Genomic DNA, 137,639 nt, shown 5'->3' with positions numbered 1-137,639 from the left:
TAGCACCTGGGAAGAACCATTTCCCTCAGCTAAAAGCAAGAACCAACAACCCCAAGCAGGTTAAGAATTAAAAGTTAAGGTTTCGCATATAGCTGGACACAGCTTAAGGGTGTTTCATCCAGGGGCTTCCCTCTCTGAGGTGCCATCAGTGGGTCCCACCAATGTTGCTCCCTGCTCAGGCCTCAGCATCCCCCAAGTGCAGGGGGCTGCTCTGTACATTGTCTCCTTAGATCAACAGCTTTTGTCTTTTCCACATCAAATCACAGAATCCCAGACTGGTTTGGGTTGGAAGGGACCTTAAAGCTCATCCTGTTCCACACCCCTGCCATGAATAGGGACACCTTCTACTAGATCAGGGTGCTCCAAGACCTGTCCAGCCTTGGATACTTCCGGGGGTGGGGATTCCACAGCCTTTACAAAACAAGCCCAAAGGGACAAATTTAAATTTTAAAAGAAAAACTAAGAGGAGGAAGCTGTTTTGCTTCCAGATATGTCAAATCACCACACTGGACAACAAATAAGAAGAGGAAGGTGATTTTTAGGTCATGCTGAAACACATAGACTCTCCTTAGAGCATTTTGTGTATCTGCTGTCTTGAAGAAGGGACCCCAGCCACTCCAGGGCTGTCTGTCCTCCTTGGCCACCTGAGGGATGGAGCTAAATTCCCATTGGCATTACATTTCTTAATTATCACAATCCTTCAAATTACCACAGCTTTCCGGCAAGCTACAACTTGTTCAGGACTTTGACAGCTCTTAGTAAATTGTGTAACAAATGTCAGCTCTCATACTAGATACAATTTAGAGGTTTTCATAGACATGTGCTAAAATTAGAGGTAACAGTTGCAATTTTGAAAATGTTTTCTGATTGTGATTCCCTTTGTCCTTTTGCTCATTTTTGGAAACTGGCTATCGCCTCCAAAAGAAGAAAAGTGATGACATTGATTCAGAAATCAAGGATGTGAAGCGTGTCAGCTAGAAAAAAAGATTTTTTTTTTTTGCCCATGATGACAAAGAAAAAAAAATTATTTAACTAAATGAGAAATAAATGAAGTAGGAGCAATGCTGTATGCCTGGTGCTGGGGGTAGATGGTTAAAATGTCAGTTCATAGGAAGACAACCTCAAGAAATACTGTTGATTTATTATGATAGGAGCTTGCATATCCACATCTTGATACAAAATGCATCACAGCATCCCAGGGTACTTGAAGTTGGAAAAGAAACTCCTGAGGTCCTCTGGTCCAGCCGCGAGCTGGGGTAGCTAATGCTGGCTGTTCAGAAAATCCCAACTGCTTTTGAACACCTCCAAGGATGGAGACTCCACAGCCACCCTGGGCAACCTGAGCCAGCCTGTGGTTACCATCACAGGGACAAAGTATTTCCTGTTGTGGATCAGTGTGTGCCCATGGCTTCCAGTCCTGGCACTGGGCACCACTGGGAAGAACCTGGCTCCTTCCTCTTTGCATCCCCCCTGAAGGTATTTGCAGACCTGGATGAGCCCTTCCCGACTCTGCTCTTCCACAGGATGAACAGCCCCGGCTCTCTCAGCCTTTCCTTACAGGGGAGGTGCTTCAACCACTTCTTCATCTCCATAGCTCCTTGCTGGACTCTCTCCAGTCAATCTTGTGCTAAGGAGCCCAGAACTGGACATAGGTGGAGAACAAACAATACCCATCACTCTCTCCTCATCCCCTAACTTACCATAGAATCGGTTTGGCTTGGAAAGGGCCTTAAATTCATCCTGTTCCAGACCCTGCCATGGGCAGGGACACTTTTCACTAGCCCAGGGTGCTGAAAGCCCCGTCCAGCCTGGCCTGGGACACTGCCAGGGATGCAGGGGCAGCCCCAGCTGCTCTGGGCACCCTGTGCCAGGGCCTCCCCACCCGCACAGGGTAGAATGTGTCCCTAACCTCTAATCTAAATCTATCGTTCTAGTAATTTCGATGCAGAAGGCATTAGGGATGGAAGCCCTTTGTAACCTGTGCTGACAGATCCCAGAGATCTCCTTGTCCTCGCTGTGTTTGGAAACGGCTCCAGGGGTTATTGGCTCCGCCGCCTTCCCAGGGATCAGGGTGAGGCTCCTGGAGCTCCTCTCATCGTCGCTCTCGCCTTTATGTGAGATCAGTGGGTCGATCGGTGCAACTGTGAGCGAACCGCGACCTGGCGGGCGTGGGGCACAGCGGGGAAGGAGCTGAAGACGCGGAGCGGGGACTGCAGCGGGAGCCGCTCCGGGGCAGGCTCTGGTGAGGGAACCGCAGAACAGCGGGAGCGCGGGGCCTCGGCGGCGGCAGGGGCGGCGGGGCCGGGCCGGGCCGTGAGCGCCTCTGCCAGGAGCCCCCGGAGCGAGAGCGGCGGGGAGAAGGGAAGGGAAGGGAAGGGAAGGGAAGGGAAGGGAAGGGAAGGGAAGGGAAGGGAAGGGAAGGGGGGGCGGTTCCGCTCTGCCCGGCCCGCCCCGCCCCGCCCCCGGCCCCACCCGCCGCCGCCGCCGCCATGTTGCGGCCGTTGGTGCCCGGTGCGGGGTGAGGCCGCGCGGGCCCGGTGGGCCCGGAGGAGCTGCCTGCGTGGGTGAGTCCTGCCCGCCCGCCCGGGCCCGGCCGCGCCGGGCCCGCCCCTCCCGCTGCCCTCCGCCCTCCCGCGCTCCCTCCCTCCCTCCCGCCGGCCCCGCGGCCGGGCGGTGCTGCCGCCCCGCGGGCAGGGCGGGCGGCCCCGCCGCCGGCGCACCGAGCCCTGCCGCCCGCACCGGCTCTTCCGGCCCGCAGGCCGCCGCCGCTCCCCGTTCTTCAGGTCCCTGCCCCGATCGGCTGCGCGGCCCGCGGCGGCCCGGCCCGGCCCGGCCCGGCGGCACCGGCACAAACTTAAGTTCGGCGGGCGGCCCACGTGCGGCGGGGCCGGGCCGGGCCGGGCTGTCAGCGCGGGGGGCGGCGGGGCCGGCCTTTGTCTCGGGTGGGGACGGCGTGGGATGGGGGTGGTGAGTGGGGGTGTGTGTCTCTGTGCGTGTAGGAGTGCCACGGGCCGGACCAGTCCCCAGCCCAGCGGCCCCGTTCGCACCGAGAGCCGCACGGGGCTCGTGAAACTTCCGCGGGTGTTGGAGCCCCGGGTCCCGCCCGCCGCTGAGCCGCCCGCCGGTCCGGCCCTCCGCCAGGCGCCCCGTGCCTCCTCCGCAGCCCTGACAGCGGCCTCTTCCCCATCCCTCCTTCCCCGCGCTGCTCGGCTCCTGCTATCCCTGCCTCCCCTGGGATTCCAGTGTCATGCAGTCTCTGCATCCCCTCCCGGAGACACCAGCCGCGATTGAGCAGCCCTTGGCAGATGTCTTGCCTTGTACACTGTTGTTTTGCAGAATTACCAATATTTAGTAATGGCAATGTACATGATAAACAATCCCCTACAGCAGGGGATTGGAACTAGATGGTCATCAAGGTCCCTTCCAACCCAAGCCATTCTGTTTCCTTGGTGTAACTGGGGTTTCATGCTTCACTATTAAGTGGCATTCTCAAACCTCCTCCCTAGTTTCAAAGCTGCAGAGCATCTACTCCCAGTCTCCAGAAGTCCCTGGGAATAGCACTGGTAGCAGAAGGTTTGTAAGGACTGAGTGGAGGAAGTGGGTCCTGTGGTGCCTCTCCTTGACTTTGAAACTTCTCTGTAGCATGTGGCACTGGGATTTGACATCCTTCCCCAGGGCTTTTTTGGATGCCTTGGAGCCTTCCAGGTTTCCTGATTCCTGGAGAAATGTGCTAGAGTGAGGCTGAGTTTGCACACTGAAATACAGTCTGTACTCCCTAAGTCCTTCTCCTTTGCTCACTTTATTCACCTCCTACTGCTTTGCAAGTCTCAACCTCCATGTTTTCATTGGCTCCTAAGCTTGGGTTTGCAGTCCTTTGCACAAGAATGGTGGAGTAAGGACAAAGGTCTTTATTTTCAGCTTTCCTCACAGGCTAGTTTACATAATTTCCTTTAATATCCTTTTTTTGTTTCTTATCTGTGGTCAGAAGTATATAGTGTTAAGTCAAAAGTTTAAATTTATGTTCTTTAAAAATCACTTCTGTCGATAAGATACTTATTCTCTAGAATCTGGGTCAAAATTTACTTTATTCTGAGAAAGTGTAGCTTTGTGTATGACAAGTTTAAGATGCAGTTCTGTGGAGAAATACTTTGGTAGAGACTTGTGCCCTCATGATTGCAAAGCCAGTAAAATGGTGTCTTATAAGACTCAAAGGCGAACACAAATCCTTCTGAAAAAGCAAGGTTTCATCCCAGTCATGGATATTTTGAGATGCTGCAGATACATGGGATTTGTCTTGCATTGTAAAACAGATGCAGAGAGGTGTTCCAGAGTGGGAAGGGGAAGGTCAAGAGTGATTGGCAGGCTCATTTTTCTGTGTACAAAACTCAGCCATGCCAGGTTATGGAATGAAGTGTCTTCCTTGCAGAAAGATTTGTGTGCCAGAAATTTTGTGTGTCTCCCAGCTGGTACAACTTTTCCCACCCAAAGGAATGGGAAGTTTCAGGTCCACGCCTTTGCCAGCTACAGTAATCTCTGTTGTTTCCAAAGTCCTTATCAGGTGCCGGGGATGTGGAGTGTGTGGATAATGTGGGCTTCCAGGGATTTCATGCCCAGCTGTGATTCCTTGAGGGACGTGGTGGCAAATTATTGCATAGCCCTCTGTGGACCTTCAGATTTGTGGTTTAATTTAAGAACAAGTTTAAGTTCAGCCACAGCAAGCCACTTTTAAGCCAAGTAAATCTCTGCAGTGTTTTGCAGTAGATTAACCAAAGCAGCACCTCTGGGACTTGTCTGGAGGAACGGCTGAGCTAAAGCTCAAAGACCATTACAAGTGATTTCTCCTGGCCCAGGAGTTGTTCCCCATTCCAGCAGCCTGGCCAGAAGGGTTGAGCTTTGTTTGGTTTGACTGTGATGCTTGACAAACTTCTAAACTGAATCGTCAATAATGACAGCAGCCTTAAATAGGGCCACTTTTGGGAAGGCATCAGATGGCTTTTCTCTCTCCCTCTGCCTTGCCCATGGTTCTCTTCTCTGCCTGCACCTCTGCTCCCAGTTCTTCCCCGTTGTCCTAGAACCCTGCCACCCCCTCCGTCTCCCTGGCTTGCTGCTGGCTTTGGCAGCATTGTTGCAGCCCAAGTCGAGTGTAGCAGAACTCACCTTGCGTGTGGATGCTCCTTGCCAAGCAGGAACTGGTGCTCTGCAAGTTCTGTTGACACATTTTGGTTTTTTCCCCCTCTCTTATGTACAGCACGCACCAGTTCACATAAATTTGGGGTTGAAATAAAATATATTAAAAGAATGGTGTATTAAACATTTGTGATGTCTCTGTATTGTAGCAGCTTGAAAATGTTTTGGTTTAACAGTGTAAATCCAGTATCCCCGGCAGTAGTGAACACAAATGTTCTAGTAATTCTGTGCTGTGAGTTTTCATGCATCTCACCAGAGCTTGATTATTGCTGTTGTAGGTTGCTGTGCTGAGTACTCCAAGTCCCCACTTCCTTTCTCAAAGAGCTTAGAAAGAAAGTCCTGGCTGGGAGCACAGTTTCATCTTACAATTTGGATATAGTTCTTTATTCTATCTTTGGGCGATTTTTGCTTCACATCATAATTAAGGATTGCCCCTGCTTCAAATAATCTTTCTTGGAACTGTTGTATTGAAATATATACTGAAGACTTCTATTATTTAAATTGCTCAGGGTAGGGAGTCATCTCACTTTTCAGGTCTGTGTCTCTTGGGCCACCTCTTTGCCCCTGCATTTCATCCTCGAGAAAAGACTGAGTTCTTCAAATGTGACATCTGTTGAGAAATCAGCAATGATTGATGCTCTACAAAAACCCCACCCAAACAAAACAAGCCCCTCTGCTAATGTACTTCAAAACCTTCTGTTGAGGCTCATGATGATGGCTGGCTTTGGATTAGTGGTGAACCTGACAGGCTGAAAAGATGTCCCCTGCATGAGCGGGGTGTGGTTTCAAAGGCCATGCTTGTACCAGATCTGTTTGTGGGGATCCTGGAATAAGGGGATGCTTTCTGTCTCACCATGCTGCTTAAAGCAGCTCTGCCCACACCCCAGGCTTTGGGCAGCTGTAATTTTTGTTGATGCGCATGTTTGTCCATGGGGGAAATGTACTTGACAAAGTATTTTTTGTGCTTTTGATTGTAGCTTTCATCATGGGGGACATGAAAACCCCCGACTTTGATGACCTCTTGGCTGCTTTTGACATCCCTGATCCAACTAGTCTCGATGCTAAGGAGACCATTCCATCAACTGGGGAGGAGAGTGAGAATCACCTGAAGTCATCGGGAATGTGCATCGATGAGAATGTGTCCTTATCCCACTCTCTGCCTCCCTCTGATGCACCTGTTGTGAGTGTGATAGTGAAGAACACAAGTCGCCAGGAGTCTTTTGAGGCAGAAAAGGAGGGGAATCACCTTGGAACTGGGCTGTTACACAATGGGTTTCGTGGCTCTGATCTGCCAGCTGAGGCTCATGCTTTAGTCCATAATTATGGCAAGTTTGAGTCAACTTTTATTAATGGTGACAGCTCGAGAGGTTACTCTGATAAACTGGATGAATCCAAGTCAGAGCCTTTGCCAACATTTAGTCAGTTTAGCCCCATTTCCAGCCCTGAACCAGAGGATACATTCAAAGAGAACAGTATTGGGGATAAACCCAAACATGCTCAAACTCCCTACTTTCCACCACCTTCGATATATGTACCAACAGGGGCTTCTGTCCTAGATCATCTTAGGAAGGTGCCAGAGCCTGAATTAAGCATGTTTGATCAGTATTGTAAAAAGGAACAGAAGACAGAAATCCACTGCCAGCCAGAGAATAGGCTGGAAATGAGCAGGAGAGAGCAAGACAGAGCAGTGGAGAGGTTTGCGGAGTCAAACAAGGACTTGTTAGATACCAACAGCTTTCTTGGGGAAGGCTTGGTGTTTGGAGACCTCCCTCACAACAGTTTAGGAGATGGCAAGGGGTCTGTGCCCGAGCTAAACATGTCTTCATCAATACCACCTCGGCAGAGGCTAAAGCCAACTCATTCCAAGTTGTCATCCTGTGTGGCAGCATTAGTAGCTCTTCAGGCCAAAAAGGTTGTGTGTATTCCAAAAAGCGATCAGCCAAATTTTACCAAGGAACCTGGTCCTTTTAAAGATGGGACGAAGGGAAGTCCAAAAATGCCCAAGTCGCCAAAGAGTCCCCGAAGCCCCTTAGAGGTGGTGAGGAAGGCTAGCAAGCAGCCTGAGAGTCCTCGGAGTGTGTGCAGCGACAGCAGTGGGAAGGGCTCTCCTTCCATGGCAGCTGGCTCTCCGCCAGCTATTCCCAAGGTTAGAATAAAGACTATCAAGACATCTTCTGGTGAAATTAAAAGGACTGTAACTAGAATTTTGCCAGAGAATGATGAGTTGGGCAAATCTTCAGAAGAGTCACCTGCAGAAACCTCTTCTGCTGAAGAGTTTATCAAATCTTTCCCATCCCCTGACACTAGTGCAGTTACGGAAGGTGAGGCTGGCAGGAATTCAGCCAAAAATGGGGCTGCTGTGGCTATCCAGCTGTCAAACGTAATGAGTCCTTACTCAGACAGTATGAAAATGGATATTGCAAACAGCACTTGCACCGTGTCCTTATCTCCACTGCCAAACTGTGGTGGCGGTGCCATAAAAGTGGGGGTCAAGAGGCAGCAGCAGGGTACTGTGATGCAGCCATCCAACACGACCACCTCCAGCCTTCTTCCCAAAGCTGTGCACTTGGCAAATCTCAACTTGGTCCCCCACAGTGTTGCCGCTTCTGTTACAGCGAAGACATCGGCACAGAGGCGAAACCAGCCCCAAGTGACACAGATGTCAGTGCCACTGGTGCACCAAGTCAAGAAAGCTGCTCCCGCTGTCATGGAGGCATTCCATAAAGTGCTACACAGTGCCAATCCAGTGCCGATATATACTCCGAACCTTAGCCCCCCGCCTGACAGTAGTATTAATTTACCTGCCTCTGGGTATTGTTGCCTGGAATGTGGGGACTCATTTGCCTTAGAGAAAAGCCTGACTCAACACTATAGTAGGCGAAGCGTTCACATTGAAGTCATGTGCACTCAGTGTTCAACGATGCTCCTTTTTTTTAATAAGTGTAGCTTGCTTAAGCATGCACGAGATCATAAGAGCAAAGGGTTTATCATGCAGTGTTCTCAGCTGCTCATGAAACCAATTTCCATAGACCAAATGTTTTCACTTTCTCCTACAAGCTCTGCAGTCTCTCCAGCTTCTCAGACTTCTCTCTCGTCCTCTCCTCCACCTAAGTCCGCTGCTGCTTCAGGAGGCGGGGTAGGGATTTCTTCAAGCGCTCAGCCAGCCTTGCCTCTCTACACAGACCCACAGAGGCTAATCCGTCATGGACTTAAGTGTTTGGAGTGTAACAAGCAGGAGCAGGATTACATTTCTTTAGCAGCTCATTACCAGAGAACCTCAGAAGATAATGAGAGACTGGTAAGTCATAATTTTAATGTTATTAGTTAAATCTCTCCAAGTTTAAAGAGATTGTCCTCAAGGGGAAGAGTAGGCATCGTGGTGGCAAATGAGTTGCTCTGCCTAAAAAAGTGCTTATAGGGAGAATTTGGAATGCACACGAGCCCAGAGATGTTTAATGTGTGCTTGCCTTCTTTCTACCCTCTGCCAGTAAAAAGAGCGTAGTAAGGAGACTGTGGAGATGCTTGAGTGTCAAAAAGAGGTGATGGACATGAAAGATCGCTTGGATGAGGCATGCAAAAAGCTGTAGGGGAGGATCAGTGGAGTGTTACCTGAAACAGGTTTTTGTGCTGTAAGTGTGGCTGGAGGACATCTGGCACAGTTGAACGTTGCCTTTCCTGGAACCGGTGCCAGAACCTTCTGTGTGATGCGTTGCACATCGGTGTTATTGTTGGTGTGGTCAGCTGTGATTGGACAGGCCTGCTGTGGTATGTGGGGGGAAGGCTGGTCCTGGCTGCTTTTGCCCTTTGGCTGGTACAGGGTGAGTGGGTGCATAGCAGGGTTCTTGTTAGTGGCTTCCTGCCTTCCTCCTGTGCTGCCCTGCTCAGGTCTCCACCGCTGTTATGGACCTGGTAGGAATCCCCTTAAATTAAACTCTAGTTTAGGATTCCCCTGATGAAGAGAAGATGATTATTGTTGTGGACCAGGACCATACACTTTGATGATGACTTTTATTTTAGAAGATATGGTCAGTCTTGTTTAAGTGTTAACCAGTCTGCGGTTGAAGAGGAGGAGGACTCCTTTCTCCTTATCTCTTTGGATGAGGTGAAAGCTTTCCAGGTAGGTGTGGCTGCCAGTAGAGCTGGCTCCCAAAGCAATGGCTGCAAAAAGCCAGGACTCCATGCCATCATCTGGGAAGATGACCACATCTCTGCCATGGCTATCAGAACACCTGCACTCTCCAGAGCCTCCCTGTGCTGCTTGAATGGCTTGCAGGAGTGTTGAGGTTGCTGTGGTCCCATTTAGATAGTTTGTAATCTTAAATTCATCAGCCACCAAAAAAAAAATAGATTATGGCTGAAAGGTTTTGATGTCGTAAAAAATGGTGAGGCCAAAAGGGATCAGTGTGGCCACGTAATCAGGTTTCTTGCCTGAGGCAGGTCAGTGAGCACTGTGCTCTGTCAACACACCAACTTACTTTTCAACTATAATGTTTTTTTAGGAAATGTCAGCAGTCTGGCATTAAAACTTCCAGGAGAAGGGATACAGTGAATGCTCCAAAGTGATCTAAAATGTTAATCAGTGGCATTAAAAATGTACTTCCGTATTTCTGTTGTGGGATTATCAATTCAAGAGCTCCTTAAAGAGGAAAAGAATATGGGATAGTAAGTATTTTTAGCTTGTAATCAAATAATTTATTCTGTAACTTAACCAAGAATAGAGTTTACGCCTCTCACGTCAAGTAGTTCTGCTAGATGTGAGATTATTTTTGTGGCATTTTTCTGAAGAGAAGCACTGCGAAAAGAGGCTACTTTTGAGCTCCTGAAACCAGTTCCTCCCTGTTAGATCTTCCCATGCTTACAGTCCACAGGATGCATACACTGCTCTGGGAGTCCTTTTCCACTGTTCCCGGAACATCTGTTTCAATAAAGTTGTTACATTTCTAAAGGAAATGAGCATTTGTGCCCCGTGCCTGTAATGGTGTGTCTGGATTTAGCAGTAGCTGATGGAAACCATCCCACTGCCTTTTACTAGAGCCCAGGTGTTTGGTGTCACTGGGTTGAGAGGTAAAAGGATGGGTGAAATTCAGTGGTCTCATAGGGATCCCTGATTCTCTGAGCTGTCCAAGGGAAGAGCTATGGGTGACCTTCACATCGTGTGTGCCACGTGGATAACACAGTGTAGCTCCCAGCAGTATCAAGCTCTGAGAAGCTGAAGGTTTTGCATATAGAGTATTAATGAATGTCATACTATTAAACATGGTGTGAGGAGGTTGTGGGTAAAGCTGTTGGAATGTGTGTCATAAAGTCCTGGAATAGGAGAACATGGCCACCACTTTCTGAAAGATACCCTGACTCTGCATTAGGTTAATTCCTTGGGTTCTTTCTGGTTTGGTCAGAAAAAAGAGAAGTGTTGGTATAAGCAAGAAAGGATCAAGTGACTGATTTTGCAAACACTTTCTTACATGGTAGAAGTGGTTAAAAACTGGTTTCCATCTGCAGAGTTGAGCCAGGACACTTGTTTTTTGGTGCAGTGGTAGAAACTGGGTATAGAGAAATTCTTCCCTGTGATGGGGTGAGGCCCTGGCATGGGGTGCCTAGAGAAGCTGTGACTGCCCCATCTCCAGGAATATTCAAGGCAAAGTTGGATGGAGCTTGGAGCAACCTGGTCTAGTGGGAGGTGTCCCTACCCATGGCAGGGGCATGGAACGAGATGCCCTTCAATGTCCCTTCCAATCCAAACCAGTCTGGGATTCTCTGAAACTGGCTTGCTGAGGAAGGCATTGGTGTAAGACCCATAGTGAACATATTTTAGTGCCTTGGTAGTGGTTCAAAACCACTATGTCTACAGGGCAGAAGATGATGATTTACATACTGGTACATCTAATTAAAACCACAGTCCACACCAGTTGTCATTCTTGATCCACAGCAAGCTGCAGTGGTGGGAGAATCTGTCAGGATGCAGAAATAGTATTAATTGTTGTGGGCAAACTTGGCTATGAACCACATCCCTAGATCTCAAGAGATTAATTATCTAGAGTTTTATCATGATTTTGTGCATTTTGAACAAAAACTGTGTATTTCTTCCTCCATACCTGATGTCTATCTCACTGTGTTGAAATGCTGGTTTAGAAGTGGTGGTATGGGGTGTGATTGCCATAGTTTCTTGAGGACAGGAAAAAACTGCACTCTTGAGAATTTGGAAAAAAATTGTATTTTAAAATTTCTTATTCTATCTCAGAATTCAGGCACAAACTCTTTGCCATGCCTCATTGAGAAACTAGGAAGTACTGATGCTTTCCACATAAAGACTTGGCTTGATTTATGCCTTCTAAGGAGCTTCTAGAAGTAGCAGAGCAGGTCCTCTTTGTATTATGGCCAAAAGCTTTTAATCTGTGACTATTCAGATGCTTGGTACCAGATTGTCCCTAAAAAATGAGGATGCTTGGGAAGGGTAGGTGAATGTATACTGGAAAGAACAACTTCAGCTGAAGGGAAAGGATAAAAGCAATTTATCCACAACATCTGGGTTTGTATTAGAAGGTGGAAGCCTATGGAAAATAAGCCAGGTGATTTTTGATCTGTGTTCTTGAAAGCTTTTCTGTTAAATGACCAAATCTGCGTGCACATCCAGTGTGACTGTAACTTCTGAAGCCAAGCAGGCTTTGAAGTGCTCAGTTATGGTGCTTTTAACTCAAAATCTGTTTTGGACATGGCTTTGGTGTGGCACCTTGCTAAGAAGGGAGGGCTGATCCAATGGGGTTGATGGAGAAAAGAAGTAGCAGGAAAGAGAGTTATTTTTCAGTATGATGTTTTCAGTTACCCAGAAGCTGAAGGACAAGCACGCTGTGATAAGAGGCAGGAATGATTGGATTGGAGAGGGGGAAGAGCCTAAGCTGTCTCTGTTCCATGAGAAACCTTACCCTGTGCTGATACTGAAGACTTTTCCCTTTAATTGGAATTTCTTACTGTGGCTTTGTGAATTACTCTGACATTTTCAGGTTTCCCAGAGCTACTTGAAAGGGGATTTTTGTTTTTTCTCTTTCTTCCAGATGTTGGCTTGGGAAATACCTGGTGTTACACTCCTACATGGCTGTGGGTAAATCCTGCATAAATGGGATGGATAATTGTAAATTACTTTCCTAGGTGTGGCCAAAATGTGAGTGACATGGCTGGGTCACATTTCTATTGCAGGAAGGAAGAAAGATAGTGATGTGGTTTAGACAGCAGGGGAAGGAGGAGATTTGGAGCAAGTGGGAGGAAGAGAGGGGGATGATGATGTGGTTGAGAAGGTGCTGTGGTTTTCTAAAGGAAAGACCTTTACAAAAATGATGGAGAGCTTGACCTTAATGTTGTATTTTTAAACATGTACATGATTGCAGCTGCTCAGAGTGCAGCAGGGTTTATTTTGGTACAGAATATGTGTAGGATGAAGGCAGTTCCTCCCAGCTGAATACTGTGGTGGGATGGGATCTCTGTGGCTTGCAGGGAGGATACAGGCTTGAATAATCCACTTCAGAAACATAAATAACTGTGTTTATTAGATGTATGTTTTGAATGGATCATCTTAATGGACCAGAGTGACTTTTTTTTTGCAACTAGTGAGGCCAATTCTGCAGTTTTTCAAGCTTGTAAATCAAGTTGCTTGGTGGGACCTGTGTACTGCTTTTCCATTGCTGAACTGCAAGAAGGAAGCAGTGTGGGAATTTGAATTGCTGGCAGGTTGGATTTGTTCAAAACAGAAGCTGTGCTCTACGTAGGCATTATACTTGACAGATGTTGAAGAGGTGGTACCAGATGTTCCATGTAACTTCAGATCTGTTTGGTCTGATACAGTGGTGTGTTCTAGAGCAAGGTTTTTGGGGGGTGAGGGGGGAAGGATATTTAAGTAGTGTAGTTTATGCCAAACTAATCTTTATTTTTGGAATAGAGAAATTAGTTTATCCTCATCTCCTTAATGTTCAATGAGATGTGTGTTAGAGTACTGCATGAATAATGGATGTACTGGAGAAGTTGGATTGTGAGGTTGGAGCAGAATCAGGTAAACTCCCAGAAATAATAGCAGCTGGGATCAGGCTTTTGAGATCTCCTGAGGGGTTGTTTTGGGTATCTCTGGAGTTAATATTTGCATTAAGGAGACTTTGGAGGGTGACTGTGTTAAAATATTTGCTGAACCAAACTAAAAAAGTAAAAAGTCATGGGAAAATGGGGAGTATTTTTACAGGAGGTTCTAGATGATCTTGAAGATTGAGTAGGAAAGGTATGAAAAGCAACCAAAGGCAGGATTTTTGGTCTTGAGAACTCTTTGAATGACTGAGGTGACACAGCTGTGCAGGAGACTTATGTCTGCAGCACCAGTCACGGCTGTGGTAATGCTCCCTTGTGCTAGAAATAACCGAGTTGGAGAGGAGTGTATTTGTTTTGTTTACCAGGATAGACTGGAATAACTGAGGGAAGAATGACCAGAAATGGAAATATGATCTCTTAAGAGGAAATTAAAACCCTTTATGAGTTCAGTTTAGCAAAGGCCTGGTAAATGAGGTTGGATCTCCTTCAGCACTGAAGCAGACAAAGGATTAAGGTGAGTGTAGTGCCACTTTTTTCCCCCACTAGAAACTAAATCTGCCCTCAAGAAGTACTTCCTGTGCTCGCAGGAATTGCTCTGGGCAATTCATCAGCATCAGACAGTTTTCAGGGCTCAAATTACAGGAGAGGAACAAAGCCCATGCAGCTCCTGGTGCCTGCATTTTGGATGTGCTTTTCATTACATAGTGTTCTCTGTATCTACTCTCCACCTGTATCTGGTGTGATCTTTGTAGAAAGGAGCTTTTTAATTTGGGGACAGTAATGATGCAAGAACAGACTGAAATAGATTTACATAGAAAATCAGAGGACAGTCTGTAATCATCACAGGAATGAACTCTGGAAGAGCTTTGCAGCAGAAGTAACGGAACAAAGTTTTGAGACAGAACTTATTTGTTATCTTGGCAAGGAGAGACCAGTGTGCAATAACATGTGCAAGAATTAAAAGTACTTCCTGACCATTTTGGGCATAATTATCTATCTACTGTTAACCAGAGATGTTTAATCCTTTTTTCTTTTCTTTTTATAATTGACTTGACGACCCAAAATCCACCAAGGTATACTCAAATAAATTTCAAAACATTAACTCAGGACCTCTGAGTTTTCTTGAACCTTTTGTTCTCCTTACATTTTTCCTTCTCCTTTTTTTGTCCAGTAAAATTTTTTCAGTGAGTTGTGATGTGTCCTGATTATGTACCATCTACACAAGTAATTTAAAAACAATTTTATTGCTGCCTTTTCTTTTTCTTCTTCCTTCCCCATCTTAAATCAATGCTTTATAATTTATTGGATAAAACTTGCCAGGAGCTAGTAGAACCACATGCTGCCCTGATAATTTCCCAGCAGCAAAAAAAGAAAGGCAGCAGCTGTATTTTTCCTATTTTTCTCTTCCTTCCTCCCTTTAAGTTCATGTTTTAATTTAGAAAACAAGAGGGTTGAAAATCAGCAAAAAATTTCCTTGGCCCCATAAAGCACGTTTTTCTCCCTGTCCCAAACCAAGAGTAATTAATGCAGTCCTTAAGTACTAGCAAGGATGGATTTTGTTTTTTATGGAAATTTTCCCTGTGGATTTTGTAGAAGCAAAGGGATGGAAGATGTTATGATGAAAGCATGTTGGGGAAATGGAGCTCCAGGCAGGGATTGCTGGGAGTGAAGACAAAGTGGCAGGATAGCAGAGCCTGCACCCAAGGCCAACCCAGAGCATCAGGGTGAGGAGGAGAGGCTGGTGAGGAAGAAAAGCCAGGATGTGGCTCCATGGTTTCCTTAAATCAGTTTGTGATCTGTTGTCATGAGGGACCAATCCCACCGTCTCCTCCTTCCCCACCCACACCTGGTTCTGGTGGTCCTGCAGGCCCCGGAGGACTGAGGACAGCTGGAGGGAAGAGGACAAGGAGCAGGGTTGTGAGCTGGAGGCCAGGACATGGCTGAGAGTGAGGAGGAGGGGATAGCTGGAGACAGGATGGAGATGGGGCTGGAATCTGGTGTTTGCTGGCACTAAAGGGAAGAGTCTTGCTCCTGCATTCTTCTTCCAGCTGGGCACCTATGATGGTGCTCCAGGCAACCTGGAATTGTGACTGGAGAGCTCTGTGGGTGACAGGCAGGGGAATGAGAGCCCAGGTAGTGGTGATGGTCTGCTCTATCCTGCTGTGAGGAGAAGGTGCCCTCTGAGGTGTCTAATGCTGCTGCAGACACCACGCCAATAAACACAAACTACAGTCCAGAGAAGCCCTGGCTGCTGCATGCCTGAAAGAATTCAAGGCCAGATTGGACAGGGCTTGGAGCAACGTAGTCTAGTGGAAAGTGCCCTTGCAGGGTGGAAGAAGGAGCAGAGGTCTTTAACATTACCACTGTAAGAAAAGAGAGGGAATGTGTCCCATGTAGCATGTGGAATCACACTGGTGACTTGAAAGTGGATGTGAAAAGTAATTTAATCCACTACACGATCATTTTTAGTGAGTGGCAGTTCAGATTTCTAGTTGGAACTCAGTGCTCACCCAGCCTTCCTCCTCACACTCTTCCCTGCTCCATCATGGAGTCCTTCCCATGGGAGACAGTCCGTCACAAACAGCTTCATCCTGAGTTCTTTCCACAGTGCAGTTCTTGAGGATCTTGAGGTGCTGCTCAAGGGCTCGGGTCTTGGCCAGTGACAGGTCCATCACACATCTCAGTCTGACATGGGGGCAGCTTCTGGTGTCTTCTCACAGAGGTCACCCCTGCAGCCCCTCCCAACCAAAACCTTGCCACGTAAACCTGGTACAGTGGGTCAAAAGAAAATACTTCAAAACTGAAATTCTTGACATTACAGCTGAGATCATAAAGAGAAAAGTTACAGATTTTGCAAATTCAGAAGGAAGCTGATTTGATACAGTATTGTCTAAGATCTGTGATGCTAGTGGATTTTTCCATTGCAATTCCACTTTGTTTCTCTAAGCTGTCGAGTTTCTAGATTTACACTGATGCTTTAACCAGGGATTTTTCCATGTATTAAAAAATGCATTTTGTGTTTATATAATGGCCTTAGTTTCCAGAGATAAGTTTTTATTGGAGTGCCTTACTGAAGGTTAAGCATCCTGGTGTTTTGGGATGGCTGAGATGTGTGTGTAGGAGTTGGTCTTGGTGCAGGTCTGAGGAGGACACTGGATTTGGGAGTGTTGAAAAGTTAGTGAGGTTCAAGGATACAAATACAAAATGTCAATGGGAGGAGGAGGGATGCAACAATGAGTCTGAGGATGAATTGATGTGAGGTGGGAGTGAGTTGAAGGTCAGGCATGCTCCCTCAGTGGCATTGGCTCCTTAGGCTGACAAAATAGGCAGCTATAATCTAAGGAAGTAACAATAGCTGTTGTGCTTGGATATGGTTAATTAGAATAAAATCTCTACATTAGGGTTCTCGGTTTTTCTTCTTCAAATGAATAATCTTGGGTTTCTGTTGAAGGGGTATTTTTCATCCATTAATTGAACATGTTAATGCAATGATGTGTGTTCATTTAGAGAGAACCTTGGCAGGAGTATAGTTCAGTTATCACAGCAAGAGCAGATTCAGTTCTCTGCCTGCTGCTTCTCAGCTTGATAAAGTGTTGTTCAGCAATGCTGTCACCTGGATGGTTGAAATCAGTCAAAAACAGCCCTCCAAGCATCTGGAGCTTGACTGTAGCGTGGCCCACAACCAGTGATCCCAGAGAGATGCAGGAAGGGGGCAGGGATGAAGGTGTGCCAGCTGTGCTCCCAGAGCCAGCACATGGCACCACTGCAGTCCAGGCATCCCTGCTGAGGGACACAGGTGCTGGCATTGATCCCAGCAGGCAGGAAGGGAGAGCCACTGACAAGTTAAAGGTTAACTAAGTAGTAATTGGTCACTACTTTTTAATAGCAAGAGGATCCTGCTAATCTCTGTGATCCCTTGGCTACTCCAGCAGCTCTGCCTGGAGCAGAAAAATTTTAGCTTGCAAAAGGGTGGATTAGGAAAGAACTGGGGCTTTAGGGCACACTGGTAGGGGATTTTTGGTTTGAATATGTTAGGGGCAAGTATTCTTTGAAACATTAACAGTCTGCAAATACAGTTTCTGTTCTCCTATGACTGTTTAACTTTGAGTACTTAGTAATTTTTTTTTGAGATAATTTGTCTTTGAAACTTTTTCCTAGCCCTCGTTACATGCCATAGGGTTGCTGCCTAAGTCTTTTTTACTGAAGGTACATAATGATCATGTCAAGATGGGCCCTTGTAGTCTGGGGGCAGCTCTTAAGTAGATATGGACTCCATCACCATCACTTAAATCTGGAACAGCAAAGAGACTAAAACTGCTGGAATGTTTCTTTGTTCATGCCAGTTCTCTTTCCACGGGCACTGTCCAGGGCAAAACTGTGTTACTATAAATGCCCTGATTTGCAAACACATCTTTGGCCACAGGGTTGGGTTTAACAGGCAAACTTTTTTTGAGTAGTATATTTTTTTTCAATCTGTACTGTATCTCAGTGAATATTTAATTTTTTTCCCCTTTTGAAGAAGCTAATAAGTGAAAATGGGAATCAGCTCAAGTATTCCAAAATGGCTGAAGTTCTGAGCATTTGTCTGTGTGTGAATGTGACTTGTGGAAGAAAAGCCCAAATGAAATGTGGCAGGCAAACCAAAATTAAAGAAAATTTGTAATAAATAACTCTTGATTAAAGCGTAGGCTATGGGAGTATGAAAAACACAGACATTACACAACTGAATCCTGTCTTGGTAACATGTTTTAGAAATAACTGACTAATGAATGTCTCAAATTGCTGCCAGACTTCTTTGAAAAGTCATGGAAAACTAGGAGAGAGATAAAAATGTGACATCTGGAACCAAGTTATAATTTCTCATACGAAGCAGAAGAGTTGCAAAAGGAAGAACCATTCCATGTCCAAGATTAAGTATTTGGTGGGGAGCCCAGCATGGCTGCACATTGGCTCCTGACAAGTGCAGTAGCTCCTGGTGCAAAAGGGATGACAAAACCTCCTGTAATCCTCCTGGCAGGATGTCTGGTCTCGTGTCTTCTGCAGGTGTTGAGAAAAGGATGAGTGTGAGCAGGAAGATACCACTTAAGGTTTTTTTTTCTTTTACTGGAACCTTCCTCAGCTCTAGGTTCCTTGCTTGATTCATTTTATTACCCTCGACCCTGCACATTCTTTTTTCCAGCCAGCCCTCGTGGTCAGCCCTTGTCTACAACATGTTGAGTTACTAGGTTATGATCATCAATCTTTGCTGTTTAGCTTTCCCAGATACTTTGATGTTACTTTGAAGAGCTCAAATGCCAGCAGAACTTCCTGGGGACCTTGCTCTGTTAAAGGACTGCTTATTCTTCTGACCACTTACTTTTTCAAGCAAACTCCTTCTCTTATGTGGTGGTATCTTAGTTTCCTCAAAATCCTGTAGTGAAGGATGCTGCAAAGCTTTTTGGGAAATCCAGGTAGCCTGACCCATTGCAGCTCAGATCTTCCTTACCCATGTGGTTGTTGACTCCTCTGGAGAGCCTGGAATGTTCTGTGGGCCCAGAAGGGAGAAGCTGCATTGACTTTTCCCAAGTCCAGAATTAATGCTGCTTAAGGATGAGTGTTTCCTTATTCTTACTCATTTATCCTTGTGTCTCCTCTCTCTTCTTTGTCTATTTCCTGCCCAGTGTTTTGTCTCTTCCACAAGACAATCTGAATTTAGAGGCTTGGGCTGGTTTATGTCCCCCCTGTGGTGTGTGGTGTCAGTGTGGGAATCCTTCTAGCTCCTTCTGTGGTGTCTGCAGGAGCAATGAATTTATTTGGCCTTATCTTCACTGAGTCTTGCTTTTTATTCCTGTATCATGTGTCCACACTTTCTGGCAGGCTTTATGCCAAGCCTGAAGTAGATAACCACAATTTTGGTGCCTCTTACTAACAGTCCCCAAACTTTTCTGCCTATTTTGGCATGGTTTTGTTCCCTGTGGAGCTTTCACATAACGCAGGAGGTGACGGGAGCTGCTCCTCTGACATCCCCAGGCAGCAGTGCCCAGGCGTGGAGCTCATCAGATTCTGAGTGGTTTTGGCATATTTAAATCCAGCACAAGAACAGACAGGGTGGTGAAAATTCAGGTTTTCGACATGTGCTGATTGATTTTGGGAGCAGTGGGTATGACACGTGGGGGAGGAAGAGGTGAGCCTCAAACTGACTTAAAATCAAAACTAAATTGGCTTTGACAAGGCAGGATCTGGAGAGAGAGTTTCTCACTGAGTTACTTGGGCAAAGGTGCTTTCAGCTTGTGGTTGTGGTAGCTCTGCCTTACATACTAGCTGAGTTCACAGCAAAGAGAGTCCCATTTTAACAATGCCAGGGAGATAAATTCTCCATTCTCAAGCCAGTTAGAAAAAAATGTCTTAAACACAAGGAAACTGCTTTTACTTACTACTTACTGCTCTTGTTTATTATGAATTTATTGCTCATTACCTACTTTTGTAGCTCTTACTTGGGGATTTGAGAGTGCATTGGAGAATTAAAGGTCCCGCTCACCTCCTTGCAGAGAGATCCCGGGGGATTTTCTATTTCTCATTTTCCCATTCCCATGGCCCATTTGCACTGTTTTTCTTTGCTGAAATTAGGGGACTTCTGCAGCATTTGAAATGCTCTTTAATTTCCTTTAATTTCCTGTGGGTGTGTACATGGGAGTCCTACCATGTGGTTTTTCCACTAATTTCTCTCCTTCCTGGAGAAGCCATTTTTCCTCTAAACTTGAGTTGCAACATAGATCACATCTGAAGCTTTTGAGGTATTTGGCAATTTCTGCAGTTTTCGCTTTTGAGTGCCTAATTTTTTATTCCCTTCCACCCCACAAACCTTTCAGGTTTGTCACAGCTTTGCATTTTATTGTAAGTGATGCTTTCTCTTACCTGCAGGGGTTTTGACATTTCCCTGATGGGTGTTATATAGTGGAGCATCACAGAGCTGCTGCATGAAATAGGAATGATACAGAAAAGGGAGTTGGCCATTAATTTTATTACATTTTTTGTCAGATCTGGGGGCTTCTGTCTCATGTGTCGACCTTGGCTGCCAGCAGTGAAGTCCATGGAAATTATTTAGTTAAATTACTTGATTTGGTAATCCATAATTATCTGCATACTGTTGTTCATTCTTAAGTTAGAGGAGTGATTTTGCATGGGATAATAAATGTTGGAAGACAGTTTTTGCCTCTGGAGGGCTCAGAGTGGGCTGGGATCTTCTCCAGCTCTACTCCTGCTCAGGCATCCAGTATTGTGCTTCCTACAGAGGGGGAGTAGCTGCTCCTGGACTTTGAAAGAATAGAGTAGAGACACCTGTGAAAGGGAGCAGAGGTTTGACAGCTGTTAAAAATGGGATGATACATCCATATAAAAACTCTACATGTCAAGTAAATGATGCTTCTGCAAACAGGTTTTGATAGTAAGCATGTGTATAAAAATGGATTAATTAAGGATGAAACAGGGAGAGAAAGAGGCTTTGCATTATTTTTTGGTCATCAGGAAGTTTCTATAAGGCAAACATATAGTTTGTGGCCTTGGAAAGTTCAAATTTCATCTGATACAAAGAAATTCTGCAAGAGACACAGCGTTTGTTTTGCTGGGGAAGGTGCACATCAGGACTGCATTGCCTTCAGCATCAGGTGTTTGGAGTCAGGTTATAATTTTACTCCTTTTTTGTGATGTTTTGGCGTGGGGTGAGCACTTGTTGAAAAAAGTGCTCTCCTTCTCAAGTCAGGAAATGAAAGTGCTGAGCATTCAGAACATCATCAGAGCTCAGAAGTGAAAGAGTTTGCTTTCCTTTTTTATGGGGAAGAAAGGAAATAAACCATAGAAGATGTGGTTTACATATGGAACTTTTATTTGGGAATGGTGTACTGTGGAAGATGTTGGGAAAAGATGATAAGGAGACTAGTTAAAGAGCTTTGTGGAGTTGGTGCTGCTGCTATTATGCCTGTTCTTCCTTTAAACCTCTGAGTTTTCTAGGGTGAATTTGGGGAGAAAATACGCCAAGTAGAGAATAACTAACTAATGTAACCTTTCTTCCATCAGACGTGTCAGGTGTGCCAGATGATGCTGCCCAACCAGTGCAGTTACTGTGCCCACCAGAGGATCCACGCTCACAAGTCCCCGTACTGCTGCCCCGAGTGCGGCGCCGTGTGCCGCTCCGCCTACTTCCAGACCCACGTCAAGGAGAACTGCCTGCACTACTCCCGCAAAGTTGGCTTCAGGTGTGTGCAGCTCAGGCTCCCTGGGAGCTGGGAGTTACACCTCTGCACTTTGCTTGTGCTTGTGAGGTTGTGGCTGTGTTTGTCCTGGCTGTGTTCCCTCCCAGTTTATTTTGTGTGTCTTCTCACTGGCAGAGCAGGAGACACACACACACACACACACAAATGGTCCTTGACTTAGGATAGACATAACTTAGCAAAAAACAAAACATCAGTGTGCTATCAGTGTTATTCTCATTCTGAATCCAAAACACAGCACTGTAGCAGCTCCTGAGAAGAAATGAACTCTGTTCCATCTGAAACTAGGAATCCACCCCTTGAAGTGTTCAAGGCCAGGTTGAACAGGGCTTGGTGCCACCTGGTACAATGGAAGGTATCCCTGCCCATGGCAGGGAGTGGATGGGATGAGTTTAAAAGTCCCTTTCAACCCAAAACATTCTGTGACTGTGAACTGTGTCTTACTTAAAGCAGAAATGAAAGTAGATGTAGCTGGAGCCTGGCATGGTTTTCTGCATGACAAAACACATTTGAAATGGGAAATAATTACTAACTGGATTTAAGGGAGGTTTCTGAGAGCAGACATTATTTTGTGGTGTCTTTGAGCTGAAAAGCTCTTGTATTGAATTCATGTTGCAACTGGATGTCTCAGGATTGATACTTACAGCAAAAAGATTGCAGATCTTAATCCTGTAAATCTCCTTAAAGCTTGAATTTATATTTATGTCAGTTGTAATGGGCTGAGAATGTGTGCCTTTATGAGAAGGGCATAGATTATTTCCTTCTGTGCCCCTGCAAATCTCCAAATATTTCTCATGAGCTGAGACAGATGGAGAAGGCTCCCAAGGTTCTGGATGTGGTACAATATCTTTACTCCAACTAAACTGCTTGCTGTAATAAGATGTTACTTTTCCCTGTGAGCCTTCTCTCCTTGGCATGTTTAGATCACCTGAGCTGCAGCACAGCTCTTAACACATGATGATTTGCCTGGGAGATGAGACTGGGTGATCTTTAGAGTTTCCTAAAAGTTCTGCTTTTTCTCTTGGTTGCCATTAAATACTCTGAGAATTCAAACAAACAGGGCAATTTCTGCTCTTGGAGGCGTTCTTTTAAGATGTCTGCAACTTCAGGAAGCTCTGCTGTGTGGTTTGGTCTGAATCACACTGAGGTTTTCAAGAGCTTTTTCTTTCAACTGTGAAGACAGGAGGCACATAACAAACTAATTCTGAGTTTAATTATATACAGATAAGGTTTTTTAATGTGGGATCTGATTTGAGGAGACCCAGCCCACAACAAAGAATTAATTCCTTCACATATTAAATGGCTGTGACACTGGGGCTGCTTGAAAATGAGTTAATCTGGGAAGGAGGAAAGCTGAAGGAAAAAATTGTTTTCCTTGAGATGGAAAAAGGGGTAGGGGTATGGAGGAGATTCAGAAAATTAACTTGGGTTTGGTGCAGTTCTTGGAACTTCAGTTGCACCTGGGAATCCAGCAAGGAGAGCTTCCATCTGTCTACAGATGTTGTTAGCAGATACCTACTCTCTGTTCCAGGGACATTAATGAAGATCTAAATGAAGGCAAAGCTCACAAATTATACTTAAGGATTTTTTAGCTTTACCCATCTTCTCTAAAAGCTGAAGTTCTTCAACTTCTCCTCTAATTTACATCTACTGAAGCTCATCTGTGAAAGATGAGTCCACTAGACAGGTCAATGTCTGGCTGTGCCATCCTTGTTATCCTGCCTGTCTCTGCTGCAGGGCTGATGTCACTGACATTGTTGAAAACAGAAGAGATAAATTCTGGTTGCAGAACCATATCTAGATAATCTGTGGCATCTGCCCTGTAGTTATGGAATGACTTCATTCTTTTCTTTCACATTTCTTACTTGCAGAGCTGAAAAGCTGAGGAATTCTTTAAGTCCCTCTTAGGATCAGCTTGATTTTAACTGCATCTCTTTATCTCCCTATTTTTTTGATTTTCTGAAGCACAGGTTTGGTTTTGGTTTTGTGATAAGTCCTTGTTCTGTCTCCTTTTATGCTCATAACCCTATGCTTTCAATTAAAAATGGGGTATGGTTGTTTTATTTGGAATTGAGTCATGGCTGGTAATTGCACTGAAAATGAGAATGGTCTTCTACAGTTGAAAATGAAACTCAACAAGATTGTCCTTAATGATCCTTTCTTCTTGGCTCCAAGTGTCACGTTCCCCACTTTTTCCAAGCCCCTTCCAGCTGTCCCCACCAATTTGGGACTCATTTTACTGCTTGGTACCATTTGGAGAATTGAGGGGCTGGAAGGTGATGGAATAGGAAGCATTCCAAGGGTTAAGACAACATCTTGTGGCTGTTATCTCCTCTCACAGGATGCTTTCCAAGACTTCCAGCCAGCTCTCCTTGCCCTGAGGGATCCAACAACACTGGGGATGATAGCAGGATTTGCAATTTGCAGGAATTATATGGCAAGCCCCTTGACATCCTCCATCCACTTTGTTCAGCTAATTAGTTTATGAGCCCTTGTCCTTCTGGCACTGGGATTCTTAATTACAATGTGGCTGTTGTTTAGACTTCCATTTACTGTAAATTAAATTAACCTGTGATCGTTTGACCCTGAGTTAGTGCTTGTTTCATTCCTCATTCTTAATGAAGTACTTCCCAAAATCAAGCGTCAGGCAGAACCATCTCTTCTTAGTTCAGGGAGAATTTGTGGAGGAAGCCCATTGGATATTCTTGGATGTACCAGTCATTCCTTACTGGCAGGATTAGTATTTGTTCTTCCATTTATACTTGGGGAATTTAATCTGCTGTAATAACCTGGTTCTTAGTGTTACTGTATTAGAAAGTCTCTCTCCCCCTGTCTCATCTGGTTGAGGATCAGGTTTGAAGGCAGAACTACCCCAGCTGAATGTCTTCATGCTTCCCCAAAGGTCACACCAGCTTCTGTCACTGCTTCCCTCTTGAAATTTAAGAAAACAGCAATTCTGTGTTTTCTTAAAAGTGTGGGGGAGAGGGTTTGGCTCCTTCAGGCTGGCTTCTGCCTAATGATCTTTTGAAGTGCAACTTCAAAGCCTGGGCTTGTTTCCTAAACGCTGCTGGGAGGCTGGTTTGGAGGGAAGGATATTCCAGCAGCTTGTTTGTTTATGATACGGGCTTGGAGCTGTTCCAGTGCACGATAGCTGGGGTCCATCTGTGCCAGCAGTGCCGTGGCAGTGCTGAGCACACATCCCCCAGCAGTGCTGTGGGCAGACACAGCCCTCAGGGAAAGGAGGGAAATGAAGGGAAAACCTGTTCATAAGGTGAGGAGGTTATGCCTTGTGCATCTCTCACATTCCACCAATGCAAGGTTGGCCCTTGCATTACCAGGCTGGGCTCCCCAGCTCTAACATCTGTACAAGCTGGTTTAAGCAGAGTTCCACTGGTATAATTTTGGTGGAATATCCTTGGGAGAGGCTGTTCTGGTCCCAGATCAGCAGAGGTGCACCTATGGGATGGCAAACCCTGTGGCTGGTGTGCTCGAGGCAGGTGAGGACAGGTGGCTGCATCCTCACATGCCCTTGTGTGTGAGCTGGTGTGGCATCTCAGAGTACAGCAGGCAGATCTGGGGAGCATTAAAGTTAAATTAAGTGAGGCTGCTGGTTGTTGCCATCTTGTGGGAATATTAGGCAGGACCTGTCACAGATGTGTTTCTGGAGGAGAGGCAAGCTGGGACCAGCAGGGTGGCCCTGCTCTCCTCTTGGCTTTGTTTTCAGCTGCTGAGAGGAATGCTTTTCTGCTTCTCCCTCCCTCTTCCTGAGCACCCAGACAGTCCTTCCAGTCAAGCAGTTTCTAGGCAGCACCTGTATCTTAATGAGCTTTATCAGTTCCTCGGGTGTTTCTATTGCTGTTCTCAGTATCTTTGCTGTTGCTGTTGTGATTTTCTGGAGCTCAGTGGAGTAGCAATTGCTGAAGATTTCTGACTGGATATTCTTTCTCTTTATTTTGTACTGGGGACTAACTGGCATTTGTGCTTCTTTTTTGTCACAGGGAGATCTCATCAGGTACTTTTACTTCAGTCTTGTGCCCTGTGGTGAAATTAGCTTTCACAGGTGGCACTCTGTTGAACCAAATCTTCATTCTTTTTTAGGTTGTTTTAGTCTCTGAAGGTTTCTTTTATAGATCTTGTTTGTTTGTTGCTAACATTCAGCTGTGAGTTCTGCCCAGAATTCCTGTATCATATTCCTCCTTGACACTTCCACGTTAATATGGAAGAGATTGAACTGATTGAATCAAGGACCCGCCACAGCCTGGTCCCTCCCCTGCCATTCCATGGGTGTGATGGAAGTGGTGCTGTGGCTGTAACTCAGCTCTTTGTCTTGCCTCCCCCAGGTGCATCCACTGTGGAGTTGTCTTCATGACCCTCGCCATGCTCAAAGTGCACATCCAGGAGAAACACTGCGAAGTCTTCCACAAGTGTTCTTTCTGCCCAAAGGCCTTCAAGTCTGCTGACACCACCATGGCTCACGTGGCCAGCCAGCACCCAGCAGAGCCTCACAAGACTACTCAGTAAGTGTTTTGGCTTTATCTCTTCTCCTTTGCTGGATGGCTCCAGGATTCCCCCTTTCCCTCACAGTTTTTTGTCTGCCAGCAGGGGTCTGTTCCAAACCAGAACATGCCTTGGTACAAACACAGTCTCCTGGGCAGGAGGAGAGGGCTTTGGTCAGGCAAGAGCTAAACACCCATAAAAGAAACTTAATTGTCACCTCTTTGTCTAGCAGGACCCTCAGTGGTACCTCTTGGTAGATGGCTCCAGGGCATCTGGCACTTGAAGGGAAGAGGAGGGTTATCCCAGGCAGTGTTGTCCCCAGAAATCACTAGAGAGAAGCCTCCTGATTTTTCCACCCTGTAGCTGTTCCCTCCAAGGCTTGAGCTAGTGCCAAAAATCTGTGCTTTAAGTGAGGAACTATGGAAAGGTGGGATTGAAAGCAGTGTGTAGCTGGCTGGTATGCTTTGTGTTTGCTTCCATCTGTCTGTGCTCATACACACGGGGTTATGCATATGCATAGAAGTAAACTTATTTTTAGCAAGCTGTGGTATGTGCCTGAGGCATTTTGATGTTCTTCCCAGTTGAGTTACTGGTTCAGTTGCCCACGTGGGTGTGTGTTGACAATATGTGGAAAGCACAGCCCTCCTCAGAAGTCCATCCCTTTCTGGAGTTGCTGAGATAACTTTTTTCATTGTCTTTTTGAGGCAGAGAGACTGAATTTACTTTCTTTAATTGTTTAAGGGTGATCTACAAATGCTCTTGTGAGATGGTCTTTAACAAGAAGAAGCTGCTCCAAGAGCACTTCCTGCAGAACACCAGCAAGTTGTTAGTGGGAGTGTTTAAGTGCCCACAGTGTCAGCTGGTGTATATGCAGAAGCAGCAGCTAATGCAGCATGTCAAGGTAGGTAACTCTCTCCCTTACTGGTACAAGATCTTATTATTTGAGTTCACAGAGAATTTATATCAACCATGTGAGGCAAGTGGTTCAAGAAGTGGAAGATTCTTGAGGAATATCTTGGTGGAAAATACAGACTACAATGATTTACAGGATCTGGAAATGTCAGTGGAGTGGTTTGTGTTACTTGGTCTTAATGCTGGCAGTTCCTCTCATCTAGATGCATTTTAGCTGTGTGAAAAAAACTTGTTTATACAGTTAAATCTCTTTGATGTTTAACTCTTCTATTTTCATATAAGCACATAATCACAGACTGGTTTGGGTTGGAAGGGATCTTAAAGCCCATCTAATTCTACCCCTTGCAGGGACACCTTCCACTACCCCAGTTGCTCCAGGTTGCTCCATTGTATCCAATGTGTTCTTGAACACTTCCAGGGATGAGGAGTCCTCAGCCTCTTAAACTCAAAGAAAGTAATTCATGTGGCAGCTTTTTCTTCAGATGGGAGACAGGAACAATTATTCTCTGCCCACAGTGTTACTGAATTTATATATTCACTGAATTCAGCGGAAGCTGAATCTGCCATTTTGGGTGCAACCCTGGAGTACTTTGGCCCTTTGCAGCTGCCTCAGAAGGAGCTTACCTAGCATTTAACAGCCTGATTCCCTGCTGCTCTGAGCCACCCCAGACTGCAGGAGGGAACTGAGGGAGGCAGAAGTGATTGCCCTGGAGGTTCTGGCTTTACAGGTTTGATTTTCCCATAAATGTAAAAGGGCTACATTTTTCTGTTATTTTACTCAGGATGTTTTTATGTTCAGTGTCTAACAACACTCCACAAAAATAATTTCAGAAGATTTCTCAGTGGCATTCTGAAGAAAGAGCTTGCAGTCTTCTTTCCCTTTGATGAAGGGAAAAAAAAGGACACTTTTTTTTTTTAATCAGTGACTTTATTTTGTTTATACTAACACTGAGAAAGCCAGAAGATTTGTTAGCTCATTCCTGAAAGCAAAACCCATTCAAAACTCCTTCCTTACTCTCTTCCCCATGTCTTTAACTTGCTAATCTGGAAGTACTTTGCATGCAGTAATGAATTACAATTTGAAGCCCTCCTGTGAAGTCGATGATTGCTAATCTTGGTGCATTATAGCTAGGAAAATAAGAGTTGAGATTAAGGCTATGACCTTCTAAGATGTTCATCCCCAGTGCTCAAAAACTGGAGCTGAGATACTCACCTTGTGGTTCATTGTCAGATCCCAGCCCAGGGACCTGCCTGCAGCAGTTTGTGCATCAGCACCCGAGATCTTCACCACAAAACTTTGTCTCTTAACCTCTGAGGTAACTGAAGGCTTTTTGGCTGTGGCAGTGTAGTAATTGCACACCTGCATCTCCTCTGAGATCACCGTCATGTGGTAGCATTTTTAGGAGGTGCTGTCTAGTGTGTGCCTACATGCAAAATAAAGAATCCATGTGCTTCCTCATCTTCCTCAGGTTTAGAGCGTCGCAGAGCAGGAGTTAGCGCTGCTTCCTTGTATTGATTCTGCAGAGAAATCACTTCATTTTTCCATGCTCCTCCTTTGTTTCACCCCAGTGGTGTAACAATGGAGTAATGGGCACTGAAAAACTCGAGAGATTTCCAGATGGGGAGACAGGTGATTTGTCTGTGTTCTTGAGGAGCTGGCAGTGCTGTGGCTTCTGTGGTCATCAGCTGGGCCAGGTGCAAAGTACACAGACATCTCAGCTGAGACCTTGTGTTTGGAGGTTTGTTTAGTGTTTAACCCACAGAAAGACTTCCAAATGCCTGGGGCTTTCATGTGTTGAAACTTTACCCGTTATTAATTACTGTGCACAATTAAACCTCTAAATTAGCCTTCTGTGTGGATGAACTATTGTTGTTCCTGGGGGGGTTTCTTGAGGTTTCTTTGGTATGTTGCTCTTTTACTTGCTTTTGCTTTCCCACAGCTCTTCATTTTTAGATTATTTTCCTTATGTTTAATTTTCTTTGTTAAAATAACTTTTTGGGGGACTTTTGGATTTTGGCCTGTTGAATAACCAAAGAGCCTAGAGCCATAGTCCTTATAAGGCTGGTTCCTGGCTTTATGCTTGGTCTTATATGTCAGAAGTGAAGTTTTGAACCATGAAAAATGTAAATATCAATAGATGGAGTGGGATTGAAAGAAACAGACATGGAGAAACTGAAACATTTTGTCTTTCCATCCCTTAAGCAAAGATGAAGCAGCTTTGGAGCCCCCAGGATACCAGCAAACATTTAATTCAGAGCTTACCAAAGCTCTGGGTTTTTAGAGCTTAGGCTGTTGAAATAATGACAATTGAAATTTCTCTTCCATTACATCTTCCCTGTTTAACCAGAGTTCCCAGGGCTCATCCAAAATGCTAAACAGGCAGCACCAAGGAGCGGCTGTTGTCATGCAGGAAACAGAAATAGAAGCTTCTTGTTTCTTGGGAAGATCTGTTGTCGGGGAAAGAACTGCAGCAGCTTCTAGGAGAAATGGGAAAACATACAGAAGCAAGACAACAACCCATTGTTTGGCCAGTGGGGATTTAAATAATGTATTTAAATAGCAAATTTTGTTTATTTATAAATAAAGGTGTGAAATATGAATTACATGTAAATGTTACATGCATTTCCACTATTACTGTTACACAGGGTGTTCATGGAGTCCCCCGTAATCCTGAAGAGCTCTCAAATTTCCGGCAGAAGTCTGAGAAGGCTTCAAGGAACCAGGTTCATACCTCACCAAAGGAGCTTTTGGTAGCCAATGGGACTTCCCCCTCTCCTCTGACAAGGAAAGACATGAGGATGGAGGGACATAATCCTGAATCCAAGTCCAGACTGAGAAGAACTGGTTGGACTTGCAAGGAATGTTCACAGTGGATGCCTGATCGGGAAACCTATGTGTCCCACATGAAGAGAAATCATGGAAGGGTAAGGACTGGGGTGAAATACTTGAGCTGGCAAGCTGGGGAAGAACACCAATCTCCTGCATTCCAGGACCCTTTGCAGGGCTGTCATTACAAGAACTGCAGATCTCAATGTTTTGTGTGTTTCATCCAGCTCAAGCCTTGCATTGCCTTGACCTACTTTTGTCAAGCTAATCCTTGTTGCTGGCAGAACATGGGCCAAGATGCTGTGTACAGCCAGATTTCTCAGTACTTTGGCATCAGGACTTCTTGTTTGATATCCTGAGTCACCCAGCCATGAATGGGAATCTGGATCATGGTATTTGAGTCCTTCTAGCTTGATTTGGAGAGGGCTGGGTTGTCCCACTTGATGATTTCCTCACTTCAAGAGAAGATGATGAGGGCAGGTTGAATGCTGGATTTTCCCATTTGAATGCCACAGAAGTAGGAAATTGGCCAAATATTTCAGTTTAATGTATATATGTATTCATTAAATGAGTTTAAGAAGGTTTTAACTGGAATGTACATGCAGGTTATATAAAGGTCTGTAGGAAAAATTTGGAGGAGGCTGATTACAGGACAGACTTTTTTAGGGGGATGTGAATATCTTACATGGATAACAGATAACAGGACCCATGTGATGGTTTTTAGCATCTTGCCCTTTTCTTGTGCTGAATTACAAGGAGTGAGAAGGGTAAGTGGACTTGTATTTAACTGGGGTCCTGCTGCCTTCTGAGGCTGAAGGGACCTTCCACTGAGGGAATTCTGCATGGGGTCCAGTAGTGAAATGAACCTACAGGAAAAGCATATATGTAATTCCTAATAAAAACATCAATAAAATCAAGCACGTGCTTTAAGTAGTTGTGACTTTATAAGATGAGTGCTGGTATTACCCAACTGTAAGGTTGAATCTAAGAGGGATCTCAAAGTCACTTTATATAATAAAGTGATCGCTATCACTTTAATATATAAGGGATTTTTTTGCATCTGAGAGGTAATGTGCAGGTGAAGAGCATGGGAATTAGAATCCAGTCAGTGCCTTGCATGTCCCTGGTGTTGAAAGCTGTTTCTCTTTTCCTGCCAGTCCATGAAGAGATACCCCTGTCGCCAGTGTGAGCGCTCGTTCAACGCCTCCAACAGCCTGCGCAGACACATCCGCAACAACCACGACACAGCCAAGAAAGTCTACACCTGCTGGTACGTACCCAGTGCCACTTTGCAGACTGCTTTTCAGCAGCAGTCTAATCCTCTGAGTTTGGAAGTTGTAATAACTCATGTCTGCTGCTCCTGCCTACTCCAGACTGTAAGTTACTGAAGGAAAGTGAGGAGAAGAATGTGTTAAACACAAGAGACTTAGTGGCTAAAATAAGACCTTGTTTTCGACTGCACAGTGAATGTCTTTTGGAAATTTAAGGGAAGGTGTGGTTTGATATCTGCAGGTAGTAAATGAGATTAATGTTTTGCATTGTTGTGAAACAGCTAATAAAATATTGGGCCAGTCTTTAACTGCTTTGTGGTTGGTGTGTCACGCATCACTCTTGTGCCTTCTCCTTGGGTGCAGAAGGCATGTAAAATCCTAATAATGAACCAGATCTTGCCACTGCTTTAGAAGGGCAGAACTGATTACACAGGCTGCAGGGCAATGGAGAATTAATCTTGCTGAAATTGCTTTGGAAGTCACACCGCAAAGTTGGAAAATGGATCTGGAGACTTGAGAGAAGTTACAGAAATCAGTGGTGAATGAAAATCATTGCTGGTCAACATATTTTAACTGTGGATACAATCTCAGTTCAGGACAAAGCCCAGTGCTTGTGAATCTACCTTTATAATTGCTGCAGATAAAGTTCTATGCTGAGTGGCCATGCAAAATTCCTTCCTGTCTCATTCCAAGACATCCTTCTGAAATAGGATGAAAGCACATTTGGGTTGGAAAAGAAGTTTGCAGTGATGCGGGTTGGGGGATTTTTGTTATTTAGCTATTTTGGTTTAATGCAAGTATTTCTGATGTGTGTTGTCACTTCACTGCACTCATGTTGCTAAAACCTCATCTGAAAAGTACAAGTACATTCCTCAAGTAGTGTATTTCTTTGAACTATCTAGTGAGCCACAACCACAACAGTAAATTTTAGTAAATTGATACAGCATAGGCATTACCACTGGGAATACATTCCTGAGACACTTTTTCATCTAGGACTTCTAAACTTTCTATTTCTTGTAACTTGTGACTTGAGAGTCTCTGGAGGAGATGAAATGTTGGTTCCTATTGTGTTTCATTCAGCTTTAAGTTTGTGAGTGATGGTCTTGGGTGTTACACTCACCTGATCTGTGTAAATCTGTCCTCTCTGGATCAGTTGTTTTTAAAGTGGAATATTTCAGGATCAAAATGAGCATAAGATGTTACTGGGAAGAAGGATTTGTGTGGAAATTCTTGACAGCCTAGGATATGCCAGCCTGCTGTGCATTACCTTGTTACTTTACAGAACAATGCACAGCTGCAGATCCACTGGTTCACCCAAGGGGCAATGATCACGCCAGCAGAGAAAACACAGCTAGCAATCCAAGAGAATTGTGGTTGCATTTCATTCTGCAGCTTGCAGTTGCTCCTTCTCAAAATCTGTTGATGAAGTCTTAATTGGACGGTGGTTGTGCTCTCTTCAGTCGTTGTAGGGCAGATTCACTGAAATCAGAGCACTCTTCCTTGAAATACTCTCCCAGCATCTCCAAGAGCTGCTTCTTGTTTGGATCTGAGGTCTCTTGTCCTGTCTTCCATTTGGTCCCTCTTAGCTTGTAGAATGCTGCTCTAAAAATCTTACCCTCCAGTTTCTGAATTCCTCCTTGGCTCTGTAAGGCATCACATGTCCACTGTTCCTCTTTTCTTCTGGTTCTGGTGTTCTTTCTTTCTGTTTGGCATTTTGTATCACTCTCACCTGTTAGTCTTGAGGGGTTTTTATGCCTTAACTTCATGTCACTCTCTTCTACTGAGTTTCCATGTGAAACATGAATAAAGTCTATCATGGATCTGATTATTGACAATTTTTGTGACTCCACCATGCTTGCTTGTAGGTGACCTTCCTCTGGCTTCTAACATTTCCAGCTGCGATATCCCCTTTTTCCTCCTGCCCTGCTTAGGTCTCTGGCTTTGGATAAATTTGTAGGGAGCAACCAGTGATGGAGGACTTAATTTGAACACCCTCTTTCCATGCTTGTCACTGGAGTAATTCAGGTTAGGCAAGCATCTTTCCCTGGTCCCATGAAAAGAATTCTAAATTAGGGCAAATTGCAAAATATTGTGATGTATTGTGTATTTTCTTTCATAATTCGCTTGGTTATCATTATCTTACTCTTCTTTTCCAAGTCTTAAGTACAAAGTGTCTGAAACACTTGATTTTCAACATGTTTATTTTTTATAAATACCACTTAATAACCTCTCAGCTTTCCTCCACAAAGAAGAAAAATTTCATCATCATTAAATATTGATTTAGCCTCTGGGCAATTCCTGTTAAAACCCAGAAGTATTCAATGAGCATGTCTGCATTTTCACATCATTTAATTTCCCTCCAGTTACTGGAAAATCAGTAGGAATCTTCTGTCCTTTTAGAAGATGTGTGTTTTACCCAGAGACACTTCAGCTCCTCTCTGTTGCCCTTAATCCTGTGCTGCCTCTGTCTCAGATGCAATTAGAGCACTTCAGGGGACTCTGGTGTCACTTGTCCTTGCTCAGGTCCTTGTGTAGCTGATGGACCTTCATCGTGTTGTGCTGGCAAGAACAGCAGAGATACTCAATTTTGGCTTTCCCAATTGCTGTCAGAGCCCTCTGGTGCCCTTGATGGGGGCTGGTTTATGTCTGCAAGGCCTGGCACTTATTCCAGGAGATCTCAGTCATCCAGGAGTGAAGGTGCAGATGGCACATCCCCTTCACAGCTCCTTTTTGGGATGTCAGCCAGCTCTGTAGCACCTCTGCAGTGCTGCCAGGTTCAAACATGAGCTACATATAAGTGGCATGTTAATGAGTGTTTCTGCCTAGATTGTTGGTATAAAAGTTGGAATTTCAGCAGTTTGCTGAGAATTTTAACTGTGTTTTGGTGCAGTCTGGTGGATGTAATGCTGGTTCTCCCTGGTTCTTGGGAGTGGTGGGTGCAGGACTGGGTTGTGCCACACACCTCCTAGGTGTCACACGAGTCACCAGCTCTCTCTGTGTAGTTCTCTCATCTCAGAGTCTGTTTTTGGTGTTCTCCCATATGTTTTACATCCTGATCATTTGTCCTCTTTGGCACCTGTCACAGGGTGCCTGACCCCCACTAGTCCCTATATTTATTTAGCACTGTAAAGAAGACATGCCCTACTCTCATTCATGAGCACTGTGGAAAACTCCAAACTGTTCCAGATTTCTCTCAGGGTAATATTTTATTATTAGAATGATGCTTTGCTGTATATTTTGGTAATCTGATGGTACATTACTCACCAGAGTCTGTCTCCAGTTACACCTTTTGGTTTTGCACAATACGAAGAGCATATCCTCTAAATAAATTGTCTTCCTTTTTTTTATTTCCAAGGTACTGCACAGATGAAAATCAGACATTTCCTCAGCCATTCATGCTGGAGAACCACATCAGCCTCATGCACGGCATCAAAAACCCAGACTTATCCGAGATGGCCAAAGCAAAAGCTCCAGAGAGAGACAGAGCAGAAGTAACTGATACCTATTTTCATGGAAAATTAAATGTACAATTAAATGTACTTGGCGAGTAGCTGTTCATTCGGGGTGTTACGTTGAGCTGTGGCCTTGTGCCAGTCAAACCCTCCCACCCATAGGGTAGCTCTCCTTCCCTACTCAATTCCATCCAGCCTGGTTCCTTCTCATAGGGTCAGGGTCAGCAGTGTGAGCGCAGCTGAGCTGCACCAGCACAAGGACAACACACATTTGCATCTTGAATTTCTCAAGATTTTCTCACTGTGTTTTGCTGGCATTTATTCAGTCTATTTTGTGATTTGTTTGTTATTACCCTTGTTTTCCCCTGGTACCCCATTCACGAGCATGGTGCATTTTTCTTCTTTCTTCCTTATTTTTTCTGATATTTATAAAAGATTTATTTTCTGTTAAAATACTTGCTAGATCCATTACCTATGAGAACTGCATTTTTCTTAAGTAGTAATGTGTAATTTTGTATAGCAAATATAACTGTTCTACTGGTTTTTGTTTTGGATTGGTGTGGAGGGTTGGCTGCTTGAGCTTGTTTGCTCCATTTATTTTAAAAATACACATTTTGCATATCACTGCAGGGACATACTTAAGCAAGTCATCCTCATGGGAGAAGAAGCTGCAGGATTTTAAGATAGAGGGGATTAGGTACTGAGAGATGCCACTAGGACAGAATCTGAGTGGAGGGGAGAATGTTCAGAGTTTAATCTGAGAAGGGTTGTCTGGGCTCTTGACCACCCCTGTGTGCCTCAGTTGTCCCTTTTCTGTGGACTCCTCCTTCCCACACTAAAATCTGAGTTGTTCCCACAGCAAACCAAATTTTTACCCAGAGAGGTCATGGCTATCTCATCCCTGGAAGTGTCCAAGGCCAGGCTGGACAGGGCTTGGAACAACCTGGGATAGTGGAAGGTGTCCCTGCCCGTGGCATGGGGTAGAACTGGATGAGCTTTCAAGTCCCTTCCAACCCAAACCATTTCATGATTCCTTGATTCTAAACTATTTCCCCATCATGTTTCTGCTCAGCCAGCCTCTAGCAGCGTTCCCATCTCACGTCACAGGACAACAGTTGAAATCCTGTGCACCGGTTGAGGTTTTTGGGTGTGGGGAGGGAAGGGAATGCCCCAGGAATCCCTAGGCATGACTTCACCCTCAGGTATCTTCAGACACGCGTGTGGATTCTAGCACTTTTCCATGGGTTCAAATGATAAAGTAACTTTTTAATCTTATTTTTTGAAGGCAAAATCTCCAAAGAGGATGGCACTGGATGAGCTGGGTCAGGCAGAGAGCACTGCGGGTTTGGACGCGCCGCCAGCCAAAAAACTGAAAGCGCCTTGGAAATGCGCTAAGTGCGGCTTTGCCACGGACGTCCGGACTGAGTTCCAGGAACACATACCTCGGCACAAGACCGACAGCTCCACCTTCCAGTGCTTGTTCTGCGGCCTCTGCTACACCTCCCACATCTCTCTGAACAGACACCTCTTCATTGTTCATAAAGTCAAAGATGAGGAGGAGGAGGAGGAGGAGGAGGAAGATGAGAGGCAGAAGTTACAAATAGAGATGAGTAAGAATGGACACGAGGACTACAATGGCGAGTTGAACACTACGGTGGAAGAAGAAAACAAGTACAAAGAGTGCAAAAGGGACTCAGCTCTTTGTGAGCACAGTCAGACGTGTGGCACAGAAGGCCCCAACAGCACCTCACAGAACAATCATTCAAAGTCTCTTAAGACTTAAAGGCAAAAAAAAGCCCTTTTGGTTGATTGGGGGTTTTTTGTTGGGGGGTTTCTACTCAAAATACAGGGTGGGGATGGGGCAAATCTTTGAAATATTCTGTTGATTTCTTGGGATGGACGTTGCAACTCCTATTTGTAAGGGAAATTTAAAACAGAAAAAAGCAAAACCAGCCCTGCCATTGCATCCTAAGCACTAACTCTCTGCCAGCCCAGAGAGGTGAAAAGGGAAGGCAGGGCCAGAATCCTCAGTGGGGTTTGGCTAGCTCCTGAGGATCCAGGAGCACTTTGCCGCTGCAGTTTCCTTCAGATGAGCTCTTCTCCTTTGAGTGTGCACCACCTCTGCCTCTGCCCAGAGCCCCGGCCTCACCTTCCCAATCTCCCTTTCTTTCTCCTTCTATTTATGGCTTCTTTTTTCTCTCCCCATCCTGCCTTTGTGTTACTCATTTTAACTCATAATGCTGGCTCAGCCAAACGTGCTTGTCAGGACCGTGTTGGCCGATCTGGGATCTGCGTTACACGGGATGGGTTTGAGCTGTAAGTTGTGCTGGTTATTCTTTAGTTGCCCAAATAACAACATTCTTTTCCAAAACGCAGTTTAATGAAATGTCTTGGACCTGAATCATCCTTGAAAGAGGATTTTGTAGCCCCGGTCCTCCCCGGTGAGTAAGGTGTTGAGGAGGGCCTGGTCCCCTCGGGGCCATGTTTGCTGTTTGTCTGGAAGCCAGCCTGGGGTGGGCGTTGCCAGGCCTGGTGCTCAGTGGCTCATCCCAGTGGGGAGCTCAGACTGGCACCATCGCCAGAAGGGGATAAATCCCCCATTCCCTCAGTGGGGTCAGCTGGAGTGTACATCCAGAGCTCCTGATGTATCGGTGCCCAGGCTCCTTGACAGCTCATTTTGAGAGGAGAGGAGCAGAGCTCAGCTCACAGAGGTGCTGGAACAGCAGGAGCCACCATCCTGCAGCGCGGCAGGGGCTGGCACTCCATCAGTAGCTCCATAACTCCTCTCCTGCTGTGGCTCGGCACTACCCATCCTTTAGGAGATGTTTCTTTCCATGTAGTCACATTGACTCTTTCCTCATTCCTTGTCACACCCATGCTTTGTGTAATACAATTACCTTCTATACCATTATTTTTTTCATTCTGTTGAGCCAGAACTCTGCTTGTTATTGTTTACTCTGACAATGTTTAAATAATTTAAGAACTATTTATCTCCTTGCTTGGGCTCATCACCATCTGGTCTCGTGATGCTTGGATACGGCCTGCTGGAACTGTCTGGATGTTGACTGGTGTGTTTGGATGAGTAAAGGCTGGATGTGGGGTGTTGGTTGGATGTGGGGTCGGTAGCATGGGGGAGGTTGGGAGGGGTGTCATAGGGGGTGTAGGGTTAGATGAGATGTTGGCTGAATGGGGTGTGAAGTGTAAGGAGTGTTGGGTGTTGCTGAATAGGGGTTTGGTTTGATATGTGTTGGCTGGGTGTTCCCTGGATGGGAGTGATTGGAAGAGGCATGGATGGAGTTGGGCCATGGTTGGAAAACTTTTGATGGAGCGGGGCATTGCTGGACGTGGTGCTTGAGCTGGATGGGTGTTCTGTTCGGTGTGGGTGTTGGATGGATGGGTGTTCTGTTGGGTGTGGGTGTTCTGTTGGGTGCAGGTGTTGGCTGGATGGGTGTTCTGTTGGGTGCAGGTGTTGGCTGGATGGGTGTTTTGTTGGGTGCGGGTGTTGGGTGTTTTGTTGGGAGCCGGGTGCTGAGCCGGGTGCGGGTGCTGGGCGCTCTCTCGGGAGCGGCCGAGGCGCGGCCCCGCTCCCGTTCCGGTGTCCGGTCCCGGTGCCCGCTCCCGTTCCGGTGCCCGGCCCCGCTCCCGGAGCCCGCTCCCGTTCCTGTGCCCGGCCCCGCTCCCGGTGCCCGCTCCCGTTCCGGTGCCCGGCCCCGCTCCCGGTGCCCGCTCCCGTTCCTGTGCCCGGCCCCGCTCCCGGTGCCCGCTCCCGTTCCGGTGCCCGGCCCCGCTCCCGGTGCCCGCTCCCGTTCCGGAGCCCGGCCCCGCTCCCGGAGCCCGGCCCCGCTCCCGTTCCGGTGCCCGCTCCCGTTCCGGAGCCCGGCCCCGCTCCCGGAGCCCGGCCCCGCTCCCGGAGCCCGGCCCCGCTCCCGGCGGAAGCGGCGCTGACGCGGCGGCGCGGGCGGAAGCGGAAGCGGGAGCGGGAGCGGGGCCGGGGCCGTGCGGGCGCGGCGGCGGCGGCGGCGATGCTGTCGCTGGACTTCCTGGACGATGTGCGGCGCATGAACAAGCGGCAGGTGCCGGAGGGGCCGGGGGGCCGGGGGCAAAGCCGGGCGGGCGGGCGGAGGGGCCGGTCCGCCGTGCCGTGCGCTGCGGCGGGGCCTGACCCACCCCCTTCCTCCCCAGCTGTACTACCAGGTGCTGAACTTCGGCATGATCGTGTCCTCCGCCCTCATGATCTGGAAGGGGCTCATGGTGGTGACGGGCAGCGAGAGTCCCATCGTGGTGGTGCTGAGGTCAGTCCCGGGACGCGGGGGCTGAAACTCCCAGCGGGTTTGGCCGGGCTGGGGAATCGCCGGGCCCCCGAGGGGCAGCCCCGCCGGGATGGCTCAGACACGGCCGCAGCCGCAGCCGAATCCAGGCTCGGGAGCAGCGAGGGAAGAGGGAGCGGGGAGGAAGAGCATCTCACCGGGCTCTGTCAGCCGGCTGGTAGAAAAGAGGAAGCGGGACTTTATACCCGGGCCGGTAGTAACGGGACAGTGACAGCACTGCCAGAGGACAGGCTTAGAGCGGTCAGTGTGAAGAAATCCTTCCCGGTGAGGGCAGCGAGGCCCTGGCACAGGCTGCCCAGAGAAGCTGTGGCTGTCCCTGGATCCCTGGAAGTGTTCCAGGCCAGGCTGAACAGGGCTTGGAACACCTTGGACTAGTGGAAGCTGTCCCTGCCCACGGCAGGGGTGGAATCTTTAAGGTCCCTTCCAGCCCATCTGCAATGATTCAATGACTGTCCATTACAGGGGTGATCCTGAGCTTAAGGGTTGCCACTGTCACTTTATGTTTTGGGTGTCACACATTGTCCTTACAGCAGTGCCCTGCAGTGGGTACCACCCGTGTTTCTCCCACCTTCCTGCTGCCTGGGACAAATTCCTTGGGCTGCCATTGGATGCTGGCATGGATATTGCACCTGCTCTGTGGCCACATTGGCCTTTTCTTTGTGTCTCTGTGTCAGTGTTCATGATGTAGAAATGCTGTAATGCCATGACCAAGTGCTGCTTACCAAAACTCCCTCCTGATGAGGTACAGGGCAGATGTTTCCCCCTACTCCTCCCAGTGAGTGAGACAGGTCACAGCCCCTCTCCAGTGATTGATCTGTTGTTCTGAACTGCATCTGCTGTGCTCTGTGAAGATAAAACGCAAATGCACGCGGTACTTGAAGTTCATTGTTCTGGTTTGCATTATTTATGTGGAATTAGGGAGGATAAGTAGTTGGTAACAATTGCCATTCACAAGATAGAAGAAAAATAACTTGAGTCGTGGTGCCTGAAATGAGATAATTAAGCAGAGCAATGAATCACAGTAACAAATTTTTGGCAAGTCCTTTTGTCTATTTCAGATGGGAAAAAAGCTTTCAGTGCTTTGTTTCTGAGGATAATCTGTATATCTCTAAAAAATAAATTAAATAAAAGAAAGCTTCCTATCATTACAGAGCTGCCAGCATTGCCCTGCCAATGGTGAGCTCAGTAATCAAAAGATAGTGTTCATCGTCAGCTTTTTGCTTATTAAAAAAGCTTTTCCCTTTGGATGTGCTTGTAACACCAGTTACTGGCACTGTTTTTTTCCCAACAAATCCAAACTGCTGGGAATATGATGTTTGAAAACCTGATTGCAGTAGAGGTTACACAGTTGCCCAGTCTCCAAGGTGGTTTTCTCAGAAGCTCTTCATCAAGGTTTCAGCCTGGTCTTGAACACTCTCAGGAATGGGGTGTCCACAGCTTCTCTTTCTCATGAGCTTCTTGTGAGATTTTTCTTAAAGGGCCATGAACTCCAAAACCTGGTGCTGAGTGTTTAAATGTTGTTCAGTTGTTTCTCTCCTCTTTTTCAGCGGGAGTATGGAGCCTGCATTCCACAGAGGAGATCTCCTGTTCCTCACCAACCGAATTGAAGATCCAATCAGAGTGGGAGAAATTGTCGTCTTTAGGATAGAAGGAAGGGAAATTCCTATAGTCCATCGTGTCCTGAAAATCCATGAGAAGTATGTTAAGAATCTGGGGGTTCTGCTGCTGGTGTTTCCCTAACTGATGTCCTTCATCTGCTTGGGTAAACACATGGGGGGATGTCAATCATAGAAATCCAGGTGCTGTAGGAAGTAACACAGAAGTTTCAGACAGACAAAATCTGTCCTGCTTTGTTTACTTGTAAAGATCATCCAGAAGAAGGCACAAGGTGTGCCAGTGCCCTGGACACTGCAAAGTGTAGAATCATGAAAGGGTTTGGGTTGGAAGGGACCTTAAAGCCAGTCTCACTCCACCCTGTGCCAAGGGCAGGGACACCTTCCACTATCCCAGGGTGCTCCAAGCCCTGTCCAGCCTGGCCTTAGACGCTTCCAGGGATCCAGGGACAGCCACAGCTTCTCTGGCACCCTGTGTCAGGGCCTCAGCACCCTCACAGGGAAGAATTTAATCCTTATGGCTCATCTAACCCTGGCAGTGGGAAGCCATTGCCCTGTTACTCTAGGGCCCTTGTTTGCAGTCCCTCTCCATCTCTCTTGGAGCCCGTTTAGGCACTGGAAGCTGACACCACTGACTGTCCCTTTCTGTCCCGAGCTGCTGTGCTGTCTGCTGTAGCATGGCTGCATTTGTGTGAGAAGTGAGTCTTGTTTGTGGGGCACAGCTGTGGCAGGAGGGTGTTCGTGTGCCATGTGTGTTATTTTAGAGCTTGTCTCTATGGTCCTGGTCTTTGCTGTCATGCAGACTCAGGGCCTTTCATCTCTCTAGGAAGTTGTGTTGTTGTTCTCAGAGTCTTTGTGTACTGGTCACTCTCAGCACTGGGGAGGTTGTGTGTCTGAAGGAATGGAACAGGCATTCTTTTTATGGCTGATCAGAGCTTAGTTTTCCAGCCAAGGCTTCCACTGCTGTCATGAGCTTTCCTGTTTTGCTGGATGGAACTGTGGCCTCTCCAGGCCAGTCTGTGGGAATATGAGCCAACCATGTGAGTTGTTTGAGTGAAAACTGAATCTTGAACTGAATCCCTGATTCTTCAGTCCTCTGATTCTCAGGGAGGCAACTGGTTGGGGTCCCAGCATCTGTTTCTGCTGAGTGAATGTTTTCTGGCATGAACTGGAGCTGAGCCAGGTGGCTTCTGAGGATTCCTCTGGTTGAGACATTGATGGGATGGACAGGGTCCCTTTCCCAAAGATGTTGGAATATCCAGACCAGTTGTCTGGTCCAACTGAAGAATGACCAGCCTTGTGCACATAAATACACAGCTGGAATCCTGGCTCTGAGGTAACGAAACGATGCCTCTCCCAGTAGGCAAAGCACATTCTTTGCTGTTCAGATTTATTCTGTACCCAGAACAGTGTCAGTTTTTAAAGTGCTGTTCTTTGATACCACTGATTTAAAAATAAGTTCAGTTTACGGGCTGAATTTAACATCTAATTTTGCATGAGCATTTTTTGTGATGTTGTGGGAACTCTTTCAAGTGAAATGCAGTTTTCCTCCTCCCCTGTTCTGTGCAGCATTTTCTCTTCAGATGTTGCCCATCCTTCTTTTTTTGCCTGCCTCTATCTCTGGATATTTGGGTATCAAGCACTATTTTTTGTTTAAATGTAACAGGGCCATAGTGCCAATCCTTGGAGGGTGAAACCATTCTGCAGTATCTTAGTATCTTTGGTTGTTTCACTTAAATGAAACAACCAAACACAAACCTAATCTTTTTATTAGGAGAGATAAGCTGGAAAATCCATATTGCAGCCTGAACCTAGGAGCAGTTGCTTCTTTCACTACTTCTAGTGCCAGTTTGGAAGTGAAAAGTCTCTGCAGAAGCTGACAGAAGTGTCAAAATACAGGAAGACAGAAATAGTCCTCTCTATGATTTGGGCCAGCTCAGGCCCCAGTTCACATCAATAATGTGTCAGTGAGAAAATATCTGTTACTTGCTGGCCTTTTCTTCTTGTTCAGCCCAAAATTGAATTCATTCTTTATTACTAACACAGAGTCTGCATTCAAAATTTACTTAGTGGTTTTGGAGCAGGGTCACTCACCTCAGACAGCAGAGAAGTGCACCATGGGCTTCTCATGCTGCCTTGTGGCAGAGCCCTGACTCTGCTCAGTAAGGTGCTGCACTCCTACACCATCACTGTTCAGAGTTAAACAACATTATCTGCACCTCTGGGGATCTTTGTCTTTTCGCAGACAGTGTTTGTTGTTCCCACACAACAAGCCAGATGTGCTTTGGAGAAAGAGATGTGGGTTTTTTTCCCTTTTTCCTTTCCAAGCTTCTCCTGTCCTGGAACTTTTTGGTGTTCAGGCATGATGAAAACAGCCTGAGCTCCAAAGAACTGCCTGATTTCCTGTTCTTCATTCCATCTGTTGTTTCTGAGAGCTGAGATTCAAGCACTGAGGACACCCCTGCTCAGCACCTGCCTGCAGGTGCCACAGGAAGGTGACAGTGGTGAGTCCCTGGGTAGTGCCATGGGCTGCTGTCCAGCATCTGAACAGGAATGGCCAGGAAAGAATCTACAAAATTTTCCTGGTCAAAGCAGATTCATCTGCTCCACAATCCTGATTCTGGCAAGCTAATTCATCTCAGGATTAATTAAAGACTAGAGAGAGTCTAGTTTATTCTGTAGTGATAATTTCCCTGCTTTCTGCAGGTTACAATTTCAAGCACAGAGTCCTAGTTCTTTATGTGTAGCTTAATTTCCTCTTTTTTTGTGGAGTATTGGGTCAATTTTTCAGCCAGTATAATTTTTTGCCAACCAAAATACCTTTGCAGAGAAGCATGGTTTAGTTTGCACTGTGCCTCTTTCTGCATAGCACCTTCTCTGCCTGGTTTTAACCCATTACTTCTGAGCTCCTTTGGTACCCTGGCTCTTGCATTGGAAGAGACAATGAAAAGCTGTTTGATTGTTGCTGTCATTTGTGGTGGACTATGTCATATCTTGCATCAGTTCTGTCTCTTCCAGGCTGGAGGGTCCTGGTCTGTAGTTTCTTGTATGGAAGTGGTTGCAGACCTTGTTAATAATTTCTCAACCTTTGCTGGTTCTTCTCTCCATTGCAGAAAAGGATCTGGGGGGCTCAGCACTGCCCAGAGCATTCCAGATGTAGGCACCTTGTGAGTTCATGCAGTGTCATCGTGGTATTATTTGGTTTTTTTGTCCCCCTTTCCTAATCAGTTCTAAGTTTCAGCTTGCTTCTGCCCACTGCTGAGTAGAGCTGTGTGCTTCAGTCCCACCCTCTCCTTTTGTCTGGTAGTAGGGAGACCAGAGCCCAACATTTGTGTGAAGCAAGAGAAAGATCAACACAAGACAGGTCAAAAGCCAAGAGGCAATAACTGCACCTGCACTAGAAACTGTTCTGGACCTCTGCTGGAGAGCTTGGCTGGGGCCAGAATTCATTGTTCCCGTGACAGTGTTTTCCAAACCATCTGCTTTCTGCTGCATTTGACAGTATCCCTCTTTTATCCTCCTTGAATTGTAGGACATGGGTGCTTCTAGTGCCCTTGTGTTGGTCTCTCCATGCTTGTTGTAGAACAGCTTTTAACAAGTTTCTGTCCTGCTTTACCTGGCTGTCTTGTCTTTACCAGGCAAAATGGAGACATCAAATTTCTGACAAAGGGAGACAACAATGCCGTGGATGACAGAGGACTCTACAAGCAGGGGCAGCACTGGCTGGAGAAGAAGGATGTAGTAGGACGAGCAAGAGGGTAAGTGAAGTTAAAAATGATGGGACTTTTCACACTGCTGTCCCCAAAAGTCATCTGGTAAATCCCCCCTTGTGTTGAGCTGTCCCTGCTGGGTTTTGTAACCTGCCTGAGAGTGTGGAGAGTTCAGTTCTTAGTTTGGCTTAAGCAAAGGCATTGAGTTGTGAGCTGTGTCCTGAGATGTTGGTGCTGGATGGACACAGATGGAAGGGTAGCGTGGGCTCAAACTTGATCAGATTTGTCCTGGGAGGCTCAGTGTTTGCAGGCAAGGGAAATCTGAACCAGGCATAGGCTGAAACACCCTCTGGGCTGGTTGTCACTCAGGCCCACTGCCACAGGGAAGAAGAAATCACCAACCCATTGACTGCATCCCTTGGCATGTTTGAGTGACTCTCCCTCTGCAGCCTGGAATAGTGTTTGTTTTAAGAAAACCTTTATTCTTTTAGATTTGTGCCCTATATTGGAATAGTGACTATCTTAATGAACGATTATCCAAAATTTAAGGTAAGAGCTCTTCTATTTCCTGCCTGCTTTTCCCACCCCAGCTAAAATTCCTTTATAAGAACATGGGCAGAACCCTGTTCCCTGCACGTTTGCTGCTGTAGATGTCAGTGTGCACTCCTGTGTCTCCTCTGCTCTCTCTTCCAGTATGCAGTCCTCTTTTTACTGGGTTTATTTGTGCTGGTCCATCGAGAGTAATCCCTTGTACTGAACTACGAGATGAAGGTGCCATGGATTTTTCTAGATGAACATTTGAAGTAGCTGATGGTCCTATGTACCAGGAGAAAGAAGAAAGCATGCATTTCAAAGCTTTGTGCCAGTTTGGGTTTGTTTTGGTTTTTACTGCATAAGGGCGAATGTTTGTCACAGTATTTCCAATGGTTTGTCACATTTTAGCCTTTTTAGTGAATTTTTATATTAAAAATTTGAGCCAAAGTGTTTAGTGCTTGTACTTTGAAGCTGAGCTTCCTCTCCAAGTGCCTTTGGGACCGTGTTCTCAGTGTGTGCCTGGCCGGGCCAGGTGCCCCCTCCCTTGTGCTCACTGAACTGTCCATTGGTGAGTTGTGGCCAAGACAGTTTTTTCCCAATTCAGAAACTGGAATAAAGATTTTGCCTCTTGCCACGTTTTTTGTTATTGCCCTGATGAGAGCAGCCTCCTGGGGGATACCTGGGCTTTGCTGTTACACACTCATTCCTAGAGCCACCATCTAACTTGTTCTCTCTTCACAGAGCAGTAACAGCTGCTCCTCTCACCTCTTTTTGGACAATAATCTGTCCTGAGCTGTAGATCATTCAATATTTCTGTGTTTCTGTAAATCACATTGAAATAATCTTCCTAAATACTGCAAAGTGTTTGGGGTAGAAGACGGCAAAGGATTAGTTTGTGCATAGTGGCATTAGGTAACAGAAACATTGAGATGGAATACCCACAGCTCTTTGACAAGGGATTATTTAGCAGGATGCAATAATAAAAGTTACTTCATTTTGGGAAAGGGTTTCAGGTGTCTTGTGAGCTGGCCAAGTCTCACAGGTCACCTGAAAGCTACAGACTGCCCTGGGGTCTGAAATAAAAAACCCACAACAGCTGTTTTTTCTGAGCTTCTCATTCAGGCTTGTGATCCTGCTGGTGGAGATTGTCAGAAAGAGCCCAGGGAGGAGGTGCAAGGCAGTGATGCTGCAGTTTATCAGCTCTTCTCCATGACTGCTCCAGGAATCATTGCAGATGGTCACTGCAGCCACACACACAGCTTGTATAAAGCAAAAGCAGTCAGGAAAAGCAAGGACAAAACCCAGTGGGGTGTATATGGCTGTTTGCAGTTTCTTGCATATGTCTCTCATTGGGTTTGCCTCTCCCATCTCTGGAGGTGAATGGTGCCATTTTACTGGTTTTGATGTTACCAGGTGCTTTGTTCCCTATGTAGGATAAAGCAAACATCACCTCTAGGGCCCTGCAAAGTCTACAAACAGGTTCAACCTCCAGCACTGAGCCACCTTGGGCCTGTGGCTCTGAGTAATCATAACTTCATAATAAAAATGGTAATAAAATCTGTATCTCTTGCCCCCAGTGTTAGAACCCTTGAGAGGAAAATGTGGATAAAGCTTCTCTTTAATTATTGAGTTAAGGATGAGATGTTCTGTCAAAAGTCAAACACAGGCAGCACTGAGAGCAGAGAGTCTTTGAGAGCTGCTATCACTACAGAGCACCTTCCTGAGGCATTTCTGCCTTTGCAGCTCATGTGGAGCCGAGTCTGTCCCTGCTTTGCCTTGAGCCTTAACAGCTTTTGTGCATTAATGAGTTTTAGACTTGGGCTCACACAAAGGGCTGAGTTGAGCTTGTCTGAAAGCTGGTAATCAACACCTCCCCATAAACACTTGCTGGGAGTGTTGCTGCTCTCCAAGTCCTCTCTTTCAGACCTTCAAAATTCTGAGCATGTGAAAGCAGTTGTATTCCTGTCACTGAGTTAATTTAACCAAAAAGGCTGAAACACAAAGGATTATGGAGCAAGGTTTAGCTCTCAAAGTGCTGAGCCTGCAGTTCTATGGCAGGCTGACATGTCCAGGGGGTGGCAGCTGGTGTCAGGAGTCCCTGGGCTGGGGGGCACAGGGCCAATGTGAGCTCTTGCAGGAGGATGTGCCCGGGTCTTGCCTGGTGCTGTGTGAAGGAATTGAACAAAAAGTGCTTGAAAAATGCAGGGCGGTTGGGGTGAGGGGTAACAGGAGCCCCCACTGCAGCCCAGCTTCAGAGGCTTCTCTCCAGGGTCTGCAGGCTCTTGAAGAACAGGAACAATTGCCCTAAACCAGGGGCTGCCATGTGGCATTTGGGAATTCATCTCCGCGGGCCCTGTTGTGCCTGTTTGCAGCTCTGTGAAGCTGAAAATGTGGTTCTGTTTCCTGCAGTTGTGAAATGGGCAGATGACTCTTAATTAGGCTGAGAATAATTTGGCAGTCAACCCCATCACAGCTCTAGCATCCACCACCTCCCATGCCACCTCCCACATCGCCTCTTGCCTTCCAGCAGTACCTTTCCTGCCACAGTGGGATGAAGGAGTGTTGGGGATGAGCCTGCACAGGCTGGAAACTGGGGATATGGGGGCAGGGTGACACAGAGTTGTTGCTGGCTCCATCCCCACCAGATTTATTCTGCTTTGCTGAGCAGAAAAGCCACGGAGTGAGCTGGATGTCTGGCTGGGTGCTGATGCTGAGGTGTTTGGGAGCACTGCTGAGCTCCCACAGAGCCAGAGTGGTTGGTGATAGAACTTGATGTGTTTATGTTTTATTTCAATTTTATGCTGCTTTTTTTTTTAGAGGTGAAACTGTCTGGGCAGCTCCAGCAAAGCCAGTGACACTGGAGGCTCTGGAAATGGATGGAGATCTTCATGTCACCACAGGAATGGGATTTGCTTGTAAAGTACGTGGGTGTTGAAAGGTCTGGTTTATAAAGGAGAAAAAAATGAAGGCGAAATCTGCCAGGGCTCATTGCTCCTGTGTCTGTTGTGGTTGGTTACAGCCAAACAGGGCAGGTTTTCTGGTAGCAATTCCAGTGCTTAATTAGAGTTCAGTCACATCCACAGTTCAGGGCACGGATTCCTTCATGGGCAGGAGCTATTTCATGAAGCAAAGCCATGCTGGGCTGTGTCTGATGGCTGCTGGAATTCTAGCGGGTGATATTTTTTGTATCTAAGTGCATAAGCAAGAGCTTGATGGTTGGGAAATGAGCTGTGAGGGGTGATGTGCTGCAAGCTGGAGCTCTGTGAGACAGCCTGGTTTTGTGTATTTATGATGCTTTAGTGCACAGTTGTTGGTTGAACAGCAATGAGCATCACGATGCTTCATCCAGATCTGTTGCTGCTTACTGCTTTGCAGGGGTTCACAGGGCTCAGGTTTTGTCAGATGGTCAGTTCCCCACTGTCTTTAATGAGATTGGGTAATTTCATGGTGATTTTCGTGCCCTTAAAATCAGAACAGATCAATGTATTTTTTTCCAAGGAGCATCTTCAAGATGAAACCTGGTCCATGCATGAAGACCACTCTCTGCTGGAGAAATGCACAACACAAAGAAAATGTGCAGCTCCCAGGACAGCCCAGAAGTTGGCCAGGAGAAGGAGAGGAGACACAGGAGAGAGAAGAAAGACAGGAGGTGCTTAGAGCCTTGGGGATGGCTCCTGTGCCAGAGCAGGGGCAGTGCAGAGCAGCTGTTGGTATGACCCACACGATGCCAGTGACTCAGTGGCTGAATCAGATGAGGAGTGTCCTGGTCCCATCCTCCAGGGAGGTGCACTGGGGTGATGCCAGAAGGGCCCAGCCTGTGCCATTCCCACAGTGTCAGCAGCTCAGGGTGGGAGTTGATGTGTGGTGGGTGACTGATCTGACTCTCACCTCTGGGAGAAGAGAACCAGCACTCATGCTGTGCTTTGAGCCAGCTGAACAGCCTCCTGCCCCTTTTAGCTTTCCCCAGCCTCGTAACACTTTGGTCCCTTTGCACACAGGTTCTCACCTGTCAGGAGCCACAGGTCTCTGCCAGAGTAGATCACCAGCCTGAGCATGTTGGATTCATGTGGGACACAGGGACTTTCCTGAGAAATCTGCCTTGGTGTCTCTATTTTGCCCTAATTGGATGGCTTTGCTGTGGGTTCCTAGTCTGCCCTGCTCTGAGAGTCTCTCTCTATGTTTGCTTATCCCTCAGTTTTTGTGAAAACCCACCAGCTCCATCACACACAGTTCTGCTGCCCCATGGAGCAGGACCTGCCTGTGTGTGCTGGCCTGCTGGCTGGGCACATTGTGTGTCAGACCTACCCCAGCTCATGGGGAAGTTCATACACTTGTTCAGTTCTAGCAGGTCCTGTGAATGCCTGATGCAGCAGGGTTCCTGAAACCTCAGGGGAAAGAAACATCTTCACAGAGAACAGGCTAAATAGGGATGGACTAGCAATTCAGCTTTTGTGATTCAGAACCTCTGTGATCCAGGATGGAGCAAATGCTCTCAGTCTCTTGCTCCTTCAGCCCAGCTCCTCCTCTTTTGACTATTTGTGCTCCTTCTGTTTAACAATTCAAAAACCCTTTCTGCATCTCGCTCCACTGAACGTCTTGGTATCACCTTTGTTTTCCAACCTCCCCTTTCCCCACAGGAACAATCCTGAAGGAAAAATAATATGGAGGAAATGAACTTCTCTGAGCCTTGATTCACTCAAACTGGGATGTCAGATTTCTGCTGTATAATTCTGGCTGGGACACTTCTGAGCTGGGTCTGCGTTTGTCTGGAAGAAAACACGATTTTCTTCTCTACCTCTTCTTGCAGAGCAGTTATTTGTGTGTGTCCAGCAGTGTGGAGTGAAAGGGAGACCTCGGGGAAAACCACAACTCATCTACAGCTTAAATGAAAATTGAAAATGAGTTGAAAACAAGATGTGCAAGATTTCAAATTGTATCTTTTATAAACAACAGCTATTGCCTGTGGATGAATGGATGTAACAGAGGGATTTAATCTTGGTAAACAAGAGAAAAATGCATCAAAATAGACCCTCAGGCATGTGGCAAGACCTGGCTTTGGAAAAATGGTGCAGAAGAAGCTGAAGCAACCTAACTGCTACTAAGAGTTTTATTGGCACAGGAGCTCTGTGAAAGAGACAAATAGGGACATTCAAAGCCTCTGCTCCTTGTATTTGTTTTTTATTAGAGCCATCAGTTTGAGCACATATTTGCCTGCCCAGGTGGATGTTTGCAGGGCCTGGGAAGCTTCAACTCCACAGCATGGAGTCCCTCCCTTGTCAGCATTGGCCACCTCTCTTATGGGTGCAGACAGTGCCAAAGGTACTAAAACATGGAATCTCAGAATGATTTGGGCTGGAAGGGACCTTAAAGCCCAGCCAGTCCCACCTCCTTCTGTGGGCAGCAACTAGCCCAGGTTGGTCAAAGCCATGTCCAACCTGGCCTTGGACACTTCCTGGGATGGGGCAGCCACAGCTGCTCTGGGCACCCTGTGCCAGGGCCTCACCACCCTCCCAGCCAGGAATTCCTTCCCAATATCCCATCCATCCCTGCCCTCTGGCAGTGGGAAGTTATTTCCCCTTGTCCCTCCAGGCCCTTATTTGAAGTCCCTCTCCAGCTCTCCTGGAGTCCCTCCAGGCCCTGGCAGGGGCTCTGAGCTCTCCCTGGAGCCTTCTCCTGTCCAGGTGAGCACCCCCAGCTCTCCCAGCCTGGCTCCAGAGCAGAGGGGCTCCAGCCCTGAGGACATCTCTGTGGCCATATCTGGACTTGTTCCAACTGGTCCGTGTCTTTCTTGTGCTGAGGACTCCAAACCTGGATGCAAAGCAGAGAAGAAACAAAATGGGCCTTGCTTTAAAACCCTTGAACCAGGGTATTTTCAGGTTGGTCTGTTACATGTGTTAGTGAGGCCCTTTTGGCTGTGCAGTTTTTACATTCATTTACTAGCTGTAGTTTCCTTTCTTTACCCGGTTAAATCCTGCTTTATCTTTAGGTGCGTTTAGAGGATTTGCTACTAGTGCCTGTTTCACACATCTGTTATTGCTCATCTTATCCCTACTTGGACAGGAGTTTGGTAAGGAACAGAACACCCTAAGAATAGACTTGGAACTAGTTGATGGAATTCAGAAGTTTATGGGCAAGGTGAACCCACAGGGGTCATCCACCTGGATTTCCCAAAGGTATTTGGCAAGGTTCCTCAGCAAAGGCTCCTGAAGGAAGGAAGCAGCTCTGGAACAGGTGGTGATATCCTTACAGGGGACATTGTTTGCTAAAAGGTAAAGAACAAGAGGGAGAAGGGAAGAGGGAAAAGACTGGGCAATAAAAGAGATTAAGTTTCAATGTACATCAATATAAAATGGTGCACAGGGAGAAAAACCAATTTTAACTCTATTTATGAAACAACGGGTTCCAAGTTAAGTGTTACCATCTGAAACATCGGGGTTGTTACAGATTGTGCTGAGAAAATGTCAGTTCTGTGGTCAGCAGCCATCCAGAGTAAACTGAGTGTGTCAATTGCTGGGGGAAAACAGAACAAAACAACCCTTGCTCCCTCTGGCTGAAAACATCTGAGGATTCCTGGAGCTTTGAGGTGTTTTGGGTGGGAAGGGACATTCCTGGAGGGTGTGGGGTGAAGGGCTGCTCTCACCCAGCCCCGGAGGGGAAATCTTGCAGAGAGGGGAGGGGGAGCTCTGTGCAGACCCTCCTCTGCCTCGAGGATCTAACCATGGGCAGCCTGCCATTTTCCAAAGAGTCACCTCTGGGGCTGCCAACAGCCCCATCACCTGGGAAAGTCGGTGTGCTGACCTCTGCCAGCAAAACTGATTTATAAAGCAGAATTTCTACAGGTTTTTTTAATATATAAGCTGGGAGGATTCCCTTGGAGGCTGGTAGCTGTGGGGAAGGTGAATCTCTGCTGAGCTGGACACAGCAAGTGGCAGAGAAGCACTGCAGTGTCAATTCCTGCCTGCAATGCTGGAAGTCCCAGCAGGCTCCAGGCTGGGTGTCTTGCTCTGACCCACCAAAGTGGGACAAAGGGAGAGGCAGAAAATCTACCACAAACCCCACCAGGCTGGTGACCAGGTTCTGGAGCTCAGATCCTTGTGCCCTTCCCAAGCAGGTCTGGGTGCCAGTTATTTTCCCTCAAATTAGGAGCAACATCTTTGTGAAGACTGGAAAACGCAGAAAAAAAACTGGTCTGTCTGTTGGTGTCTGGGGCTGGTATTTAGCAAGGCTGCTGTGGAGGAAGGAATTGCTGTTCCTGCCTGGATCCCAGCGCTGCTGCTGCTGCTGCTGCTGCTGCTCAGTGAGGGCTGAGCTCGGGTCCTTCCACCAGCTGTTTCCCAATAAAGCCCCACTGGCTGCCCTGAATTGTGCTCCACTTGCAGCCTCCAACACGTCTCTGAGTAGCTGTTCTGGTGCTCTTTCCAGACTTCAAATCAGGGTTATGGGCTCACATCTCCCACACACACATTGTGAGCTCAAGCCTTGGTACTCAGCAATTAATCTGACACCCTCTCAGTTTTTGAGGGTTTATGGTGGCACAGCAAAAGGGCAGGACCTCCCTTATTTCCTTTTCCCAGCCTTTCCCAAGCTTCCTTAGCAGTGTCTCTGGGATGGAAAATACCTGTTCCTCTGCTCCCACCTCGGCTGAGGTAACACTAGCTGAAAAAGAAGCAAGATCTAGGTGCATTTGGCTGTGCATCTAATTAGAGCAGTGCACAAGCCTTCATCCTGTTTGAAACCCTGCAGCTTCCCACCGCTCATCCCTTGTCCCCTGGGGCTGCCTGTGAGGAGCACTGAAGGAGTGGGACTTAACCCTGTCACGCTCCAGTTGGTGCCGTAATTGCCCGGGGCTCTTTCATCTGCCCTCTGTAATTGGGATCACTTTATCCCTGGCTTCAGCCTCCCTAATCCTACAGGTAGCCCTTCAGCTTGCTGTTCCCCACAGTGGAGGATTGCTGCTCAACTTTCCAAAAAACACCCCTTCCCCAGGGTAAGGAGAAGCCAGACTCAGCTGTGCCAGTGCTGAGCAGCACCAGGATCTTCCTTCACGCTCAGCACCTTCTCTGGACCTCCCATCCTCCTCCTCATCCTCCTCCTCCTCCTGCCCTTCATACATCCCCCACCTTCTCCAGACACCCCAAATTTCCATCACTTTGGCCAGCATGAGTGAATTTAAAACTATTTTTAAGAAAAGGCTCGGGATAGTGTCGATCCATTTCAAGCTGTGTTTTGGCAGTGCAATGGCAGTGCAGGACATTGAGGGAGGGACACGTGCTGAGAGAGGAAATAGAGAAGGGACAGGGGTGTTTCTGTCTGTCCAGATGCAGAACTGGCATGTGGGCACTGGGAGGGGACACCAGAGGCCAAGCAGTGGCCCCAGCCAGCAGCACCAGTGGGACCAGGGGCCCCAGGTCTCCTGTCTCTGCTGGCTCGGTGGGGACACGAGGCTGCTGTGAAGTGAATGTGACAGCTGGGGCTGCAGTGCTGCAGCTGCCACATCTGGGGTGAGCACTGCATTCGTGCACCCCCTGGCACCCTAAAGGGGCACCTCCTCAAGTGGCAAGTCCAGCACTGCCTGCTCAGCCCTTCTCCTGCTGAACACAGGGAAGAGCATGGTGAGAGAGCGGAGTGAAATCCCCCTTTTGAGTCCAGGACCTCCAGCACACCTGGACAAGGCTGGCAGAGGTGTCACACCTGGTGGGTGAGGAGGAGAAGGCCCTGTCCATCACCGTGGCACATCTCTGGAACAGTGAGGGAGCCCATGCTGATCTGGCCACCCAAGAGGACACTCACACACTTTGGGAGGATGCCTGGTAACACAGGAACACTTTGGGATTTTTTTTCCTTGCTGTAAGCTTAGAGCTGAGTTTGCAGTTTGAACTCTGACCTGCTGCTGCTGAAGGGGAGCGTGTCACCTCCAGCCCTGTTCTCCTGAACAGCAGCACGTGCTGAGGATGGCATTGCTAATGAATTCCCTGGGTCATCTCACCCCCACCAACCAGCACCTCCTTGCCAAGTTATGGAACTACAAATCCAGCAGAAGCTCTCAGGGCCTTTAGGACACTAATTAGCCTTCATGGGCTGCACCTGGGACTTCTCTCTATCCACATGGGCCCAGGAACCAGCTGAGCTCAGCCCTGGGCCTGTTGTCTGTCACTGCTCTGTGTTGTGGGAGCTCAGCAGTGCCCAAGTGACCCAGGCTCGCCTCCTCCTCTCCATGGACCTGCCAGGATTATGTCTGACCCTGGGTACCCCCACCAGACTCACCCCAACCTACTGTGGTCCAGACCCTTAGAGTATCCCTGTGTAAATGTGGAACCTGGAGGAATCCCTGTTGGCTGCAGGTAAGAGACAAGAAGAAACGGAGCACAACCTGTGCCTTGGAGCCCTCTGATCAAATGCTTCCAGTTTCACCTGGAATTCACTTCATTTGAGCTCTGGGCACACACAGTCTATGCCCCAGGCCCTATTGTCTGTGTCCCTGGCATGGCTGGGCACAGCCCATCCCTTTAATGGAAAAGGAGGAGCTCGTGGGGATCATGATTATCCATGGAAAGTTTGGGTGCAGTAATCAGGAAATAGTGGTCTGCAAAATCTCAAAGGGAGTGGGAAAGGTGAGGAGTGATACGCAGGCTCTGGCTCCCGTGCCCTGCAGTGTGTGGGATCCTCTGGGAGGCTGCTCTGGAAAGTGAGGGAGCTGGGCAGAGCTGGCAGGTCCTTAAGGATCCTCGGATTGCCCATCCCGATAATCAGGTGTGCAGGCACTGTACTGGGAGACGGGTTTGAGCTAGACTGGGGATGGAGCTCCTGGCCGAGCTCCAGTGCAAACAGGCAGCATGGAGAAGGTGGAAGCACGGACATGGAGAGTTTTGGGGATGGGGATTGGACTCGGCGGCGAGTCCGCCTCAGCCGTGCGTCTGTCCCGTCTCCCGCGCCGCCGGAGCGCTGGGGGGACACACGGCGGCAGCGGCGGAGAGTCGGGCTGTGCCGTGCCGGGGCGGGGCCGGGCCGGGCGGGCCGTGCCGGGGCGGGCCGTGCCGGGGCGGGGCCGGGCCGGGCTGTGCCGTGCCGGGGCGGGGCCGGGCCGGGCGGGCCGTGGCGCGGTCCCGCCCCGCGGGTTTAAGCGGCGGCGGCGGCGGCGGGCGCGGGTCCCGCGGCGGCGATGGCGCTGCGCTGCCTCCTGCTGCTGCTCTGCGGAGCCGCGCTGGGACCCGCCGTCCACCTCGACTTCGCCGAGCACCGCAGCCAGGCCGCCAAGATCAAGGTCAACCCCCGCGGCAACCTCTGGGCCACAGGTAGCGGGCGGGGGGCCGGGACACGCGGGAGGTGCGGGCACGGCGAGCCCTGCGCGGAGCCCCCGCTCCCACCGCGCCAGCGGGATGCTGGCAGTGCCGCGAGGGGCAGGGGGAGGCCAGGGCAGGCGTGAAGTCACCTGCACCTCTGGGCAGCAGGTCCGACATCCCCAACAGACTGACCAGTCTGGCTTCCCTGGATATGAGGTTCAGCATCCCTGGGTGGCAACTCTGTAACCCCGGAGATCAGCAGGAACAGAGAGGGAAGTTTCCCAAAAATCCCATGTGGAGTGAGGACCTGGGATTCCTGGGTTTCTCTTGACTCAGGTGGTTTGGGCATTAGGTCACTCGGTGCTCCCCGTTGGTTTGTGCCGGTGCAGGGTTGCCGGTGCCAGCTCAGCTGGAGCCCTGTGTCCCCCCAGACACCCCGTGTGTGGTGTTGCAGGTCACTTCATGGGGAAGAAGAGCGTCACAGGCTCCCCACACCTGGAGACTGCGGAGGAGCCTGCAGTGCCAGTGGTCTTTGGTCCCTCTCTCCGAGCCCTGCTGGAGGACATGATGGAACTGCTGACCCGTGAGCTCCTGAAAATCCTCTTGCAAGAAAGGCTACTGGATGAGAACCAAGGGAAATATGACCTCACTGGCCAGGTGAACATTTACTTAGCTAGAGGGAGATGCTCGGAGCAGAAAGGTGGAGGAGCTCTGCTGGAGAGGGGAGCACCTGCACAGCTGCTAGAAGTGCATTCCCCTCTTTACCCTCCTTTTAACCCTCCTTAAACCACTTCTTAAGACCAACCATAAAGGGAGAGAGGAGAAGTGTCCTGAGGCTTGTGTCTAGTTGGGCAGTGACAGATAATCCCAGGTGCTTGGGAAGGGTGTGAGGATGAGCAAGTAACACTTCAATGGAGCTGTGGCACTGGTGGTCCCCAGGAGTTGTTAATAAGCATCTGGATCTTCCTCGGGTGCAGAAGAGGATGATGTCCCCTTTTCCAAGGACAGGGAAATCCTTTCTCCCTGTTATTTCTACAGCAGGAGACCAAGAGGGATGCAGTATGTGAAGGGAAAGGCATCTGTCAAGCAAAGAGCTTTGGCTCTGTGTCACTGTGGTTTGAACCCCTCGATGCTGAGGGCACAAAGCCTTGCGGAGAGTATGTGTGCACTGGTCCTGCTGCTGCAAGCGGGTTTTGGGGAGCAGGGAGAGGGCAGGAGCTCCACTGGTGCCACTGTGTACCAGCAGACCCTCACTGTGGCTTTTACCTTGGAGCTCACTCAGCTCCTAGTGGAAAACCTGCCCCTGGGAGCAATGCACAGGCACAGATCTTCAGGCAGGATGTAGAGATTGAATTGCTCAGTCCAGAGATGGAATTTCTGCATCCATAAATGGAATTAGTCAGTGTGGCTCTGCTTGTCTGTTGCCTCCTGCACACTTCCCTGGTGTTTCACCCTTTCCAGTCAGTGCAGGAAGTAAGGGGGAGTCTAAAAAGGATGAAATCCTCTTAGGGCAGTCCCACCTGTGCTGTCCCACTGAGCCAGATGCCTGAGGAGCTATCCAGTAGCACTGCATGCAGGTTTTTTAGCAGCTATTTCTGCTGTGCAGGGTTAGGCAGGACTTGCTCCTCGTTGGCACAGGTGGAGCAGAGTTGCAGGACTGGGAGCCTGAGAGCCACTGGTTGCTCGAGCCCCTTTTGGACTCACTTCCAGCAGAGGAAGGTAACCTGAAAGGAGAGCTGTTCCCATTGGGGAGAGGGCTTTCCACAGTGAGGACACAGCTGGGCATGGTGAAGGCAGCAGCCTACCCCACTCCCTGTGCAGTGTGCTGGGCTGCTGCAGTGTTGGCATCTCAGATGCAGCTGGAAAGGACATGAGGGCTGTGGAAGTTCTGAACCCTTCCCCACTCCCCCCGCAGGAACCTTTTAGCAGGAGGGCACTTGTTGAGATGGGAGAGCTGGCAGATGTGCTGCCCTGCTTTGTTTCTGAGCGTGGTGTGAATTTGGGAGAGCTGCTCCTCGCTGCTCACGTTGCAGATGTGCCTGTGCAAAAGCTGCCTGGGGTGCTGGTGCTGTAACACAGGTTCCAGCTGGGTGCCAGAGTCCTGCCAGCCCTGGCAGTGCCCATTCCCCGTGCTCGGGGTGGGCACTGGCCAGGTGTGGCACTGGGTGCCAAAGCCCTGCTGCTGGAGGGTGCTTTGGTGCTTTGTCTGTGGCCATGCAGGGGCTGGCCAGTGCCTGCCTCGGTGCCCACGTGTGGCATCACAGCTGAGCTGCTTGATGTAAAACTGGCTCCTGCCCCTCGCTTCCTCTTCCCAAACCCTTGCCCTGGTCCCCTTGGCCACCTTGCTGGGGGCTGGTTCTGGTTTTGCTCCTTGGGCACCTCTGAGCACTTCACTTCCCCAACTCCTGCGCTGCTCCTTTCTCCCACCCATCCCCAGGGCATCCTCGCATCTGTGTTGTTGTGGATATTGCAGAACTGCTTCTCCCCAGTGCCTCTCAGTGCTGTCCACGTTGTACTGTTCTGTGTGACCTTATTTTTTTTCTTGCTCTTGTGGTTGTCACTGTGCCAGTCCAAATTCCTGCCACCCTGACAGTTTTCCCTTCAGCATGAAAGTTGCTGGACACCAGGTCTCAACACCCAGTCTGAATAGATTTATGTGCCATGTTCCCACCTTCCTCACAGGCTTTCTCATAGCGCTGCCCTGTGAAACTCCTGGTCCATGCCCTGCTCAGGGTCTGTTGCTTCCATCTCAAGCCATGTGTGGCAGACAAGGCTTGGCTCTCAGCGTGCTGGGGCTTCACAGTGCTGCCACGTTGCTCTGGGTGACAAAGATTGGCCTGGCAGAGGAGGATCCTTCCCATCCTTTGCCACCTCCTTGGGTGTGTGGCATTGATTCTCCAGGATGCAGAGACCACGTGTGTGGAGTGGAACAGCTCCAGGGCTGTGGGGAGAGCCCTTCTGCCTGAAGGCAGCTGCTGCCCTGTGTAGCTCTGGGACCTATGGTCAGTGCCAAACCCACAAACCCCTCTGTGACTCTTCCCTGCCATGTTTTCTGTCTCTTTTTGCCTTCTCACATTCTCTGCTGAATGAGGCTCTCCCCTGAAGCTCAACCCAGTGGCTGCTGCCTCACTGGGATGACGCCTCCCTCAGACGCTGCCCTCAGCATCCGAGTTGTGGTTCAGCTGTTGGAGCACAGATGGGAAGCTTTGGCTCTGTCCTTCTCATGTGCCACCCCAAGCCACCCCTGAAAGTGCCACTGCCCTCCAGCATGGAATTTTGTCTGATGTGCCCACGGTCCCAGCACGGCTGCTGATGGTGGTGGTTGTGTGCATGACCCCATGTCTCACTGCTCTCTTGTTTTGTAGGAGAAGGGCTCCTAACGAAGGTGCTGGAGAAGTACTTTTCAAGCTGAAGAGGTGCACCTGGGGAGGATGAGGTCTGCAGGGTCGGCTGTGCGTGGTGAACAGAGGAGAGCCTTGTCCTTGTGCGTTTCTATAGCGACATCACTTTTATTTATTCTTTCTGAAATATTGTCCATAGTGATGGTGTGTGTGAAAATGGGGCCTCCCTGTATAGTTCCTGTATGTTTTGTGTTTCCTTGATGTCTGATGTGTGAATAAAGCTGGTTCTTTGCCCAGACTCTTCTGTGGGGGTAGGAAGGCAGACCTCCAGGGCTTGTGAAGGGGGAATGGGGAGTTGGGAGCACCTTGGGGCAGGGTGAAGGGAAGCTCTCAACAGCTCAGAGGGGTTGGATTCAGTCCCTGCATGCCAGAGGTCAGCAGTGGCTCCGTGTGGTGGTAAAGTCTCTCCTCCAGCCCGTGCTTCCAAAGAAAGGCTCAGAAGTCTTCTGTTGTTCGGTCTCAAGGCAGTTTATTGCAAGTTATCTAAAAGATTTTCTCCTTGGGCTGCTGTGGTTTGCTCACAGCTCAGGCAGAGGCACACACACACCCTGACATCCTCTCTGACTCCCGACTGCTTCTTCTCTCCCTGCCCAGGGCTGCTGCTCTCTTTTATATGGTACATTAGGTGTTACATGTTTACAGTTTTTCCCCAATGCCTATTACCTATATTAAATGGTGTTTTTCTACTCTAAACCAATCTGTGAGTGCCAACATCACCAAGAACGTGGAGGTAAGGGAGAAGAGAGGGAGGACAGGGCAGATCCCTCCATCTTAAAACCTCTGACCCCCATGTACAAAACCAAAACCCCCCTGTACAGCACTCAAAAATTCTCCCTTCCACTTTGTGACTACTTCTACTCTAATATCTAAACTTTTGTGACTTCTTGTTCTACCTGCAAGGTTGGTAAATCATTCCATGGCTCAAATCCAAAATCACAGCTGTTTCCAGCTGCCTGCCAGGGTCTCAAATGCTTCTGACCTGGACCCGGAACATCCAAAAATGTCTGAGGGACATTTTGAGTTCCGACACCTGCAGCCTCTGCTCACTGAGGGAGACCCTGACATGATAAAATGGCACACTTGGTTGAGCTGATCACAGCACTCACCCTGGAGCATTTGTGACTCTCTTTGCTGGGAATGTTCCCAGCAAAATCTTATCCTGGCTGTGGTGGGATTGTGGCTCAGTCGGAGTCCTGGCCTTGTGGCACCTCAGGGTTAGCTACAGGCTCGTTGGCCTTGGCCATCAAACACTCAGTGTGGTTGTGAGGCTGCTTTGTGATGATGGCTTGGTGCTCCCTCACCTCATGCGTGCAGTTAAACACTCACAGGGGCAGAGGCACAGCCCTGGGCTCTTTGTGGTGCAGGATGGCAGGAGAAGGGAGCTGGGGCCTGCCTGAAATGGGTGATGGAACAGTCCCAGGGGCAGACTCTGCGTCTATACCTTCTGCAAGTGCTGCTCACAGGTGCACCCTAAGGCTGCCAGCCACTCTGGGGATCATGGAATGGCTTGGGTTAGAAGGCACACCTTGTGGCCATATTCCAGGGACAGGGACACCTTCTGCTATCCTGGGTTGCTCTAAGCCCTGTCCAGCCTGGCCTTGGGCATTTCCAGGGATGGGGCAGCCACAGCAGCTCTTGGCAGCCTGTGCCAGGGCCTCACCACCCTCCCAGGGAGGAATTCCTTCCCAATATCCCCCCAGCTCACCTTTTCAGTAGCTGGAGTAAAGCTTTGACTTAAAACAAATTATTAGCAAGAAAAATAATGACACTGTGAATTGTGTTTGACACTGGAGAAAGCCAGATGCCCCTCAGCCAGCTGGTGAGGGACTGGCAGCCTGATGGGGTTCATGGGACCACTCTGCTGAGCTTACTGGAGGGGGAGGCGCCCAGGTGAGATCCTGAGATCCTCATTCTCCCTCTGACCTAGCCAGAACCTGCCCAGCTGCCTGTCTGTGTGTCCCCAGCCCCCATCACTCTCCTCTGGGTTGAGATAAAGAAGGGTGAGGTCACTTGTTAACTGCTGCCATGGGCAGAACCAGCTCACCTTGGGGAATAGAAGTTAATTTATTGTGAATTTCAGTATTTGAATCAGGTTTTGGAAAAAAACAACCACCCCCAAGAATTTTCACACCTGGGGGGAAGGCAGGTGTGAAAATTCCCCTCCCCTTTGCCAGGCTGACTTTCAGCACCTCTCCTGCTCCCTGTTGTCCCTGCAGGTGATACTCACTCAGTCCCCTTGTGGGAGCAGCAGCTGAAGGCAGGAGGGATGCCCCACGGGCAGTGCCTTCCGTGGCAGTGGTCCATCCAAGGAGTGCATGTTCCACTGTGGAGCCTCTCCATGCTCCTCTCTGAGCTGCTGCCCAGGCTGGGGCAATGCTGAGTGCCCAGTGCCTGCCTTGGACCCCATCCTACAAGAACAGGGTGACCCAGGCTGGAGAAAATCTCAGCAGATCTGTGGTTCAGCCCAAAGCAGCGGGAGCCTGACCTCAGACTGAACTCAGGGCTTGAACACCTCTGTGGATGCAGGCTGGCTCCACTGCTCAGTTGCTTCAGTTTCTATTTATCCCTCACAGGCAAACAGCTACTCAAGCCTTAAATCACTATTCCCTCTTGAATTTAGATTACAAACTGAGAGGATTAGGAAAGCTTTTGAGGACGCTCATAATTTTTTTTGGCAATTTGCTGGCTCTGCCCTGTCATCCACTTCTGACATTTACCTGCTGGCCCACAGCTGCATAGGCTCAGCACAATGTCCTGTCACTCACCAGGAAAGTTCCAGGACCAAAGATTTGTGCTCAAACTTAGAAAATGAGTAAAATCTTCACTTTGGGTTTTTTCCCAGCCCTGATTTGTTTCTGTTGCTCCTCTGGTTTGAGGATAACCCTCCCTTCTGCTGCTGGGGCTCAGGTCCTTGCTCACAGCTGTTTCTGCACACTGCAAGCAGAGATGCAAGGAAGCCTTTAGGGTCACTGGGATGATTTTCCTGGGGTGCTCAGACCTGGGCCACGTTTCTTTGGAAGCCCTGAGAGCCCATGGGCTCTGTGACCATTGCTGTTCTGGGCTTCCCCCACAACCTGAGGCCGTGGCACGGCCCCAGGGATGGGAAAAGGACATGAAGGGAGATAAATAGACACAAGTCACCTTCACGATGGGCGTTTGTGTCTTTGGCTGTGGGACTGACTCAGAGCAGGAGCTGGCTCAGAGGGAAGTCAGTGAAAGTCCACTGCCACCACTTGGTGTCATTGCTGTCCCAGGCTCAGTGACATGCTCCCCGTGTGCTCGCTGACAGGGGACACTCCTGCTCAGCTCTTGCAAAGACAGCAGGCCCCAGGCTGGGTTGTTCCCTCCTCTGGGGTGCTTGGAGACCTCTCCTCCAGAGGAGACCAACAAGGCAGGCAGGGAGGGAAGGAAGCAGAAAGGAAAGCAGGCTGCCAACAGTCAAATTCCATTGCCATCCCCACGCTCCTCCAGGGAAAGCTCTTCACATCCTCATCTGAACATCAAACCCCGACCTGACCTGGTAAATCCAGCCAGGACAGAGCCTGGGACAACCCAAGGGAATTGATTTCCAGAGCTTGGCACTGTGTCCAAATGATTTCCAGGGCAGGGCGTCCTAGTGCAGAGGAGCTGAGGTTAAATGCAGTGTACAGTCTCAAAGCATAGAGAGATTCCAAGTGGCCAAAAAGGCCAACAGCAGCTGGCTTGTAGCAAAACCAGTGTGGCACAGGCCAGGGCAGTGCCTGTGCTGGCACTGCTGCAGCACCTCCAGCCCTGGGGGGAAGCTCTGGGCCCCTCACTCCAAGAAGGATTTTTGGGGGACTGGAGCATGTCCAGGGAAGGGAACAGAGCTGGGGAAGGGTCTGGAGCACCAGGAGCAGCTGAGGGAGCTGGGGGGGCTCAGCCTGGAGGAAAGGATGCCCAGGAGGGACCTTCTGGCTCTGCACAACTCCCTGGGCAGAAGGGGGCAGCCAGGTGGGGTCAGGGTCTCCTTCCAGGGAACAGGACAAGAGGAAATTATCTCGAGATCTGCCAGAGGATGTTCAGATTGGACATCAGGAGAAATTTGTTCATGCAAAGGGTGGTCAGGTATTGAAAGGGGCTGCTCAGGAGAGGGAGTCCCCATCCCTGGAGGAGTTCAAGGAATGATTTGATGTGGCATTCAGTGCTCTGGTCTGGTTGACAAAGTGGGGATTGGTCACATACTGCGCTGAATGATCTTGGAGGCCTTTTCCAGCCTCAATGACCCCGTGATTCTGTGCTAAGGCATACAAAAGCCTTTTCCTTATGATATGTCCCACCAGCTCACTTCTCCTATCATGCACCAGCCTCTGGAAAAATCAAACTGGTAAAGATGACACTGAGAGAGTGATGGGACCTTCAGGCATTGGGGGATGATTTAACAGAGGCCAACTGCTGCTCACTCAGCTCCAGGGGGGCCTGTTGGGCTGGCCCTGCCCAATCCAAACCCTCAGGTACAGTCAATGGGATAAAGTTCCTGCAGTGCACATAAAGGATATGCTGGAGAAAACAATGTGAGTTATTCCTGCCTCAGGCAAAGACAGACCCCTCTGTGGGATTCCTTTTACTCAAGGACCTGGGTGCACTTTGTGGGTGATGCTGGAGGAAGGCAAAGGCCAATGTGCACCTCAAGGTGATTTAATTTAGGGTGAGAACAGCCAATAAATTCAATTGTATGAAGTTAGTTGATACATAATGCTGTGTATTATCACTTCTATATGCTCCTCATGCCACCAGGCACCTCACAGCACTGTCTGGATTTGGGGGTCTGAACCTGGCTCCCCTCTGATCATCACATTAACAAAAAATGAACTTTGATGAAACTGGACAAGTGCAGTGGTGATGGAACAAAAACTGACTTTAACATGGGACAAATTTCTGCTGCCCTGAAAGACAGCTGGAGCCCAATGTCCTGGTCAAAATGAACTCTGGACTTTTTCAGGCACAGTCCATCAGCTGAGGGGGTGATCTGTGCCTGTGTACATCCACCAGAGCACAGGAAAGCTGATGGGGCTTGGGAAGTGTGGAACCTGGCAACCATCAGTGACAGGGTGAGGGGTGGCTGCTGCCCTAGTTTTACTGGGATGGAGTTAATTTTATTTCTCAGTAGCTGCTCCAGTGCTGTGGTTTGGATTCAGGACAAGAATAATGTTGACATCGCAGGGATGTTTTTTTGGCTGTTGCTGAGCTTACTCTAAGTCAAGGACTTTTCAGTGTCCCACGTTCTGCCAGTGAGGGGAAGGAAGCTGCCCAGGAAGCTGGGGGAAGCAAGGCCAGGGCAGCTGAGGGATATTCCATACTACAGAACACCATATTCAGTATATAAACTGGGAGGGAGCTATATAAGGAGTATATAGGATTATATAAACTGGCCAGGAGCCTCTGATCACTCTCAGGGGCAGCCTGGGCATTGCTCAGCAGAGAGTGAGCATGAACTGTGAATCCCTTGTTTCTCTTGGGTGTTTTTTTAACTTTTTTTTTTCCCTTAAATTACAGCTACTATCCTTATCAGTAGTAGTATGAAGTCTCACAAGTATTTAGTATTTTTATATTTTTGTGATCGTTCAGTCATCAAACTTATATCAACCTACAGAATCTTTTTTCTTTTTCTTGTGATGAAAGCTTTCACTGCATCAGGTCCTTGGCTCTTGGCCGAGCCCTCAAGAAGAGATTCTAAAGATGAGCAGAGGATGTGCAATGGAAGACAGAGGCCAGCCAGAGACTTGGTCCTTCTGTGGGAGCCCCAGAGCTCGGAATCCATTTCACACTGGAGCAACAATTCTCCAGTTTCACTTGGAAATGAGAAAGGGCCAAACTCCCTGGACACCAGCCTGTTCTCACCACTCTGGTCTTTAGAGGAAACCCTTCTCCTGACCCTCTTCCTGAGCCTAGGGGAAATCCCAGCCTTCTGGGATATAAATGGCTGCAAGTGCTGCTGGTCCCAAGCCAAAAAGAACACAGCCCAAGGGATGTGCTCACCATGGCCCCAAGGAAATGCCTCGCTCTGGACTGATGGACACGGAGCCTTGAAATCCTGAGTGTTCTCCTGCTGTGAATAACCCAAGGGAGGAGACACAGGTGCTTGGCAGTTTTGGCAGAATCAGTTCCCTGCCTGCCCAGGCTGGGAGGTCTCGGGGCTGTGTCTGACCCAAAATCCTCGGTATGACCCTGCTCAGGAGATGTTCTTGCAGTGTGTGTGCACCAAGTGCTGCTCCTTGGAGCAAGAGACAGGGATCATCCCAGCTGCAGACCCACAAAGTCTTTTTTTGTGGGCTTTTTTATGGGATGAAAACAGCTCTAGAGCAGCAGGGACTAAACCACCTGTGGGTTTTTGTGGGTCCCCAACCTAAAATCACCAGGGTGCTGGAGTGCAGTGAGAGAAGGCCCAGCACAATCTAACATTTTCTTTTCATTTCTATTAATTTTAACCTCCATGCAGGACTGAGAACACCAGGACTCCGACAGGAATAAGGGATTCATATTTTTTTTGATTCTTCAGGCTGGTGGAGTATAAAATGCAGTGAGGAGGATACAGCTGCTGTAGCACCAGGGAATTGCAGCAGTGACAGCTCCATGGTCCTGCTGTGCTGCAGAGGAAGGTGCCATAAACACCTCCTGCCATGTCCACCAGCCAACCTTTGGACTCCTCCTACAATGCCAGGAATTGCAGAGCTGCAGAATTGCCATGGAATTGGTGGATTTTATAAAATATGTGTAGGTCAGTGCCACCACGAGGAGGTGTTTTCCTGCTGTGGGAAGACCAGCCAAGCAGTGATTTGGGTAAATCTCCCTCCTAAAGGAGCAGGCAGAGGTGATGCAGTAAGAGCCCTTCCTGCTCCAGGTAGGATATAGGAAGAGTGAATTTAGGACACTCCTGTCTTTCCATTTCCTGCTCTCACAGTTCCCACAGCCTTGTTGACATCTCCCAGCCTCTCACGTGCCAAGGAACACTTTTGCCTTCAGGACTGAATCTGTACCTCTTCCAAGTGTTTTCAAGCCAAAACCAGCAAAAACTGGTCCAGGGTGGTGGTACTGATAAGGGAGCCACCAGCCTCCAGCCTGGACTCAAGAAGCAGCTCCAGCCTGGTCATGTTGCTGATGTGGGAGGCAGCAACCTGCTCCAGAACCTGGATCCAAGTGCCATGGAAAGGGATAAGGGAGCTCCAGGCAGGGCAGGAGGACCTGTGGGAATACTTACCTGGGACTTGGAAAAATGGGGGACTCTGTTCTTCTTGCCTGGGAACATTTGTGTGGCAGGCCTAGACCTTAAAAGACCCTGTCCTTTCATGAAAGGCCAAGCTCCCAGCTCCCTGCCATGTGTGCTTTCCCTGGAAGGATGGCAGACACCTATCCTGAAAGGCTTTAGGGAACCAGCTCTGCTGGGAGATGTGTGGGACTATGGTGGGAGGAACAGGGCCTGCAGCCTCATATAAATACTGGTGGGTGACTGCTGATGGCCTCTGGTTCCACCTCTCACTCACAGCAGGACTGTCACCAGCTGCAGGACGCCATCCCAGGGTGATGTTTGGTGGGACAGGACCACTGGGAGGGAAGAGCTCTGATCATCCTTGTCTTTGGGTGATTTTGTAATGATGTTTCATTCCCTAATTGTCTGCTTTACACCCAGAAAATGGCTGCTGTAGATTCAAGATAGACCTGGGGGGTGGGGTGGGGAACTTTGGGCTCCTACCTGATTTTGGTTCAATCTTTCTCCAGGCTGGACTGGGGATGCTGCATTGTTCTTTTGTGGGATTAGTTTTAGGCTAGCTTCAAGCCAGAAGGTTTTTCATCCCTTCCCTTCCCTTCCCTTCCCTTCCCTTCCCTTCCCTTCCCTTCCCTTCCCTTCCCGGGAATCCCCTCAGCCTCCTTTTCCCCCCAACTTGAACTGTTTTCAGCTTTTCTTATTTTTCCTTTCAGCCCTTCTGGGGAGGTGATGGGGGACCTTGGAGGAGCTGAACCAACATGAGAAAGGACATTGAAATCCAGCTTCAACTGCTATGAGGAGAAGACCCACACCAGAAATCCAACAGGTTCCCAGCTGCTCTGTGAAATCTTTTCTCCCCCTCTCCAAAGAAGGGCAGCCACCACCTTTGCTTCTCAGCCACATGGTGAGGTGGGGTGGGGTGTAAGGTTAAATTTCTATTTTTTTTTCTGTGCTTTGAGGCTATTTTGCTTTGATAATGAGCAGTTTTTCTTTTCTTTTTTTTCTTTTTTTTTTTTCTTTTTTTTTGTTCACTTTCATCCCCTGCTATCCATTTCTGTCATTGACAGAAGAAGAGAGTTACTGAAGTCCTTCCTCCTTAGAGGGAACATTCATTCCAGGGCATTTCCTCCTGAAATTTGTCTCCAGAACTGAGACCATTATCTATCAAAACTTTTGTGACACCCAGAGCTGGTAGAGAACATGCATAAGAGACCTGGCCAACCCCAAATCTGCCTTGGATATCTTCCACCACAATGTTCACTGCTGATGTGAGATCTGGAAGCTCACACCCCTCAGGACTTGGTGTGAAGGGATTCCAAGGCTGGCAAGGAGATATGAGACAAAGGAATTCCATGGAAGAATGTTTATTGCTTAAAATTGGCCTCTAATGCCAGGGATTGCAAGAGAAAGCTCTCTAAGCTGCAGCCAAGGATTAAAGTGATAATTACTACACAGTGCATCATTAACAAGCCCCACCAAAGCCAGGAAAAGTTCAGCTCCTTGATGGTTCCATTTAACAGGCAGGAAGGGCTGTTATCTGTGGGGACAAGGCTCCCCAAGCTGGGACATTAAAATCCCTGATAAATGCATCCCAGAGCTAACAGCATCCTGAGAGCCACAGCAGGGCAGGAGAGCTCTGTTAGACGAGGGAGATGCTCTGGGATGAGTCTGGAGGGGCAGTCTGGGTGCTGGCAAATCCATTTGCTCTCTGATGGAGAGGAAACACCTGTAGGAGATGCAAGATGGGAGGTGACATCCTTCCCCTCTCCTCCCAGCTCCCAGGTACCAGCTCAGAGCCTCTCGTGATCCCTCCCTGCATCCCTGCTGCAGAGCTGGGATTTGGGCAGCCTGGCAGGGGCTCCTGGGCTCTGCCAGCAGCAGAGCACAGCTGGAGCTGCAGCCCCTCATCCGAGCTGGGTCACCCAGCAAGGAGCAAGGGAGGTGGTGGAATCACCATCTCTGGATGTGTTTAAAAAAACACTGGACTTGGCACTCGGTGCTATGGTCTAGTTGTGGTGTTAGGGCATAGGTTGGACTTGATGATCTTAGTAGAGGTCTCTTCCAACCTCATTATTCTGGGATTCTGGGATTCTGTGAATGAATAGGAGCAGCCCCAGCCCCTTCCCCACTCAAACATGGATCTTAATGCCCACAGGGTCAAACACAGAGTTCTGGGATGGATGGAAACATTTGGGAGGGTGGTGGGACAGCTGGGTTCCTGTCCCTGTGTCTCTGAGAACCCATGGAAGCCTGTAACACTGGCAGGAGCTGAAAGGAGCTGTTTGGGACTAGAAGTATTGATGGGCAAGCACCCAAAGCAAGATGCTCTTCCTGTCATGTGCCACAGAAAGTCTAGACCACATCCAGAGACTTCTTCCTCTCCTGCACAATGGCTCTTGCAAGGGGCAGAGGGCTGGACTCTCAACACAATTTCTAGATGAGGATTTCCTCAGTGGCTGAAAGCCCTCCTGTTTCAGTTCCCACCAGGATGATATGTGGCTCCTGCTGAGCTCTGCCTCCATCTCCTGGCAGTGCTTTCACTTGACCCTGAGCTGGCTCCAGCATAAGATGTGAAACCCACTGGTCAGTGTAGTGAGTAGCAACACCTTCTTCTTCTCTCAAAATGTGAAACTTCCAAATAGAGCTGGAAAAATAGATCCTTCTTGCAAATATATCTAGAGCCTGACCAAGGCCACAGCGACCTCTCTGCTCATCAAGGTGGAACTGGCCAGAGGGGGTCCTTTCCCCTCCTTCCTTCCTCCTGTTGTTCTCTTCAGGCTGCTCCATCATGGCCCAAGGATTCCTGGGCTTCATCACAACCAATCCCCTGCTCAACTCCAGCTGCAGCATTGTCCCTGTCAGGGAAGAGGACAGAGGGGTGATGGGGACAGCTCTGGGGCAGGGTGACTCCTGGAGACAAGCACCACATCTGTATTTCTGGCTCCAATGGGTCAGGCAGAAATCCTCCTTGTCCATCCCCAAAATCACCTCCCTGCCCAGGCACGTACCCACTCTTTCCTCACTGCACTTCCCAGCCCTGAGAGGGGTGGCTGATCCAGCACTCGACATCCTCTTGCACAAGAGGTGCTGGGTGCTGCTCCCCCTGCCCCCACCCCTCCCTCGGTGACCTGGATCCAATGATTCATCCCTAATCTGGGGATCCATCTCCCCAGAGGGAGTGAAGCAGAAGCTTCCCAAGCAAGAGGGCTGCTCCAGCAAGGGCAGGGTGCTGACAGTAGGAGAAGAAACTCCCTGGAAATGCGTAGTGTTCCCTGGAAACTGTGTGATGAAATGCACACCTGTACTACCTGCAGAAATACCCAGAAAATTGGAAATTTAAAAAAGAGGAAAACACAAACAACCAGTTGTAATAATAGCCTCTTCCTACATGCAGAGGGCTGGGTGAGGAGTAAGTCAAGCAGTTTTCTCGCACTTCCCAGGGTATGATCTCAGCACGCCAGGGAAGGGGAGATCCCACTGCCACAATCACACCGTGTTTCCATCACTGCTGGGGACAGATGAGAGAACCAAAGCATTCCTGGAGCTCCCCTGATGTCCTTGCACACAAACCTTCTGTTGCTGGTCACCTTTAGAGAAGAAGGAGAACTCCCTCCCCTTGTTTTCATTTTTGAGAATAGGATATCTCCCCACTTGTGATTCTTGTCTGAGCAGCCCCAAACCCACGGATCCTCAATCCCTTCCGAAGGCAAACTCCATACATTGCTTTATCCAAGCCAGTGCAGGCTCATCCCTCTGCTGCCTATCCCAGCTCCAGGGAGGGCAACGAGGGACGCTTTAGACCCTCATCCCACACGTCACTTCACATGGCTGCACCTTCCCCATCCTGATTCATTTCATCTCACCACGTACCAGCCACCTCCTCAGTTATCCTCTCCCACACTGGAGGGAGAGGTGGTTCCACCTTTCCAACAGGTCCAAAGCCCCACACATTTCCCTGTGGTCACCCCTAAGGATTTGCTCCATTGCTGTGAAGCCCACATCTCCTTCTGCTTTGCAAAGGCTGCCAGAGCTGGAGCTGGTGCCACATCCCCACCAGACAGCTCCTCAGCACATCTCTGCATGCACATTCCCCAGCCTCATCACCCTTGCCACCCTTTCGTTTTTGTAAACCACTCCAAGGAAGCGATTCAGTGTTCAGACTGGGTCAGACTAGGTGGGGATTTGAAGGGAAATGGCAAAGTCTTTGCCCAAAAAATGCCTTTATTTCCAGTTGGGCGTGAGTGAAAACTTGTTTTTACCTTCCTCTACCAAGGGGGTGGGTTCCCAGCCAGCCCATTCACTGGGATGCAGAAAAGAAATGTCCAGGTTATGGCTGTGCCAGTTTCAGAGGAAAGACCCCAAACATGGGTCAGGGGAGTGTTTCTGCCAGGCTGGTCCTTCTGAGTATCAATAGAACCTTCTTCAGCCAGCTGAAATGCCAAAGTAGAGGAGCAAACCCCAAAAGCTTGAATTTCCAAGATCTCCATGCCCTGGCCAGGTTACAAACCTGAGCATCTTCTGCATGATGGGGCTGGGAGCACCTCTGGACACCTTGCCTGGTGCCCAACAGCTCAGCCAGGAGCCTCTCAGGGAGACTCCCCAGGGCTGGAGTCAGGAGCCAGGGCCATCAAGGAGCCACGTAGGCACAGCCTCGATGATCTCGGCTGGGAACACCCGGCAGGGCTTTGGAGACCTCTGGTCCCACCAGGATCCAGAGGGCCCTGGCAGCTCCAGGGTCTTCATGCCATACAGAACTGGAACTTTTTACTGTTCTCCAAGAAAAGTCAGGGAGATGAAGCCAACCCCTCGCAGGGCTGTGCCCGCCCGTGGCTGCCCTCTGTGCCCGCAGCAGGAGCGCCGGAGCGGCTGGATGATCCAACGCCTTTGGAGGCGGGCACTCTGGAAAACTCCGGGAGCAGCACAGCCCTGACTCCTCGCCGGGCTGGCTCCTCGCCCGCAGCCTTGGCAGGAGTGCGAGCGGGCGGGCGGGCAGCACCACGGCTCATCCCGGCGCTTCCCGGCGTTTCCCGGAGCATCCCCGAGCATCCCGGGCAGGTCGCGGCTCCCAGCCCGGGCGCGGCTGCAGCGGAGGTAGGCTCGGCGTGGGGAAGGGGTGCGGGTGTTTCTGCTGCTGCTGCTGCAGGGATAGCCCCGTTGCCGGGGGTGTTGAGCAGCCTTTTCCCAGCAGGAAAGGGAGCTGGTCAAGTGCTGTGGCAAAAGCAGCGTTTGGCCTCCCAAGCAGCGTGCCAGCGCTCTCCCCGCCGGCTCCTGAGGGCTGGCACACCGCGGCCACGGACGGGCAGGGTCTCCTCCCCTCCGGGTTCCTCCCGTTCCCTCGGAGGGTGAGGAGTTAACTCGGCAGGGGCTCAGCCTGTGTTTGTGCGGTGATTCACCCAGGGCGCCGATCCAGGCTGCTGCAACTAGGGAGGGTGGGAGCACAGGCAAGATTTTGGGGATGGGGAACCGAGGAGGGGAGTGAATGTCTCTTTGGGGACAACCTGAGTATTGCAGCAGATGCCGTGGTGGCTCCAAGCCAGCTTTGCTGTGGGCTGTGCTGGGAAGATGAAGGGCTCCCGTGGGAGATGCCCGAGGGCGCGGGCAGTGTGGGGCTGCAGTGCCCAGGGATGCACACCCAGCCGTGCCAGGGACAATCAGAGCACGGGCAAGGGGGCAGGAGACAGTTCTGCGGGGAAGGCTGGTTGCAGTGTGTGGAGTTGCGTTATGTATATGTTTTATTATCCCTGTATTATGTATTGGTTTATTCCTTTGTACCCCCATGTGCAACTTGGTTTATCCCCAGTTTTCCCGCCTTGTCCGCCCTTCCCGCCTTCCCAGTATCTATCCATCACCCTGAAAGAGGCATTTTACCCCCCCCCGGGTGCCTTGTCTATCACTTGGTGTCCCTTCCCATCCATCCAGAAGCTTCTACTCAGGGCACCGGGTGATTGGGCGAGGACCTGGGGCTCCCCCCATATCCTTCCCCCATTGGACCCCACCATATCCCCCCATCCCGGAGCCACCCCCTATCCCTATCCCCATTGGTCGTTAGATACCCCTCCCTTACAGTTTATAAGCCAGTGCAAGCACCTTGTGCTTGTTCTTGTTGGCTGGCACCGTTCTAGGATATTTAGCCCCGTTGGGCTACAATAAACTCGGACTTAGCCCCCAGCAGGATCCGCTCTTCATTTACCACCGCGAGGCTTGCTAGCGCTGCCCGGAACCCACAAAGGCACTCTCCAAACCCCAGCTGGGAGCGGCGGAGGGTGCCTCCATCGCCCGCCCTCGCCCCAGGATGAGAGCTAGCCGGGGCTGAGACAAAGGGAACCGGGGCGGGAGCGCGGCAGCTGGCGCCCAACGAGCGGCCCCGTTTTCGCGGCGTTGGACCCTCGTTTGAGGATTTTAGGGTCGCGCAGACCTGAAGAATCGTCCTCCTGGCCGTCAGCTACCCCGGCGAGAGCAGACCCACGTTTTAGTGGGTGGCACTCTTGGGGACAGGATCGGCAACTCTGGAAAGCACCTCCAGAGTCGATTCTCTCGCGGAGAAGCCCTGCGATTGGTTTTTCTTTTCCACCCTTCCCTCTCGGACCCCTGTGGTTTGTGAGTATAGGGGCCCCTGGGGCTTTCCCGGTCCTTTTTTTTGGTTGGTTCCTTTCCCCTAAGTTTTAGGGGAAGGATACCTTTTTGGTGGGTTTCTTTTTCCCCGGGGTTCGGGGAAAAAATTCCTGTTTTTGGTGCTTCCCTTTCCGGGCGGGAAGCTTAAGGACCGCGACAAAGCCGGAAGTGTGGTCTTTTGTTTTTCGTTCGTGTTTTCCCAATCGTAGGCGCTGCAGCACGATTTAACACCTAACAGCCATGGGTGCAAGGCTGTCCGTGCCGCAGAAGAGCATTTATTCCCAAGTTGTAGGTATCCTTTTAGTGGGGGGAATTAAGGTTAAAAAATCTGAAGTAAAACAATTCGTTCAGTGGTTGTCGCAAACTTTCCCTGACATTTCGCCAGCTAAATTATACCAAGCCCCTTTTTGGGAACAGGTAGCAGAGAAGATCCTGCGACAGTCAGATCTCTCTCTCTCCATATTCACCCATTTGGCTCTCCAAATTCGCGATATAATTAAATATCACTACGAAAGTCTGCCACAGCCAGCCGCAAACAAACCGATCCCCAGTTCGGCGGATAGTTCATATAACCCTACTCCGCTTCCCTGTCCCTCAGCCCGGTCGCTGCAGTACGATGCAGCGCTCGCCGCTGCAGCGGAGCGCGGGGCAGCTGCTGTCGCTGCTCCCGAGGCTGCGGCTGCGGCGGGCGCTGCGGGAAAACTGCGGCAAAACTCTCCCTCTCTCCCGAAGTCGGGTATTATCAGACAGGCATCCCGGCATTGCCCGCAGGCAGATTCTGGCCCCTCTGATAATACCCTAGACACCCCGCAGAGCGGTGCAGGCACTGTCTCTGCTTCTACCCGTTCCCCTTCTTCCCCGCGCTGTACAGCCCCGTCCCGTAGAGACTCCGTTCGTTTTCAGTTATCCCAGACCCCCGAATATCCCTCATCCCCCATCCTCCATCCCCAAACCCCACGAAATGGCTCCCCTTCTTCCCCCTTCCCCAGGACACAAGATGGAGGTGACCGCGTGGGTTTTCCCGCCACTCGTGCTCCTTCTTCCCATGATCCCTGTCCTCCCCCCTCCCATAATCCCTTCCGGCAGACCAACCCCTTCTGCTCCCCGGATTTCTCCGCCCACCTCCCTCCTCCACCCCCCGTCAACTCCCCCTCCCTTGAATTATTCAACACCCCACCCCTCAGCTCCACCCCCGGGGAGGGGAGTCCCCACCATACCACTCCTCCTGCTCCAGACCACGCCTCGTCCCCTGGTTCCCACAACCCCACTTCCAGTTCCCACGCTTTCGGTTCCGGGGGGGGGGAGCGTGGGAACCCCGATCCACCCCAGTCCCTACCTGCCTTCTCGGCCGCACCTGTCACCTGTACCCCGCGGCAGGGGGGTAGGCCCCTTGCACAGTGGTCCCCCATCCCCCAGCAGACCATCAAAGAGCTCTGCAAGGCCAAGAAGGGGTTCGGGATGGAAAGCGAATACTTCCGAGGCTTATTAAAAGCAACCCTCTCCTCCAAAGAATATGTCCCAGCAGACATGCGAACTCTCTTCTCCTGTTTAATTACCCACGGAGAATTCCTCATCTGGGAGTCCGAGTGGAAGCGGGAGATCAGAGAGGTGTTACCTGACCTCTGGGCCAATGCAGATAGCTCTAGGGATGAGGATGGGGCTGTAATATCGCTAGACCACTTGTGCGGGGAGGGGGATTGGAAAATGGGGACCAAGCAGGCGGAAAAAATCCCCAGAGAGGCGCTGCAAGTCAGCACTAGGGCAGCAGAAAAGGCGTTTTTTAAGTTAAGACCCAGCGGTACGGTTATTAACTTCTTGTCCCTAAAGCAGGAATCCCTAGAACCTTTTGTCGCGTTCGTGGATCGCTTGCATCACGCGATGGAGGCTCAGGTCCCGGACGAGAGGCTGCGAGAGGGGATGCTTGCCACAGTTGCGAGGCAGAACGCTAACGACGCGTGCCGGCAAGCAATCCTCAGTCTGCCCCTGGACCCTGAGCCTACCCTTCAAAGCATGCTACAAGTCTGTGCGAGGAAGGTGACAGTTCCTGCTAAAGACATTCCAGAGACTCCTAAACCACCAACAAAGAGAGTAGCCTTCGTTGAAGCCGTGACACCGCCAACCACCCCTTCTCCAGATCGCCGCCCTACAGGAGCACCCCCGAGGGGACAACAGCACCATCAGGCCTGCAATCTATGTAGGCAGAAGGGACATTGGGCTTCCCAATGCCCGCTGAGGGACGAGTTTTTTAGGTTTAAACAACAGCGACAAGAAAAGAGTGCCCCCAACTCGGGGGGAAAACAAAAAAACTGAGTCATCAGCGCAGTCCCTCCCTGCGCGAGGACATAAATATGGTGGGTTCTATAACATCAGAGGAGGGGAGGGACAACTACCTGCAATGCCCACCTGAGGACATTTCACTGGACTTGACACACCAGATTATGGCTGACAAACCAGCCTATATGAGAGAAGACGTGGATTTCATTCCCACTGCTTGGCTGGGTCGAGGCCCGAACCAGCCCAAGCCGATACTTAACATCGTATCTGGTTTCTCCCCATATAGGTTGGCCCTGACTGAAGCTCTGCACCTAAGGGACAGCGACTGGCACTCCATCGCTGTCGACACAGAGGACCCAAGAACCTGGAGGAACCTCCACAGTAAGTACATCGTTCTTGGGGACACAAAATTCACGCCTCTCGAAGTCACTATTGCACCATCCCTGACATCCAGGAACACCGAGCGATTAGTGGTGTGGCTGCACTGCCCCCATCCTCCAGTCTTCCTTCCCAAGGGCCAAATCATCGCCCAAGCCATTCCAGCATCTGGGCCTCTGGCACACCCTGAGGATCTATGGAAAAAGTCAGCGAAGAAGAGCTACCAGGTGTGCCAGGCCCAAGTCATAGGGAAGGAAAGACCAAAGCTCTCCTGCTATATGCGGAAGGATGGAGAGTACAAACACCTAAGCGGTCTCCTAGATACAGGAGCAGACGTAACAGTCATTCCCGAACGGGATTGGCCGTCACGCTGGGAATTGCAAAACGTGGCAGGGAAAATTCAAGGTGTAGGGGGTTCTCAATTGGCAAAGCAATCAAAAAACATCGTAAAATTTGAGGGGCCGAACGGACAATCGGCCTATTTACGCCCGTTCGTATTAGATTACACAGAACCCTTATGGGGGAGAGACCTGATGGCCCAGTGGGGGGTCACAATTAACATCCCGACCCCCCAGGTTTTTCGGGCAACAGTCACTGAGGAGCGTCCTACCCGGAAACTTAATTGGCTCACAGATACACCAGTGTGGGTAGAGCAGTGGCCGCTCAATAAACAGAAATTAAAAGCGCTTCGGGAGCTCGTGAAGGAGCAACTTGCCAAAGGGAATATCCAGGAAACAACATCCCCCTGGAATTCCCCTGTCTTTGTCCTGAAAAAACCTGGCAAAGACGAGTGGCGCCTCCTTCATGACCTTCGCGCCATCAACAATGTAATAGAAGACATGGGTCCTCTCCAGCCAGGGATGCCGTCCCCCACGATGTTACCAGAAAATTGGGAATTAGCTGTCATTGACATCAAAAATTGTTTTTTCCAAATTCCCCTACACCCTGATGACGCACCACGGTTCGCCTTCTCAGTTCCTTCCATCAACCGAGAAGCCCCAATGGAGAGATACCACTGGAAAGTTCTTCCCCAAGGCATGAAAGTCAGCCCAAGCATTTGCCAGTGGTACGTCTCTTCATTGCTGTCCCCTGTGCGTGCAGCCACCGAGGGCGTGATCATCCAGCACTATATGGATGATATTCTTATTTGTGCCCCCAACAGCGATCTACTTACACACGCGCTTGAACTGACAACCAGTGCGTTGGTTGCTGTAGGGTTCGAGCTGCGAGAGGATAAGATTCAAAGAATGCCACCTTGGAAGTACCTGGGTTTGGAGATAAACAAGCGGACCATTGTTCCGCAGAAATTGGCCATAAAAAATTCAATTCGGACTCTAGCCGACGTGCAGCAGCTGTGTGGGTCTTTAAACTGGGTGAGACCCTGGTTAGGTATTAACAACGAAGACCTAGCCCCTCTTTTCAATTTATTGAAAGGGGGGGAAGAGCCTAGTTCTCCCAGGGAACTCACTCCAGAGGCCAAAGCTGCTTTGCAGAAGGTTCAGGAGGCAATGTCTGCCAGGCAGGCCCACAGGTACGATCCGGGCCTGCCCTTCAGATTCATCATATTGGGCAGACTGCCACACCTCCACGGTGTCATCTTCCAATGGGCAGACACCCTAGGAAAGGGCAAGGATAAGGACAAAAGGGACCCACTCTCCATCATAGAGTGGGTATTCCTGAGTCATTCACGATCCAAAAGGTTGACACGGCCACAAGAGCTGGTGGCAGAGCTAATCCGCAAAGCGAGAACGCGGATTCGGGAGCTGGCGGGGTGTGACTTTGATCACATCCACATTCCTTTGAAATTAGAATCGGGCCAATTCACAAAGGCAATGTTAGAACACCTGCTGCAAGAGAATGAATCATTGCAGTTTGCACTGGACAGCTACACCGGAAAAATTTCTGTTTTGAGACCGGCCCACAAAATTTTCAATTCCGAAATCCAATTCACTCTGTCAACAAAACAAATTCAGAGCAAAAAACCCTTAAAGGCTCTAACAGTTTTTACGGACGCGTCCGGAGGGTCCCACAAGTCAGTAGTGACTTGGAAAGATCCTCAAACTCAGCAGTGGGAGGCAGATGTTGTTGAAGTAGAAGGATCCCCTCAAGTAGCTGAGTTGGCCGCAGTCGTTAGAGCTTTTGAGCGGTTCTCTGAACCTTTTAATTTAGTAACTGATTCGGCCTATGTAGCAGGTGTAGTGTCTAGAGCACAGGATGCAATCCTGCAAGGTGTCTCCAACGATGCCCTTAACAGGTTGCTCTCTAAGCTGATAAGGCTAGTCTCCCACCGAGAGCAACCGTTTTATGTGATGCATATCAGGTCACACACCGACCTGCCGGGGTTCTTGGCCGAGGGCAATCGCCGTGCCGATTCCCTCGCTGCCGCCCCCGCACAGCTGGCGCCGCTCCCGGACAAGTTCCAGCAAGCCAAAATAAGCCACCAGCTTTACCATCAAAATGCGCCTGGTCTGGTCCGGCAGTTCCATCTAACCCGGGACCAGGCCAAGGCCATTGTGGCCACATGCCCGTCCTGTAAGTCGCTCCCACTACCATCAGTGAGCGCAGGGGCTAATCCTAGGGGTCTGAGGTCCTGTGAGGTGTGGCAGATGGACGTTACTCATATCCCCTCCTTCGGGAGGATGAAGTACGTCCATGTCTCCGTGGACACCTTCTCTGGAGCAGTTTTCGCCTCTGCCCACACAGGGGAGAAGGCCAAGGAAGTAGAGAAACACCTGATACAAGCCTTCTCCATGCTAGGCGTCCCAAAACAGATAAAAACAGACAATGCCCCCGGGTACACATCCAAGGAATTCGCAGGCTTCCTGCAGCAATGGGGAATAGAACATAAAACTGGCATCGCCTATTCCCCGACAGGTCAAGCCGTGGTAGAGAGGACTCATCAAAGCATCAAAAGGATGCTTAAACAACAACAGTCGTCAGCTAAAAATGAGTCCCCCCAGGTTCAGTTAGCGCGGGCCCTTTTTACCATCAATTTCTTAAACTGTTCCTTCGAGTGCCTCAACCCCCCCATCGCGAGGCACTTTAATTCCTACGAGCAGAGCAAGGTCAGGGAAAAGCCGCCAGTTCTCATTAAAAACCCTGAGACCTGGCGGCAGGAAGGACCCTATGACTTGGTCACCTGGGGACGGGGGTACGCTTGCGTATCCACGCCCTCAGGCCTGAGATAGGTCCCTTCCAAATTCGTCAGACCATATGTCCCTAAGACCCAGAAGAGAAAACCGAACAGTCCTCAAGTTGGGTACGCCGCCCTCCGACGGCGGAAAAGGTCCCCCTCACCTGGTCCCCCCTCTTCCCTCCCTGGCTCCGGAAATTCTCTGTTCCCCTTTGAGTTAGACCTCCCCTACCTCGACTATTAATTTCAGTTGCTTTCTAAAGAAACAGGACTTTTGCTGCTGCTGGGACTCATTGTGTTTATTACAAGCTTTAACATAGTGATGAACTGAAACCCTTGAACAAAGAAGGGTTTCAAAAAGAAGAATTTCCAGAAAAAGGAAACATCTAGTTTCAAAATGAGCCCAGTGACTGTAAAGCCCCCGTTTAAAGACTTACTTTATCCTCTTCACCTTTCTTTCTTTTTAAACAAAAAAAGGAGGAGATGTGGAGTTGCGTTATGTATATGTTTTATTATCCCTGTATTATGTATTGGTTTATTCCTTTGTACCCCCATGTGCAACTTGGTTTATCCCCAGTTTTCCCGCCTTGTCCGCCCTTCCCGCCTTCCCAGTATCTATCCATCACCCTGAAAGAGGCATTTTACCCCCCCCCGGGTGCCTTGTCTATCACTTGGTGTCCCTTCCCATCCATCCAGAAGCTTCTACTCAGGGCACCGGGTGATTGGGCGAGGACCTGGGGCTCCCCCCATATCCTTCCCCCATTGGACCCCACCATATCCCCCCATCCCGGAGCCACCCCCTATCCCTATCCCCATTGGTCGTTAGATACCCCTCCCTTACAGTTTATAAGCCAGTGCAAGCACCTTGTGCTTGTTCTTGTTGGCTGGCACCGTTCTAGGATATTTAGCCCCGTTGGGCTACAATAAACTCGGACTTAGCCCCCAGCAGGATCCGCTCTTCATTTACCACCGCGAGGCTTGCTAGCGCTGCCCGGAACCCACAAAGGCACTCTCCAAACCCCAGCTGGGAGCGGCGGAGGGTGCCTCCATCGCCCGCCCTCGCCCCAGGATGAGAGCTAGCCGGGGCTGAGACAAAGGGAACCGGGGCGGGAGCGCGGCAGCAGTGGATGTGTGGAGATGATTTTCTCACCACTGTCTCTCTGGGTGCCAGTTTTGGGTCTTTCCAGGCAGCAAGATGACGCTGTGGAATGGCTCCTACCCCTTCTACCCTGGAGCCAATGCCTGCTTCCCCTTTGACGCCGCCCGGGCTGTCATTGTCACCGTATTCCTCTCCATGCTGGCCACGTTCATCATCATCCTGCCAGGGATCCCGGGCAGGGGGGTAAGTGGAGGGCCAGGGGCAGTTCAGACCTCTGGTCCCTGCCTGTGCATCCACAGTCCTCCTCCTTCCCAGCCTCCATAACAGACTGAGCTGCCCGCGGGCTATGGCCAGAGCTCTGGGATCTCTGGAATGCCATGGGGCTGAGTGTGCTCCAGCCCATCCCAGCATGAACACCAAACTCCACCACCCCAGACTTCTGAGGCAGCTAGAGCTGATCTTGGCTGGAATTCTCTGTGAACAAGCCGAAATTCTTTCACCAGAGTGGAATAGCAGGGTGAGGCTCAAAAATCTCACCCCACCTTCCCAGAAACCTCAATAAAAGAAGGAGGTGTGTTCCGGGCATGTCCCAGCACTGCTCACTGGGCTCTGTGTGGCCAACAGACCCTGCTGTGAGCCACATCAAGTGCTTGCTGTGTGCTTGGTTTTGCAGCAGGGCTGGTTGAGGGGCTTCTGTCCCTCAGGGAAACTCTACAAATGCCTGGTCACTCCTTTGTTCTACAGCTGTGGCCAGCTGTCAACACATCCAAACATGTGAGGTTTGGATAAGTGTGAAATTGCAGCTGGAGACGGTTAGAGGGAATGTTTCCACCTTCCTTCCCAAGAAAAGGGCCATCACAGCTTTCTCCAATGGGCTCATTTGATCTTCCTCTGCCTGATCTCCCCTTTGCTGCACCACAGGAGGGATGCCACAGGAGTACCCCATGCCAGCCACCCACAAAGCACATGGGGTGGCTCCCCAGGGGAGGGACAGGTCTATTTTTCACCAATTCACGTTTCTAAATGATGTGCTTGGTGCTGAGGTTCCCATGGTAAAATCTGACAAATCTGACTGACCCCTGTGCCTCCACTCTGCTCACCCCTGACAGCGACTCTTCTGGTTCCTGCGGTCAGTGCTGGGACTCTTCATGGGAGCTGTGATCCTCAGTGAGTGCTGGGGCCTGGGGAAGCTCATGGGTGCCCCAGAAACGGAAGGGAAAGGTGGGGGAGGGTGAATAGATCAGTCAAGGGCCAAGTCCAGCCCGTAGGATGAGTTCATGGGGAAGATGGACACATGTCTTGTGTATGGGAGGTCCCCCAGCAATGCATGGAAGGCACCCATCTGCCTCCAGTCTGAAGACTGGTGGTCATATCCAGGGCAGTCACCAAAAACTCACCGCCAGCTTCCAGGGAATTCAGGCAGGGGTTTAGATGAGAAGCAGTGCCCCCAGGGTTAGAATCTCCACTGGGGCTGGGGAGAAACCAACCCAAGTGGGGCTCTCAGGGTCATGGGCTGGGGGAGATCTCGAGGAAGGACAAACAGGACTTCTGCCCCTTGGGACTAACAGCCCAGTCCTGAATTTGGGATGAGGTAGGTAATGCTCAGACCATGGCGACCATCCTGGCAGGTGCTTCCAGCACCAGACATCCTGCTGCCAGGCTGTAACTAACCCCTGAAGTCTTCACAGATGTCCAGTTCACCAGGGACTGGGAGACTGGCTGGGTGCAGGCAAACACCTCCTACAAGTCCTTCAGCCATGCCCAGGTGAATGCGGACATCGGGCTGCACATCGGCCTGGCAGGGCTGAACGTCACGCTCAGGGGTGAGTCTGCTGTCCCCAGCTGGGACTCTGCAGTGGCCCCAGCAGCTCTGCAGCTGCTCTGCAGGACCCCTGCTCCGTCTGGAGGCTCCTGGGACCCTGCCGTGCCCGTGCTGCTGGCTGGCGGTGCCCAGGAGCTGGCACGGCAGGAGCTCAGCTGGTCCCTGCCGCAGGAAACCCAGTGGAGCAGATCAACGAGACCATCAACTACAACGAGCACTTTCCCTGGAGCTTTGGAGAGGATTATGAGCGCAGCTACAGCGAGGGGCTGCAGAAGGGGCTGCCCAGCCCCATCCTCTATGTGGCAGAGAAGTTCAGCAGGCAGAGCCCCTGCGCCGTGCACGGCCAGTACCGCGTCGCCGGCCACTACGTGTCCCTCACCCTGTGGTGAGTTACAGCCAGGGTCAGCCCAGGCACAGCAGACAGAGCTCATGGAGCCGCCCTTGTCACTGCAAGGCCGTGCCAAAGCCTCGGCTCTCTGCAGAATCTGGGGTTCTCATGCTTCTGTGCCTGTCATAGATTCATAGAATTGTGGAATCATGGAGTGGTTTGGGTTGGATGGGATCTTAAAACTTATCTTGCTTTAACCCCCCACCATGGGCAGGGACACTTTCACTATCCCAGGTTGCTCCAAGCCCCATCCAGCCTGGCTTGGAACACTTCCAGGGATGGGGCAGCCACAGCTTCTCTGGGCAGCCTGTGCCAGGAATTCCTCCCCACCCTCCCAGCCAGGAATTCCTTCCCAATATCCCATCTAACTCTGCCCTCTGGCAGTGGGAAGTTATTCCTCCTCATCCTGTCTCTATAGGCCCTTGTTCAAAGCCCCTCTCCAGGTCTCTTGGAGCCCTTCCAGGCACTGGCAGGGGCTCTGAGGTCTCCCCAGAACCTTCTCTCCCAACACCTCCAACTCTCCCAGCCTGGCTCCAGAGCAGAGGGGCTGTGGACCTTGGAGCATCTTTTGTCCACGTCCCCAGACTCCTGTGCCTTGATGTACAAAACTGCAGTCTGACAAAATTTCATTGAAGGGAAAACAGCTGCAGCTGTGGGGCCCAAGGACCAAGATAAAGAGTCCTGGCTGGAACCCACTGTGAAAGGTCCTCCTCTGCACGTCCAAGTGAGCACAGACCTGCCTGAGAGGAGCAGGAGGGGCCATCAGGAGGGAGCTCATGAAACTTAGAGCCCTTGTGTGTGTTGTGGAGTCCCAGAGCACCCCCACGAGTCCCAGAGGTGGTGGGAAAGGCACTGCAGCGAAGAGAGAGCCTTGCAATTCCCCCTTGAATGTAGGTTCCAGGACCCTGTACCCATCTCCTTTATCATTTTCAGGAAAAATAATTATCCCTACCCGAACATTCCTGCATTTCAAAGCAGAAATGTTCATGAGAACTTTTTTTGTTTGTTTCTTTGTTTGTTTGTTTTTTCTTGGAATCAGAAAAATTTGTTAGGCTTGCCTCCCCAGGGAGCTAAATCCAGGCCCCAAGCACAGGGTAGGGCTGGCAGCTGGGTGCACTCCAGGTGCTGAATCAGGTGTGGGCATGGCTAATGGTGCAGTTCTCCAAACAAAGGTGTCCCTTGATGCCATTGTCCCTCTGAACAGGTGGGTGCTGCCTGGGGGTAACCAGTTATGGACAATCACAAGAATCCAGGCAAGAAGTTACAATCTGATTATTAGAGAGATCCTCTGCCCAAATTAAGGTGTAAATGAGACCATATGCTGAAGCCAACAGTATGGATTTTATGTCACAGGAAATACGATGTAGACAAAGAAAGAAATAGAAAAGGAAGCTAGGAGGAGGGAGAGACAGATTAAGTAAGAAGATACGACCCATGGAAGCAGACAGTGGCCCATGGATCCTCCTCTCTGGTCTTGTCAGAGGTGGGGGTCCCACAGAGCTCAGAGCCCAGCGCTGGTTCAGGTTTGAGAGAGCACCCAGGCCCCTTCCCCCAGAGGGGAACTTTTACACTTTGCAGCACTCTGGATCAGGGAAGGGCTCAGAGTCTCGGGGTGCTTTGGGGGTCTGGGGTGGTTTGTGATCCCTCCTGAGACATGACCCTGCCTCTCACGCTGGTGTTGAACCAGTTCTGCCTCCTCAGAAGGGATGAAAACCTCAGAACGAGGTGCGAACAGAAACAACGGCCCGGGTGAGCAGGACCTTCCCGGGAAGGGACGGGGAGTGGTTCAGCTGAGCCTGTTGTGTAAGGGAGGACATTGCCGTGATAAAAACATCACCCTGCTTCTCCAGGGTCTGCTCCTTATCAGCCTTCTCCCTCGTCTGCCTCAAAACCCAGAGCTTCTGGGGTGGCTCCTCTGTCTTACACACATCAGAGGGCTCACCACCACACACCCAAAAAAACCCTCCTTCCCCCCTCGTAGAGGAGAACCCAGCCCCAGCAGAGCACCTGCTGCCTCTGCAAATGGCCAAATGTTTGAGTTATTAAACACTAATATTTCAGTCTCTCACAGGAACCTCCAGGGATTTCTACTCCAGGCCCACACCCAGAGCAGGGCTGATGCCAAGGCCACACCAAGGTGCTTGGGGGCTTCAGGAAATTCAATATTGAACATTCCCAGGTGTGCAGATCCCTCTCCACTGCTGCAGGATGTGTCCCACAGCTCCGCCACTCATGTCACTGCACAGTTGTTTGGGTTGTAAAGGACTCTCTAGGTCCTAGGCTGTCCAGATACCTGCGAGTAGGTTGCCCAGGGCTTCATCTCTCCACTGGGATATGAAGAGGAGACCCAGAGTAGATACTCCAAGCCTGATGTTTTCTGCTCAGTTTTGTGGTCCTTTTGCAGGCTGGCCTTTTGCACATGGCTCATTTCCATCCTGCTCTTCTCCATGTCCATCCTGCTCTATGGTGGCCAGATGCTTCTGCTCACTGCCACTCTGATCCTCTGCTCACTGCTCCTCTTCTCCACCGTGAGGAACACCCTGAGGTGCCCCATCCAGTTCGGCCCAGTTTCCTTGAGAACAGACTATGGTGAATCCTTTTGGCTGGCATTAGCAACAGGTGAGTGCTCAGCTGGCTTCTGGGGAATTCCCTCTCCATCCCTACAGAGGTGATGGCCCAACAGCACCTCATCCCTTCTTTCTCCATGGCTGGTCACAGAAAAGGATCATTTTAGGTTAGAAGATTTTAGATAAGAATTATCAAGGTGGGGAGAGAAAGAGATGAACAGTCAAGAGAATTGAATGTTTGAAGTTAGCTGCTGGATAGAGATTCCCTCTGCCTTTCAGGACCTGCTCCACTTCTGAGCAGCAATTATTTCCTTTGATCAAACCAGAATTCCCCATGTTACAACATCACCTCCAGGGAGACCAGCCCTTTTCCTGTAGCAGGTGGTAACTCATTTTCCCTGGGCACTCCTCCTCTTCAGGCTAAACAAACCCAGGTCCTCCAGCCTTTCCCTGTGCACGGTGGGCTCCAGCTCTCCCAACTCTCTGCCCCAGTTCACTGACCTCTGTTTTGTACTGGGGAGCCCAAAGTGATGGCAGAATTGAGTTGGGGAAAGAGAAACCAAGACCTTTGCCTGCCTGCTGGGTGATGCCACAGGTCCCTGGTGTGCAGCTGGGAGCCAGCAGAGCTCCTGCAGTGGTGTCCCTGTGTATCTCTGCAGGGCTGCTGAGCCTGCTCCTGGGGCTGGGCATCATCATCCTCAACTCCCTGCAGCCAGAGAAGCTGAAGCTCATCTTCAGCCTGGACAAGAGCAGCGAAGAGGAGCTGTGGGACAAGTCCTGCCTGCCAGCCCAGCCCAGCTGCTCTGCACAGGATGGGCTTATGGTGCCCCTCGGGGAGCTCTGCCACGGGACAGCCACCCAGCTCTGAGGCACAGGGGAGGCAGGGCAAGCCTGCAGATCCTGCCCCTGAATGCACTGAATTCTCTAGGAGCCCACGTGAAATGTGACAAGAACCAAGTGATGAGAATATCCAGATCTGAAAAAGTGTCTCAAATACAACAGTTTTTGTTGGTTTGGTTTTTTCTGTTTTACTGCCCTTCTCCTGGGTCCATCCCAACAAACCCTGAGTCTTCCCCAGGATACAGATATTAAATCAGAACAAACTGGAGAGAAAGCAAGTAACTGCAGACTCATGGTTATGAGCCAAAGGAGAAGTAGAGCCCACGAGAGCCCTCTCACCCTGAAGACCCTCAAAAATTCCCCCTGCCCTTGGATGCTCTTCCCATCAGCAGTCGGGAAGTGCAGCGGGAGCTGTACCAACTCCTCCTCTTAGTCTGAGGTGAAGAGCAGGATTGCAAAGAGGAACACAATTTAGCAGGATCCTGGAGGTACCAGACCAGGAGGGAAGGAGGGGAGGAGGAGGAGGTGGGAAAGGAGGTGCAACAGTGCCTTGGAGATCAGCTATAACCAATTAGGGAGAGGTGAGCAGCACCTCCAGTCTGGGCTCCTCCTGGGTTACTCATGGCAAAGGTTTCTTAGTGGGTGACTTTGAAATGGGCCAAGGAGACATTTGTCCCCATGGGAAGGAGGCTGCTGCTGGGGGCTTGCCAGAAGAGACCTTCAGATGGGCCCTTCTTGAGAAACCAACCCTCTAAATGACCACAGTGTTTCAAAGGAGAGGGGTTTTAGTAAAGTTTTATTGAAAATAATGCACACGCAGAACAAACCACATTAGTGATATACAAGTATCATCTGACAGAAATAAGTCGCTTACCAGCAAGGATCTCAGAAAGAAAAGTCAAAATACTGAAATTATGTACTTTACAATTAATTGGAATGAAGGTGCCCAGGTTTCCAGCATTCAGATACAGAATCCCAGAATAGTTTGGGTTGGAAGGGACCTTAAGGCTCATCTTGTTCCACCCTCCACTGTGGGCAGGGACAGCTTCCACTATCCCAGGCTGCTCCAAACCCCATCCAGCCTGGCCTTGGACACTGCCAGGGATCCAGGGCCAGCCACAGCTGCTCTGGGCAACCTGTGCCAGGGCCTGCCCACCCTCACAGGGAGGAATTCCTTCCCAATATCCCACCTATCCCTGCCCTCTGGCAGTGGGAAGTTATTCCTCCTCATCCTGTCACTAGGGGCCCCTGTCCCCAATCCCTTTCCAGCTCTCCTGGAGCCCCTTCAGGCCCTGGCAGGGGCTCTGAGCTCTCCCTGGAGCCTTCTCTTGTCCAGGTGAGCACCCCCAGCTCTCCCAGCCTGGCTCCAGAGCAGAGGGGCTCCACCCTCCGAGCATCTCCCTGGCCTCCTCTGGACTTGCTCCAGCAGCTCCACATCCTTCTCAGGAAGCAGCTCTGCAGGTGGGGGCTCACCTGAGTGAGGCACAGAGTCCCCTCCCTGCCCTGCTGCCCAGCCAGTCTAAGTGTTCTCCAGCTAGACAGGGATAACTTCACTCTTCTTCCTTTCCTAAGGCATCTTTTTGGCCCACACTAGGCTACAAGTTTCATCTAACAAAGGCCAAATTTGAATGTGAAAATAATCTCATCAGCATATCCCCCACAGCAAACTCCATTGTACATTTACTCAGCCTTTGTTTCTGCAGCAGTTTTTTTGTTCCAGCTCCTGCATCATCCAGCCTGCAGAAGCTGGATCCATACCTGGCTTTCCTGGATACACCTAAACCACAAAATGTCATATTTGGGGGAAAAAATGAGCAGGTTTAATCCCAGGCTTTTGCAGTGGCAGGTGGTCCCAGGCAGAATTGTGACCCATGAGCTGTTTCTCAGTTTCAGTGGGAACAGACAGTGGATAGCCCCTGCATGCAGCGTGGGACAGGGCATGGACAGGAAGGGCAATTCCTCCTGGGACAGGGGTCCCCAGGTGGGTGTGCAGCCCAAGTCTCAGCAGCTGGGAGCTGCTCTGATGGCAGCCTGCCAGCACAGCCTGCCCCTTCCAGAGGGAGACACAGGGAGACACAGTCTGGGAAGTTGCTTCCCAGCACGGACCCATCCCAATGTGGGCTGCAAAGACAGTTGGATGAGGAAATGCATCTCTGGGGATATCAAGAAGAATTTGTTCTGCCCTTTTGGGTCCATCTTCAGGGAAAGAGCGAGGACTTTCTTCTAGATGCTGATGGTTTCAGGGGGCTGAGAGGGAGACAGGCCCTTGCTCACAAAGCGAGAGTTGATGAACACCTCAGGCATCTCCTGGTACTCCTCTGCTTTGTCCTCACGGAGATCAAAGAAAGTTTTCAGCAGGTCCAAACTGAGATGGTGCATTGCCACAATGGTGACCCCAACCACAAAACAGAGTATGCCTGGAAACAAAAATGCACTCTGATTGGGTTCCTGTCACTCCAGCAGTGTCCCCACCCCACAGCTGTCCTTGGATTGTCCCCTGACAGAGGACAAGGCCTTTGCTTTTGGAAGGTGGCCTTCTATTGTGTGAGGTATTCTGAGCATCCTTAAAACCCAGGTAAGTGATCCCAATGTCTTTGCACCTCAGAACTATAAATGCCTCTATTGCTTGAGATGAGGATGGTGTTTCCCCTTTTCCCATCCCTCTCCACACCTGTGCCAGGACCTGCTTTGCCAAGGCACAGGCTGGGGCTCTGGGGAGCTGCGCTTCCACCTGGGAGGGAAGCTCTGGTACATCCAGAGGGGCACAGTGGTGGGACCTGGGGCACCCCGATGTTCTTACCAATTGCCAGCATGAGCCAGAAAGATCCCCCATAGGCCACGTGCAGGGTCCTGGTCCCAATCTGGATCAGGCACATCGGGGAGTTCCTCACGGTGGAAAAGGAGAGCAGCGAGAAGATCATGAAGGCCCCTGTGACCAGGAGCATGTACCCTCCATAAATGAGGACAGGCATGGAGAAGAGAATGTTGGAGATGACCCACGTGCAAAAGGCTACCCTGGAGACAAGGGAAGACAAAGAGATGAGTGGTGTGAGTCCCATGGATTAGGGCACTCTGTGTGAGGATTGCCATGTGGTAGGAGAAACTGAGCTCCAAGTGCACTGTAGGAGGTGGAGAAGCTCTGTGGGCAGGCAGGAATAATCCCTAATCCCCACGCTGGGCACGTACATGTGCAAGGCTCACATTGCTACATCCAGGAGGCAGAAACACGGATCTCCTCCTCCCATTGCTCAGCCCACAGACAGCACCAGCCTCAAGGAGGCTGTGGCAGCCCCCTCAGTGTATCTGGACCATCCCAGTTACCTGCCCTTCCACATGTGGGGCAGCATGGTCCCTGAGAGTAGCACCCAGGACTGAGATAAGCGCAGGAGCAGGCAAAGGTCATTTAAAGAAGCTCTGCACTTGCTGAGGAGTTGGGCTACAGAGGAGGGCCTCAGTTATGGACCAGGAGCTCTTGTTCCATGGCATCACCAGACTTCTTCCCTGGTTTCTGCGCTCCTGCTGTCAAACACCAAGCAGGGAGAACAACACTACAATGATTCTTGATGGCCCACACAGGGTGGAAGGGACCATCTCCTGCCAGCTGGGCACCAGCTCTCCCCAGCCCAAGTGGGCACTGACATATCTCTGACCTTGCCCAAGAGTCAAGACCCACTCCACAATAACAGCTGCAGGATCTTTTCCCCAGTTGGTCCCAATCTTAGATACAAAATCCACTCACAGGTAGGGTTGGGAGAGCTCTTCATGTGTCCATGGGCCTCTCTGGGCCACCAAGGACAGCAGCTTCTACTCCATCCATGGGGATGGACTTCTGCCATCACCACCACATCACAGCAGGAACCTGCACCACGTTCCTCTGTCCTGTGCCCAGCCCTGTGGATTTGTTCAACAGGGAGAACCAGGACTCCTTCACTGCTCAACAGTGCCCAGCAGGGCCCCCTCCATGCACACAGCTTCCCTCCTGGCAGGATGCAGTCCCACCCATCCCAAGGCCTAGGGGAAGGCAGCTAAGCTCTTCACAGCCCTGCACGTCCCGTGCCTGCAGGGCAGGAGGGCTCACCAGAGCAGGGCTGAGGCGTAGTGGCCGGCGACGCGGTACTGGCCGTGCACGGCGCAGGGGCTCTGCCTGCTGAACTTCTCTGCCACGTAGAGGATGGGGCTGGGCAGCCCCTTCTGCAGCCCCTCGCTGTAGCTGCGCTCATAATCCGCTCCAAAGCTCCAGGGAAAGTGCTCGTTGTAGTTGATGGTCTCGTTGATCTGCTCCACTGGGTTTCCTGCGGCAGGGACCAGCTGAGCTCCTGCCGTGCCAGCTCCTGGGCACCGCCAGCCAGCAGCACGGGCACGGCAGGGTCCCAGGAGCCTCCAGACGGAGCAGGGGTCCTGCAGAGCAGCTGCAGAGCTGCTGGGGCCACTGCAGAGTCCCAGCTGGGGACAGCAGACTCACCCCTGAGCGTGACGTTCAGCCCTGCCAGGCCGATGTGCAGCCCGATGTCTGCGTTCACCTGGGCATGGCTGAAGGACTTGTAGGAGGTGTTTGCCTGCACCCAGCCAGTCTCCCAGTCCCCTGTGAACTGGACAACTGCCAGGAAAAATAAAGCTGGGGTTAAAACAGGTCCGGTTTCAGGCTTTGCAGTGCTCAAGGGGAGAATCACAGGTGAGTGGCAGCATTCCCACCATGGCACTGGAAGGGAGTGTTAGGAGGGCAGGAATGCTGATTCAGCCACCAGGACATGCCCCAACCAGCTCCCACACCCTGCAGAGCTCAGGTCCTCCCCTTGCTAAGCATCCACTCCCTGGATCCGGGAACAGCGGAGCTCAGATCCCCAGGGATGGACATCATGATCTGATTTCTCCTTGGACATCCTCTCCAGAACTTCCCTGCAAACTCCCCACCACGGAAAGCACCACACCGCCCAGGGACAGGGTTGAGAGATGAGCCACAGGAACAGGGGTGAGTCTCATTTCACACATCCAGCTCCCTAAACTGCACTATTAGTGAATATTAAAAGTCATTGTCAAAAGGAGGGGTCAACAGGGGTGGGAAGTGCCATCACAGCTTGGGCAGTCATTCCATCTGGGAAAAATGAAAAATTGGAAGCTCTTCTGGTATCTGTTTTTTGGAACAAGGTATCCTTTTCTTAAGCACTTCCACTTTGCAGTGGGCTTTGCTTTCCAGCAAGGAAAATAAAGCCGATGGGTTGATGCCAGTCTGAACAAAAAACCTTCCTGAGAAAATGTTCAGTTGCTGAGTCAACTTGTGAGGGCACTGATGCAGTGGGAGCTCCACAGGAATGTTTTTTGGCTGCAGGGGTGAGTGTGCCCTGCTGCTGCCAGACAGAAACTCTGACGCTGGCTCCTGGACAATTTGTTCTTCCTGTGTGCCCAAGCAGAGCCCGACTGCAGCCTTGTCGTGGGGTGGTGCTGGGTGGCTCTGCAGGGCTGAGCTGGCTATGGCTGTGGGATCAGCTCTGGTCTCCACCCCTCTGCCACCTCCAGCCTGGCACCACGTTCTCAGGTGGCTCTGGTGGCATCCCCAGGGTGGCAACTTCATTCTGGGATGGTCCCCGTGTCCTGGAACTGGTCCCAGTCTGGCTACCTACTTCTAGTGCCTGGTCAAATCAGAGCTGAATCTTTTAGGTTATCATTATCCCTCTCCTTCATCATCCCTCTCCAAGCAGTCCTGTAATCCATCTTGTCCTTCACAGCAGGAGGGATGCTTTGATTTAGGGTCAGGGCTGGTTTCTCTTGCCATCTGGCATCTTCTGTCTCCTCAGTACATCTTTTCTTACCCATCCTCTTGTCCTGTCTGGGTTGGAAATCCCACTGCCTGGTTTTCACCATCAGTTATTACAGGATATTTCCTGGGTTTTACTAAATTAAATCCTTTTCTTCACCTCCTCTGACCTTGCTCCTTGGGAGGTCTTTACCCCACTACTGCAATCTCTGCCCTGCCTGTGTTTTATTTCAACCTGCCCCCTCCACATCACTTCAAGGCTCCTCACAATCTCCAAACATGCCTGGCTGCAGCCCCAGGCAGCACAAGAGAGCTCACAGAGTGGGGGAAATAATGGGAAACTGGTGAAGGGGATTGTAAACACACTCAACCAATGTGTAGCTGGGGTGTAGAAAAACCCAGAGATCACAGTAAGCTCTGTCTAGCCCTGTGTGTTGGAAAAGTGGAGCACCTTTTGAGCAAACTTGAGATCCAGCCCTGTTATGGGAAAAATCAAAGTACGTCAGTGAACTACACCTGCACAAATCCCTGAAACACAGGTGAAAACAGCAGGTTTGGTGACCCTTGGTGCCAGTCCCCTCCTTGTCTCTACCCAGTGCTGCTTTGGGGGTCCCCTGGAGAGCAAGGTCATGAAAATAAATCTGCTCTTTGCATTTCATCCATGCTTTTCTGGCTGTTCCTGCACCCTGCCAGTGCTGGGTCATACACACAGCTGGAGGAACACGGGGCTGAGCAGCCTGATGGAGCTGGAGCTGTTTGAGTTACAGCCAACAAAACTCCCAGAAGTAACCATGGGCACCTCCAAGAGCCCTCAGCCCCCATACCAGGGAAGGGAAAGCTATTTTGGGAAGCTGTGTGACTGCTTTGCAGAGCAAAGGTAGGGTAAACCCCATGACCAGCTGTGGTTGTGACCCCCAGCTCACTTTTCCCAGGCACAGACCCTGCCCCAGGGTTTAATCCTGCCCCCAGAGCCATCCCCGAGCGCTGCCCAGCACTCACCGACAATCACCACTCCCACGAAGAGGCTGAGGAGAACACGGAGGGTCCAGTACAACCTCTGCAGGGAGACAGGGGCACATCAGGCAGGGAGGACTAGCCCTGGCTGTCCTCCTGCCTCCCCCTAAAGCACCGGGGGGGTCCCAGCGTGCAGAACGCGAGGAGCAGCCGCCCGTGCCCAGGTCACGCACCGCCCGCCCGCGGATGCCCGGGATGATGAGCAGGAAGCTGCAGGCCAGGGTCAGGAAGACCACGACGACGATGATGGTGCTGATGTTGAACACAGCAGCCTTGCTCTGCTGCGGGTAGAAGGGGTAGACGCCGTCCAAAAGAGTCATCCTGCACCTCCAGGAGCCTGCGGGAGAGAGGTGGTGACAGCGGGGACCCTGCGCTGCCCTGCCTGGATGCCTCCAGCCTGTGGTGGCTCAGCTCTGGAATAACCAGCTGAGGGAGGTGCACCTGCAGGGTCCCCAGAGGGACAAGGAAATGTGACGCTGCAAGCAAGCAGGCGGGCAGGACACTCCCCGGCAGAGAGCACGCCACCCAAAAGACCTCGGAGGAGGAGACGAGGTGCCTGGGGCAGGGCTCCAGCAGCCCGAGGACTGTGGCAGCCCAAGGAGCCACAAGCCCTTGCCCTGCTGCAGCGTGAGGAGCAGCCCCAGAGCAGGAACCTGCTGAGCAGCTCTCGCCTGCACAGGGCCAGGTCCTTCCCTCCAGCAGCTGCAGCCAGGGCTTCCCACTTTGGGGTGAACTCTTAGGGGAAGTACCCAAGCCCACTGGGGAACTTCCCAGTGGGCAAAGAATGCAGAAGCGTTTTCCTCCAAAATTACAAGGAAGCACCGAAAACATGGATTTCACAATAGCAGAATTATCCCCAGCGAGGTCCAGCAGTGCCAAGTGGAACAAGTCCCACTAATCCCATTCCTGCCCATTTCCTCCAAGGAGATTTTCCCCAGGAGCTGCTGGTCTGGTGAAGGAGGAAGAGGAAGGATTGGTCCTGCACTTGGTCGAGAGGGGCCAGAAGCAGCCCCTATTCCCAGGCTGAGGGTCCAAAGAGCATTCAAAACTCCGTGAGCACATCTCAAGGCTAAAGGAAGCTGAATTATATAAAATTAAAAGGTGTGTGTCATTCCCACAGATGACTTTGAACTTCCTCTGGCACTCCACTTCCAGCAATTACACACCTTATTCCTGTGCCTGGGTTAGATCTTTTCTACAAAAACTGATAATATGCTTAGTCCTCTTGCTTTGCTTATTTAATTGCCTCTCTGCATGTAACTGCCCCAGGAAGTTTGCTGAAGTCAGGGAATGCCAGAGCTGATCTGACTCCTGTCCAAGCAACATGTTCCTGTATGGAAGAGGTGATTTTATTCTCATTTTCCAAAAACAGTTTAAATCATATTTTTAGGTAAGATCTAACCCAGAGCAATTCAGCCACAAAAAGCTGGTCCCGAATCCCTAGAGGTGAGTGGGGATCACAATAATTATGATAAATCAGTTTGTTTAGGCAGCTGAATTGCTTTTCAATACATAAAACAATATTTGATTTGAGAATGTTCTGTCCAGTAACCCAGACAATAACAGCAAAGAGTGGAACGGAGACTGGGATTTTACAACGGCTCTGAATTTAGCTTGACTGCTACAGACTGACAGAGCTGTCATGTGCTATTAAAGATCTTCTTTGGGGCTATTTTGCTGTAACAGCTTTGGGTTATTTTCTTGAAAAGCCAGACCCAGAGAAAGGCAGCCCTCAACTGCTATGATTACCTGGCAAGCAGAAGCTGCAGCTGTTTCCTGGTGCTCCTGAAGTCCAGCAAAAGTGCCCACAAAACAGTCAGAGCTGCTGCAAGAAAAAGGAATTAATTATTAAATCATAATGGCTTGAATTCCACTTGTTCCTGGTACCTTTACCCAAATTTCCTATGAGATACAATGAAGCAGGAAGGATTTCCAAGTCTGTATTCACCAAAACATTACTCTTCAGAGTTTTGAAACATTAAAAACCAGAACTTAACATGGAGAATGCTGTCTTGTTAAATCTAAATTTAGCTTTCAGCCAACACCAATGGATGTTTGCATTTCCATATGCTGGGACTTGTTTTATAGAGAATTTCCAGGGAAAGAACTCTTTTGCTGTCTGTCCATCTTTCTCACTTGATTGCCCTTCTGGCATTTTTGCAGCTCTTTGGCCTTTTTTGCAGCTTTCAAATGGAAAAGTGATGCCTACAGCTCATGGCAGGAGAAACTGAACTTGTTGCACCTTGGGAAGCATCCTCCACACTGAAGCATTGCTGTGACCTTGGAGCCCCCGTGGTTCCCTCTGTCACAGTATATGGAGGGGGGAAAACCTGGAAACATCTTCAAGGAAGGATCAACAGCTCAGCAGAAACAGACAAGTTAATCTTACATTTTAAAATAGTCTGGCTGTGGAGGAGAGAAAGGCAAAGAAGGCAGAAAGTTTGCCCAAACCCCAGAAGTTTCTCATTACAAAATCTCCAGAATGAATCAAGATAAAAGGATTTTTTGGAAGTGCTCAGTCAAAAACCTCCCGGTGGCAGGGCCAGCAGCAATCTTAGCTGGGTTGCTCAGGGCTGCAGGTTGGTATTTTCCATCGGGGAAAAAAAAAGATGTTGTCCCCTGGAAACTGAAACATCAGAACTGCAATTTCCAGCTGGGGAAAGAGGGGCGAGGGGGCAACCTCGCTTCCCTGACAGAGTGGAATAGAGGAACCGGGGGGTTAACTGCGGATGGGAAACATCTTCCCCTCGCGGTCCCGGCGAGACGCGACCCCCGCAGCAGGGGCTGGGGACCACCCACCTACCTCCCCCTCCTCCTCCTCCTCCTCCTCCTCCTCCTCCTCCTCCTGCTACTGCTGCTGCGGGCGGCGGCTCGGGCGGCTCCGTCCCGCACGGCTCTTATAGGCGCGGGCCGTGTGTGACCGCCCCGCCGCGCTCCGAGGCGAGCCCGCCGCCGCACCGGGGGACAGCGGGGCTGGCACACCGGGGACAGCGGGCCTGCCACGCCGGGGACACGCGTGCCTCCGCCTGAGGGGAGCGGAGGAATCGAGCACACCGTGCCCCGCTCGCGCGGAGGGCAGCGGACGGACGCCGGGGTACGCGCGTCCCGGCCGGCGGGGCGGCGGGAGGGACGGGCGGCGGGGACACCGCGGTCCCGCCGGGCCGGTTCCCTCTGAGTGTCCGCGCTCGGGAGGATGTCCGAGGGACGGAGACCACGCGTGTTCTGCTGCCCGCGGGGTCGGCACCACGCGTGTTCCCCTCTGCCCCGCCGGGACGCGGCGGCCCGGGCCGGGCACGCTGTTACCTGCGGAGCCTTGCGCTGGCACTTCTGGAGGGGACGGGGGCTGGCGCTTCCCCTCCTTTTCCTGCTGTGGGACACGCTGGGATGGGGCCGTGCCCGGGCGATGCGGGAAGGGGTCGGGCCGTACCCGTGTCACGGCCCGGCCGGAGGGCTCTGGGCGATGGGTGAGCCCGGCGGGATGGAGCCGTGCGGGTCCTCACCTGCAGGGTGCGGTGCAGCCGCGCACATCCCCGCGCTGAGGGCGCGGGCACGGCACTGAGCGTGTCCCTGCGTGGGGACGGGACACCGCAGAGACCCCGCGCCTTCCCCCAGGGCACGGAGTCCCTGCTGTGCTCTGGGAACGGGGGTGTCCTGCCCCGGGGGGAAGCTGAGACACCGCTCGTCCCGTGTGCAGATTGTCCGGGGGTGTGCACACCTCTAGCACGCTCTGGGATCCAAGGCTGGGCACGTGTAGCCCGTTCTGAAATCCCAGGATTGACTGGGCTCTGGGGGAAGGTGGCAGCCCCCAAGTGTGTCGAACCAGCACTGGGAAGAGATAGAAATTAGCTGTGGCTCACAAGAACCATAGGGATCAGGCTCCAGGCTTCTGGAATGCCTCGGATCTGCTGTCCCCTGGGCGACCACACTCAGGTTCTGCCATGGGGCTGATGCTCTCTCAGGATGCTGGTGTGTTCCACAATTCCAGTGACTCGGATTGTGGCTGTGGGAGAGCCCAGGGGACTCTTGGAGGCTGAAGCCCAAACTTTAGGGGAGCCAAGTCTGCTGGGATCAGGAGGAAGAGGAGATCCTTGCTCTGTGGGAAGCTGTATGTCAGCTATCTGCCATATGGTTTTTGGAGGGGTGTGAAACTCCAGGGGTCTTCTCTGATGGGACAAGACAAGGCTGACAAGCTTAATTTCACTAGATGCAGAGGGAGAGAGTGAGTTTCCAAAGGTGGCATGGGAAATCTCTGGAAAAAGCAGAGTCTGGAGGGCTCATCATTACAATATTCCTGAAAAGCCTGACAAGGCTGTGGAAATAATCCAAATTTGACAAGCTTTCCCTCAGCAAGCTGCACCATGGACTTCCAAGGTCAGTCTGCAAGACCACCATTGTTACTGTATCACACTGGCCATGCTCCAGACTGGAAAACCTCTAGAATCTTGGACTGATACGGAAATAAGTAGATTTAATTTCTGAGGTGTAAGGAGATAAAGGGTTCATGAGAACTGGCATCTCATCTCGCAGCTTGGGACAAGAGTAATTACCATACCTGAGAAAAAGGGAGGTGTGCTCAGTGACAGAAGGAATTTTAAAACACTTGTTCTGCTGGAACTCTGTGAGAAGACTGAGGGGGAAATGGGAGACATCTGTGCTGTGGCTGTGGTGATGTGCTTTGAGCTTGGGTTTGCTCTGTGCCTCCTGAGCCACTTCTGTGGCACCCTCAGACCTCGCTCTGGATGGGGGCAGCTGTACATTTTGAGTCAGGAGGAGATAAATCCAGCTGGGATCTCCCTTTCTAGAGCACAGGAGGCCCTGTGGACCTCTCTACACAAGTCAACAACTGCTGCCCATGCCTGGGGAAGGGGCTGCTTCAGCAGGGAGAGCTTTCAGGCAGGAGAGTCCCAGTCCCACGTGGCCATGGTGACAGCACTCTGCCACTCCTGCCAGAGATCACAGGCACCTCCATGTGTCACCATTAGCCAAACTTTCATGTTCTTTGTAGGGAGTGGGGCACACAGAGCCTCTGGTTCCCACCAGCTGCACAAAATAAATCTCACATCTGCCAGACCACGCTCAGCACAGGGCTATGGGGTGGAAAGGATGCAAGAACTGTTGTGATGGTCAGGGAGTGTGGAAATGTCACTTTTTGAGACACAACTTATTTTCTAATGCAAAAAACCAAAAGTACAAGAATCTCTGGCAGAAGGACTGACCACAGGTTACATGCTCTGCTCACAGCCTGGTGATGGGTGTTTAAATTGATGAATGTAATTAATGTGAGTGCAAATAATAATATTTAAATCTCAGATCACTTGGTTTTCCAAGCAGACAGTTCAACATGAACTCACGTGTTGCAGTTTGCACCACTGGGAGTTATAGGTGAAAAATCCCCACTGCAATTCTCAGTAAATCAAATATAAAATGTACAGAGCTGCTGGTAATGTAAGCCTTTCCAGAAACATATTTTATTTAAATTTTAATTAAAATAATGAAAAAAAATTTAAAAATACAAACAAATTTGAATGTGACAGAGTGGTGTAAGAAAAGCTGAAACCTGTATGTTGCTGCGTCTCTTGGCAGCACAGCTCTACTGGATACACACTGGATACAAAGAGTGCTGCTCTTTGGACACACACTGAAGCAGGGACAAAGAGCTATATTTAGTGGAAAACCCTGTCTTGGAGTTAAATTCAAATTTGGCATTTCTGCCCATGGAAAGCCAGTGGTAGGTGGAATTGTCTAAATCACTTCACAGTCCAGAACTGGGAATGCCTCTCTTCTGCCAGGTGTTGCCTAGGATTTTAAATGTTCAGCTCCCAGTGGTGAAATCTGCTCTGGATCCAGGGTTTTTGTGGAAAAGGAGATGGTAAAGCATCATGAGAAAGGCTGGTCAGGAGGGACGGCCTCTGGTCAGGTTAGCTCAGAGGGGATCAAGCTGTTCTGCCAGCAGTACTTACACACTTTGGGATGTCTGATTGTATGCTGAGCTTTTCCATCCCTTCACAGCAGGATTTGCTTGGATGGGTCAATGCAAGGAAAATTTCCAGCTGAAATGTGCCTGTTTCTGTAAGGAAGGGCTTTCTGTAGTGGAGCAGACACAACGAGATGATGAGCTGTGAGTTTGTAACTGGGATAGCCCAAGGCAGGGCTACTGGTCCTGCTCCAGCAGAAAGGTTCTCAGGGCAGCTGACACATCCCAGCAGAACTTTCCCAAGATAATGGGATCTCACATGACTCCTGCCAACTTCCCAGAGCCCAGATTAGCAGGCACTGCTCTTGGATGATGGCAGCAGTGAGGTTTTACCCAGCAGCAGAAAGCACAAACAGGAGCTGAGGTTTGGTCTTTCCGTGTTTCCAGCCTCCAGGAACAGCCCACCTCCAGCTCCCTCCCTCTCCTCTCCATTTGCAGGTTGCTGCTTCCCAGTGGCCGATGCAGCCTGTGGCAACGATGCTGAGTTTGCTTGTGGTTCTGGTGGGAACGTGGACCTTGGGGAGTAAGTGTGATTTCGGGGAAGGGAACCCAAGGGGAGATCCTGGGTAGTTGATGCTCCTCAGGGGAATTTCCTCTGACCCACAGGACATCATATCAGAGCACCCTGTTCTTGTGGAAGTGTCTCTGCCCATGGCAGGGTGAATGGAGCCAGGTGGTGCTTATGGTCCCTTCCAACACAAATTCTATGATTCTATGATGCAGTTTGTGAGGTGATAAGAAAAAAATGGAGCAAAGTGCAGATTGAGAAACTGCCCCATGGCAGCTGAGTACACAGCTTGTTACCTGGAAGTCTTTACTTTTACTTTTTATTTTGCTAATACTAGCAATAAAAATTAACATGAAGCAAGTAAGGCTGATGCTGATGCAAAAGCACCAAGTATTTCTTTGACTCACATGGACATTGTAGGAGTCAGAAGTAAGGAGAGGTTTCTGATCCAGTGAAAGAGAAGGACAAAAAGAATGTCTTATGGGATTAGATTGGTGGCGGCCACAAATTGATCTGGGGACATCAGGATCACAAGCATGAGTTTCTAATTTTAGCTATTGTCCCTCAAAAGGAGTGCAAAACTTGTCTGAAAACCTGCATAACTGGGAAGTTTCAGAAAGCATATGGGAAAAAATCACCATATAAATAGAAATCTCTAGTGGTGATGCTTGCTTCATGCTTTTTTCTTGCTGCTCATGAAGTGGGTCTTGTCTCTTGCAGGAGCCCAGGAGAGCATCTCCTGGGAGGTGCAGCGCTATGATGGCTGGTACAACAACCTGCTGCACCACAGCTATGGCTCTGTGGGTGAGTGCCAGGATGGGAATGGTGGGATGGGGCAAGCTGAGCTGCCCCTCGGGCATCTGGCTTGCTTTGTGGCTGAGACAGAAACCTTTCTGGCCTGAGCCCGAACCAGGCAGGTCAGCAGACAGTGCCACCTCAATGGATGCACCTGAGAGCCCTGTTAGAGCAGTATGGAGGGGCCAGACAGCCCATGTCTGAGCATTTTTGCTGATGTTTTGCTGATGCCCAGGCACCATCTGCAGGTCATGCTGGTGTTGGATCAGTCCCAGAGCAAATCTGTGCCTTTGTGAGATATCTCAGAATAGACTCAGCTCTTTTCAGCAGGTGTTTCTGTGATGGTCAGGGATCCCAGAGCTGTAAAAAACCATCTTTAGCCAAAATCAACATGCAGTTCAACAGGGATTCAACACAAGGCAGAAGAGTTCATGGTCCAGGCATGCTGAACCTTTTATTTTCTGCCCTACAAAGAGGTGATATCATGTACTGGTCGGTACTGGGAGAGGCATTCGGGATTTCCCTGTGCCATTGGTGAAGTGTTTCCTCATGCCTACAGCCAGCCCATGGGCTCAACTCTAGATGTCCTTGAGCAAGGAACCAGCACAGATCAGGCAGGATCTTATCTAAAACATTGGAGGTTCTGAATCCTCATTTCTGGCAGGTTGGTCACTGCTCTGGTGACACACTGGCACAAGATGCAGTGGCAGCTGCACAGCTTGGAGTTCAAAGGGCTCTCCCACATGACCTGTGTGTCACCAGCCCTTTAGTAACACCAAAGCCTGACAGGAAAAACCAGCCCTGACAGACCAAATCCTCCTCTTCTAGAGTAGACAGATCAGACCTTAACTTTTGGAAACCAACATACGGAAACTAACCCACAAACAAAGGCAGGAATTCAGGAATTCCCCCAGTTCTGGGGAGCTCCAGTAAATGGAGCCCACCACACAGGTGACAAGGCTTCCAAAATCAGTGAGAAATGACCTCCTGCCTCTGGGCTTTTCAGTTTTGAGACCAGCAGTGCGTAAAAAGCAGGGTGTTTCTCTCTCATCTTCACACTTGCCTCGCTGGCTGTTCCCTCTCCTATTCCCTATGGTGCTGGAGAACACCACACTTGTGTAGGATTACACACCACAGCTCAACACTGCTCCAGTTACCCACTGGAGCACCACCCCAGACCTCCAGGAGGCAGCAGGAATGCACATGGACTAGAGAAGGACAACTGGAAGAGAGGAGGATCCCCGCTGCTTTTAAGAGTACTGATTCCAGTGTTGCAAGAAGTTTTGGGCGATGCCACCAAAACTTGGCCACTCTGAGAACCTGTGCTATCCTCTTGCTATCTTCTGGGACCGGAACACACATCCACTGTATGTGCTCCGGCTGTGGCTGTTGTGTCTCTTGGGTACACAGAACCCATTCCATGTTTTCTGGCGCTGCAGGAGCCAGGCTGCGGCGTCTCCTGCCAGCCAACTACGCTGACGGCGTCTACCAGGCGCTGCAGGAGCCCCGCGTGCCCAGCGCTCGCCAGCTGAGCAAGGCGGTGGCGCGGGGACCCTCGGGGCTGCCCTCCCGCAGGAACACAACCGTGCTGGCTGTCTTCTTTGGTAAGACCTGGGGCCTTGCACCGACTGCAGAAATGGTGGTTTGGGTGGGAAAATGTTGTTTTCTCGCACACCCAAGGCCACGCATTGGAGCACTCCTCACCCAGCCCTCTGCAGCAGATCACATGTGGATGTCAGACCCAAAAAGCCTTGGGTACGAGTTTGCCACTGCACTGTCTGGCTAGGAGAGTTCCTGTGGATTTTTGGTGACCTTCGCCAGTTGACCCAAATGCTGATATTTGTCAGTCGGGAACTTCCTCATTTCTTTTAGCAGTGGAGTTGCCCCACAACGAAAACACCGGACAGATCCGATAAGAGCCGTGCTGGGCTAAACTGCTGCAAGCTGGAGCAGTTGTTTCAGTCTCCCAGGAGCTCAGTGGGGTCTCCAGGCCTGGAGATGTCTGTTTCTGGGAAATCATAGCATCCCAGAATGTTTGGGATGGAAGGGATCTCGATGGTCATTTTGTTCCAGTAGGCCAGGTTTCTTCTCAAGCCCTGTTCACCCTTGCTGCACACGGTGGTCCCCTCAGCCTACCCACAGCTGCCCTCCCTGGTGTCCTGCCCCAGGTGCTGGCAGCATCCTGGCAGCAGCTGACCATGCTTTGGTGTCTGTCAGGTTTCCATGTGCTCTTGGATATCCTGGAGACAGAGAAACCCGGCTGCCCTGCTGAGTTCCTCAACATCCACATCCCCTCTGGAGACCCCGTGTTCGACCCCGCCGGCACTGGGGATGTGGTGCTGCCCTTCCAGCGCATCCACTGGGCAGCAGGGACGGGGCAGAGCCCCAACAACCCCCGGGAACAGGTAGGTGTGGCTTCCTCTGCTCTGTGCCTTTCATCTAAGTTTTCCTTCATCTGCATCGGGGTATGTAGCAGCCAAGATAACTTGCAAAACTAAAATGAGAGCACTATTACATCCCTAAAAATACACATCTCTCAAGTGTTTGAGCCAAACAAGTGTTTGAACCACCTCTCAAGTGTTTGAAATGAACCCAAAGTCAACTTCCAGGTTTCACTCTGAGTAACGCTAGTGATTGCCCAGGGTCAAAGCATTTCCTGAACAAAGAAAAGGTAATTAGATCAGTTAATTGTTGCACATTGTTTTAGGCACCAAGTCCTACCTTTAATAACGTATCACAAAGCTGAGCTGGCATTGCCACAAAGTTGTGGTGCTTCCCTGAATTTCAGTTATTTTGGAAAATAAATCCGGGTTTCCCCCCAGTTTCTCTGGATTTTGCTGTTCTGCCTGTGTTCCCCAGATTTCCTTCATGCTGGAGATCTTCCCAGCCAAAATCACCAAAGTGAAATACCCCCCTGAACCTTTCACATGACAAACCCTGAAGAGACCAGTTTAGCAAGTCATGTTTTTATCAACATTTAAAAGCTTAAACATTTGGAAACTCCAGCATGTTTTCAGAATAAAAAGTATATTTCCATGCAAACATTTGGCAGCGGAGATACTCAACATGCTTACAGGACAGTGGGACTTGCTGCTGTGAGATCAGAGGGGAAAGCTCTGCTGTTCCCAGTTTCCCTATAGATGGGTTTAACTCATTCCAGCTTACACGGGGACTCACAGATGTCTGCTTCTGGACATAGTCAAAATAACTGGGGGAAAAACAATCCCAAATGTACTTTTGAAAAGCCTGCACCTGGTCTTTTCCTCTACCTGGCACTAATTCCTGAAGTTTGCACAGAGATTTTTCTGTGTATTTATTTCCTTCCTGAGAGCTCTTGTTAAATAAAATAGGGTTAAACCAGAATGATTTGCAAGAGCAAAAGAGGCAGACTGGGGCTTTCCAGACCTCTTTTTTTACGCTTTTCCAGTGAAATCCTGGCACCTGTTAATGCCTCTTCCCTGTGCCTGCCCTAGACCAACGAGATGACAGGCTGGCTGGATGGTAGCTCCATCTACGGCCCCTCACACTCCTGGAGCGATGCCCTGAGGAGCTTCCAGGGGGGACAGCTGGCATCAGGGCCCAGCAGGAGCCTCCCGAGGCAGACAGACGGGAGGGTTCCCATGTGGAAGGCACTGGATCCATCCACGGGACAGGGCGGTCCCCAAGGGATCTACGGTAATGGTGGCATTCCAATAGTTTTTCACCCCTGATTGGGAGCAGGGGGTCCCTGGAGCTGAGCCCAAAATGGATCCCAGGAAAGGGGAAAGGGATGCAGGATATATGGGTCAGGAGGGCTGGGGGAGAGCAGGCAGTTTCCCAAGGGGGTTGAAGATTTGAGCCCCAGCGAAGACATCCCAGCAAGGACACACCAGAAACTCCAGAGGCCACATGCTCAGGCAGCAATGTCAGACACCAGCTCTGGTCCCAGCTGAACTCCTCTGGGGAAAAGGGCTGCTGCTGATACAAACCCATTCAGCTTGCTTTGAATTCTTCACCTGCCCAATGTGCTGAGGGCCCAGTACTGCTTCTCACTGTCCCAGGTTGCTGGTCTGCCTGGGGAGGAAGGAAGGGCAAGGGGACACTGGGCTGGATCCACAGGGCTGGGTGTGCTCCTCCAGCCATGGGCAAGGCTAGACCCAGTGGAGACATCCCCCACTGATGGTCACGGTGGCTCTTGCAGACCTGGGGAGTGCCTGGGGGAATGAGAACCCCTTCCTGCAGGCTAAGAGCATCGCCTGGTTTCGCTACCACAACCATCTGGCCACAGCACTGGCCCAGAAGCACCCTGCCTGGTCCGATGAGGATCTCTTCCAGCACGCTCGCAAGAGGGTCATCGCCACTTTCCAGGTGAGGGATGGGACCCCCCAGCTCTGCTGGGACCCCCAAGACCTTGCATGGTTCTGGCCCTGACCCAGCTTCCCTGTTCCCTAGAGCATTGCTCTGTACGAGTGGCTGCCGACCCTGCTGGGCACACAGGTCCCGGAGTACCAAGGTGAGGGGTAGGCAGGCAATGGAGTGCTGGAAGCAGGGGGAGGGGGCTAGGGGAGCTGGTGTGTGGGGAGGGACAGGGAGCTTGGCCCCTTTTCCCTCCAGCCTGGTTACTTCCCCACCCCCAGGTTACCAGCAGCACCTGGACCCCAGCCTCTCTCCTGAATTCGTGGCAGCTGCAGGGCAATTCCTGGCCACCATGGTGCCTCCAGGGGTTTACAAGAGGTAGGAGCAGCCTGGCAGGACTATGGGACTGCAGTGCCTGTGTGAGGGGAGGGGATGCCCAAGCTGGGCTGGTGGCTGGAAATGGTCTTTGTTGGGATGGTCTCTGTCCCTTCCCCATGTCCTGCTCTCAGCTGAGACAGCCAAGCCCTGACAGCTCCAGTCAGCCCTGCTCAGGGCTGTGGGCTCAATCCTTCTCTGTTGTTCCAGAGACACCAGGTGCCGGTTCCAGAACGTGTCTGTGTCCGGCGGCTCGTTCCCAGCAGTGCGGCTCTGCAACAGCTACTGGAGCAGAAAGGTGCAGGGAAAGGAGCACGGGGGTCCTGAGGATGTGGCAGGCTGGCCAGGGGGCTTCATCCCTAGCTCTGTGTTATGGGGTACTCCACAGGGGTCTGTAAGGGAAACTGGGTGCAGAGCAGGACAGCCAGACAGGGGGTGAAAGATCTTCCCCATCCAGCATCCCCAGCCTTCAGCTGTGCCAGGCTCAGACCTCGAGGCTGACCTGATGTGGAGAAAATGAGCCTGGAAGAGGTCCCTGATTCCTGTATGCCATGAGCCTGCACCCCTGGGGGCACCAGTTCAGGGCTGTGGAGCTACTTTCTGTCCTCCCTTGTGCAAGAGGAATCACTTGCCCTTCCCATGCCTCTCAGAGCCCGGGGCTGCAGCAGGCAGAAGATGTGGACAGCCTTCTGCAGGGGATGAGCTCACAGATAGCAGAGCGGGAGGACAACATTATGGTGGAAGATCTCCAAGGTCAGTACTGCAGCTGTGCCCTGCTGGGGGACCCCCATGCCTGAGGCTGTGCTGGGGGCAAGCTGGGGAGGCAGGTCCCAATGCCTCCTTCATCAGCTCCCAGCCACGCACTTCAGCCTCTTTAATGAAGGTGCAGAGAGCTACAGAACACATTAAACATGTCCACCCACAGATTACTGGTATGGGCCCCTGAAGTACTCCCGCACTGACTACGTGGCCAGCTGGATTCAGCGTGGGCGAGACTTTGGCCTGCCAACCTATAACCAAGTCCGGCAGCATTTTGGGTTGAAACCTCTCCAAAACTGGTCAAACCTTGCCCCTCACCTGGAGCCACAGGTAACAGGGAAGCAGTCTGGGCAAGGAATGTATGTGGGCCAAAGAACAATCGGACATTCCAGGCAGGAGCTGAATCCTGCAGCATCATAGGAAGAGGGAGATCAGTGCATGTCCTGCTCTGGCTGACTTTCATGCTCGCAGGGGGGTAACTGTGCAATTACATGACATGGATAAACCATCCTGCCCCAGTGTTACACTGTGCCACCAGGCACGCTGCTCCTCCTAGAGCTGAGATGCCCTGGGAGTGATGCTCAGTTGCTCAAGTTCAAGCCACGAGCTCGAGGCTGTGTGAGGCTTAGCATCCTCCCAGTCCATAGATATGTGTGATGCCTGGGAAATGCACACTCCTTACACTCCTAAGGTTTGCCAACACTTTCTGATGCCCTGGCAGAATTCCCTGTGCTCACAGATGTGTGCTGGGGGTTTCTCACCAGGTCCTGCAGAAGGTCGCTGCCCTGTATGGCAACAACATGGCTGGGCTGGAGCTGCTCCCTGGAGGCATGCTGGAGGCTGATGGCTCCCTCTTCTCTACCATCATCCTGGAACAATTTCTGCGCCTGCGTGATGGCGACAGGTTTTGGTTTGAAAACACCAAGAATGGGTAATGGCCTTGTCGCTATCTGGCAGCTGCTCTGCAAATCCCAATAACACTTGAAAACTGGGGCTGGAGGAAAAAGCATCCTCCAGCTTCCTCAGTTCACTCCTGCTGCTGGTCAGTGACACCTGGGGCAACCACTTGTCTCCACGTCCTTTTCCTCAGGCTGTTCACAGAGGAGGAAATCAGGGAGATCCGTAACACCACTTTTCACAGCGTCCTGACTTCTGTCACCCATGCCAAATCCACAGAGCTCCAGCCCCATGTGTTCACTTGGAGAGAGGGTGAGTGCACCCTGCAATGGGAGGGCACAGGGAGGGAATGGGTTCAGTAAGGCAGCAAGGAAAACAGATCCATCCCAGTGACACAGCAGGTGAGTGAATGACACAGGGAACACATCAGGTTTGGAGTTTCTCAAGCCTCACACCTGCTATGACCCTAAACCAGCAAAATGGGCACAGAATGCAAAGCTTGCTTGTGAGCAAGACATTGATGCATGATGCAGATGTTGAAAGAGGGCTGTAGTGCGGGCATGATCCCAAGAGGAAAATGCATGTTACTGTTTGGCAAAAATGCCTTTTCCTCTTGGAATCTTGCCACACTCTTCCCATTTACTGCGAGCATTTCATTTGGGCAACATTCCAGACCTTGCAATTTGCTTTTGTTCCCTTGGTGTGTGTTCCTTTTAATCACACCAGGAGGACTTCCTGGATTTGCAGCATCCAGATGAGTGGAGGCTCTGAGCCCTAGATTGCTACGGCCCAGGGTGCCTCTTGCTCAGCCCACCCCAACAGGAGAGGTGATGGTGCTGAACCTCCAGAGCACTTGAGTCCAGTTCTGTGCTTGGTTTGCTGGGGCAGGCAAAAGTTGAACCCAAACCCAAAGGCTCTCTCCAAGATCTGGATTTTAAATCAAGCACCCCAGTTCTGCAGTGCTGGGTCACTCAGCCATGAACCCCATCAATATTTTAATGCAGAGGTTCCCGGGGTGATGCAGGTGAGCTGGGTACAAGGTCAATGACACTCACAGCCTGTTTCCCCCTTGCAGGTGACCCATGCCCCCAGCCCCAGCAGCTGACAGCTCAACACCTAGCCAACTGCACGCCCATGATGGTGCTGGACTACTTTTCAGGCAGTGGTGCAGGCTTTGGGATCATCATTGCTGTCCTCTGCTGTCTGCCCCTGGGTTTGTCATTCTGTTTCCTCTTCTTGCCACTCTCCTCCTCTTCCACTTCTCCACCAGAGAAAGGGGCTGAGTGCCCTGGACAAAGCACCTCCCAGCTGGAGCTGCTGAGTCCTGGTCTCTGCTGAGCTGCTTGAGCTGGCAGGGTCCTTGGGCACCAGGAGGGAGCCAAAAGGGGAAAGGAGCTGTGTGGTCTCTCATGCCTCCTTCTCCCATGTGTCCACAGTGACTCTGTTTGTTGCCTGGGTTGTTGCCGCTTTCCGCAAGAGAGATTTCAGGAAGCTGCAGAGGAAGCAGGGCACCAGCTTGCGCAGGGAGGTGTCCGGCGAGGCCATACACGGTGAGGTGGCACTGTCAACCCTGCGAGGGCGTCTGGTGGTGCTGCTGCAGTCAGGGCACACACTGAGGCAGGGCTGGGCCTGGGGCTTATACCCAGCTGGGATGCAAGGAGGAATTGTTTCCCCAGGGGCATAGTCAAGGAGTGGAACAGAGAGCCCAGAGAACTTGGTAGCCCATCCTCCCAAAACCTGACCAGATACAGCATTGAGCAGACTGATCAATAGACTGGCTGGTCCTATTTTGGGCAGGAGGTTGGGCAAGATACCCTTCCAACCTGAGTCCCTTCCAGCCTAAATCATCCTATGCCCTTCTAATTCCAGTCCTCCCCAGATCAGACCTTGCCTGAAGGAAACCTGTGTAGAGCAATCACACCAGTAGCTTCAGGACAGGGACAGTATCTCCTTGCTCTGCACACTGGAAAAATCCTGCCTCCCTGCTCCATAGTCTGTATTCCCTCTGTGTCCACGTGCTTGAGCTCTGCAGTTAGGAGATTGTCGTTATTCCTTTAAGATATTTCTGGTCATGAAATCACTCCCAAGCTGCCTCTCGGTGAAAGAGGTTCTGAGACGAGTAGGAAACTTTCCAGCTGAGTCCTGTGCTCTCTCCCACCAGCCATGGAGTGGCATGGGCCCAAGACAGACAATTGTCCCGTCTACATTCAGCTCCAAGCTGACAAAGTGCTCAAAGTGCTGGATAGCAGAGGATCTGTGCTCCGGAGCATCAACCTGAAAGCCCACCAAAGAGTGGAGGTGATCCTCTCCAACAACAAAGGGAACAAAGCTCTGCTCCTGAAGAGCCCCAAGGAGTACGACCTGGTAAGGAGCATGGTGCCTGGGTTATGACACCTTCCCCTGGACCCTCCACAGTCTTCTGCACCACTCAGCTGGGGGCACTGGGAGCAGTGTAAGGCCTTGAAGGGAGGTTGTGGCCACCTGAGAACCACCAGGTCCAGCAAAAACTGTGGAGCTGAGCCTCTGATGATCACAGCCAGTCTCTGGGTCCTTTGCAGGTGCTGCTCTTCAATGAGGAGGCTGAGAGGAGCATCTTTCTTGGGAAGCTAGGAGACTACTTGAAGGAGAGCAGATTTGACCTGCATCTGTCTGAGATGAAGGAGCAGAGCCTGATGAAACGGGCAGTCACCCAGGAACAGAGAAAACAAATTCTAGAGACTTTCTTCAGGCACCTGTTTGCTCAGGTGTGTAGAGGTGTAGCAAACCCTGATGTGTGGGAGAAGGTATTTCTGTATTGATTAAGCAATGAACAATGGGGCTGGTGCTTTCTGAAAGAGCTGGTAAGTCACAAACAAGGAAGCTGCCAATATTTCCAGGAAATACATTTTCCTTTGCAGAAGACAAAAGGAGACCTCCTGCAGTGATACAAGTGTCTAAAGTGACAAAGAGACTATTGGGTGATGTAAAAGGTCTCCAGAGTGGTCAGTCATGTGGAATGTGAAAAGTCACATTGTGTAGGAGGGATGCAGGACTTTCTCCATGGTATCTGCCATGAGTTTTGTGCCAGGGAGCCACCAGTCTTTGTGCAATAGGTCAGAAAGGAAACACCAGCCTTCTGCTCTGCCATCACTCACAGCATTTCTTTTGTGGGACACAACCTGCAGGTGCTGGAAATCAACAGATCCGATGCCGGGGAGCTCAGCTTTGAATCTTCACAGAAGGCAAAGGAGTCTCTTACCTGTGAGCTGAGCAGGGCTGAGTTTGCTGAAGCCTTGGGGCTCAAAGAGCACTCCATGTTCGTGGAGTCCATGTTCTCCCTGGCTGACAAAGATGGCAATGGCTACATCTCCTTTCGGGAGTTCCTGGACATCTTGGTGGTCTTCATGAAAGGTGGGAGCTGTAGCTGGTTAATGCCTTCATCTTCTGCCCTTGGACCTGTTTCTAGGTTCTGTCAGAGTGGAGGACAAGAGTCACCCAGCAGGTCAACCTGTAGACACTGCTACAGATTAAAATTTCCTTCACTCAGGATAGCTTCAGCTTGGGTTATGGGGCATGACAATGTAATTGCATTTTCTGGAAGATGGTTCATGAGGGGAGCTGTCTTTCACCACCACAGACATGTCAGCCCTTTCTCCTGAAGGGACTGTGCATCTTGTACCTGGGAGATCATAGCAACTGTGCCTGATATCTTATTCTCCCTAAATGACCCCTGAATGGGGGATTCATAGGTGGAGGTGTTAAATGCCAGATTCAATCAAAACAACTCCCAGAAAAATCATTGTTCTTCAGAAACACACTTTGACTTTGAAAAATAATGCACAAGAAAGAATGTGTGTCTACCCAATATTTCAACTTGCACTTGAGAAAGTCAAGTGGAAGGGTGAGGCTTCACTGCTGCAGGCTCCAGACTCTCAAAAACAACGTATGAAATCATCTTTGTTGATGAAAATAGGATCTTGTTCTTACTGTGCCTCTTCCTCTCCCCACCAGGGTCCCCAGAGGAGAAGTCCAAGGTGATGTTCAGGATGTATGACATTGATGAGAATGGGTTCCTCTCCAAGGAGGAGTTTCTGAGGATGCTCAGGTACTCTCCCTCCTCTCTCCTAATGTTTTCACAATGTTTATAGACATGTCTTCAGAAGCAGCTCCCAGTTTCTCTGCTTCTGTGCACCATGGACTCCACACTTGCAATCAAGAGCCCATTTCTTCCATGAAATTGGTCTGGGACTCTGCTCTGTCTTATTTGAGGGACTCAGCAGCTGTTCCCATCTCACCTCTTCGCTCCAGGTCCTTCATTGAGATCTCCAACAACTGCCTGTCAAGAGAGCAGGCAGAGCAGGTGACCGAGTCCATGTTCCGGGCCGCGGGTTTTCAGGACAGGGATGAGCTGACATGGGAGAATTTCCATTACATGCTGCGGGACCACGACAGCGAGCTTCGGCTCACCCAGCTCTGCGTCAAAGGTCAGTGGGCACGAGCACTGGGATGCCCCAGGTCCTGCAAGGCTGGAGGCAATGGGCAGCACCCAATATGGAACTCTCAAATCCTGGCCCATCAGACTCCCCACCTCAACTGCAGTAATGGGGCATCAGCTTTGCTTCACATGTGACATGTTTGGGTCCATTCAGAGCTTTTTCCTGCCCAGAGGAGAGTCCTAAATTTTGTCCTGCATCTTCTGAATGGCTGTTTGTCCTTTTGTCTCCTCAAAGGTATCCCTGAGGTCTCCAAGCAAAATTTGCACAACTGTGTCTCCTTCATAAAAAAGAGCGAGCCAAAAGGGTAAGCTCCCTTCCTTAGTATTGCTGTTGCTATTCCACCTCTTGCTGCCCTGGCTTACATCTATCCTCCACCCCAGGCTTTCCAACTAATGCTCCCACCACACACTGGAACTCCCAGTGCTGGGGAAGGGGTGGGAAATGCATGCTGGGTGCTGCAGTGGGGCTGCTGTCCTCCTCCCAGGCACAGCCAGAAGGGAGGAATTGCCTCCTGCAGGGCCCTGTTGCATCCTCTGTGTGGAGATGGGAGTCCTGCATTGCTCTTCTGATGGAGGGGTTACCTTGGAGTGAATCCAGACCATGGGCAATTGGAGTTAATGCAGGCAGGCTTGCAGAAAAGAGCTGGACATGTTCTCAGCTAAGCCTGCGATGGGAAGTAGAGAAAAGGGGAAAATTTTGGCAAGCACTTCTAGCAAATAGAACTCTGGGCTAGACATAGCTCTATTTCCACAGAATCATCTCAGAGGAGAAGAAAGACCCAAATCTGGACACTGTGAGTCACTACATGGAGCGAAAAGGCCAAGAACTGAGGAAGAGACCAGGAAGAAAGTGAGTCCCCTCGCTGTGCCTCTGGGGCTCAGGCTTATCCTGTTTGCTATTTCTCACATCTCCATGTCAGACTGGGTAGCCCTCCAGTCAAATGGCACTGCTCCAAGGAGGCACTCATTGGCCAAGGAGCTACAGGAAGAATCTCATCTTGGCAGGACAGTGCCATAGCTGGATCTGGGTGATGTGCCTCTACCAAAAAAAAACCTCAAATAAATGAAGTGGCTAACTCCAGAGGTTGGCATTGTGGCTTTTAGAGAGGAGTCTTGTCTGACTGTTCCTGCTTGTGCTCCTCTGCTTCTTGGGCTGCTGCTGGTTCACCTGGGCTGCCAACAAGAGCTGCAGTAGAGAATCTGGTCCTCCCTGCTGTGGCAGCAGCAAGACTTTCTTCAAGGAAATTCAGCTGCTGTTACTGATGGCCAGAGTATCTTGGTTTGCCTTAATTGTACCAATTAAGGAAATTCCCCTTTTGTGGATAATCTTTTGATGGTTGAATATTACTATGAAATTTTCTTTTACAGCTCTCATCTAGTTTGTGAGTCACTGCCCCCATGTTTGCTACCAGCTTTTGAAGGCATTGTAGAGCAGACTGTCCTGAGATCACCCTCTGATGCTGTGCTCTGCAGGCCGCCCCTGTCACTGATGTGCAGGGGTGCTTTGAGTGGAAACCCAAACCTGGGCCCTGAACCATTCCTTGCTTGGGAAACCTCATGGTGACACCAGCACTCCTGTATTTGCCAGGGCGAACCAGTACCAGCTGCATCTGTACACGGAAGCAAAACGGAAGAAGTTCGAGAGGAGCAGAGTCAGGCAGAAGATCCAGGAGTTCAAGCGCTTCGTTGAGAATTACCGGCGCCATATCGTCTGTGTCATCCTCTTCTCCGCCATCACCGCTGGCGTCTTTGCCGAGAGAGCCTACTGTGAGTGCCCACCCTGCCCTGCTGTGGGGCGTGGGCTTCGTGACTCAACGCTGGTGGTTGCCTGGGGCATGATGGGGACTTGCCCGGCACAACTTTGGGCAACAGTGTCAGTCCTCCCCTGGACTGAGGGTCCCGAAGGATCACTGAGATTGGAAGGGGTCTTTGGAAGGGTCTGGTTCAATACCCTCCTCAGAGAAAACCCGTCTCTAAAGCTGAATGAGGCTGCTGAAGGCCTTGTCTAGAGAAGGTGTGAAGAGTTCCAGGGCTGGTATTCCACCACCTTGCTGGGCATGTGCTGGCTTTGACTGTCCTCTCTGTGAAGGATTTCAAGAATTCAAACCTGAGTTTTCTACAATGAAACTCATGCTCTTGCCTCACATCCTTCCACTGTGCTTCCCTGAGAAAGACTTGCTGTATGCACCCATCAGATGGCTGCAGACAGCCAGCTTCCCTGACCCATCTCCTCCAGCCTGGACAAGCTCATTTCCCTCAGCCTTTCCCTTACATAAACATAGCTCTATGGTGTCCTCCACTCCCACCCAGCCTGGCGGTCTCCACTGGACTTGTCCCAGTTAATGAACACCCCTTATATTGGATTCCCCAACTGAGGCCACAGTCCCAAGGTGCAGATTCCCAGGTAGACATTCTCCTCCTTGGATCTCCAAAGACACCCTGTCATCCAGCAGTTCTGGGTCACTCTGCCCCTTTCCCCACACAAGCCCATCCCTGGTGTCCTGTTTTTGGTGGAGCCACAGAGGTGGCTGTCCCCTTGTTGCAGGAAGGCTGCTGGCCCTCAGTGCTGGGCACGTGACATCCCCTCTGCTCTCTCTCCCCAGACTATGCCTTCGCATCTCCCAGCACTGGAATTGCACAGACCACCTTTGTGGGGATCATCATCTCCCGGGGATCAGCTGCCTCCATCTCCTTCATGTACTCCTACATCCTGCTTACCATGTGCCGCAACCTCATCACCGTCCTGAGGGAGACCTTCCTCAATCACTTCATCCCCTTTGATGCCGCCGTTGACTTCCACCGCTGGATTGCCATGGCAGCCCTGATTTTCTCAGGTAGGTGGGCTGCTGGGGGATTGCCACCCACAAGCAGAGGACCAGCCTATCACACCACGGCAGGACCAGACAGAAGCTTCAAGACCTTGCAGAGACATAGATGCCCTGCACTACAGAAGAGGTGGAATCTCCGGGTCCCTGGGGACATCAGCAGAGTCTGACACATCTCCATCCACATCAACTGATGTTTCTTTCTCTGTATTTTTGTCTCTTACAGTGCTCCACACTGCGGGTCACATAGTGAACGTCTACATCTTCTCAGTCACACCTCTTAGTGTGCTGTCCTGCCTTTTCTCCACTGTCTTTACAAATGATGGGTAGGTGGAAGTTGAAGCAGAGTCCAGACAGGGTGTCATAGCAGAGTCCAGACAGGGTGTCATGGGCACAGACAGAAATGAAAATGGAAAGTTAGTTCATTCTGGTCGCTCCGTGGTGCAATCTCTTGTCCTCCTCCAGGTCACAGCTCCCACAGAAGTATTACTGGTGGTTCTTCCAGACTATTCCAGGTGAGAACACATAGCAGACAGACCTGCACACCTGTGTCCAGAGTGGGCAGCCCCCTGCCCAGTCCAGTCAGAGTCCCTGTGGGGCTGCCCTGGTGTCCCCCACAGGGTCTCTCAACTCTTCCTCTCACAGGCATGACAGGAGTGCTGCTGCTCGTGGTCCTTGCTGTGATGTACGTGTTTGCCACACGCCACTTCCGGCGCGTCAGCTTCCAGGGCTTTTGGATCACTCACCACCTCTACATGCTGCTCTACATCCTGGTAAAGGATTTGGGCTGGAAGGGAGGGATGGTGCTGATGCATTGCAAGCCTGTAGGTGAAGTCAGTGCAGCTGATGAGATGGAATAGCTTGGGGTAGTCCCAAGAGAGATGGTAGCCCGAGTCCTGGCTCCTTGCTGCTGTTGAGCTGCCACCAAATCATCCCTGGGGTGATGACTCGCCTTGCTAAAGGTTCTGTTCCCTGTCCAGGTCATCATCCATGGCAGCTATGCACTGATCCAGCAGCCCCGTTTCTACATCTACTTCATCATCCCAGCTCTCATCTACAGTGCAGACAAGCTGTACAGCCTGAGCAGGAAGAAGGTGGAGATCAGTGTGGTGAAAGCCGAGCTCTTGCCCTCAGGTACCACAGCATCCTGGCCACACAGCACCAGGCTCCCCACAAGAGCATCGGGGGCTGCAGCGATACAGGAACATCAACTCCTCAACATCTCCAACTTAACGGAGCCCGCTCCCATCTCCCCACAGGTGTCACACACCTGCAGTTCCAGCGGCCACTGGACTTTGACTACAAGTCTGGGCAGTGGGTGCGCATCGCCTGCGTGGGCCTGGGCACCACCGAGTACCACCCCTTCACACTGACCTCGGCCCCGCACGACGACACGCTGAGCCTGCACATCCGTGCCGTTGGGCCCTGGACCACCCGTCTGCGGGAACTCTACTCTCCCAAGAACCTGGCCCTGCTTGGCACACTGCCCAAGGTGAGCCCTGCACAGGATGTCACCCATGGGGACATCTGAGCCCAAGAGCACCCTGGCAATGGGTTGTGCCAAGCATGAGGCACTTCTCCAACCCTGAGGGCTTCCAAGATCTGGGCAAGCAGAGACTTCTGCTAACAGCTGACTCCCTTCCAGCTCTACCTGGATGGGCCCTTTGGAGAGGGCCACCAGGAGTGGAACAAGTTTGAGGTGTCGGTGTTGGTGGGAGGAGGCATCGGGGTGACACCCTTTGCATCCATTCTCAAGGACCTAGTCTTCAAGTCATCCATAAACTCCAAGCTGCTATGTAAGAAGGTAAGAGTGTCTGAAAGACAAGCCCTCCTGAGAGGTTGGACTTGATCCCAGAGATCTTTTCCAACCTAATTGATTTGTGATTCTGAGATGCCTCCTGTTGTTGCTGGTGTCTTTGGGGTAAAATCCTCTGTGGAGTCCATAGACATTCATAAGGATGTTGGTCCCACTCCGGGCCTCGTTCCAATGTGCCACAGATCTACTTCATCTGGGTGACACGCACGCAGTGGCAGTTTGAGTGGCTGACCGACATCATCCGGGAGGTGGAAGAATCAGACAAGAACAACTTGGTCTCTGTGCACATCTACATCACACAGCTGGCTGAGAAGTTTGATCTGCGCACCACCATGCTGGTGAGCCTGGGCATCCAAGGGGGAGTATGCCAGGCCATGCCATGCCAGGCCCTGCAGGGCCATGCTGGGCTGTGCTGGGCCATCTGACGTGCACCGATCTCTCTTTCAGTACATTTGTGAGCGGCACTTCCAGAAGGTGCTGAACAAGAGCCTGTTCACGGGGCTGCGCTCCATCACCCACTTTGGGCGCCCTCCCTTCGTGCCCTTTTTCAGCTCGCTGCAGGAGGTGCACCCCGAGGTCAGTGCCTGCCTGGGGACAGGAGGAGGTGCAACCACTGGCCATTATGGAGGACCGGTCCCAGCCTGTCCCCAAGGTCCTGGGGATCTCAGTGGCATCTGCACCAAGAACAGAGTGGAAGGGGAATGAATCCTATTTTCCCTCTGGAGCCAGGCTGAGCTGCGGGAGTCAGCAGTGCCCCATACCAGCCAAACACCCCCTGCTATTGCAGGACCTTGGCTGCAACCACTGACCTGAGCTGAGGGGTTCCCATCCTTCCTCCATGGTCCTGGCAGCTCCATGGGAATGTGACAACCTCCCCAAAAGCCTGGGGGAGGCTGAGACAGACTGCTCAGCCAGCATCCATGCCCAAAGCTATCAGAGAGCAAGAGGGGCTGGACTGTGGGGAGAACTGGTGCTGCAGTCTGACCCCTTTGGCTCCTTCCTTCCCCAGGTGCAGAAGATTGGGGTGTTCAGCTGTGGCCCACCCGGGATGACCAAGAGTGTGGAGCAGGCTTGCCGGCAGATGAACAAGAAGGACCAGACCTACTTTGCACATCACTATGAGAATTTCTGACCCTACCCCACACTGTTCCACTCTCTGCCTACAGCTGCATTTTTTCACCCCAGCACCTAGCAGCAATACTTCCAGTGGCCACTGTCCCAGGCTCCCACCCAGCACCCTCCCCAGGTGAAAACCATCCACAGCAGAATGCAGGGATACTGGCACCCACACAGCAGAAACTGGTGTGCTAGTAAAGCCTTGACATCCCAGCACTGCCCTACATGGCCCCATTGTGAACCCCTGAGCCCTGCTACCATCCATACAGCCCTGCAGCCCCATGCCCAGGATCGTGCTGGTGTGTCCCAGTCCAGAAAACCCAGTCTGAGTTAAACCCTGCTCTGCCCCCTTCAACGCACAAGACAGAGCTTCTGCCCTGTTGGGGGACTCAGGGAATGTCTCTGACCAGCTTTGGGGAGCAGCTCGGTGCCTGCACAACCTGAATTCACAGCACTTTGTTCCAAGACCCATGTGGTGAACAGATGGGGTGAGGAGCCAGCAAGCTTCCTGCTAACCCTCTTCTCAAAACAGCTCTCCTCACATACTCTTCAGTGCCTGCTTGTTAACTCTCTGAGCCTTCCCTGGGTTTGCATAAGGCCTTAGCTGTGTTTGCATTGGCTTCTTCTCCTTCAATCAGGAATCAGTTGTACTTGTTTAAATAATGCCTGGCTTTGCATCACTGCTACTTTTGCAGGCTGTGGTTGAGCTCAAATAAAGCTGATTGAAGTCTTAAAACACTTTCTTGCCTCCTGTAATTGGGTCTTGGTCACCTGGAGACTTGTAATACTTGTGGATAGAGCTGGCCTTGCTCCTGGCACACTGGAAAATGGGCCAAGTTGGAGAGTTTCCCCTGCACTGGTGACATGCATGGAGTTGCGGGTGGGGAAATGCAGGCACAGGCCCACTGGTTATGTCCACCAGACCTACTGCCCCCAGCAATGCCCCTGCAGTGTCAGTGCCCCCAGCAAGACCTGATGGAGGAGCAGATCAGACAAGGAACCCAACCAGGCTGAGCTGTGGGAATAACTCCAGACCCTGGGATGATAAACAGCCCCCTAAGACTACAGAGAGCAAGTTTCCATCTCCCAGTAAGAACAATCTTGCAACGGCCACTGGTCTTCCAGCCATGCCAATGGGGATCCCCACAGGACAGGAGCTGGGATGGCCAGTGAATCCCCAGCCATGCCAATGGGGTTCCTCCCAGCATGGCAATGTGCTGGGCACATATTTTGACCATTTCTTCCCACTACAGAAAGTTCTCCTGGGTTATGTCTCATCCCTGTAAAATTCAGCATGGACTTGGGGCCTTCCATCTCTGCCAGGATTAACTTGGCCACATCATGAGGTTTCATTTGCAAGTGGTTGGGATGTTTGAGGTTTCACAGTCCTGCCAAAACTGAGCTCAGCCTGCACACGTGAGAGGCTTTGGTCTGCACAATCCCATGTAAGCCCCTTCAACCCACCACCCCACACTTCAACGGACACATCTGGAAGGTTTCAGGCAGCCAGAATTTATTGAGGAAAATTCAGTACCAAGGAAGGAACTGATCTTTCAGTACTAAAATTAACATGACTGTAATCAAGTATTAGATTTTTTTTCTACCTCGTTAGTACCTTGTTTGTGGCTCACAAACTCAGCAGGAAGGCTTGGTATTCCCAAAGAATTATGATTTGATTGCAGTGGTAAAACCTTTGAGTGATGCTTTCTCCTTATGTCACATATATGCTCCTTCCCATGTCAAAAGCAGCTGTGCTCCCCAACAGACCCTTCATGGGAGGCACATAAGGACAGAGCTACCAGCAGTCCCAGTTTCCCTGCCTGTAGTGGTCCCACGAGGAGCTGTTGGGGGTGACACAGCAGACATGGTCCCAGCTGGCCTCCAAGTTTCCCAAAAACCCAGTTTCTGAACTTTGAGAAGAGTGTGGAGAGAATGACCTGAATGTGCCAGTGCTTCCCATGGAGTGGGGAGGGCCAGGCTTTGTTCCACAGGCTGTACGGTCCCTGAGCACCCACGAGGGAAGGGGGGATATTCACCTAGGACTATTTTGCATCCAGGGATTGCCATGCAGGAAATGCTGCAGCTGGGGCAGTGCAGGACGGGAAGGGGGAGTGCCAGCAGCTCCACCCTTACTGTGCCACATGCCAGTGACACCCTCCCTGGCACAGAGGAAACTGGCCAGGCTCTCCTGCACGTGTGGTCTGTGAAGAGCCACCAACCGTGCAACCCATCATCTCTAATTCAGCCTTTTGATTCAAACTATTGGTTGTCCATTTGTAGTTACCTGTTAATGCTCTAATGGTGTCTCCCAGTACCACTCATCCTCATTACATGTGATTTTCTAGTTACAAGCAGCAGGGATGAGGGCTGGGCCCTGGGACAGCTCAGGGGCTCTGATCAGTGGGGTCACACTTCAGCATGACTTTGACCCCCTCACCCCTCTTGGTAGTCTCAAAGGCCTCCAGAGCCTTCTCCAGGGGAAAACGGTGTGTAACCAAGGGCTTGACGTTGATCCGCTTGGATGCGAGAAGAGCGATGGCCACAGGCCACCTGCAAGGGAAGCAGAGAGCAGGGGATGAGAGCAGCCACTAGTCTGGAATCCAAAAAAAGAACATGGAGCAGCCTGGATTGTCACAGTTATTTCCCTAGCCCAGGGAAGTTTTGCCTGCAAAGAACCTTCTGGCGTCTGTTATGGGAGACGGAACAAGCCAGCTGCTCTGGGCTGCTGAGCTCTGAGAAGACAGGCACTGCTACACAGACAGTTGAGAAAGTGAAATCACAGGAAGCAAGTGAAAATCACAGGAAACTACTACTTTGGAAGTCCTGAATGAAAAACAAAAGTGCCATGCTCCACTCTCCTCTTGCTTGTCCTCTTGCCTGCACACTGACCATGGAGGAGCTCAAACTCATGGACTCGGTGAGATTAACCGAAAAGCCTCAGTTAGTTTCCAGCCTTTTCTCTGGCAGAGTACCTCACAGGGAACTCTGTTTAGAATCACAGAAATACTGAGATTGGAAAAGGCCTCCAAGATCATCAAGTCTAACCATGAATGGGCCAAATTAGAGCAACAGGGAGAAGAGTGCAAAGGGATGCAGCAGCTAATCTAGTTCCCAAAATGCCTACTTAATAACATTTCTAATTTTAAGGAGTGTGACGACATCCCAAAAATCCTTCCTGGAGAGCTACAGATTAAGAGACTTTCTCCATTAGCAAGAAAGTAGAGCTCTGAAGAATTTTAACTTGGAGACACATCAGCCCCCCTGCACGAGACTCACGTGTTGCAGTAGCGGAATATCCCACGGATATCCACTTCCCGCACGGCAGCGTTCACGATGGGCACCGTCACCATCTCAGGCCCCAGCCCCACCAGAACCAAGGTCCCACCAGAACGAGTGGCCTGGAGAGCAAAGACACAAACAGGTTACATTTTTCAGAGCACAGCTGCAGGAGCCTGTGCAGGGTCTGTCAAAAACAAAGCCATCCTTTATGGCTGCAATGGACTGCCTGGGGCACAGCAGAGAAGGCAGGGAGAGGCAGGATGCTGTCAGGAGTCTGTAACAGTGAAACATGTGATAATCAAAGCAAAAAATGCAATCTTTTGAAAATATCTGAAGGATTTTGATAGGAATCCAAAATTCCTATTCTGAAAACCCCATTCTGAAAAATGGCTGGCATTTGGGACTACAAAAAGTACTTTGGGATTTCAGTGGGAGACACTTAAAACTAAGAGCTTGATGGTCTACTCAAATTTATTTTTGCATTCCGCTCCTGTCCTTTCACTGTGAAACTACACAGTAATCTTCCCCCATCCTCCTGTTTTAGCAAAACATCCCTTTCTTAATTGCTTCTTTCATTCCTTCTAGAATTAATTTTCTTGATTATTCTTCTTATTTGGACGTAACTTCAATGGAAGCTGCTGTCCTGCTCCCTGGGTTTGGGGATCTTACTGGAGTCTCCTTGGTAAGTGGTTAAGCATCCAAACATCAAATCAATTATTCCCATGCTGATGTTAACACTTTAATTATCTCTCTTAGTTTACTATCTAAGGAGCAGCTTCTCTCCCCACACCAAGGCCACTTAAATTAACCACTGTGGGAGTGAAATAGCTCATTCACTGAACCATCCCATAAAAAAAACCAGAACAACACCATCACTGGTCTGCCTTTGGAACAAGTGGTACTCACATAAATTCCAGCCTGGATACAGGCTTGCACTCCTGTGCACTCCACAGTTATCTCAGGCATGCAGCCAAGCACACTTTCCACTTTGGAGGCCACCTCCTGCGGGGTCTCGTTCTTCACCTGAATGGTGAAATCTGCACCCACCTCCTTGGCTTTTTGCAGGCGAGAGGCAGATAAATCTGTGGAAAATAAAACAAGTCAAAAACTGGTGTATTATGTGAAAGAGGGGGAAGAACCTGAACCAGGCATCTGCTCACTACATGTGTGCACAGGACAGTGCACAACCGGAAGAGGTGAGGATCCACCCCTTCTTGGCAGGCAGAGAATGATCATAAAATCCTGGAATAGTCTGGGTTGGAAGCGACTTCAAAGCTCCACTCCACTTTGAATTTCCATTCCCTGCCATGGGCAGTTTCTCTTTGATAGTGCCAGAACACTGAGAGTGCATCAAGAGAATAGACATGGCTATGGACAGCACCAAGAAATCTTTCCAACAGGAGACAACAGGCTCAGTGGATCATTAGTGTGGCCGTTTCACTTTTAACAGTAGAGAATTCTATTGTTAGAAGTGTAACAACTTCTAACAATGAGAACAGACCATGAGCTCTCAAGGGCTTCCTCCAGGAACCCTCAGCAGGTGCCTTCAGCTGAGCAAACTGCAGAATGCATTAGCTGTAAACAGCATGTCTGCAATGTCACAGCAGGACTGTCAGAAACCTGTCCTGCTCTTTACGTCCTTGTAGCAGCTCTGAAGGCTGCTGAGCATCTCTCAGACAGTTTCTGTCACAGATGAATGAGCAGGCAAGCCCATAAAGAAAAAAGGGAGTGGATCTGGTAATAAGGTGAAACTGAGACACCCCATTAACATGGAGCAACAAAGCTGGTGATGAGCAACATCTGTGAGGGCATGGCTGTACTCCTGTACTCTGTTCTGAGGGATCCTGCAGGGTTGTAAGTATCACCTGAAGATCCACAGGAGGTTTGTACCACCAACCAAGCTGTCCTGCTGGGGCAACTTCACATCCCCTGGAGGAAAGCCACCTACTCCTCTACAGGCACCACTAGTAACCAGGCAACTCTAGAGATAAGGACATGGACAGCTGAGGAGAAGAGTGGGATTTCCCTGCAAGGAATCACCTCTTTCCCCCACACTAAAGCAGTGGTCTACCGGAGTCTGCATGCTGGCACTGGAAAAGATGTAACAGCCAAGATTTCCCAGACCCAAAATTGAGGGGTGGTCTCCTCCAAGAGGTCCTGGGCTTGAAGACTCAGAAACTGATGCCTGTGGTAGGGGCATACACTGCAAAGAGGCTGGCTTCTCACCTGGGCACAATCTTCAGAGAAGTCAGAGATGGGGTGGGGTGAAAATATCAAGGGAAAGAGGAGGAGGCCAGTTCTCCAACATGAGAAGGCCAGTTCTCCAACATGAGCTGCTCTGACTCAGCCATAGTCCTGGGAGTGAGCCAGAGGCTCTACCCTACTTGTCCCACAGCAAAAATGATGGCACTCACAGGCAGGGCAGGGGATGGACATGCCCCCACAGGCAGCTGGAAGGCTCGGGATGCCAAGTGTGGGCACACCTACCAAGCTGAGCACCCAGGAGAGCTGTGGAGGGTACTTCAAGAAGGAGTAACAAAGGGTAATAAAATGCAGACAAAAGAGGAAAAATCAAGGCTGAAAAGAAAGGGCAGCATCACCCTGGAAGCCCAGCATGGACCCACTCCTGCAGCTGCAGGAGTCACCTCTGTCCCTCCCAAGCTCTGAGCACTGGGCTCCAGGTCATGTGTGGGGTCATGCTTGACCCCAGCTGAGCTGCACTCAGAGACCTCCCATGCACCAACTGCATGGCCAGGAGCTTTTTGAGGCACTTCAAGTGCTATGAAACACTTCTTCTGCCCAGCATGGTTGGTGTCTCCCAAATCTCAGTATGGCAAGGAGACCACATGGATTCAACAGTCTTCTCAAGTAATGACTAAACTCTCTGTGAAGTTTGGTCTCACAATACCAGTTCACAGTAGACACAGATTCTGGATTCTACCATTTTTTAACATTTCCTGAGTCATTATATGTATTTTAAATTATAAATATATATAAAATATTATACATGTATAATATATAAATAGATAAAATACTAGAGACATTCTAGTCTATATTTTACATATTTTATACTTTCTCTCGAGCAGAAATAATCCACAAGCAGTGTACAAGGCAGCCAGTGCATTTCAAAGTGGCCACAAAATCACTCCCAGGCAGCAAAAAAATCCCACATCTTCCCTGTAGCTGGCCTCTGGTTTGCTGACCTGCTCGGGAAGGAAGTCCTGGCTTTAAGCAGCACATGGAATGCAGCAGCAACACTGTCAGCCCTGGCCAGGGCTGCAATAACATCTCAGTACACCTGAATCACCAGGAAGCACTTGGTGAAGCAGACAGATCTGCAGTTCACTGCATTGTTCAGAGCTCCAGACACCTGTGAGTCTTGGGAATGATCAAATCCTTTGCACTTTAAATCCACACAGTTCTTGGGAAACTGGTAAATTAGACAATTAATGGCTTGCATCTTGCCTCTAGTCAGAAGTTTGTTTTCACTTCCTAGCCCCTGGAGCTAATTAAAGTTGGGTTTGCTTCCAGCAAAGTTATCAAATTACCCTTAAGCTTGTCATGATGGTTTGTGAGCCAACTTAAGAAGCAAATAAATTCTCTTGATTATTCTCAGATTTTCTTTGTTCATCTTTCTCAAAGGAGTTGAGCTCACAGGAGGTGAGTGACTCACCTCCCCTGACCTTGAATTCCAGGGCTTCTGGAGGTATTAACACCCAGAACTTCAGATTCAGATAGAACAAGGAAAATAATTTCCCTTAAGTAGGAATTATTAATTGAACCTTCAGTAACAGACAGTGCAAAGCAAGACAGCCCAACATGAACACCTAAACTGCCCCTTCACTTACTGGGGAGGAAGGATGATCTTTTACATGCACCTGAGGAGAAAAGCAGCTTTTCAGAGCAACAGCAAAGCAGAAGGACAGGAGAAGGTTGCCCATAAATATCAATCACACCTACTCAGGAGTGGAGTGGAGAGAGACACAAACCTTTTGGTAGAGTAGATGAGGACCCATGAAACAAATATATCTTCTCACCCAACTGGAGTCCATTAAATATATCAAACACTCTAGGCAAGCCAAAGACAGAAGTTTTAGGAGGTGAGTTCTCACAAAAAGCTTTTCTAAATATTTCTATACCTGTGAGAAACTTGTCAAAACAAACACAAACTTTTAGAGCCGTAAGTGTTGCACAGACAAAGCTCCTCACAGACACATGATAAAAACACAGGGCAATGAATTCAGATAATCTGGTAGCAAAGTGCAAGAGGGCCTCTGTGGGCAGACAGGCGCCTCACAGGTGTTGGCTCCTAAAGCCAAAACAAAAAGCAGTTCCTTGAGACAGGCAGCAAAAACTCCAGCAGCACAAGCCAAACAAACCCATTCCTTGTCTCATGTCATGCTCAAATATTTGACTTGGGACAGCACCTTCATGGTTTGAGCACCTCAGACAAACCTCTTTTGTGTAGAACAGACATCCACTGGTCAGAATCAGCACCTGGGCTAGCACATAAAGATAAGGAAGGGTAATTCCATGTAGCCAAGCTTGCTGATCCTACAAACCAAGCACGAGGAACCTCCTGTGGCATGTAACAGCCAGCTCAGCTTGCCAAGGTCCCCATCAGGAGCAGCTCCTGGTACTAGGGGGAAGACACACCCAGGTTGGAGCAGGAATGAGGGGCAGGCTGAGCCAGCTGCCTCAGTCCCACCAACCCCACTCAGCAAGCCTTCCCCACCCAGGGAAGGGGCCACCCCCAGCCCCTGCACCAGCTCAGCTGGGCACAAGGTTCCTCGTACGTGATTCAGGAGGCAGAGCTGTTTTTCCTGCTACAGCAAACATCATCCTCAAATGACAGCACTTCACAAAATCTGAGGTGTGGACTGATCACATCCATCAAGTACACACACCTGCAGGGTGAGGCAAACACAGCTAAAAATGCCCTGGACTCAACAGGAAAAGGATTAAGGGAGGAGAAGGTCTTGTGTTTTGTGTTTTGACCTGAGCTACTACTGAAGGATGTTTCTGTGAAGGCAAGAGAGTGGGACCTGAATTTTATCTCTTAGCCCAAAGTGGGTCAAGTAACATAGTAATGGAAAGGTCAAAAATACACCTGGCTCAAAGTATGGGAGGTAACAGCCTTCTGAAAGGCCAAGATTCTTTAGACCTCTGACATAAAAACTGCAGCAGTCTGTGCTCAATGTTCCAGTGGCACCTCTAGCTGCTCCTCCTGGCCATCACCAATCAGAAAGACTGAAGACTCACAGTGGGAGCTGGAAGCACTATTTCCAAACCCTGTTCAACCCCCAGGTGGAAATTTCAACCAGAGAACATCCTGAGGTTACTCCAGCTCTCCATCCTTCTGGACAAGCTACAGAGAGAGAGGGCCTGAACCTTTGAGGAGAGCTAGAAGGAGCTGGGCTAGGTTAGCATGGCAAAAAAAGTGGGGATGGAATGGCTGTCTCAACAACCTGAAGGGCAGCTGCAAAGGTGATAAAGACTCATTTCAATTCTTCCATAAAGGGGGAATCTCCATAAATGACAGTTTGTGAGAGTACTCTAGAAAAAGCAAGAGAAAGAAAGAGATGCAAACATGGAGAAGGTATCTCTAGATAGGAGATAGATGGAATCTCCTTCCTCAGAGGTTTTCCTGACAAAGACATTCCTCCAAGCAGCAGCTCAACCAGAAATGTCCAGGACACAGTTATCCAAGGAACACCCATTTCTGAAATGCTGAAACCCTGAAAAGGCCATTTCAGTCACTGTGGATAACCAGTGAAAAATGAAACCGCCAGCAGGAGCAGACAGAAGGACAGAGAAAGACCAATGGAGAAGCACAGTGTGGTTGCACACAGAAAACAGCGGGCAAAAGCTGCTGGGGCTATCATCCAGCACTGCCAGAGGTAAAAAAAGCCTGCAAAGATCAAACCACTCAGAAAGGGTGGTCAGGTACTGGAACAGGCTGTCCAGGGAAGTGGCAGAATCACCATTTCTGGAACTGTTCAAAAAACATGCGGATGAGGTACTTATATGGATATGGCTGGGCTTGGCAGTGCTGGGTTAATGGTTGGACTGGATGATCTAAGTGGTTTTTTCCAACCTTAATGATTTTATGATTCTGTATGGTGGGAAACAAGCACACTTTGAAAGGGCTGAAAGGACTTACCTGTAACGACCACGACTGCTGCACCCATCATCTTAGCAACAATCACATTAACGAGGCCAATTGGTCCTGGGTACAAAGGGGAGAAAGAGAACATGAACCACTGACAGGCAGCGTCAGCCCCTCCCCTGGACATGCCCACAGCTCAGCGTGTTCCTGGCCAAAGGAGGCTTTGGCAGCCCCAAGGTCCCCCTCATCCCTCATCCCTTCCAGCAGAGCCCAGATCAGAGCCTGAGCCTGCCCATCCCCTCCCAGCAGGCAGGGGACACAAGGACTGACTGTGATCACTGTACCAGAGCCAGACACAAAGACTTTGCTTCCCAGAGTGACTCCCGCTCGTTTGCAGGCATGGATTCCCACCGAGAGCGGCTCGATAAGGGCTCCTTCCTCAAAGGTGACATTATCTGGAAGCCTGCAAGAATGGGACACAAGGAACAGTCACCAATGGAGCTCATGATGGTGATGGGCAAAGCCATGAGACTCAAAAACCAAGCATGGGTGTAAAACACAGTGGCAAAACGAACTGCCACCTGTGGTCAGAGAAATGTGCTGGAACACAGTTCAAGAGATTCCATTGCTTCTTTCCCTCCTCTGAAGCAGCATCAAGTGCACCTGAAGCATTTTTCAGTGAGGTTTTGCCCAAGCACCACACCCAGGGACCCACAAACTTCCCCACATCAACTCTCCAGTACTTGGTGAGTCAACAAGGATTCCTTTGCCACTCATTCCCTTTAGAATAAACCCCCCAGTTGCATATGTACCACCCTATGGCTCACACACCAGTGAGCTCCCAAAGCCCTCCCCAGGGTTGAATTAGCTTTTAGAAAACATCCTGCTGCCAAAGGTGAGGCCACCAGGAAAGGCAGCCATATCCAGGTCTCCCTGTAACAACCAGGATCACCTTCCCTGATGCACCAATGTTTTAACAAGTGGACTGGTTCCAGTATGCATCCTCCCAGCAGTCAGGGACAACATGTGCAGGGAGTATCAAACACCTTTTGGACAAAAGCAGCCCTGTAATACAGCCAACATAAGTGACAGAAAAAAGCAGAGGAAGTGAAACCCTTCTGAACTGCTGAAAGAAATCAATCTCAGCCCCAAAACTGCCCATCAGCAAACCACCACTGTGGGTTCTCACACTGCTCTGGGAGCTGTGCCTGCCAGGAGGGTCAGCAGGGACGGTGACAGCACTGGGAAGCTCAAGGTCAGACCTTAGCCAGGCCAGAGTGAAGCCAAAGAAATGGAAATGATGGCTGTGGGAAAACAGCTGTAAGATATCTGCATATCCCTTATTTCCAAGAGTCTTTAAAGGTCTGAATCCAAGAGTTCTGTTGTCACAGAGCCTGGCATCATGTTTGCTACTGCTGGGTTTGGGCACTGCCCTGTCAATGGGGAGGGCAGCTTCACAGCATGATCCCACCTCCATCAAGTTACTCGGAGAATACAACACAGAGTCTGTCCACCAGCAGGACACACAATAACTGCCCAAATGTGTGAAAGCTCACTGAGCTCAGCCATCATCTGTTCTTAGCAAATCTGTGCTGGCAGAGTGTCTGCCTGCCAGGCAATCTGCTCTACATGAGCCAGACACAGCACTGCTGATCTGAAACTGGGAGCACCAGGTCTAGGCATTGCATCCCAAAACTTAAACAAAAAAACCAACCAAAGTAATATTTGCTCAAATTGGAGGGAAAATGCAAAAGACTAGAAGAAGCCAGTAACAAACCAACCACTTCCTCTCAAGCAAAAATGTATGATGTTGTCAGAAAATGTTATTTTGATACAAAGGAAATTGATGACAGTGGGTCTGGACAGTGAGATGCTAATCCCATCCAGACCAGCACCTCATCCTGACAGCAGCTGCTTGGTATCTGCTTTGAAAGCTTCCTGCCTGAGGACTCTCAGGACAAGAGCAGTCAAGTACCTCCTCCCAGCTGACACGATCTTGAACGCTTTCTGTGCAGACACCAAAGATCAATCCCAAGGATGTTCCTGTTCATGGAAGTACCAGCTCCATACACACTGAAAAAGAACAAGCTCCACAGGTAGAGCTGCCTCAGAAGGACACTACTTGGGCTATTTTTAACTCCTTGTTAAAGGTACTTAAATGGGTATAATGCTTTTTTCAGGTCTTTGGAGCATTTGAGGTCCTGGCACAGGTTGCCCAGAGAAGCTGTGGCTGTCCCATCCCTGGAAGTGTTCAAGGTCAGGCTGAACGGGGCCTGGAGCAATCTGGCTTAGTGGAAGGTATCCCTGCCCATGGTAGGGGCTGGAGTGGGAAGAGCTTTAAGGTGCCTTCCAAACCAAGCCCTTTTGGGATTCTATAATTTGCCAGAGTGTTTAAGCACAGATTTGCTTCTAAGCCTATGTGCCAGTGCTGCCACAATTAATAACATATTCAAGTTTGCTGAACTGGACATGAAAACAGATATGTTGTAATGCTGGTAGCTTTGTGGAGACACTCAGAAACACATGAACAAACAGCTCAGCAGGGCTACTGCTTTCTGTTCCTGCTCTGCTCAAAGTGGGGTGACTGTTTCAAATGACAGAGTGAGATGTCAGCAGTCACCCTGGTGTTTCTTGAAAAGCAGCAGCAAAACTCAGCTCAAAGAACCAGAAAAAGACCTTCAGGCACTGGCCTAGGAAGTCAAGGATATGAAAAGAGACAGGAGAGAAACCAAGAGCAGGGAGCAAATGGGAAAAGGAAAATAATTAAAGAGTAAACCAGTGGTAACATCCCAGGAGACATGCAAGAAATGTTTATGTCTGGCACCTGAGGGGATAAACTGTCTGCCTGCCAATCCTTTGCAAAGTGGCTGCCATCCAAGCTTAGGCATGTTATTTATGGACCAGAAAGCAATAAAACCTGTTGGGATCACATAAAGAGTTTTCCAAAGGGCCAAGAGGTGATTGCTGCAGCTAATCTCCCCCCAGGGAGTGTTTATTTCTCTGTGGAGGGCGCATGGACTGACTTGTAGCAGTAGCTTGCACTGTGCTTGTAGTAGCGGCACAGGTTCCCGTCGTCGGGGGGTGTCGCGCAGAAGAAGATGGTCGGGGACAGGTTGTAGCGCCCGCTTTTGCAGAACTCATCCATCTCCCTTGGGACACCCGGCTCGATGGCCACACGGTCACCTGCCAGGAGGAGAGCAGATGGAGTGGGTCAGGGACAGGGTGGCACACAAGCAGGAGTAGCAGCAAAAGCCACAGAAATACCGGCACCATAAAGGCAGGAGGGACATAAGGAAGCTCTTGCTGGACACACCAGGATGATTCCCAACGCTCCCTGCACAGCAGCCTCATCCCCAAGATCTTCCCAGGTACTTGGGAAGAGATGGTGTTTCAGAGGCACAGGCACAGATGGAAGCTCAGCCCCACACACACACCTTCCTCCAGCTGCCTTGCAGCCAACCTCAGCAGATGAAGGGGCAGGCCCCAGGCAACCATACTGTGACCAGATATGTTGCTGAATTTGTTGAAGAGGAAATACTGAGGATGGAGCAGGTAAGCTCAGCCAGACACAATGCTTCCAGCTGGAAAGGGCTTGAGAATCATAGAATCAAGGCAGTATTTGTCTTGGAAGGGATATTCAAACTCAGCTTGTTCCACTCCCTGCCATGGGCAGGGACACCTTCCACTATCCCAGGATGCTTCTAACCCTGTCCAACCCAGCCTTGAACACTTCCAGGGATGGGGTAGCCACAGCTTCTCTGGGCAACCTGTGCCAGGGCCTCCCCACCCTCACAGGGAAGGAAGCTTAAGGTGCAGAACACCCAGAAGCCTGGCAGGATTTATCTGGGAACGGAGACAGCTTGGTGCTACAACAGAGTAGTTCAGGGTACTGGAAGGACACATGCTGCAAGACAAAGAGCTATTATTTAATTCCAGTCACAAAGCAGGATGGACTAGAGAAAACAACATGAGCATAGTACAACTTGTAAGTACACAAGGGACACTAAGCCTCACATTTATTTGGCAGAGGAATCAGAGCCAAACCTCTGAGCAAAGTTCTCCACCAACAGGCTTTCAGGCAGACATGGGGATAAGCAGGATGCAAGTAAGAGCCATCCAGGCCACTGCATCCCCTCTGAGCTGGCCAACAACAGGTGTCTGACAGGACAGGGGCAGGACAGGCACATACTGAATACTCCCCCAGCCTCACTTTATACGCAGCGGTGAGGCCTACCAAGTCACAGGAGGTTTGTTTGTATTTAGTAACACTCAACAACTTCTCCTTCCACCATGTAAACTACATGGCCTGCTACATCCCAGGTGAATGCTGAACCTCACTGTGCCTTGCTCTGGTGCTGGAACAACCAGAGAATGGGCAACCTGCTCTGCCAGCCCTCCATAAGTCCTCACATCCTTGAGCTATCTCTCTAGCTCTCAGCTCGAATTCCTGACTTGGACATTTGTCAGAGATGCTGCTCCACATATCGTTATCTCCTTGTCCTCCTCTGAACCTTTCTCACTTGTTTTACATCCCTTTCGAAAGGAGGAGACCAGAACTGCATGCAGAGTTCCAGATGTGCACTGACATCCTCTGAGTCTCTGTCCCCTTCTTAACAGTAATCTGCATTTTCACTGCTGTGGAGGCAATGCTGCTATGCACAATGTCAGAGCCAAAGGTCTCACCCCTCAGCAGTGATGGTCAGGACTGCATTTTAGATATGAAGCTGGTTTTGTTTGTTCTGTCATGGATATCACTTTGTGTTTGCCTGTGTTGAATCTCACCTGCATCGAATCCCACCTGCATCTCCCAGGCACCTCTGTGGTCTCTCTGTAACTCTTGCTGGCTTTCCCCCACATCTGCTCCACTTTGCCTCTGTTGGTGTCATCAGCAGACTTTACAAAATTCTCTGCTCAGTCCATTTTCTATGATATTCATGAGGAGGTCACACTACAGGGCCTGGAGCAGTGGCTGCAGTGACCTCTGCACTGCAGGAGGCCGTTTGCTCCTTCAAGAGCACACACAGAGAAGAAACACTCACAGCAGGTTGTTGGCAAGAGCTATAGATGTGGTTTCTGAAGCTTTATCAAGCTTCCTTAAAAGGCACTTTCTACCAGGATACACTCTGCTCTGCATTAAAATACAGCCAGGCCAGCTCAACACATCCCAGGATAAAGCTACCTAAGGAATATCATATACTAGTGGCCAAGATGGGTGACTGACCACAGAGCAGTGACACTTCTTGAAGGAGGTCACATTGTGAGTTCAGAACTTCGGATAAATTTACATGACGGAAAAAAACCACAGCCTGATATCGACACATTCTTGGAACTGATTAGGAGGAAAACAAACAAATGGGTTTGGTTCCAGATACCTGGTTTCAGATGAGTCACCCCAGAGCCCACTTTTATGACAGTCCCGGAAGCTTCATGTCCCAACACCATGGGATCCTTGACAACAAAATCCCCGATCCGACCGTGCTGCCAGTAGTGAACGTCAGAGCCACAGATCCCAACGGAATGCATGCGCAGGAGGACCTCTGCCAGGAAAGGAGGAAAGGTTCCTTGTAGAAAACTGACCTTCTTAGGCACTGGGAGAGCAGCACGTGAGCCCCAGAGCAAAGGCCAAGCCAGTATCGACACATCCAAATTTACCAGCATTCAATAAACACACTAGATCTGTGCGTGCACACGTTGGAAGAGTGGCACATTCATGAGCCACCTGCTGAAATACAAAACTATGCAATGGTTCACAAAGCAAAAAGGCTCAAAATAGGGTAAGACAAAAGCTGATGTCAATAAAAGTACAGTCAACAAAGTAATACAACTTAAGAGGAACGTTATTATTGCTGGAGCAGGAATAAAATAGCAAGTCCATTTAATTTTCCCTTCTCCCAAAGCTATGATTTCAGTCCCAGAGAGTTAGTGAATCAAATCTCTATCAGCCCATATGCCCATTCTATTAATGTTTAGTCCTGCATAAGATCATCTGACATGTCCCAAGAGCCATTTACTGTGACATACACAAACTGATGGAACAGGAAGCAAAAAAAGCCAGATAAAGGGGTTTATCTGTGACTGCTCCAGCCCTTCTTTTCAGCTGGAAAAGCAGCATTATCTGCTTCAGCCACACAATTGTTTCCTGGATAATTTTGTACTTCCTCAGAAATATTTTATGTTATCAAAGAGCAACAAAACAAAATGAAAAAACAAAGAGAGATTTAAAGAAAGCAGCCAGAATCAGTCATCTATAGACCTACCATTAGGACCTGGTTCAGGGATTGGACGGTTTTCCTAAAGACAAAAGGAAAAAAATAGCATTCAGCTGCTTGTTCATATCCCTGGGAATACCTGCTGAAACTTAGCTCTGGTAAGCTCAGGTAAATCCATAAGCAGACAAGGCTTTTGGTTCTGTCTGCTCCATAAGACACAGCTGTGCCACATGGAGCCTGCTCCTAAGCTCCCCTCATCTTCCACGCTCAGTGGAATAACACAGGTAGCTGTAGGAGTAAGCACACTGCCAGTGTGTGAATCCACTCTTCAAATTATTTTGGAGTGAATTCCCTTTCCCAGCCCAGACAAGAGACACATACTAAATTTCCCTGCACTGGAGCAGCCCCAAATTTCAGCTGAATCCTTCATCCATCCCACTGACTGACAAAAAAAAATATCACCTTTTGTAACCAGGAAGATTCTGAACTGCCAGTTCTATAAAGCCTTAATTGCAGGGCTTATATTATTATTTTAAATAATACAAAACTTTCTTTACTACATAATGATAGAATAACAGAATCACAGAATGGTTTGGATTGGAAAGGACCTTAAAGCTCATCTCATTCTACACCCTGCCATGGGCAGGGATACCTTCCACTGGACCAGGTTGCTCCAGCCACATCCTTGAACAGTTCCCAGGATGGGGCAGCTACAGCCTCTCTGAGCAACCTGTGCCAGTAACACACAATTTACATATAATATTTATACATAATATAGACATAATGATTTATACCTATTAAAGTATACATTCACGTTCTCTTGTAATTGCCATGGCACCTCATTATTGGATAAATGACAAAACCAGAGTTAGAAAAGTGCCCCATAGGGGCAAAACCCCCAAGGTCTGCAGGGCTTTTGCCTTCACTGATCTCCCTCAACTGCCTCAAAAGCCAAAGGAATAATTTTGCTGGGTATTACAAGATCAGGACAATATAATAACTACCCTGAGGATTATATCTCTAAGAACAGCCCCCCAGAGTAGTGCCAACAATAAACCCTTAAAAATTCACTTGCTGCTCAAACTGTGAGGTGCACTGTTCTGCATTTTAACTGTTTAAATCCTAGCATATTCCTCAACTCCTGTTTTGTACTTCAGCATTCTAACCATCATAGAAAGACAAACTCTGGAAACGTTCTCATATGACTAAACTGACTGAAATTTTCCATGTTCAGACCTGTATCTACATTTTTTTCTGTGTCGGGGGTTTGTTTTCTTACACTGAGGACACAGCCCAGAGCATTATTTCTAAAATAGGTCAATCTAGAAGTAACCTTTTTTATAGAAAATGCAATAAGCACAGGATCTAGTAACACACCAGAGGTACAGACCACCTCAGACTGAACAGAAAATCCACAGTGAGAGATAAAGCAAACTCCTAGCTGAAAGCATGTGTGTAAAAAAAAAAAACCCAAACCCACTATATATCTCTATTTTTTTTCCTGGCAATTAACAACTGTGCCCAGAAAACCTAGACATCTTGGTGGGAAGTGAATTCTCCAGCCTGATTTGGAGAAAATATTGAGTGGAGAACACCAAAGACACAAATTCTGCTCGTTGTCTGTTGTTCACTGAGAAGTTCAGAAATGGTGACTATAAAGTAAACACAGCAAATACTTTCTGTGAAAGGAGACATGGAAAGAGAAGTCATGGTACAAGTATAAAACCAACAAATCCTTAACAGGCAGCAAAGAGGAACCTGTGCAACTACCTAAGGACAAGAGGAGAGTCCACAAAAACAAAGCAAACACATTTTCACACAGCACAGGGATCACAGCAACTCTGCCCATGGGAAACACATCCAAAAATCAAGAAAGGTGTGGGAATTACAGGAAGATGGCATCACCTAGCTTTGGCTATCAGTAACAGATAACAAGCTGAGAGTTCACTGCTGAGACTACTCCTCCCACCAGTGGGTCAATACAGTGAACACCATCCACATCGTGGAAAGGAACTTCAGGGAAGCCCAGGAGGATCACACAAGGTGCTGCCAGTGGGGCAGGAGGGCACTAGTGACCAGCTCTAAGGTCTCCAGCAGTATTTATCCAAGGAAAAAATCACACATCTGGGTGTAAGCCAGTTTAGAGACCAACCACACAGATGTGATGGAGCCCGTGTCCACCTTCACAAATCTCAGACACCTTTCTTAAATCACAGGGGTTTGGAAAGGTGTTCTGGAGCTAGAGGGGACACCTCAGTCCTCAACCCATTTTGATTTCCTTTGGTAGTCAGGCTACATGTGACTAGGGAAAGCACAATCGTGTCAGAGGTGCCTGGGAGCAGCCTGGCAGCCACCAGGAGCCACCTACATGCACTGCTCTGGCTTTGGCACGTGTGGCTTCAGCTGGGTGGGAATGGTAAAGAATCAACCACTTCCCTGGTAATCATCCCCTAAGCAAGGCATGTATCCAAAGTCTGTGTGCTCCCGAATGCTCTCCTGCCAGGACTCTGTGTACAGAAAGATGCCTGCCAATGCCTGCCTGTGGAAATCTTCCTTCCCTCCTTTGGCACTCACCAAACGGGAAAACACGGCTCTCCAGCAGCGCCATAGTGATTCAGCACCCAGAAAGAGCCGAGCATTAGCAGCCAGAGAAGCAGAATGAGCTTAAAGAACTAAAAAAGTACTTTAAAATACTCCAATATATACATATATTTGTATTTACATACAAAATAAAAGCTCCCCCCTGTCCGGGAGGGTCCTCCAGCACCTGCTCCCCCTACACCCTCTGTCCTGCTGCTCACCTGGGCTCTGACAGCCCAAAGGAGCAAGAACCACCCTGCACCTGCTCCCTGGGAGGGCCGGTCTCGGGGGAGAAGTTTTTTGGGGATTCTCGCTTTCAGGGATAAAAGGTTCTCCACCCAGAGCTGGCAGAGATCTCAAAGATTATCCCCTCCTGTGTCCTCTAAGCGCATTCTGCAGCTGAAACCTTTCCAAGACCAGAAAACCAGAAAATAGGACATGCAAAGTTGCCAGAACCAGATAAAAATAAGTCATGCTTCTGATGCTGTTGCATCCTTCTACTTCCTTGAATGAGTGCATCTATGAATTTATTTTTCTCGCCAAAATGCCACACCTCCCAGGCACATGAGGGCTGGTATTTTTTTTTTTTTTTTTTTTTGGGGGGGGGGGTGTTTTTTTGGTGGGGTTTTTTTTGTGTTCTGTTTTTTTTTTTTTCTTCTTTTTTAAAAAACCTGTTTGTTTGTTTTTGGTTTCTGTTTCTTTGTGTTTCCCTGCCCGGGTCATTCCCCTCTACGCCGTGAAGGCTTCCCCACGGAGGGGATGGAAGGGCCCAGCCACGGGACGCCCCCGAATTCGGCTCCCCGCGCCCCGCAGGCCTCCCCCTGCCGTGGCGGCTGCCGGCTGGGGGCCGGTCCGGGCTCCCCCGGCCGGTCCGGGCTCCCCGGGGCCGGTCCGGGCTCCCCCGGCCGGTTCGGGCTCCCCGGGGCCGGTTCGGGCTCCCCGGGCCGGTCCGGGCTCCCCCGGCCGGTCCGGGCTCCCCCGGGGCCGGTTCGGGCTCCCCCGGCCGGTCCGGGCTCCCCCGGGGCCGGTTCGGGCTCCCCCGGCCGGTCCGGGCTCCCCCGGGGCCGGTTCGGGCTCCCCCGGCCGGTCCGGGCTCCCCGGGGCCGGTTCGAGCTCCCCGGGGCCGGTTCGGGCTCCCCCGGCCGGTTCGGGCTCCCCGGGGCTGCCGCCCGGCCACCCCCGGTGCCCCGGGCCCGCTCCCGCGCCGCCGCCCCCGCCCGGCCCCGGCTCCTCCCGGCCGTACCAGGCGCAGCTCCCCGGCTCGGTGAACCACCACGGCCACGTTCTGCCCCGGCGCCGCCATGGCTCGGCTCGGCGCGGCCCCGGGTCCAACGATCGCTGCCGGGGGGGCCGCCCGTGCTCCGGCCCCCGAGGGCCGGCACCGCCCCCGGCTCCGGGCACGGCTCCGGGCTCGGGTGCTCCGGCTCCAGGCCCGGCTCCCATTCCAGGCCTCGGCCGCAGCCCTGGCACCAGCTCAGCTCCAGGCCCGGCTCCGGGCCCGGGTCCCCTGGCACAGCTCCAGCCCCTGCTCCGGATCCAGCCCCAGCTGCAGCCCCAGCTCCAGGCTCTAACCCCAGCTCCAGTTTCAGGCCCTGGCTCCAGCCCCTGCTCCAGCCCTGTGTCCCAGGCCAGTTCCAGCCTCACCCCCCCAGCTCCAGGGCCAGCTCCAGGTGCAGCTCCAGCCCCATCTCCATTCCCGACCCCAATCCCAGCCCCAACCCCTGTTTCCAGGCCCAATCCCAGCCTCAGCTCCAGCTCAGACCATGCTGGTGACAACACTGCACCCTACACTTTGACTAAAATTCAATAAAATGTGGTCTGTGGGCTTGCCCTGGACATGACACAGTTGGAATGTGGTTATCTCAGCTGCAGAAATAGCTTACTGGGGGGAAAAAATGGAGATTTCAGGGATTATGGGTTTTGAGGATTAGGTTTTCTGCTCAAATGGAGTTGACAAACATCTCAAATAGATTATCCCCTCCAATGTCATTGAATCATGGAATCATGGAATATCCTGCATTTAAGATACCCACAAATCCTGTCCCTGCACAGACACCCCAACAATCCCACCCTGTACCTGAGAGCATTGTCCAAACACTCCCTGAGCTGTGGCAGCCCTGGGGCTGTGACCATTCCCTGGGGAGCCTGTTCAGTGCCCCACCACCCTCTGAGGAAGAACCCTTTCCTCATATCAAACCTAACCCTCCCCTGACACAGCTCCAGCTGTTCCCTCGGATCCTGTCATAGGTCACCAGAGGGAAGAGCATTCTAAGAACATTCTGTAGCTGAAAGCTCTCCAAGTTTGACTTCCTTGGAAACAGAAAATATACAAGATTTATCATGTAAAATTGCCAGAACAAGATAAAAATGGCCTGTGTTTCTAATATTATTTTGTCATCCTCCTTTCATGAATAGGTATATTTATGAATTTCATTTCCCTTGCATGAATGGATATATTTATGAATTTAGTTTCCCTAAAAATGTTTCACCTCCCAGGCAAGTGAAGTCTGATGCATTTATTTTTTCCCTTTCAGAGTCATTCCTTGGAATATCTATTGGAGTCAGAGTCAACATCATTGCTGTGGTTACTCTGAGGGTAGGGGAACAAGTTCATGGGAAGCTGTGACAAGCCCTTACTCAGTATTTACACAGCAATATAATTCCTAACACATTCGTGGAAGAAGGAATATTTGCATTTTATGGAAAGGCTGGCAACAGCTGTTTCTTCCTGGATATGTTTCTTATCTCAAGGCACCTACTTGTGCCTTTCCTTTTTAGAGTGCATTTTCCTCCAGACTTGACTTGCCACTCAAATTATCTGTGTGGGATTCACTGTGAAATCCCACAGCTCTACCAGCACAGTGTGGCCTGATGCCTGGGCTCCCTAAATCTGAAAAAACTGCTGGAGGCGTGGGCTGGGAGCTTCACTGGGAACTCAGGGCTCTTGCTATGATACAAGTCCTTTGGGTTCTCACATCAGTTCCTTGGCAGCCTTTGGGCAAAAAGTGACTTTTTCTTGGAGCAGGGAATCTGGTTCCTTCAGCTTTTCTGCTCCTCCCTGCCATGACTTGTCAGCAGTTTGCCCTCAGTTTTCTTCCTTCTCTTTCCCGCTTCCTTTCTGAATCAGATTCACTTCACACTTCCATGTTTTCTCTGCCAGAATTTGCTGCCTGTGCCTGCTGGGCCTGCTCTTCCTTCAGGACCACAAGGACTTCACCAGCCACTACAAATCCTCCAAGATCCTCCTTGAAAAGATGTTTTGAAGACCTTGCAATGGTCAATTTCTCTTTGTTTGCCTTCAGCATTGCCTGGCAAGTCCTTTTGCCCAAAGACAAAACACGTTTAGGACTTAGTCCTAATTAATTTCTCTTTCACCTAGGTGTGTGGGTGTCCTGCTTTCACTGGCGAGGCGGCGGTTCACATTCCTCCAGGCATACAGGAGCAGTGCTGTGGGATTATGTCACAGCCATGGTGTGACCTCTTACAACAATCCTTATTACCAGAGCTATTTCACTCCTCATTAATTCAACCAAATGTTTGCCCATTTATTCTATGATGAGGATCATTGTGGTCTTACCGGGTAAGGATGTGGATGCTTTGTTGACCTGAAAATAACTCAGTTCTGTTGCAGCACTCAAACTCGGCGTGTATTTTCCTTGAGTGCAAATGATGAAACACCTCAGAACTAACTCAGTGAGGAGAGGTGGGGCATGATCTCAGGGAGATGCATCCCCATGTCTTGGAGGATGAACTCTCCAAAATAAGGAGCAGCGTTGCAGGTCACACACCCACCCATGGAGGGGGAAGGACAATGCTCAGAACCTCTGCAGGGCTCCCTGCAGTGACCCCTCAGTGGTCCCACAGCTGGGGCAGCCTCGGGGGGATGCTGTCCTGGGGACCCTGGGTGGAGTGGCCAAAAGGCTGCTCTAAGTTCAGATGTCAGGGTAAACCTCTGCCTGGTCCAAAGTGCAACCAAAGGGCTGAGTTCTCTGAGCCTGGGCTCAGTCTCTCCATCTGCACGAACTCTCCATCTCCATGGACAGATCAAGCAGGACACACATTGGAGGCAGATGTTCCCGTTCTCCTTCCCTTAGTTACCTTACACAGCATTCTGGTGTTTGCCTGGGAGGTGTCACTGCCAACAGCATCGCTCTGAAGCTTCTTT

The 137,639-nt window shown here is 50.2% G+C and overlaps 7 protein-coding genes across 14 annotated transcripts; 5 read left to right on the top strand and 2 right to left on the bottom strand.

Annotated features, from left to right (window-relative positions):
- The first annotated feature begins 2,432 nt into the window (after window positions 1-2,432).
- On the top strand, window positions 2,433-36,827 carry ZNF592 (zinc finger protein 592). 3 transcript variants are annotated; one of them, XM_085588629.1, is made up of 9 exons: window positions 2,433-2,564; window positions 6,165-8,485; window positions 21,304-21,482; window positions 25,838-26,014; window positions 26,736-26,895; window positions 29,553-29,831; window positions 30,891-31,003; window positions 34,360-34,540; window positions 35,742-36,322. In XM_085588629.1, the coding sequence occupies exons 2-9, from the start codon at window positions 6,173-6,175 to the stop codon at window positions 36,237-36,239; spliced, it is 3,900 nt and encodes a 1,299-aa protein (XP_085444755.1). In that variant the 5' UTR covers window positions 2,433-2,564; window positions 6,165-6,172; the 3' UTR covers window positions 36,240-36,322. The 3 variants fall into 3 exon arrangements, with proteins under 3 accessions (XP_085444755.1, XP_021409837.3, XP_085444754.1); XM_021554162.4 differs by having other exon boundaries at window positions 2,458-2,564; window positions 34,360-34,495; window positions 35,742-36,827; XM_085588628.1 differs by having other exon boundaries at window positions 2,458-2,564; window positions 34,360-34,528; window positions 35,742-36,827.
- Window positions 36,828-38,414: 1,587 nt separating this feature from the next.
- SEC11A (SEC11 homolog A, signal peptidase complex subunit) lies at window positions 38,415-45,088 on the top strand. Its single transcript, XM_021554165.4, has 6 exons — window positions 38,415-38,529; window positions 38,639-38,748; window positions 40,332-40,481; window positions 44,036-44,155; window positions 44,599-44,656; window positions 44,801-45,088. The coding sequence occupies exons 1-6, from the start codon at window positions 38,479-38,481 to the stop codon at window positions 44,849-44,851; spliced, it is 540 nt and encodes a 179-aa protein (XP_021409840.1). The 5' UTR covers window positions 38,415-38,478; the 3' UTR covers window positions 44,852-45,088.
- A 9,696-nt stretch (window positions 45,089-54,784) lies between these two features.
- On the top strand, window positions 54,785-58,560 carry NMB (neuromedin B). Of its 2 annotated transcripts, none has more exons than XM_085588639.1 (3): window positions 54,785-54,933; window positions 55,376-55,578; window positions 58,293-58,560. In XM_085588639.1, the coding sequence occupies exons 1-3, from the start codon at window positions 54,801-54,803 to the stop codon at window positions 58,299-58,301; spliced, it is 345 nt and encodes a 114-aa protein (XP_085444765.1). In that variant the 5' UTR covers window positions 54,785-54,800; the 3' UTR covers window positions 58,302-58,560. The 2 variants fall into 2 exon arrangements, with proteins under 2 accessions (XP_085444765.1, XP_021409851.3); XM_021554176.4 differs by having other exon boundaries at window positions 58,287-58,560.
- Window positions 58,561-70,512: 11,952 nt separating this feature from the next.
- On the top strand, window positions 70,513-84,827 carry LOC110483944 (dual oxidase maturation factor 1). The gene is made up of 7 exons (XM_021554222.3): window positions 70,513-70,635; window positions 79,113-79,283; window positions 80,150-80,207; window positions 80,729-80,863; window positions 81,034-81,247; window positions 83,655-83,869; window positions 84,477-84,827. The coding sequence occupies exons 2-7, from the start codon at window positions 79,137-79,139 to the stop codon at window positions 84,683-84,685; spliced, it is 978 nt and encodes a 325-aa protein (XP_021409897.3). The 5' UTR covers window positions 70,513-70,635; window positions 79,113-79,136; the 3' UTR covers window positions 84,686-84,827.
- A 609-nt stretch (window positions 84,828-85,436) lies between these two features.
- On the bottom strand, window positions 85,437-94,745 carry DUOXA2 (dual oxidase maturation factor 2). Of its 4 annotated transcripts, none has more exons than XM_085588637.1 (8): window positions 94,727-94,745; window positions 93,173-93,245; window positions 91,597-91,760; window positions 91,409-91,466; window positions 89,120-89,254; window positions 88,736-88,949; window positions 87,458-87,672; window positions 85,437-87,074 (listed from the first exon to the last, which is right to left on the bottom strand). In XM_085588637.1, the coding sequence occupies exons 3-8, from the start codon at window positions 91,741-91,743 to the stop codon at window positions 86,881-86,883; spliced, it is 963 nt and encodes a 320-aa protein (XP_085444763.1). In that variant the 5' UTR covers window positions 91,744-91,760; window positions 93,173-93,245; window positions 94,727-94,745; the 3' UTR covers window positions 85,437-86,880. The 4 variants fall into 4 exon arrangements, with proteins under 4 accessions (XP_085444763.1, XP_085444762.1, XP_085444761.1 ...); XM_085588636.1 differs by lacking the exon at window positions 94,727-94,745 and adding an exon at window positions 94,227-94,301; XM_085588635.1 differs by lacking the exon at window positions 94,727-94,745 and adding an exon at window positions 94,227-94,275 and having other exon boundaries at window positions 93,173-93,248.
- DUOX2 (dual oxidase 2) lies at window positions 89,491-116,035 on the top strand. 2 transcript variants are annotated; one of them, XM_077785805.2, is made up of 34 exons: window positions 89,491-89,626; window positions 97,836-97,920; window positions 98,626-98,709; window positions 100,140-100,304; window positions 100,918-101,105; window positions 102,174-102,375; window positions 102,881-103,047; window positions 103,132-103,192; window positions 103,317-103,413; window positions 103,621-103,708; window positions 104,061-104,163; window positions 104,336-104,499; window positions 104,934-105,100; window positions 105,260-105,378; window positions 106,142-106,279; window positions 106,503-106,616; window positions 107,228-107,430; window positions 107,625-107,810; window positions 108,231-108,456; window positions 109,057-109,150; window positions 109,354-109,529; window positions 109,776-109,845; window positions 110,295-110,390; window positions 111,129-111,307; window positions 112,144-112,374; window positions 112,592-112,691; window positions 112,831-112,880; window positions 113,011-113,138; window positions 113,346-113,499; window positions 113,625-113,857; window positions 114,011-114,169; window positions 114,364-114,519; window positions 114,629-114,757; window positions 115,191-116,035. In XM_077785805.2, exons 2-34 carry the CDS (start codon window positions 97,857-97,859, stop codon window positions 115,311-115,313), a joined length of 4,614 nt encoding a protein of 1,537 aa, XP_077641931.2. In that variant the 5' UTR covers window positions 89,491-89,626; window positions 97,836-97,856; the 3' UTR covers window positions 115,314-116,035. The 2 variants fall into 2 exon arrangements, with proteins under 2 accessions (XP_077641931.2, XP_085444747.1); XM_085588621.1 differs by lacking the exon at window positions 89,491-89,626 and adding an exon at window positions 94,375-94,517.
- Window positions 116,036-116,793: 758 nt separating this feature from the next.
- SORD (sorbitol dehydrogenase) lies at window positions 116,794-134,787 on the bottom strand. Its single transcript, XM_021554193.4, has 9 exons — window positions 134,718-134,787; window positions 130,943-130,976; window positions 130,058-130,222; window positions 127,709-127,868; window positions 125,030-125,148; window positions 124,740-124,805; window positions 119,483-119,658; window positions 118,574-118,695; window positions 116,794-117,847 (listed from the first exon to the last, which is right to left on the bottom strand). Exons 1-9 carry the CDS (start codon window positions 134,775-134,777, stop codon window positions 117,682-117,684), a joined length of 1,068 nt encoding a protein of 355 aa, XP_021409868.1. The 5' UTR covers window positions 134,778-134,787; the 3' UTR covers window positions 116,794-117,681.
- Between the last annotated feature and the right edge of the window lie 2,852 nt (window positions 134,788-137,639).

The sequence above is a fragment of the Lonchura striata genome, chromosome 10 (genome assembly GCF_050655825.1).
Source record: "Lonchura striata isolate lonStrDom1 chromosome 10, ASM5065582v1, whole genome shotgun sequence".
In the NCBI taxonomy this organism is placed as follows: Eukaryota; Metazoa; Chordata; class Aves; order Passeriformes; family Estrildidae; genus Lonchura; species Lonchura striata.
Note: the sequence above shows the minus strand (reverse complement) of the source record. Positions and strands in the feature narration are given on the sequence as shown.

What these genes read in the sequence shown, in the direction of transcription:
- DUOX2 (XM_077785805.2), top strand. Translation starts at nt 97,857, where the DNA reads ATGCAGCCTGTGGCAACGATGCTGAGTTTGCTTGTGGTTCTGGTGGGA. An exon ending in CCAACAACCCCCGGGAACAG is followed by an intron (nt 101,106 to 102,173) that starts GTAGGTGTGGCT and finishes TGCCTGCCCTAG; the next exon opens with ACCAACGAGATGACAGGCTG. An exon ending in TGTGTTCACTTGGAGAGAGG is followed by an intron (nt 105,379 to 106,141) that starts GTGAGTGCACCC and finishes TCCCCCTTGCAG; the next exon opens with GTGACCCATGCCCCCAGCCC.
- DUOXA2 (XM_085588637.1), bottom strand. Translation starts at nt 91,743, where the DNA reads ATGACTCTTTTGGACGGCGTCTACCCCTTCTACCCGCAGCAGAGCAAG. An exon ending in CGGGCATCCGCGGGCGGGCG is followed by an intron (nt 91,467 to 91,596) that starts GTGCGTGACCTG and finishes GTCTCCCTGCAG; the next exon opens with AGGTTGTACTGGACCCTCCG. An exon ending in GCTGAACGTCACGCTCAGGG is followed by an intron (nt 88,950 to 89,119) that starts GTGAGTCTGCTG and finishes TCCCTGCCGCAG; the next exon opens with GAAACCCAGTGGAGCAGATC.
- SEC11A (XM_021554165.4), top strand. Translation starts at nt 38,479, where the DNA reads ATGCTGTCGCTGGACTTCCTGGACGATGTGCGGCGCATGAACAAGCGG. An exon ending in GTCCTGAAAATCCATGAGAA is followed by an intron (nt 40,482 to 44,035) that starts GTATGTTAAGAA and finishes TGTCTTTACCAG; the next exon opens with GCAAAATGGAGACATCAAAT. An exon ending in ACGATTATCCAAAATTTAAG is followed by an intron (nt 44,657 to 44,800) that starts GTAAGAGCTCTT and finishes TCTCTCTTCCAG; the next exon opens with TATGCAGTCCTCTTTTTACT.
- NMB (XM_021554176.4), top strand. Translation starts at nt 54,801, where the DNA reads ATGGCGCTGCGCTGCCTCCTGCTGCTGCTCTGCGGAGCCGCGCTGGGA. An exon ending in CGGCAACCTCTGGGCCACAG is followed by an intron (nt 54,934 to 55,375) that starts GTAGCGGGCGGG and finishes GTGGTGTTGCAG; the next exon opens with GTCACTTCATGGGGAAGAAG.
- LOC110483944 (XM_021554222.3), top strand. Translation starts at nt 79,137, where the DNA reads ATGACGCTGTGGAATGGCTCCTACCCCTTCTACCCTGGAGCCAATGCC. An exon ending in CAGGGATCCCGGGCAGGGGG is followed by an intron (nt 79,284 to 80,149) that starts GTAAGTGGAGGG and finishes CACCCCTGACAG; the next exon opens with CGACTCTTCTGGTTCCTGCG. An exon ending in GCTGAACGTCACGCTCAGGG is followed by an intron (nt 80,864 to 81,033) that starts GTGAGTCTGCTG and finishes TCCCTGCCGCAG; the next exon opens with GAAACCCAGTGGAGCAGATC.
- ZNF592 (XM_085588629.1), top strand. Translation starts at nt 6,173, where the DNA reads ATGGGGGACATGAAAACCCCCGACTTTGATGACCTCTTGGCTGCTTTT. An exon ending in CAGAAGATAATGAGAGACTG is followed by an intron (nt 8,486 to 21,303) that starts GTAAGTCATAAT and finishes TTCTTCCATCAG; the next exon opens with ACGTGTCAGGTGTGCCAGAT. An exon ending in AAGAAAGTCTACACCTGCTG is followed by an intron (nt 31,004 to 34,359) that starts GTACGTACCCAG and finishes TTTATTTCCAAG; the next exon opens with GTACTGCACAGATGAAAATC.
- SORD (XM_021554193.4), bottom strand. Translation starts at nt 134,777, where the DNA reads ATGGCGGCGCCGGGGCAGAACGTGGCCGTGGTGGTTCACCGAGCCGGG. An exon ending in GTATCCAGGCTGGAATTTAT is followed by an intron (nt 118,696 to 119,482) that starts GTGAGTACCACT and finishes TTTGCTCTCCAG; the next exon opens with GCCACTCGTTCTGGTGGGAC. An exon ending in ATATTCCGCTACTGCAACAC is followed by an intron (nt 117,848 to 118,573) that starts GTGAGTCTCGTG and finishes CTTCCCTTGCAG; the next exon opens with GTGGCCTGTGGCCATCGCTC.